Source organism: Prosopis cineraria, unplaced genomic scaffold (assembly GCF_029017545.1).
Source record: "Prosopis cineraria cultivar Desert tree isolate PC_DT_omini unplaced genomic scaffold, ASM2901754v1 PC15, whole genome shotgun sequence".
Classification (NCBI taxonomy): Eukaryota; Viridiplantae; Streptophyta; class Magnoliopsida; order Fabales; family Fabaceae; genus Prosopis; species Prosopis cineraria.
Window position 1 is genome coordinate 1262137 of NW_026555346.1, and position 141883 is coordinate 1404019.

The 141883-nt window shown below is 33.7% G+C and overlaps 17 protein-coding genes and 1 pseudogene across 32 annotated transcripts; 6 read left to right on the top strand and 12 right to left on the bottom strand.

The window, feature by feature from the left end:
- Positions 1-6072: 6072 nt before the first annotated feature.
- LOC129294795 (uncharacterized) lies at positions 6073-10328 on the bottom strand. Its single transcript, XM_054933287.1, is given in 8 exon segments — positions 6073-6308; positions 7368-7511; positions 8832-8928; positions 8930-9068; positions 9071-9087; positions 9208-9299; positions 9565-9673; positions 9774-10328. Coding segments are annotated over 8 exon segments (1035 nt in total). The 5' UTR covers positions 10118-10328; the 3' UTR covers positions 6073-6215.
- A 2076-nt stretch (positions 10329-12404) lies between these two features.
- Positions 12405-13734, bottom strand: LOC129294477 (uncharacterized). 2 transcript variants are annotated; one of them, XM_054932889.1, is made up of 2 exons: positions 13266-13734; positions 12405-12955 (listed from the first exon to the last, which is right to left on the bottom strand). In XM_054932889.1, the coding sequence occupies exons 1-2, from the start codon at positions 13729-13731 to the stop codon at positions 12534-12536; spliced, it is 888 nt and encodes a 295-aa protein (XP_054788864.1). In that variant the 5' UTR covers positions 13732-13734; the 3' UTR covers positions 12405-12533. The 2 variants fall into 2 exon arrangements, with proteins under 2 accessions (XP_054788864.1, XP_054788863.1); XM_054932888.1 differs by having other exon boundaries at positions 13251-13734.
- A 211-nt stretch (positions 13735-13945) lies between these two features.
- On the bottom strand, positions 13946-15852 carry LOC129294478 (uncharacterized). Of its 2 annotated transcripts, none has more exons than XM_054932891.1 (4): positions 15144-15852; positions 14955-15013; positions 14466-14522; positions 13946-14389 (listed from the first exon to the last, which is right to left on the bottom strand). In XM_054932891.1, the coding sequence occupies exons 1-4, from the start codon at positions 15693-15695 to the stop codon at positions 14245-14247; spliced, it is 813 nt and encodes a 270-aa protein (XP_054788866.1). In that variant the 5' UTR covers positions 15696-15852; the 3' UTR covers positions 13946-14244. The 2 variants fall into 2 exon arrangements, with proteins under 2 accessions (XP_054788866.1, XP_054788865.1); XM_054932890.1 differs by having other exon boundaries at positions 14955-15016.
- A 1003-nt stretch (positions 15853-16855) lies between these two features.
- LOC129294465 (cytochrome P450 714A1-like) lies at positions 16856-24087 on the bottom strand. The gene is made up of 7 exons (XM_054932861.1): positions 23390-24087; positions 21760-21986; positions 19907-20164; positions 19841-19851; positions 19432-19807; positions 18882-19325; positions 16856-17468 (listed from the first exon to the last, which is right to left on the bottom strand). Exons 1-6 carry the CDS (start codon positions 23688-23690, stop codon positions 18900-18902), a joined length of 1599 nt encoding a protein of 532 aa, XP_054788836.1. The 5' UTR covers positions 23691-24087; the 3' UTR covers positions 16856-17468; positions 18882-18899.
- An 8374-nt stretch (positions 24088-32461) lies between these two features.
- Positions 32462-36751, top strand: LOC129294740 (uncharacterized). The gene is made up of 8 exons (XM_054933211.1): positions 32462-33038; positions 34038-34185; positions 34292-34442; positions 34634-34759; positions 34873-34953; positions 35146-35338; positions 35415-35685; positions 36159-36751. Exons 1-8 carry the CDS (start codon positions 32832-32834, stop codon positions 36425-36427), a joined length of 1446 nt encoding a protein of 481 aa, XP_054789186.1. The 5' UTR covers positions 32462-32831; the 3' UTR covers positions 36428-36751.
- Positions 36752-39494: 2743 nt separating this feature from the next.
- Positions 39495-46757, bottom strand: LOC129294093 (uncharacterized). 6 transcript variants are annotated; one of them, XM_054932218.1, is made up of 16 exons: positions 46558-46757; positions 46315-46449; positions 45417-45503; positions 45249-45320; positions 44654-44852; positions 44210-44328; positions 43302-43691; positions 43043-43177; positions 42519-42653; positions 42181-42336; positions 41703-41915; positions 41370-41530; positions 41033-41147; positions 40782-40862; positions 39959-40221; positions 39495-39879 (listed from the first exon to the last, which is right to left on the bottom strand). In XM_054932218.1, exons 1-16 carry the CDS (start codon positions 46684-46686, stop codon positions 39837-39839), a joined length of 2433 nt encoding a protein of 810 aa, XP_054788193.1. In that variant the 5' UTR covers positions 46687-46757; the 3' UTR covers positions 39495-39836. The 6 variants fall into 6 exon arrangements, with proteins under 6 accessions (XP_054788193.1, XP_054788194.1, XP_054788197.1 ...); XM_054932219.1 differs by having other exon boundaries at positions 39495-39867; positions 46558-46752; XM_054932222.1 differs by having other exon boundaries at positions 46315-46430; positions 46558-46679.
- Positions 46758-50349: 3592 nt separating this feature from the next.
- LOC129294527 (membrane protein of ER body-like protein) lies at positions 50350-55830 on the bottom strand. The gene is made up of 9 exons (XM_054932952.1): positions 55271-55830; positions 54745-54894; positions 53569-54207; positions 53211-53420; positions 52846-53021; positions 51998-52445; positions 51626-51880; positions 51015-51080; positions 50350-50848 (listed from the first exon to the last, which is right to left on the bottom strand). The coding sequence occupies exons 1-9, from the start codon at positions 55710-55712 to the stop codon at positions 50412-50414; spliced, it is 2823 nt and encodes a 940-aa protein (XP_054788927.1). The 5' UTR covers positions 55713-55830; the 3' UTR covers positions 50350-50411.
- A 6908-nt stretch (positions 55831-62738) lies between these two features.
- LOC129294755 (uncharacterized) lies at positions 62739-67924 on the bottom strand. The gene is given in 8 exon segments (XM_054933230.1): positions 62739-62954; positions 63034-63129; positions 63646-63757; positions 63851-64229; positions 64232-64315; positions 64318-64732; positions 67408-67528; positions 67615-67924. Coding segments are annotated over 8 exon segments (1374 nt in total). The 5' UTR covers positions 67698-67924; the 3' UTR covers positions 62739-62870.
- A 1619-nt stretch (positions 67925-69543) lies between these two features.
- Positions 69544-74636, bottom strand: LOC129294452 (autophagy-related protein 13a-like). The gene is given in 5 exon segments (XM_054932841.1): positions 69544-70315; positions 72174-72355; positions 72460-72549; positions 72552-73987; positions 74282-74636. Coding segments are annotated over 4 exon segments (1788 nt in total). The 5' UTR covers positions 73758-73987; positions 74282-74636; the 3' UTR covers positions 69544-70005.
- A 13244-nt stretch (positions 74637-87880) lies between these two features.
- LOC129294350 (protein RESPONSE TO LOW SULFUR 3-like) lies at positions 87881-88626 on the top strand. The gene has a single exon (XM_054932646.1). The coding sequence runs from the start codon at positions 88000-88002 to the stop codon at positions 88339-88341; it is 342 nt and encodes a 113-aa protein (XP_054788621.1). The 5' UTR covers positions 87881-87999; the 3' UTR covers positions 88342-88626.
- A 3779-nt stretch (positions 88627-92405) lies between these two features.
- Positions 92406-99331, bottom strand: LOC129294349 (chloroplastic import inner membrane translocase subunit HP30-2). Of its 2 annotated transcripts, none has more exons than XM_054932644.1 (6): positions 98941-99331; positions 98299-98414; positions 93893-94019; positions 93105-93253; positions 92915-92977; positions 92406-92830 (listed from the first exon to the last, which is right to left on the bottom strand). In XM_054932644.1, exons 1-6 carry the CDS (start codon positions 99235-99237, stop codon positions 92752-92754), a joined length of 831 nt encoding a protein of 276 aa, XP_054788619.1. In that variant the 5' UTR covers positions 99238-99331; the 3' UTR covers positions 92406-92751. The 2 variants fall into 2 exon arrangements, with proteins under 2 accessions (XP_054788619.1, XP_054788620.1); XM_054932645.1 differs by having other exon boundaries at positions 92406-92838.
- Positions 99332-100572: 1241 nt separating this feature from the next.
- Positions 100573-105091, top strand: LOC129294581 (DNA-binding protein BIN4). Its single transcript, XM_054933001.1, has 13 exons — positions 100573-100990; positions 101105-101200; positions 101490-101736; positions 101940-102001; positions 102226-102502; positions 102632-102693; positions 102836-102886; positions 103299-103416; positions 103841-103887; positions 104058-104084; positions 104285-104360; positions 104477-104610; positions 104725-105091. Exons 2-13 carry the CDS (start codon positions 101153-101155, stop codon positions 104827-104829), a joined length of 1254 nt encoding a protein of 417 aa, XP_054788976.1. The 5' UTR covers positions 100573-100990; positions 101105-101152; the 3' UTR covers positions 104830-105091.
- A 33-nt stretch (positions 105092-105124) lies between these two features.
- On the bottom strand, positions 105125-106460 carry LOC129294582 (pathogenesis-related thaumatin-like protein 3.5). 2 transcript variants are annotated; one of them, XM_054933003.1, is made up of 3 exons: positions 105927-106460; positions 105570-105843; positions 105131-105489 (listed from the first exon to the last, which is right to left on the bottom strand). In XM_054933003.1, exons 1-3 carry the CDS (start codon positions 106411-106413, stop codon positions 105345-105347), a joined length of 906 nt encoding a protein of 301 aa, XP_054788978.1. In that variant the 5' UTR covers positions 106414-106460; the 3' UTR covers positions 105131-105344. The 2 variants fall into 2 exon arrangements, with proteins under 2 accessions (XP_054788977.1, XP_054788978.1); XM_054933002.1 differs by having other exon boundaries at positions 105125-105843.
- Positions 106461-110918: 4458 nt separating this feature from the next.
- Positions 110919-114046, bottom strand: LOC129294177 (uncharacterized). Its single transcript, XM_054932365.1, has 2 exons — positions 113683-114046; positions 110919-112960 (listed from the first exon to the last, which is right to left on the bottom strand). The coding sequence occupies exon 2, from the start codon at positions 112890-112892 to the stop codon at positions 112452-112454; it is 441 nt and encodes a 146-aa protein (XP_054788340.1). The 5' UTR covers positions 112893-112960; positions 113683-114046; the 3' UTR covers positions 110919-112451.
- Positions 114047-114500: 454 nt separating this feature from the next.
- Positions 114501-117970, top strand: LOC129294176 (probable ribonuclease P/MRP protein subunit POP5). 7 transcript variants are annotated; one of them, XM_054932363.1, is made up of 6 exons: positions 114501-114775; positions 115393-115768; positions 115934-116375; positions 116779-117011; positions 117120-117257; positions 117430-117970. In XM_054932363.1, the coding sequence occupies exons 4-6, from the start codon at positions 116834-116836 to the stop codon at positions 117576-117578; spliced, it is 465 nt and encodes a 154-aa protein (XP_054788338.1). In that variant the 5' UTR covers positions 114501-114775; positions 115393-115768; positions 115934-116375; positions 116779-116833; the 3' UTR covers positions 117579-117970. The 7 variants fall into 7 exon arrangements, with proteins under 7 accessions (XP_054788338.1, XP_054788339.1, XP_054788337.1 ...); XM_054932362.1 differs by having other exon boundaries at positions 114502-114775; positions 115934-116281; positions 116787-117011; XM_054932358.1 differs by having other exon boundaries at positions 114503-114775; positions 115934-116281.
- Positions 117971-118790: 820 nt separating this feature from the next.
- Positions 118791-120310, top strand: LOC129294762 (uncharacterized). The gene is made up of 2 exons (XM_054933245.1): positions 118791-119080; positions 119244-120310. The coding sequence occupies exons 1-2, from the start codon at positions 118919-118921 to the stop codon at positions 119820-119822; spliced, it is 741 nt and encodes a 246-aa protein (XP_054789220.1). The 5' UTR covers positions 118791-118918; the 3' UTR covers positions 119823-120310.
- A 1320-nt stretch (positions 120311-121630) lies between these two features.
- On the bottom strand, positions 121631-131222 carry LOC129294528 (uncharacterized). The gene is given in 21 exon segments (XM_054932953.1): positions 121631-122187; positions 122477-122733; positions 122924-123234; positions 123826-123896; positions 124269-124372; positions 124880-124962; positions 125240-125370; positions 125458-125505; positions 126283-126410; positions 127945-128098; positions 128140-128172; positions 128425-128457; positions 128459-128485; positions 128557-128680; positions 128814-128896; positions 128973-129029; positions 129523-129573; positions 129810-129893; positions 129988-130155; positions 130633-130761; positions 130847-131222. Coding segments are annotated over 20 exon segments (2187 nt in total). The 5' UTR covers positions 131060-131222; the 3' UTR covers positions 121631-122187; positions 122477-122578.
- A 4090-nt stretch (positions 131223-135312) lies between these two features.
- LOC129294529 (UNC93-like protein 1) lies at positions 135313-136815 on the top strand (annotated as a pseudogene).
- Positions 136816-141883: the final 5068 nt, after the last annotated feature.

Genomic DNA, 141883 nt, shown 5'->3' on the forward strand with positions numbered 1-141883 from the left:
TCTTCAAGTGTTCTTTTATAGTATTTTCATGCTTCTATGCGGCAATTCTTGCAAATCTTACTTTGACAAGCTAATTCTTTCTTCTGCGGAGGAATTCCTTCATCAGGGCCAGCTAACTAGCTAGTAATTTAGAATAATTCATGTTCATACCATGCACTGGAGATCATAATTAAAATCTTAGCTTGCTGTGACAAAAGAGTTCTCTATGGCCTGCTGCTGTTTCTTGTAATTAACCTTTCATCTTATTTCCCTATATAAAATCCTTCTCAAACGTTCCTACTTTTCTCTTTTGAAGTTAATTAATACTCAGCTAATAATTCCTTCATACATATAAGAGAGCAAATGGCCTTTGTTTGAGCCTTTTCATCAATTGATTTAGCTAGTTTGTTTTATCATCTTTTAGATCATGCAGCTGAGGTCATGACATAATACTAAGTTCTTATGCTAAACAGGTTAAGGATATAAAAGCATGTCTGTGAGAGGAGACATAAGAGGCGAAAAGTAGGAGCTTCCTTCAGCCCACTCATGGATGAAGAATGAAGGGTTGCTGAAGTAACTGCTGAGTCATTCATACACATACTCAGTAGGATTAAGCTAGATCGTTTTGCTACTGTGATTGTGTGAATGAAGCAGCAGATATTTTGCTTCCCTCTTTCTCTGTGCTTGGACTGAAGGGAGCTCCTTGATTTCTCTTTCTCTTCTCATCACCCTCCTTCTTCACTAAAACTTCTCAAGGCACGCACTCTAGTGTCGATGTTTCATAATCTTCATCTACTTCTTCGACCTTGTAAGTACGTTAACCACCGTGCCCAAGATTTAGCAATTTATGTTGGCTTATTAATATTTCTAATAATTTTAATTTTCTTATTATAATTCAATAGATTTTATTTTAGTTCTTATTGTTAAACTTTTCTCGTTGTACTGTTAGATGGATGGTCCCCGTATTTTTATTGCACAGAATATAAAAATGAATTATGCTGTTCGCGGCTTATATATGAAAATTGTAACCTTTTTTTATATAAATTTTACACTTGCATACTGACATTTTTTTAAATATTACGTGAACTAAATTAGAAGTTAATTGAAATTATGAATAACAATAAAAATGAAATTGTCATTTATATTGGAATTTAGAATACTCTTTGCAAGAGAGTTATAGCATGAGGCAATGGAGATCCATTGACATGTATGAACAGTTCAAAAGTCGAAGATGAAGATGATTATAATTTTGCTTTGTAAATTGCAACTCAGGAAGCTGGAGACGTACCTAGGTAGGTAGCCATACTTGGCGCTTTCACCTTTTCTGCTGATTGATTGATCCGCTTTTTCTGGAGCACATGCATGTTTAATTTTGTCCGTGTAAATGTATAATAGACTACTTGTATCAATTCACTTCGCCTTATCTGCTTTTGGTCCTGCTAAAGCAGTGTTTTAATTAAGAAATATCTATCTTGCCGATCACCAACGTACGGTATCATATATATATATATATATATGATCAGGAGTTTTGGACTTTATTTTCTACTGAATATATTTTGTATTTCATTCGTTGCAAATTCAATATATATGTATATAGTTACTGTGGAGTGCGGGGAGATTTCAGAAGATATATGCACAGCTATATTATATATATTTAAACCCTGATCAGCAGACAGAAGTTGAAGCTGGTCCTTGTGGAATCAGATCGCAGATCATATATATATATATATATATATATGCTCAGACACACACACACACACACACAAGAGGGGAGCGCACTGAGAACAACTGATCTTATTTTCTTTCATTTTCCAAGGCATGTTTGTTTTACTTGTGGAAATATCCACATGCACTCTCCTGAGTTCCACATTCTGAGTTACAGGTTAATCAGTTAATATAGTATAATTTTCTAAAATTTATTCAAGACTTCCAACAGACACCTCCTCGAGAAGTTGCGCCTGCACAATTTTCACAGACGTTGATAATGGGTTCTTACCCAACAATGCATGATTCTGTCTTCTTTTTCGTGCCACTACCCGCCACAAAAAATATATATGAATTCGTGCAAAATGTGACCTGGAAATAGGTGGTGCATATTGGTACTGACAAATGAAATCCGGATATGCTCTGGATAAAGCTCAAGTTCCTATCTTCTTCAAGTGGATTCTGAATTTTGTCCCCGCGCGTAACTGTGTATAACATAGAAAGTCCTCTCAAAAGAAGGGAAAATTTTAAAATGGACTCGGATTTCCAGATCAGATTATGGATATGATAATTGTTCACTGTTCATGTATAGCAAATAGAGAATCAAGTTGCAATTAAACAATTGGCATGTCCATCAGAAGTTAGCAACTATATATATATAGAGAGAGAGAGAGTATAAATAGCTAGGTTGAAAATGGAGAGGTGCAGATCAGACTAATTTGAGTCATGTACGTTCCCGGCCGCGCGCGCGCGCACATCATCCATGAAAAATAGGACAAGCAATTCTCCATTTGGTCTCTCGCTCGACATGTATTCCATATTTTTTATTGGTTGTAGGAGTTAACACGTTTATGTTAGTTTAACAAAATCAGTGTTGTCAATTTTACCATCACACGATGACTCGTGTGCATATATCTAGCAGTTTTTGAAGAAGGAATTGCCTAGAACTGAAGCTCATCAGAGAATAATAAATAATACGTATATTAATGGATTTGTACTGTTATGAATTTATACTTTATTTAAGATTAATAAATAAGTGAATTTATCTTAATCGTTAATCTGAACTTTAATGATTCAATAGTACAAATATATTTGTACCTGTATTAAGTACAGTCATCGAATCCAAATCCTACTTGACTTTCATTATAAATGTCCTTTTATCACCTGCATCCATATTTTGAATTTCTAAATCAGCATCGCTATGAGTAATTGCTTGGCATTTGGTAGTTGAAATCAAGCTTAGCAGTGCCCAGTTAAGAAACTGCTGAATAAGAAGTTGAAACATGTCGATATACTCAAATTGTTGGCGTTGAGTACAGTTGATAATCACTAACTGGTAGAATTTCCTTGCCCTTGCTAGTCCCTACGTTTTCTTTCATATCTTCCTTCCCTCATTGTTCCACGTAAGTAATATGGGTAATATTTTCTTTTCTGTTTTGACAGAAATTACATAGTATCGCCTCATCACTTCAATTTCCAGCATGTACTGACAGCTTCTCCGCAATTCAGACCAGATGCATTGCTGAAGTTATTTTTGGGTCTGAGGTTTGTGCAACCACCGTCGTTGTTCACAAGCGCACGACTACTTATGTTGGTGACTCTCTGCTCTGCCACTCTGGATCTGAAGTTGCTTCATCATACGAAACTCCGGCAAATCCTTGGGGATTATGCTGTCTGTTTTCCACAGCATTCGAATGGTGTGGTTCATGATGTGTTTGTCTCATTCACATGCTGTCAGCTGGAGCTTTCTTAAGTTGTTCTCATCCATATTCGTCCGATCCCCTGCACAATCATATGACAGGCTCCTGTTCTTTCCGCTTGCCATAACGCGTCTCTTGCGCCGCAAGGTTATTGAAGCATGCATCGGTGAAATACAGCTATATTACTATATGCAGTTCAGTCATCAGTGAATGACTCCCATCAATCACGTCACGTAAAATATTCATGATTTCTACTAAAAGGAGGAACCCAAATTTATTGTACAAAATGACCAAATGATTTTAGCTAGGATCGAAAAATAGAGAAAATAATAATAAATCTCTCTAAATTATATAAATAACAATCTGATCTCTTAAAATGTTATAATTTTTGAATTTTTTTAAAAAAATTATTATTAATGAATTTATGTAAATGATTAAATTGCTCATATAATAATATTAAAAATTTGACATGCGAAACTGTTTTTATTATTATATTGTTGCGAATACAAGAAAAAAATTATAATTATTTAAATAAAACTTACAATTATTTTATTTTTAATAAGGATAATTTAATCATTTATATAAATTTATTTTATTTTTAATAAATTATGATATTTTAAAGGATTAAATTATCATTTATATAATTTAAAGAGATTTTACTGTTATTTTTTTAGAAAATATATATGAGAAAAAAATGATGAAATTGCCCTAAATGAAAACATGGATAATTTTTTAGAATATGATTACAATTTTCTTGAAACATAAAATTAAACTTTTCGATAAAAAGAAACAAATTTTCTTGAAAGAAGACAATTCTTCCTGAAGACATGTAACTTTGCGGAGAAAGAAACAATTTTTGTAAAAGACGTTAATGGGTGAGAATTTTTAGAACATGGAAAAAAGCATTCCATGATGTTAAAGAAGGCTTACATATATAGAAGACAACTTGAAGATGATTTATTTAATGGTCATGGAAGAAAAATGCATGCCGTTGAAAAACATGCATGCGATGGAAGAAAGATTACGTATCATACACACAAAAGAAACATGCGTGTTTCTTCCATCAAAGACTGTCCGCATGCTAAAAAATAGTGAAATGAATATGTACAACTAGATGTTATGGATAAATTTTTAACTTAAATAGAAGAAAGTGGATATTATGAAATTTAAAAGTTCACGTTGGTAATCATTTTATGGAATTTGTTTCTTGGAACGTTCTTTTTACTTGTATTGTTTAAATATTTAAAAGTTAATGCAAGACTACCTTTCAAGCGAAGAAAGAAGACATTATGAAAGACTCCTTTTCTTTTCTCTTCAAAGTGGTTGCTAATACGGAGATTCTTACTCAAGTTAGAAATCATAAAGGTCTTTATTTTGCTAATCATCCTCATCAATTGGGAATGGATGCAATTAGATTAGAGATGGACGGGTTTGTTCTTAATGATGAGCGTGTGGTAGTAGTATTTTGAGAGACAATACTGAGAATTGGATTTTTGGTTTTAATCAAAAGCTGGACCATGTTTCTACTGGCATTATGAAAATTTATGAGAGTTTTTATGGGTTAAATTTATGCTGGAAGAAAGGATATAGAGTTGTGAAGGTATTTTGTGATAAGGTGTACCCTATTTTCACTATCACAGGAACAATCACAGTTACCATCCCTTCTACGATATAATACAGGTTACTAGAAGGCTTTTAATTAGAAATTGAAATGTTAATATTCATTTTTTGTACAAAGAAAACAACAAGGGTGCTAACTATTTTACTAAGTTGGCACATAGTGTCTCTTGTGATTTTAACTTGTATCACTTGCCCCCTCATTAGGCTTCTTTTTGGTTCCTTAGAGGGTCCTTTGTCTTTTTTTTCTTATTTTTTCCTTTAGTTTATAATTGTTTACTTTTTTATGAATGAAGTTTTTTTTTACTCAAAAAAAAAAAATTCAACACACACTGGAAAAATAGTATGTGCAAGTTATCCTTCACACGTACAATCTTCTTCGCCGTATGCAAATTTTTTAATCTTATGCATTTTTCATTTATGAACACTGAAGAAATCATGTTTGCAAGTTGTCTCCCATGCACCCTCCATGTTTTCAAAAATTTCTTCTATTAATATATTTTCAGGCACATATTCTTGTGATACTCAGAAATTTACTGCATGTCTTCATTTAAGAGCAATTTATTCATTTCCTCTGCATATCTATTTGCCCTAAAGGACGTTAGTCCTTTAAATGATCTCAGATCTTTTTGCACAATAAATTTGCTGAACAGAAACTTTTCAGCAATTATCTCTTTTTATTATAGACATACATTTACCCATTTATAGGCTAATCCTCGCCTGAAAAAAACAAAAAAATAATAATATTATAATTAAAAATAGAAAAACTAGAAATGGGTCACTTTACAATTTTAAGAGTTGTAATTCCACTTCGCCCGACTAACAGGCCGAATTAAAAACCAGGTCGAAGCCGGGTATAGACCAGGGGTCGATCAAGCCACAGCCTAAAATTCCCGTGCAGAGTTAATTTCAGAAGAGACTGGATTTTGGCCCTCTTTGCCTAAAAAAAAAAAAAAAGGCCCTCTGCATTTTAAAATAAATTTGCATATTTTACGAGGCAAACATGGATTATACAGTAATTTTGATTCTATATATATATATATATATATGATTATTAGACTTCATCAGACAATGACTAAAAATGAGGTATGAGCATCTTTAACAGGCAGCATATCACCAGTGGAGCAAAGTGCTGCCCCACACATTTATTGGAAAATGTTATCCAGGCATCAAAGGGCACCACAAATTAGGCAAAGTCCTTCAATGTTAGCGGAGTCACAGCTTTGATATGGGACGTTTCTCATCAAAAACAATCATCACCTTCCCAATAGCTTTTCTATCTCTGATAGCAGCAAAAGCCAGGTTGGCCTGCAAGGACAGATCATTTCAAAATCGTTAATTCCTAAGAACATAGATATTCCTTGTATGTTATATCTTAACTGATAATATTAGAGAGAGATTAATGTTAAAAACATTCAAAGGGATGGCAGAAATCAACTAGCCATTACAAACATCCAGCATAGATTTACATGCAACTATCATATTTCGTTGAGGTTACAAGATATCTATCCCACAGATCCATAACCACTTTGTCTTCTTCAACTTCATCTCCATTGCAAGATATGATTACCATGACTCAGTCCAAATGTCCTAAATATTAGCTACTCACTGATTTAGCTTAATGAAACAATAAATCTCAAGAATCTATTCAGCTACGGGATTGGGATCATAATTTATATAATATACCTTCCGATGCTTTTCACGCTTTTCCAGATTTAATGTCAAAAAGTACTGCCTAGACTGCAAAAATACTCCAGTGCTATTCATAGTTTTATCTTAATATGTTTGCACTGTATAAATGTGCAGCGTAGTTTGATGGACCTCAATTTGACACCAGGTGTCATGTCCATACTATTACTATATGGCATGCTGCTACGAAGGACAAGAGTACTAGTTTCCTACATCACGGAGTCCACATCAGATGGAGAAAAGTGGGGAAATGGAACAGTGAGTGCAAAGAAATGCTGACATCTTTGGCCTTCAAAACGTTTTCCCTGAAACACCCACCCTTTGATAGACAAGTGGGTACTAAAGCAAACAAGTATAGTTAAAAACTTGCAATTTTCTCATAATCTTCTGCTACCGTGATGATAGAATAAAGTCAAATTATTCCTCTGTTTGACCTCCTCTCTCAATTCACTTCATGTTTATTCATTAGGGATTTCAGGAGCAATTCACTAAATTAAGAAATCAGGCAATAAAGTTTCTTCTAGAGAATTGCTATCCAACCTGTAATAGTATGTTTCTTAACAGAACCTAGGAAGATCTAATGACGCGACTGGCAACATTTAGGGGGATCGACTCCATTTAGCCAAGGTTAGACCTCAAATTAAAAGAACAAATGCGCACAATGGAAAAAATCCTGACCTCTTCAAGCCGGTAGGAATGAGAAATGTGGATAGAAATCAAGCCTCTTGCCAGCCAGCAAAGTAGCTCCCTGACAGAATCTTCAAGAACACTTGGCCGATGTATCTTATAGCTACCCCAGTAAAGACCATGCACTGTCCAGTTCTGTCACAACAACATTAAATATAGGGAAAATAAAATTTTGGGCCTCTATATTTTGCTCAAATTTTGCTATAAGTTTCTTCATTTTTTTTATGTTTTAGGTCACTACAATTTTATTTTTCCGTGTTCTACATTCCTATAACACTGCTCATGGAAGGACCTAAAACATCAAAAAACAAAATGTAAGGATTTAGAATATTGAAAAAAAGTGCAAGGACCTATAACAAAATTCGACCAAAGTACTGGGACCCAAAGTTATATTTTCCCTTAAATATAAATAAATATAAGACATCATAGCCACTAAAAATGAAGGATACAAATAATAAGCGTTTCACAGTAGCCAGACAGGAACTAGTGCTGTGGCAGAGCATAGACTTTTCATTTGGAAAGTCTGACAGCTGGTTTTGTGCCGCATTGGCTCCGTAAAATAATGTAACCCCTGTACTCCACAATGCTTTTTCATCATCCTTGTTTAGAAGGAGAAGATAGAAAAACCAAATACAATGATATTGATATATATAATTTTTAAGTTTTCTGGATACGACAAGGAGAATGTAACTCAAGCAAACAAATTAAATTACATGGTAAATGTGAGACAGCAAGAGAGCATTGCTTCACAAATTGTAATTTTCCCTCAAGATTAGTAGATATAAGATATAACCACACCCAGCAAGGAGTACCACAACAATGATGACAAGCTTACCCTACCAGGTGGGTCGGCTACATGGATTGTATGATGTTTTTGTGCTTTATTATTTACCAAGTTTTTATAAATGTTATTAACTAAGAAGTCCCGGTTAACAACTTTTATAACCACACCCAGCAAGGAGTATCTTCTGCAAAATTATTTCATTATAAGAAAACAAGAGATTTACTATATATCCTATACTCTTCATAATACCAAGCCATCCCATGTTTCTTCTAAACACGCGCAATTAAATGGCAGATACAATCACACAAGGTCACATAAGATAGAAAATGCACCAGACGGGACACAGGTCACATAAAGCCCTTTCTTGTACCAACTAATTTAAAGCCTCAGACAGCAACTTAACAACAGGAGTTAGAATAACATCGAGACTCAAGTGACCATATTGGAAGAAAACAAGGGAAGAAATGAACAAAAGAAGGTTAAATCAGTTTTGATTGCAATTTGTGAGGCATCAGGCTTGCTCCCCTTTAATTTCTAGGCTGATTTCAAATCCTTCCTTCCACAACTTGATTTTAGAATTCAAACTATTTGCGTTTGATAAAGCAAGATCATAAGTGACAAGCAAAAAGTCATCCAGTGAACAATGAGTCTAAAATTTCTTCTTGACGTACCTTGACAAGAGCTATATTAGCAGGGATGACAGGAATTTCTCCACTTGCAAACCCAATGATCAGAATTTTAGCTCCCCAGTTTAAAGCTTCATAGTTTCTTAGTAAGCTTGCCTCCAACTGGGTCATAGAGGACATCAACCCCTTTGAGCTTTTGAGCATGGAGAAACTCTTTGACACTCTGAGTGACATTTTGACCAGCCAAGTCCACCACATGATCAGCACCAAGTGATTTTAAAGCTTCACCTTTTCACTTCCCCTGCAATCATATTGTGTTAGAAGTACTAAACTCCTAGAGATACTAAGTAAATGTGCCATTACTAGATGGAGAAATGCTTGTCAACTGTTACATTTATCATCAACTAAAACAATTCACTACCTAGCGACAGCTATGACAATGGCACCACAAGCTTTTCCAATTTGTACGGCTGCAAGGCCTACACCTCCTGCTGCACCCAAAACCAGCAATACCTATAGTTCCATAATCTATTTTACTATACCATCGGACACATATACAACAATCAAAGATGTAAAGAGGAATAGGCAATAGCATTAAACTGGCAGAAGCAAACCATAGGAAGAACTGAATTGAGGGTACTTTTAAAACTCATGGGTATACATGCTGGATCAAAACGTACATACAAAGTCGTATTGACATATCATGATTAGTCAGGTCAACTAGTCTCCAATAAATGGTTCAACCTGTGAATTTTCAAACTTGAAGATAGCCAGATACCTGACGAGAGGTCAATCCAGCTCTATGGACGAGTGCAACGTGTGAAGTACCGAAAGCCACTGGAAGAGCCCCGGCAGCAACCAGATCACAACCTTTGGGAACGCGAAACCTTGACAGTTAACGAACATTAAGCACATGACTTAGAAGAGTTCTAAAATTAACAATAAAATGCAATGAAGAGCAAAAGGGAAAATTGAGCAGAATCTTACAGTTGGCTCTGGTCTACAACGATCAATTCAGCAAAAGACCCAAGGGGAACGAAGGAACAAACAGGGTCTCCGACTCTGAGATTGGAAACTTTGGGGCCAACGGCATCAACGAAGCCAGAAAAATCGGAACCTGGGATAAATGGCAAAGTAGCCTTCTCTTGATACTTACCCAGAATCTGCAAATAATTTGCAAAATTCAAGCTGGTGGCTTTGATTCTAACTCTTACAGAAGTGGGAGAATCCAACTCAGGAATAGGGTGATTTTTCGAGACATATATTGGGCTAGAATTATCTTGTGCAGACACAGTCGGATCACCCAATTTTCTGCACAAAAGAGCTTCCATTTCTATTGGGTTCGGAGTTTTGCTCTTCGAAACCACGGATGTTTAACGCACGCACGCACGCTCGCATATATATTATGCAGTCTAATGTCTAAGCCGATATTGTGTCTAGGTGGTCTAAATCTTAATTCAAGGTGTGATGCTGTATGATCCAATCGCTTTTTCCCCCTTCTTTCAACGGCCTGAGGTCCAATCGCACAGGAATTGTGACATACTCCGAGTACAAGTTTAAAGAGAGAGTCATTTTAAAAGATTAGTTTGTTGGGTAGGAGAGCCCTCACACTTATAATCTCACAAGGCTCTCCGATGTGGGACTTGTGACAATGTCATCCCGTCAAGAGCCGACGTCCTCGGCGGCTTCACTCCACAGCACTTCACTCGGCCTTCTATCAGTCAGAATCCTCTGTGGATAATCCTTTCCGTGACACCGAACTCTCAACGAAAGCACCAATGTGACGAGCACAAATCCAAAGGGAGAACCCATCTTAAAAGACTAGCCTATTGGGTGAGAAAGTCCCTCACACTTATAAACCTCACAATACTTGTGAAGTTCCCCGATGTGGAACTCGTGACATACTTCCCACAATCCTAAACAATTTGAAACTAAAGGATTTCATGTATCGCTAATCATTTTTATATTTTATACAGATAGACATTGATGATTATCAACCGTTTATTAGTGACTCTAGTTTGTCGTTATGGCAAATTTATCTGTAAGTTTTCCCCAAAAAAAAAAACCATTAACTTGTGATCCTAATAAAAATCAATATACATAAACACTGGTTACTGTTTGTAGAGATTTGCATGCAATTCTTTGAGATTCAAGATCTAAAGTCAGTAATTTAAGTTAAGTCCGACGGAATAACTCAAACCTGTTGAAAAAAAATTAAGATTGAGTTTGAAAAATAATAATTTTTAATGTTTAAGCTTACTAGCCCAAATCACTAAATAGAAAAATAGTTTAAAAAATATATACAAAATATAATAAATATTAATTAATTCTTTAAATTTTATGTCATTTTATATTAAAATATCATATATTTGAGTACATTACTATAGCTATTTTTAAAAAAATTAAAAATATTTATAATTTTCTATTTTCATTATTTTAATCAATAAGATATCTCAAAATAATATTTAAAATATATTTTAATATTTATTTTTATATTTAAAGACTCATTTTTTTTAAATTTTTTTTTAGTTCTATACATCATTTACATATCCAAAAAATATATTTTATATTTTAATAGAATAAAATAATTTAAAATTAAAAATAATTTTAAAAATAAAATTTAGATATATACAAATTCTCAATTTTACTACTAGATAAACATAATAGATAAAATAATATTTTTGAATGATTATTTAGTTATCATTTATGTCAAACCTGATTAAAAATTAATCATAAACTAGAATAAAAGTATGTAGGTATTAAGCAATATAAAAAGTTAAAAAATCAATTATAAAGTAGTATTTTACTCATAATTAAATAATTTTATTTTATACAATATAATTATGGCTAATTTTTTCATATTCTTAAAAATAAAAATACAGTTTATCCAAAATTTATGAAAAACTTTGAATTAATTGGTGCAATAATTTTAAATTAATGGTCTAACCGTAATTGAATTAAGATTGACTTAATCATAATTAAAATAATATAATTTAATTAAAATATATAAAATATTTATATATGACCATGATAAGAACAATATTTAAAAAATTAAGACATTAATTTACAAGTAAATAAAATATTCATGAATAAATTACACATAACATAACAAAACAATAATTGAGCTATTTAAGTACAAAATTAATAAGTTATTATTTTTTATTTTATTCTTTTAAAATTAAAATAATATTTTATACTTAATAAAATTATCTAAAATTTAAAATTGGTTCACAAAATAGAGAAAAAAATTTTAAAAAAGTTTCAGATATTCAGGCCGGTCTAAATAAGCCCGAAACCCAAAGGTATTAGAGTCAAGTTTAATTATATAAGCTTTTTATAAAAAATAATATTTTAAATTCAATTTAAATAAGCTCAACTTAAATTGAATCTTATATAAATAAACTCAATTCGTCCAAATTATTGGCTATAATGTGAAGTGCTGTACAGGGATTTAATTAAGCCTAGTTGTAGTAAATTAGGAAAAGACAGAAGGCGGCCCACATCCTTGGGTGGCTTCAGGTTAATTGATTCGTTTGCACTCTCACTGAAGACTAGATATTACTATCCATCCATCAACATTCTTGCATTAGACTTGAACTTCGGAACACCAGATTGAGGTGATTGAACGTAGCTACTGATCATTCATAGCATAGGAGAATTTTTCTATAAGCTCGGTTAGTAAACTGGCATTAATTAATTCTAGGAAAGAACAAGTAATATTTATGACAGAAGCAGTTTGATGTTTGTTCAGGAAGGAGGAACAGTGGGTATGGTAAGTCTACCGGAGGCAAGGCCCGGAGGAACGTCAAATCCAGACATGAAGTCATCCCCAAATAACAGAGCTCCCATTGCCAACCCTGGAGGTACATTCTCAGGAGGTTTTGCCCTAGGCGATGATGATGGCAAAGAATCATTTCTGGGGAGAAAAGTGGGTATATAACCAACATTTGAAGGTGGGGGTGGTGGAGAAGGAGTTTTACGTCGTTCGTAACTGGGTCCCTCCCCATATAGGTCAGTGTCAGAATCGTTTGCAGGGAACTGCCTTGGATACGAGCAGGGAACGTTGCTCTGTGTTTCATTCTTCTGGCGTTGGAGTGAAGCCAGAGGCGAATGCCGCCAATACACGTCCCCTGATCCATTTTCTGCAGTCAAGTTGCCTCTCTCCTTTCCTACACGACAAACTCCAAATGCTTCAGATTGGGATAGGTGAGAACAAGAGAAGGATTAAGATTCAAACATAAAAGGCAGTACTTTTGCTAGCCAAAAATACATGCCTCCACCTCAATCTTGATTCATCTTAGTTTTATGGTTTTAAAAAAATTTAACTTTGATTAGAAGGGCGGGGGGGGGGGGGAATCAAAGATCACGTGGTTGAAGCATGCATCTTTACAAACACCAGAAGGTAAATTTTCTGTATCAAAAGGTATGGCCAGAAATTAGCTGCAGCGTGGATGACGGGAAAACCTCTCCATTTTACACCTGGATTCGAATTTTGATATTCCTTTTCCTCGAATACACGAATTGAAATATCAATGAAGCCTCGTGGTTTGTCGGAATCCTTCTTTCGCAGTTGGTAGCTCCAAACTTCCTCATTCCCTGGCCTTACAGAAGCCCCAGAATTTGGAACCTCCTTCGCTAGAAACTCTTTGATGATAACAGATGCAGATCCATAAATATTTTCCGAGAGGAATATGGGATCTATACTGTGAACTTCCACGTTCAACACTAGATCTTGGATGTTGATCTCGGACTCAGAGTCATCAACCAGAACGGCAAACTTGGTTTTCCAAACAGGATTTTCACTCCCAGAATCATCAACCTTAGTGCAGTATTTGCAGTTAGGATGGATCCATCCAACGGCAAACCATTGACGCTTCCAAAACGAGGGTGAACGCCCGAGCCCATGAGCAGATACGAGGCTTACCTCAACCCAGATTTTCCCCATAGAAGGCTCAAAGAAGGAAAACAAGATAATAAAGAGATCCTTGCTCCAAAAATTCCTCCTTCAATAAGGTTTGAACAGGAAAAGAGAAAAAGAATATGCTTTGCATTGTTCCAAAGCCTACTTTCCTTTGCTGCTGGGAAAATTAAAATCCTTATTAACATTAGCGTTACATCCCGCCTACTAAATGCATCACAAACAAGCAGGAATCTGTTACTACGGTGAATGGGAAATATTAAATTGGTCACATGCAAAAGAATTGGCAAGAATCTGTACAAAGAAATTTCCCCAGGAACCTTCAATTTCTAGCACATTTACATTGAACCATAGGGCTCCCTCTTCCTGCAGTTGCTCAATGACTCACTCCCTCTTCCCATGTCAAATGAGACTATTTTTTACACCTGTCAAGAAGAATGAATAAAAATAGAGATGCCAATTATTGAAAATTTCTCGTTGAGCTGTGCTGATCTTGTTTTTGCTTTCTGCAGTTTTATTTCTGTTTTCTGTAGTGAGACTTCACTCATTACATGATTTCTGCTTTCGGCCTATGCGTCTAACGTCGTATTCACCTAGCTGGGTCGTTGGTAATGTAGCCCTCGTGTACATCATGGTAGTAGAGCCCAAAATGTCACCTCCAAATCCACATGCCCTAAAGAATAACCTGACAAAAGTTTTGCTTATGAATTGCAGTCCATAAAAGGATAGGACTAAGCGCTCCAGAAGGATCAATTAAATACCTCTCATTCTCTGTACAAATAGCTGCTATGTCATAAATGTCTCTATTTGTGAGCATCCTACAAAGAGGAAGTGGTGATATTAAGATTCCGGGAGATTTAAGAGTTTCATCGCCAGATTAGAGAAAGAGTAAAGAGCCAAGAGACAGCCAAAACTTGCTCGGTTAAGTCAAAACATCATCCTGCTTGCATTTTTCGCAGAACCTAATACATAGTGAAATCAAATAACTAAAAATACGTTAACTTGATGATCGATGAAATCAAGATAAGGAGCTACCATTTTGTGATCCCAATAATAATTGAAAACCAACAATCACTACCCCGCAACAAGCTCAAGGTACTATGGTTGAAGTATGTTCAGAAAACAGTCAAATATGCAGTGATGATTGAAAGTGCCTAATTTGTGAAGCAACTCAATCTCGATTCTCGAAAAGTATTCAGATTAACATTAAACAGTTAAACAATTGCAGAAAAGAGAGCAAAAATATATACCTCACAATTTTTTTAACTATCATTCGGCCAATTCCCAATCTCCGCAGGGAAGGAATTACCTGCTGTGCTGAAGCACGTTTAGCATCGCGCAGGATCAAACCACTTCTCAAAATCAAATGTTCACGATAATTTTGTTCTTTTAGACACGCGTGTTTAAACTTTCAGTAATGGAAAGTCAGTAATTGTTACCATCACATCGTAGATAGAAGCGGTAAGGCCACAATCAGAAATGGCACGGCCAAAGCCCACCAGCTGACCGTCGAAGGTTGAAACCGGCGTCATGCTTTGCAAGAAATCCGCCACACCCATAATCATCTTCGACGAATCCGCAGAGGAAGTGGAATCGCCACCCCTATCTTCATCAACAATATGGTGAGGTTTGCAGAAGACGGAGACAAGCACGGCGCTGTGAGACAGAGCAACGTGGAGCTTATGGATATCGACGGGTTCGACGCAGCCATGGGCGTCCACATAATTGGGGAACCTGTAGCACGAGTGGTTGCAATTGGCATAGAGTTGTTGAAGCTGGTGAAGATCGATATGTTTTGGGTCCGTAGAAATGTAAATCGGAAAAGGCGACCTAATTGTTGGGCTTCGCAGCTTTCTATTAATTTGTGAGGTTTGGGTGCTTCTTCTTCTGATCCATCTTAATTCCATGCAGGCGGACTGAAAACCCTTCATTTGTTGTTTCTCTGACTGCATCTGAATCTTCATACGAACTGTAACTCCCGTTACTGCCATGTCTCTCTGAATATTGATGATGGGGACGGGGAGGTTTTCGCCAAGCTGGAGAAAGAGAGAGTTCGTCGTACTGATTGTGTGGCAAAGCTCTCTCGTGACTCGTGAGGATAGGCAAGCAGTGGCATGCTTGGGTGTTGAGTCCGAGTAGGATGGACTTGCGCCCGCAAGCCTTTACTCTTCAAGGAGACCGGTTTCGGTGGTGCTCATAACTGTGGTGAAGTTTGAATCGATTTAAAAAATTATTATATATTTTTATTTTTATTTTTATTAAAATAAAAATTATAAAAATTATAAAATAATTTTAATAAATTTTTTATTTTAATATGGCCTAGATTTAATTTAAAGAGTCTAATTTAATATTAAAATTTTTATAATTAATATATATTGACTATTCACATGTATTCTGCACAGGCTAGATTAACTGTAATATGGCCTGTGCAGAGTACATCTAGATAATCAATATATATCAATTATAAAAATTTTAATATTAAATTAGACCCTCTAAATTAAATCTAAGCCATATTAAAAATAAAAAATTTATTAAAATTATTTTATAATTTTTATATATTTTTATTTTAATAAATATAATATATAATAATATTTAAAATCTGAACCATCCAGATCAAAATCTGAATGATTCAGATCTCACTATAGTAATGAGCACCATGTGCTGAGCACTGAAACCGGTCTCCTCTTCAAGCTAAATCCATTGTCGACGGCGTTTTTCAAAGAATTAAATAAGTAAACTAAATGCTAGTCATGGACTCCTGCATTTTATTGCATTTTTTATTTACAGTTTGTAAATTGTCAAAATAAACTTTTTATTTGCACTAAAAGATACTCTGATTTTATGCCTATGAAACTAATTTTTCACTTGTAAATTTTGATTTGCAAATTAAGTCTAAAAAGTTGCCAAACATTACTTAACATAAAATTTGTCTCACCAACCGTGTTTTGAATAAAATTATTTCTAATAAAAAAATTATAAGTAAAAAAATTGTTTTTAGGAATCTTTCAACTAGTAAAAACGAAATTCAAACATGTGCTAAATGTTGGCCCTGGTTTGTTTTGCTCGTTGAGAGTCCGCGACTCATGGATTTGTATTAAGCCACGCCACAGATAAACAAAAAGCCTATAGATATTTATATTATGGATACCGATTATTATTATTATTATTATTATTATTATTATTATTATAAAGGCAAGCGAGAGCCCTTGAAAGATAAAAACTAAAACAGTACCAAACAAAGTACAAGTGATCTAGACAATAATTGCCTATTCATCCAATAAATACTGGAACGACCTGAAGGTAAATGGGGAATCCATTCTATGGCAAAGGATGATCCACGTTCATGCTTAGCTAAGTAGCTTACAACCTATAGCCTCTCTTGCAAACAATATTCACCTGTCATTGGGATTCCCATGGCTCAAGACGGAGCATTCAATCGAACCTTCATCCACTGTCAAATCGAACCTTCGTCTTTTACTCTGTGCCGGCGAGTCTGGGGAAGAGATCAGTGCAGGGGAGGGATGATTTGGGCTGACATTATCCTTAACAATCTTCTTGCAACCCAATTAGTTGACGGTGACGCTAACCACAATATGGTTTCTTACAATGTCACGTTTTGGAATCCCTTTGTTCTTCTGGCCCAACTCCATCGATAGATTTCTTTCCGTTATCAAGTTGGGTTTTTCCTTAATCAACTTTGGTAGTGGCTTGCACGCGTTCATCCCCTTTCGCAACGCAAGGAGTGTTTGCTTCTGACTTCTTCTCTGCACGCAAAAATTTTCATAAGAATCTTGCCTTGATTTAATCTGTGAAAGATCTCATGGATTTTTTTTGGTATTTCAAGTAACCTCTTATGAGTAACGACATTAATGAAGAGCTAAATAATACTTACGAATGGAATTGGAAACGAAAAGGCAATAAATATTAGACCACAAGTGTAGATTGAATTCTTTATACTATGTGCCATAATACATGCATAATATGCCGTAGTATGTGGCACAAAGAAGTAAATTCCATGAATTATAAGTGTGCCATGACATGCACGTCACAAAATTTACACACATGCTACAATAGAATGACAACATGCTACAGTACATGAGTTAAATGAGGCTGTGTGTTTTAAGCTGCAAAAAGAAAATTAAAGTTTCATAAGCCCATTATTTCCACACCTGTAGCAAGATGACACAACTTCAAGAGGTCTTGGAGCTTGAGTTTACTATGGTTTGGGGTCATTGAAAGAGATTTAGCTAATGATTAAAGATTTAAAAAGATTCAAGTGGATATTTTTTAATTTTTTGGTTTATCTTCCCCTTTCTCTCTTCTTTCTATTATGGGCTTCAAATATTATGATGTTTTTAAGCTTGTTTCTATACATGAGCAGCTAGTAATCTTGTTCTAGAATTATTTTAAACTTTTACATGATTAATACTTGATCATTCCTCTTTTTTGATAACTAATGATATCTATATATTTATTTTATCTCTTACTTAATGCTTCTAAATATTTAGCCATCATTTAAACTGTTTTATTTACTTGGTTGTGCTTAAGAAAGCCAATTTAAATGTAAAATTTGGATAAAATAATGTTGGACTTAAAATTTATGAAGATAAAATATATAGTTTTGTAAGTAAAATAGAGATATTTTGCTATTCCTTCACTATCAATTTAAGATTGATGCTTAAAACTTGTTTTCGCTAATTATTTTTAAGAGATTAAGAAATTTTAGTATTTATAAAAATACTTGATTTTGACTTGAGAAATCTCATTCAAGTAAATTAAAATCTTAAACTAACATTTATTTTTATTAAAAATTATTTTGAGATGACTTAATTTAAGTCTTATGAAATACAAAAGGGAGAGATAATCTTAGATTTCTCCTCTCTTGAAGTCAAAGTTTTAAAATTTTTAATTGCTTTCCAACACTTTTTAATTTAATTTTCATTATTTTTAAACAAATCTTACATTTGATTTTATTCAACCCAACACAAAATTAAATAGTGAAATTTCAATTCTCTTTTACTTAAATGCTCGTGGAAATAATATCTTTGAAAAACTTCATGCTTGTGACAATCCGTATACTTGTGATAATACTTGATGGAGAACACAAGCCCTGGGATAATTTTGAGAGCAAAGAAAACGTGCGGTAATTAACACAAAGCTAATCCATCTAGAGTTACCGTATCAGCACTGGGAGGTTAGATCCTGTGAAGGAGGATATGCACACCATATCCTGGCTCTATAATCATTCTGTAAGCTGGACAGTGCTTGTAGGAAGTTGAAAGAGAGAAGCTGAAACGGGAGACGATGAGGGCGAGCACAACCTTCAACTCGACCAGAGCAAAGTTCTTGCCCAAGCACAACCGATTACCCACTCCGAAGGGCACGTATGCTTGTGGGAACTTGCAAGCGTTGGAGACACCATCGCTGAACCTTTCTGGCTTGAACTCATTAGCATCCGGTCCCCATATATCAGGGTCTCTGTGCAACCTTGGGATCAGAGTCCACACACAAACCCCTTTCGGAACCAACAGGTTTCCTATTTGAATGTCTTCATATGCCTCCCTTGACACAAAAGCTGCCGGTGGATACAATCGCAGAGCTTCTTGAATCACCATTGTCATCTGATGATTAAAAACAAAAAACAAAAAAGAAAAACTTAAACGTATATATAATATGTAGGAGATTAAAGATTGCGTATCTAGTGTAGGGAACATCGTGGGTATATACCTTCTTGAGGTTGGGGAGAGAATCTGCGGTTGGGATACCATTAGGGCAAAAGTGAGCAACCTCATGTCTGATGGCAGATTGCCATTGAGGGTGTAAAGCAAGAAGCATCAAGCTCCAAGAGGCGGCAACGGCAGTGGTTTCATGGCCAGCGAAGTAGATGTTCTTGCAGTTATCCACTATGAATTTCTTGGACAAGTCCTCACCTACACTCTCATCACTCTTGGCTTCTTCCAGAAGCAACTGCATCAGATCCTTCCCATTACGTGAGCTTGTCTCTGATCGCCCTTCTCGCTTGCGTTTCTCCACTAACTCCCATATCAGCGACTCTACCTCTCTCTCTAATTTGCTCATCTCGCTCTCCTTCCTTCTCCACAAACTAAGCACGCCCCTGCTATCACCAATCACACACTTGACCTTAGACTACATTCATTGATTAACGATACAGATAAGTGGAGGAGAATATGTATGGGCTCACGGGAAGCCCAGAGAGGCCAAAAAGGAAGCCGCCTTGCTTGGACATTGCCTTTTGCATGGTTCTAAGCTTGGAGAAAACTTCTTTTCCCTTGGAATAGGAATGGCCAAAACAGACCCTTGAAATGACGTCAGCAGAGAAGCCCCTCAAATCTGCTTGAACTTCAACCTCAACTTCTCCTGATGATCCAACCTCGTTAATTGACTGCTCCCATTGTGACAACATAGGCCGCGCTGATTCTATCATGAGCCCCACCATACCCTGCCCCATAATGTCATTTCACTACATCACCAAAATGGTATGCATACATAATATTATGGGTCTCTTTCCACATCTCTAAATTTTCAAAGTGGAATGTCCCTTGCAAACTAAATGCAAATGCAGACGCAAGTAAACACATGACACATTTTTTATTATATATGAATGCGGGGGGAGGGGGTAGTCTGGGACTTTCCTCCTCTCATCATTAGTTTAAACATGGGGGGTTTGCGCCTCTTTCCATCGATGAATTGAATTCCTTCGTCTCATTAAATCATGAAATACCTTAATTACCACAATAACATTATTTACACGTCACTCGCACAAGACCCATGGCCTCACAGAATCGGCCAGTGGATTTTTATTGAAATGCCTTCGATTGAGCTTTGTCAGATCAGATCAGATGTAGAAGCATATAAAATTGTCATCCCCCGTATCATATAACACGCTTATTTGTCATTTACTATCCATTTATATTTGATTAATATATGTAAATCAAACACAACTCAACATTATATAATAGAGGAACTGGGATATCTCTGGTCCAGGAGAAGGCCTTATGCAAGAGAACGAGATAATATAAAATGTGAGGCGTCCACAAACAAATCTCGTGCAGACCCATGTTAGCCTGTACAAGGGGGAACCAATAGTGTTATGGCTCATTATATAAATGAGCAAAGAGCTCATCGCTTTTAGATTGTTTAAATTTAATTTGAATAGTCTAGATTTATAAATTTTTTTATTTTTTTTAAAAAATTATTATAATGAATACAAAATTAAAAAAAAAAGACAATTTTTAACTGTCATTTTTTAAAAAATAAATGTTTATTTTAAAATATCAGTTGAAAAATTATAAATGTGAAACAAGAAAATTAAATTAAATAGTTCAGAGACGATGAACTCAATGCTCATTTATATGATGAGTTGATCCAAATTCTGTACAGGGCACAAACTTTAGTCCGCAATTGAAAAGTATGAAAAAAAAAATTCTTTTTATTTTTTTACAATTCACGCTTGATAAAGAATTCTTTTTGTTCGGATTTGATTTAATTTGCTGAGATAAAGTCTGTAGAGTGTGGATCCAAAATAGGATAAGGGTTTTAAAAATTTTTTTAATGAAAAGGTTATTGGTTAAATACATTAAAAAGATCGATATATCATTAACATCTATGTACAATATAATAATATTATAATGAGTGGTGCTATTCACAAATTAAATTAGAATTGATGTATGATAAAATGGAAAGCGACACCAGTCATATGCGCGCGTATGTGAATAAGAAAATAAAACGAAATCAGCGGAACAGGAGAATTTGAATGTGTCGCGTCAGAATTATTTTTTTTATCGATGAATATAACATATCAGACACACCTGTCATGTGCATACAGATTTAAAAAAACTAACATTATTAACAGAGGCAAGTGTCCCTGGAGAAAAAGATGGATCATTATTAATTTCGTGTCAATTCCTCTCTTAGGATATATTATATAAAGTTTAATCTAATCAAGGAACACGACGGAAGTGAAGACAAATTCAGGGGCACGGCGTGGGATATTGTATAATATATGAAGATGATTAAGGATAATCAATCACGCACCTTAACTTTGCTCATGAAGAACTCAGCTGAAACAAGCTTCCTCTGGTGGGCCCAACTAAGACCATTGGCTCTTAAAATGCCGTTTCCGAGCAAGGGAGCGAGCCTGTTGGTGACGTCAGAGGGCTTTCCAAAATCCAAAGTGAGACACCGGTTCATCTCTCTCACTAGCTCCGGGTCGTTCACAACAAGATGCTGCTTCGTCCCTGTGGAATACGTGTACAGTAGACCTGCAAGTCATGTTGCAGGTGCTGCAGGTTACCTCATCCTCCTTTTGTAGATATACTTTGTAATAATTAATTAATCGGATATAAAATTTCATATCGAGAATCCGATAATAAGGACAGGGACTTGACGTTGATCCATTTATTTGATGGGGCCCCACTGAAATGATCCGCAATGCTGTATACACTGGCTCGCTCCATTAACCTATGGAAGCTGTTTCAAAGATGATGCCGCCTAGGAGGCTATGTAACTATCCAAGATTATATTGCAACAACAGCTGTAAAGGTGATTATTCTTATACATGTGTATGTCACGGTGCTACTGCTACCTCACCAATAAAATATATGCAATGTGCTGTCCTCTCTGACCTCACCAGTTCAGATTTTTTTTTTCTTCTCCTTTTGGGGTTAAGGAATAGTAAAACATACAGCAACTACACTATCTTTATATTTTATATTAACAACAAATCTGTATCCAACACCCATGTTTCAACTCGTAAGTTAAAAAAGGTTTATATATCATTTTTATCTGTAGCAATGCCTGTTTCTTGCCTTTAAAATTAAAATGTTGAAAGCAGAGACAATTCCGTGCGTAATAATTAATGTAAGGTAATCCTTAATAAAAAATAAACAAATAATTTAGTCCCTATAAACTCAAAATATTCCTTTTTAACAAAATACATAATTTAAACTCATTCTTTTTTTTTTTACGAAACAATAAGTTTTATAAGCAAATTTTTCTTAAACAATGTAATTTTTATTATAAATTAACTTCATAAAAATGCAATTTAAACTCATTCTTACTGAATTTAAACATGACATTAAGTTATTGAATTAATTAATTTTTTGAAAAAGATATAAATAATTGACTCGTGGCTCCTTAAATATGTGCCGGCATGTGACTATGGAGTCAGAGAGGGATAGACCGCAGAACACTGAGCTCTCTCTCCCAGTACCAGCAAGCTGGCAAGTGGTGGCAAGAGTTTCTTTGATCCGAAAAATCAATCATCCATTCATAATTCATTTATCCATAGAAGCGAAGCCAGGAAGAACTAACATATTCAGGAGCTCATAAAATAACATGACTTCTAAGTTATAAACTATTAGAGAGGATGAAGACATTTCAATAGCGTTTGAAAAATAAATAGGGGGAGATGTGTGTGCATGATTGCCAGCAGCAGTCCCCCGTCCCAAAGTCCCACCGATATATCTTTTAGTTATGGTCAACATCCCAGGCATGCTTGTCCTCTTTCGCCTTCCAATTTTCACTTTCACACACTATCAAATTAAACAGAGAACTAAACGTAGAGAAAGGCTGCTGTGATCTGTGAATTGTGATGCCAAAAAAGTCGACCCATACAGAATGGAAAGCGGGAGAAGCGAACGAAAGAGAAGAAGAGTAGTATTACCGTACTGTTTCCGCCAGTGCTCGAAGTAAGGGAAGAGGTTGGAGGTGTAGTCGTGGGCGACGAAGAGATGGGAATGGTGGGGGCCGGGGAGAGAGGCGGGTTTGGCCTGAGACTGAAGTTTCTGCATCAGAGGCAGATTCCCGTAGAGGAAGGAAGGAGGAGGGCCTCTGATCCCCTGCATTCGCAGCTTCCTCCTCACCCTCTCCGATTTCCCCCACCCGCTGCCGCTGCACACCATGTACGCCATCCAGCTCAGCATCATCCCCACCACACCGACCCACCAACACCAGCCTACCTCCATCCACTCCGATCTTCTTCTTCCCCCACAGATTTATGCACAAGATTCTTCAATATAATGCCCCCCGCCCCAACCCCCAACTCTGACTCTCACACTCTCTGTTTGCTCTTTGATTAGAAAATTAAAGGCCTCTCTTCCAATACGCCCAATTCCTGGTCGTCCCCTCTGTCCTTCTCCCCGCCAGGGCTTTAATTTCTTCCAAATATATAATTCCTTCCCGTGGACTGACTCCTCCGCTTTCACATCACTACATACAATGAAGACCGCTTTTTGTTGTCAGTAGCTCAACAAAGTTTCGTGTATTTCTGAAAAATTAATTTATCCACTACTTGTTTCAACTCTCCTTGCCTAATGATATATATGCTCCCTTTTAGAAAGAGCGTAAGGATTTAATTTTATTCATATCCTCTGCTAATTAGTGCCCGCTCCTCCAATTTTTTTTTTTTTAAAACCATGTTTAAACCTTTTTTATAGTTTTTAACTGATTTTTTTTTATTTCCTGTCAAAATCAACATAGTTCTAAAAGATATATCAAAAATAAATAATTTAATTAATCATGCACAGCGTATGTAGGACCTCTTGTATCCCCTACAGTGACTAGAGGATGCCATTAAAAAAAGGGAAAGAAAAGAAGTGTGAGAACTGAGGGCGGCGTGCTAAAGCTCACCGCCTATTTTGACAAGGGAGAACATATAAGAGATCCACATGCATGTACGCCTTCGTTTCATCATTCATGTTTAGGGTGCATGTAGACACAGGGGACTTGTCTACCACAAGCTGCCTTCTCCCTTCTCCACTGTTTTCTTTTTATCATGTATTTGGACGGAAAGAAAAATATGAAGAAAAGAAAAATTACGAGAGAACGCTTTTAAAAACAATAAAAAATTTTACTTCTTTTGAAAATTTATCCCCTCTATTTTTTTCACTTTTCCCTCCAAGCATAAGACTTTTTTCTTTTTTCCTTCCACCGGCTCTCCTTTTCTTGTCCGGGCTAATATTAATATTTATATATCTGTTTACATATATTCAAAAAAAAATACTTACCTGTTTACATCCCATCACCTTATTTTTGACGGTCATTAATATTTGTATATATATTTATTTGTGATATAATAACATTGTTACGTGTCACGCACGCAGACACAAACACAACCATACAAGAGAATCATAAAATCATCGATTTTGTTTTCTTGGTCAGTTGGAATTTTATGGACGTGTTAGGAGAATGGGATAGGAACGTAATTAATGAATTTCAAGGGTGCAGGATATAGTACTTTAGGTGGCATATTCCTATCAACTTTATAGGTGTTTGAACATCACAGCGACATGCATGCATATGTTCGATCAATTATTCGCAAGATGGTACACTCATCTGCTCCCGATGGTTTTCCTTGGTCCTAGGTTTTGACTGCTTTAAAGACAACTGATCCTCTCAATGTGACTCGTTCATGCATCTCTACTCAGCCTTTTTCTCTTTTGCGCTGAAAATTGCCGCTGCAATATATTTCCACATTGCCGTGAGCCGTCCGAACTATAAAATCAGGCAGTAATTTCATTATAAATACCTGGCTAGCTATGTGGAGAAAGCGGAGGTTGCTATCGAAATTAATCGGACGACCTACATCGGTCTAGAAAATGACGGGACGGGATAGTATATCACGGTTCAAAATATCGTAATATAATACCCCGCCTAAAAAAGAGAACAATCTCATGTTTCTTACTCGCTCTTAATTAATTGGATTAATTTAGGCCTGTTTATTTTTCTATTTTTAAAAACTGTTTTTTTAAAATATTTTTTTGGATAAGTGTTTTTTATTTAATTATTTTTAAAATTATTTTTTTTGTTTTTAAAAACAAAAAAATAGCAACAACTTCAAGTTGTTTTCCTTTTATTTTTCTTATCTTTAAAATACACTACATTTAATTATTAAAAATTATAGGTATCTTCACAAATTTTTTTTATTAATTAATTATTATTATTAACTGCTTATAATCATAACAATCAGTCTCTTGTTTAATTTTAAAGCTGTTTTTTAATTAACATAATCAAATAGATTTTATTTTATTTTATTTTCAAAAAAATTTAAAAATTATATTGCAAAATAATTTTTAAAAATAAAAAATGAGAATAGAAAACAAATAGTCCTAAACTTGTGCTTTTATTCATCCAAGCTTAGATATCCGCAGAGACAATTTTTCCTAAGAGTAGGAGGCTGTTCGCTTGAACCCCGCTACTATGTATACAGCAGTTATGGGGCTACTCGCTTCCGTCTTAATATACAAGAAATCTTTAACTAATTTATTAAAATCAAGGTAAGCTTTTTAAAAATAAATTTGTCTTGAAATTGAACCACTTTTCATTTTTACTCATAAATTTAAATAAAGTGATTTGATGTGAGGGAGTTTTCTAAAAATAATCTAAATATTGCAACTCTTTTTTATTTAGGAGAATGATGAATAAATTCTTTCAAAATAAAATAATAATAATTTAGTCCTATGAAATGTGATAATGTCTTCTAAAATTTCAAGGGACCTAATTGCCATTAAAATTTTTGATAAAATGAAAAAATATCCCTTAATTTAGAAAAGTTTAAAAAGGCTTTTTTCATTCATAATTTTAGTTCTAAAATTTACAATTCTAATTCAACAAATGATTAAAATAGTTTGAAAATTTACAACTATCTTTCACCTTTTTCCTTCAATAACTAAAGTGCAACAAAGTTTATTTCACTCACAATTTTAGTTCTAAAATTCATAATTCTTATTTAGTAAATAACTATACTGGTTTAAGCATTCACAACTTTTTTTTTTACCATTTTTCTTCAATTAGCAAAGTGCAACAAATTTTTTTCATTCATAACTTTAATGTTGAAATTCACTAGTCTAATTCAGTGAATAACTAAAGCATTTTAAGTATTTATAACTTTTGTCTCACCATTTTCCATACTTTTTTTAATTAAGAGGTATTTTTATCATTTCATCAAAAACCTTAATGACAATTAAATTCTTTGAGACTTAGAAAGTATCATAACATCTCGCGAAATCAAATTGTCATTTCCTACCTTTTGATAAAAATGTTTTTTTTTTCCAAAATTGCATAAAACAATAAAGAATATATTGACTTACATTAAATATCATGTTAATCTTCTAAAACGTGACAAGCAAACGAGCCCGGCCAATATATATGCAGCCAAAAAATATAAAATAGTACAAAAATATATTTCTTTTTCTACCTTTCTTCTAGATCCTGGTCCTTTTCTGATATTTTTATTCTGAAGCAGAAATTGAAATTGTACAAACCATGACGGTACACGTTCACATGTGAGAAAGGTGACTCACAAGTTGTTTAAAATCATGAGTTAAATAGCAATTTAAACTCTAAACTGTACTACCGTTCAAAAAAAAAACCATAAACTGTGATTTGAATTTTAAACCTATATTTTAAACTTTTTAACAATTAAATATGCGGCAATCTTGCCACTATTAATTTGTAAATAACGATGGTTACCTTAAGCATCGTAGGGCCTACATTCTCAGTCTCTCTCCTCCCCCTTCTCTTGCCACTATCTATAGCTCACTAGCTTTCAAAATCATCACTGTTCTATTTCTTCATCCGCAGCGCTATCCCGAGCAATAAACCTCGCGAACTCGCCTGACCCTAGGTGATGGACAACCTGGGAGACCTTAGAACCAGAGGCAGAGCTCAAAAAGAGCTTGAAGGAGGAGGAGGAAGAGGAGGGGAGGTGGACAGAGGAGAACTGAGGCGGAGGTCGGCGCAAAGCCGGCATCACATTGGATCTATTTGGGCCAAAACCATCGCCTTCATATCTCCTTCCTAGCCACTGCTATATACCTAGCAAACACACCCTCCTCCTCCTCTCCTCGCTCTCCATCGCCGCCACCATAGCTTGGCTCAATGCTTCTTCTTTATTGGCGGCGCTATCAAGGGCCATGAACCTCGTGAACTCCCTCAACCCTCGTTGGAGCGCCACTGTTAGCAAGCACATGTACATGAATTATCCTTCTTCCTTGCTCTTATCAGAGGGACCATCACGTAAGCCTAGTTCTTCCTCGACCGCGTGAATTCATCCCATCGTGCAGCACTATCTTTGACATTCTCAACATTAGCGTTGTCAGTGTGGGAGGTGTGGATCGTTGATTGAATCACTGTACTGCTTGAACTCAACAACACTAGTGATGGCTTCACTTTTGTAGGTGTGGAAGTCCTGCTCTACTCGATTGCTGTTTGAGAGACATAGCTACGGAAAGTTGTCCTTGCGTCTAGTTCTCCTACATCTCAAACATCAGCTCCATATCGTCGCCTTATCTCAAAAGCATAGCACGCTGAACACATTTGATTTGGTTGATCTACTTGTCGGATAGCTTCTCGCTAAAGCATGTGAAGATCGCAGAAAGAGAAGAGAGAGAAGCCGTGGGGGAAGGAGAGAGACAAGAATGTGGGCCCATCATGCTTAGAGAAACAACAATTGGTTGCTATTTAATGGTAGGGTTGAGATTTCATGTTCATTTTAAGACAATAATTTTAAAATTCTATCTAAATAATTAATTTATTAAAAAAATTAAAAAAAATTAATACTAAATTGGACCATTCAAATTAAATTTACATTGATCAAATTAATAATAAAGTATATTTATTAAAATTTTATATTTTTTAAATATAAAAATATAAAATATAATGATAAATATGAACCGTCTAAATTAAAAATATAAACAATTTAAATTTCTCATAAAAATATAAAATATAACTGATAAATATGAACTGTCTAAATTAAAAATATAAACAATTTAAATTTCTCATCAGAGTTGCTCATCACTTGATAAGCATTAAACTCAATGCAAGGTGGGGGGGGTAAGAGGAAGAAGGGAAAAGACAATGGAAAATGACGTCGATGACTCATTGGCAAGGGGAGACGATGGAGTAGGCAAGTGCTTGTCATGTAAACAAGTCATCTAAATTAGCATCGAGAGCTCATTGCTTGAAGTTCATCTAGAATTAATTTGGATAATTCAGATTTATAATTCTTTACTTTTATTTTTTTAAAAAAATATTTTAATATATACAAAATATAAAATAAAGACGTCAATTTTTCAAAAAAAATAATTTTTTATTTAAAAATACTTGTTGAAAAATGGACCATAAAAATTAAATTTGAATGGTTTAAAGACAATGAGCTCTTAGTGTTCATTTATGTGATTATTACTGAATTTGGTTTCAGAGTAGGCAAGTTCTTGATATAACATGAGTTGAAATTTACGCAGGATTTTATGCTATTAGCATTTTTTTTAATTTGAAAAGAGGGGGGGGAGTTTTGAAATTCAAGGCCCTACTTGGCATATAAGAATTCTCAGCATGAAAACGAAATTGAAAATGGATTCTAAGCTAGAGCATATTTAGTATACTATAATTATGATTCCCAAGAATTCTAATTCTGCCTAAGAAGCTTGAATTGGATTCCATTCTTAAGCCACGGAATTGGTGAGATTTCATGGAATTTGCCTCTTTACCCCACGCCTCTTACTCGCCTCTTATCTCCATTTTATTCATTCCTCCTTCTAACTCTTGTCGTTTTGGTGACGACCAACAGACCAAGTGATGACAGGAAAAGATTGGTGATAACGAGTTTGCAAATTCTGGCAAGGAGGACAATGAGTGTGTCCGTGCTGTGAAAGTGAAGTGGAAGAAGATCCGTGACTAGTCACATGACGTGCGGCAATGGCAGCCAAAATCGAATTGTGGGAGAGAACTCACTGGAACAGGAAAATGAGGAGAGGCTACCAAATTGATGAACTTGTCGGAGGGGAGGCCAGATGAACTCATTGGTGCTGGGGGCAAGCTCATAGCAAGTGCTTTTGCTCTTTATGCATTGTCTTTTTTTTTTTTTGCGTGGATGTGCTTATATAGGTGACGCTTTGTATCCTCTCCGGTTAAATATTCAATTTTTAAGTTTAATTCGTTGACAAGATTATGTCTTCAATTGCATTGGGCATGGCGATTCAAGATGCAGCAAGAGGTGGTCGACTAGTCGTTGATGGGTTATTGGCTTAATAGATGGGAATGCGTTTTGCTCTGATTTTGAAACGGTCACTTTGGTCTTCTCATATTTTAAGTAAATATACTTATATAGTTAATTATTAAAATTATATTGGCATTATATTTTATACCAAAAATACTTTTAAAATTCAATTTTATTTCAGTTTCAATTTTAATTTTATTAAAAACTCTTCCATCATGCTAAATACCTAAAAAAAGCTGAGATTTTTTCTTGAGATGGAACAGCGAGCACAAGTCTTATATAAAATATACTGATATGTAATTGAATCGATTGGCTATATTTCTCATATGTTGTGCGAATGAGAAATAAATTACTCCTTTTAGACTATAATATGAGTCATAATTAATCAATTCATGGTTTATAATAATGTTAGTTGAAACTTTAAATTATTAAAAATATTCATATCTTTTCATTTATATTCTCATTAAATAACTTGTATAAGAACCTCGATAATAATAATTAAAATTTAAATACATGTTTTTTTAAAAAAGAGCAATAAATGAAATAGGGGTATAATTGTAAAAATAAATATAAAAATCATTTTATGCACTATATTTTGAATTAGGTAAGGTTTTTAGAAGATGTCTTATATTATGATTAATAAGGAGTAAATTGGTTATAATTCATAAGTGGTTTGATATGCTGCACATCAATATAAAATATAAAATTTACAATAATCTTGCTACTTATTATTTATAGCGACATCTCAAATTTATAGGAGTGCATGGAGTTTTTCAGGGCCATAAAATATTATAATATTAATAAAATAATATGAATGATGGAGATGGAGGGAGTGAAGGAAAATGGGGAGATCCTCGGTCCAAAAAATAGGGTCTGATTAGTGTGAATGAAGTCGAGGACTGAATGGGCTTTCATGTTAAAGAAAATGCTTGATAGAGATAATTGGGCTACTGCAATCTGGAGTAGCCCACATGTTCTTTTAGGGGAATCAATACCATCCTGGTTGTATGTAATGGGCTGTGCCCACTGTCTTAAAACATGGTGTTCTCTACCATAAAACATAACATCCATGTTGTTGAGGCCCATAACCCCCCGTTAGTAAAATGTCAGGAACTTGAGAACAAAAATATTCTTTAAAAAAAAAGGGAATAAAATATTATCTTCTTTTTAATTTTTTGTTCCAATCATATCTATTTTAAAAAATTAAATTTAATATGGTATCATTTGAAAATATTTTATCAATATTTAAAAACTTAATATATAATTTTTTTCGTTAATGAAACTGATATTGTTAGGGTTAAAATACTAAAGAAATATTTTACAAAATTAAAAGATTAAAATAAAATTTTATATAAATTTAAAAGACTAAAAATATACCGTAGTCAAATATATTTTAAAATTTATGATTGTCTTAATTATTTTTAATCATTATAATTATTTTTTCATGTTAAATTTAATTTTGAATTAGTCAATTGCAAATTTTATGTATTTTGAAAGGAAAATGAATTTATAATGAAGTAACAAATCTTTACTTGACAAATAAAATATTTTAAAACAACAAATTAAGATAAATTTAACAAAAGCATCTTCTATCAAATCAAATTATTGAAATGTATATATTTTCTTAGAAAAAATATATAATCATATATAACGTGTCTTATAAAAAAATTTGCGCCGTTGACTCAAGGTTATGCGTTCGTCATTGGGCACAGCTAATAGTTTAATAAGATTATACACACACACACATTTCCTTTATTTAAAAATATAAGATATTTTTAATTTTTAGAGATGTAATTACTATTTTTTTAAGTGTTTCTATTGATAATTACTTTATATTTATTACAGGATATTTAATAGGGATGAATATAAAAAAATAGGATTAATTTAAAAGTAGGTAACTACTTCACTAAGAATAAATTTTAATTAAAAATACTTTATATTTTTGAACGGAAAAAAGGTATATATTGTTTATACACTCTTATTTAGTTTAAAATATAAATATTTTTTAAATTAATTTTAATTTTAAATATAAATCATGTAGAGAAAATTTTAGGTAGGGACCTTGATCTAACATAATAAAAAAGAGGACCCCCAATATTTCTGAAATTTTATTACAAGACCCTATGCGATTTTTTTTAAATTTATAATAAAAATAATAAAATTATCTTTATTTAAATGAACAACATAAATGACGACATGTTATTCGTTTTACTTATAAAATGTTATTCGTTTTTCTACTTCACTTGTTATTCGCTTTTGAGTGAAGTAGGAAAACGAACAATATTCTGTAAGTAAATAAACAACATACGATATAAGAATGAATAAGTTGTCTTATCATGAAATTAACATTTAAAATAAAATCAAGTGAAATTAAGGCTATAAGCAAGTAATGTTAGGCAAGTGATAACATACGATAAGTAAATAAATAATATAAGATATGAAAATAAATAAATTGTTTAAATTGTTTATTTAAATGAAAATAATTTAATTATTTCTATTATAAATTTAATTTCAATCAGTAAAGATTTTTTGGTGAAATCTTAAAAATTTTGAGGTTTTTTTTTTTTAAATATGTCAGGTCAAGGTTCCCACATAAAATTTTTCCAATAAACTATTACATGTACATTTTTTTTCATTTTATTAACTTAGAACTAAAAGAAAAATTATATAAATTCATATATATCGGATTTTTGCTAAAAATTGTTTATATTTTGCCGGAGTATGGTATTGGCTGGTGACCTGTTTTAACTTTTAAAGTCTTGCAATTTACGAACCTACCGTTTCCGAAACAGATTTTGAAGCGGGATCCAGCTCGAAGACGCCCCCATTGAATCCTTCTCCACTGGGACATCATTTCACTCTCGGAGAAAAAGAGTGGAATAGAGTTACAGATGGCTATGCTTTCTCTTGCTTATTAGTGGGAGTCTGATACTTTGAATTTCGGCTTTCGGGAACGAAGGAATTAGGGTTTTGAGCAATCGAGTACTCATCGCGTAGCAGATTCAGCTTCCGAAGTTCCAGTTCCCGCAATCACAGTATCAGTCGAATTCCCGGTAATGCGTGAATTTGGGATTCAAGTTCGCGGCCCGTTGTTTTGAGAGAGGCTGACATGGAAGGTGGAAGGAGGATTACGGCGAGTCCGCGACCTTGCTGTGGTCGGAGGATAGTCGCGAAGAAGAGGCCACATCGAGGTGGGGGCGTTGACGGGTTTGTTAACAGCGTCAAGAAGCTTCAAAGGCGTGAAATCAGTTCAAAGCGCGATCGCGCTTTCAGTATGAGCGATGCTCAGGAAAGATTTCGCAATATTCGCTTGCAGGTTCCGTTCTTAACTTTCTTCGTTGCTATTAAGTATCTTGCTTTTAGCTCACTGGTTTTCCTTCCCCATTCTCGATCTTGATTCATTTCTTTTCCCCGTTAATTTTTAGTCACGTATTATTGCAGCCCACTTTATTGAGGGCTTTTGATTGGTTTGTTACCTTTTATGCTTCACCGCTAGGAATTCCCTCATGCTCAAGTTTTTGAGTTCCTTTCTTTTTCACTATTTACTGGTTCTGCGCGAATCTCTTGCAGCTGCTATAATCTAGAAAATTGGTGGTCGAGTAGGACTTAAAATTTAGGAAGCATGTCAAACTGACGTTATAGCATTAGGTTCAATCAAAATTCCTAGGCTTTATAGCCTCATTCTCGTTAATTACTTATTTATAACGCTGGCAAAAGTCATCCAAGTTATTCAAGAGCATAGTGTCATTTTTTCCCCCCGGATAGGGTGCCTCACTACTGCATCTTTTCATACTAAACGTGTACCACGTTCCCGTTGCAGAAACTTCGATATTGGCCTGAGGTTGCTTCCTCGAATTAATAATTCCTTTGGTGTATACCCTGATCATATTAGCATTTGTGGATTTTAAGGATTACGTACTGCCACCCTCATGCGTATGCTTGATAACTTCAGCATAAAGAAGAGGCATGTTACGAATGGGACTCCGGAACCAGACAAGCAGTAAATGTGATTTCTTAGATGTGATTTTTTTTTTTTTTGAAGTTCTGATGACGTGCATATTTTGAGGAAACAAGGCAAGATGGGTTGTGAAAATTTGATTTACTTTATTATTGCATGTTAAGAGTTGAGCGTGATCTTGTTTATAGGAATACTCTTCTGCACCTTTGTGCAGTGTAACATTTGAAGCTCACTTTTTTATTCGCTGGATGCTGAATAGCAGTACCGTAGTTTCACCAGTGAGACGTCAGATGTGTACTTAGTATACGTATATATCTTTTTTTACCAATTAGTGATAGATTGATGGATCCTCTATAGGAAGAATATGACACACACGATCCAAAAGGTCCTTCTTCATTGGCTCTTCCTTTTTTGAGAAAAAGGTCAAAAATCATTGAGATTGTAGCAGCACGAGACATTGTTTTTGCTCTTGCACAATCTGGTGTTTGTGCAGCATTTAGTCGAGGTAATAACTGGTATTTATGTGTCTTATAATATCTGAATATGCTGTTCTGTTCTATAGATGTCTAAAAGTAGAAATAGATATTCAATACATTATTTGTTGGATGCAGAGACCAATCAAAGGATATGCTTCTTGAATGTGAGTCCCGATGAAGTTATCCGAAGTCTGTTTTATAATAAAAACAATGACTCGCTTATCACAGTTTCTGTGTATGCTTCAGACAGTTACAGTTCTTTGAAATGTAGAAGCACCAGAATTGAGTACGTATAAAGCTCTTGTCTTTTTCACTTTCTGCGCCCCCCCCCCCAAAAAAAAAGACAAAGAAAAACTATAATGCAAAATAACTCAAGATGGACATCCATGCACTTGGAAACTCAATTAAAAGAAGTAGAAATTAACAATTTCTTCTTTGTTTGCTTGTGAATTGTGTTGATATTTCTATGCTGTCCAGATACATTAGGAGGGGCAAACCAGATGCTGGCTTTGCTCTTTTTGAATCCGAGTCTTTGAAGTGGCCAGGTTTTGTTGAGTTTGACGATGTAAATGGGAAAGTACTCACTCATTCTGCTCAGGATAGGTAAAACTATATTTATATAGCATTGATTTTTCGGTTCAATGATATGATTTTCTTTTATAACTAGGCTTATTGATTGTGATACTTGTATCTGTCTTTGTGTTTTCCCTCTACAGCATATACAAGGTGTTTGACCTCAAAAACTATACAATGTTGTATTCCATTTCTGATAAAAATGTCCAAGAGATTAAGATAAGGTAATTCTCTTTACATGCTTGTGAATTTACATTATACACCACATTATCATAGAGCTGGTCCATGGCCATGCTCAAATTTCTGAAAAATTTATCACATCCTCTTAGTTCTGGATATCATTGATACCTGATTCCTACCCCCTAGGTCTTACTTTATTTTCACTTTGTTCTTGTTTGGTTATTTTTCTTGATCAGTCCAGGGATCATGTTACTGATTTTTGGGAAAGCAAGTAGCCATGTCCCGCTTAAAATCCTTTCAATTGAAGATGGTTCTGTCTTGAAATCGTTCAACCATCTCCTTCATCGGAATAAGAAAGTGGATTTCATTGAACAGTTTAATGAAAAGCTTCTTGTCAAGCAAGAAAATGAGAACCTCCAAATTCTGGATGTAAGTATCTTCCAACTACTAAATGATTTGTATTTATTAGTTCTCATCTGGATATCTGAATTTCAATTCTCTCTAGGTGCGGACTTTTGAGCTAAAAGAAGTTAGCAGAAATGAATTTATGACACCATCTGCGTTCATATTTCTATACGAGAACCAATTGTTCTTGACCTTTCGAAATCGTACTGTGGCTGTGTGGAATTTCCGTGGACAACTCGTTACTTCTTTTGAGGACCATTTACTGTGGCATCCTGACTGCAATACAAATAATATATATATTACCAGTGACCAGGATCTCATTATATCATACTGCAAGGCTGATTCTGACGATCCACTGTCTGAAGGAACTGGTACGTCTTTGTTTTCTTATATAGATATTTTTTCAGATCCTGTTCATTTGCTTTTATTTCCTTTCCGATTTGAGACGACTAAAAAATATTCCTGTGCATCATGCATGGACTATTTGAGTAGGAATACGTTAGGAGTAAAAAAGTCACTGTAGATCATTTTAAAAAAAAATAAAGCCGCTGTTGATAAGGAGTTACTGAACAGGAAAGAGTTACTGTAGATGAGGGAGTATGCTTATATATATTGATGACGGTTTATATGGTCTGACTTGTGAGGTACGGTGGGTGAGACAGTGTTATCTTAATGTTTTACATTTTTACTTCATAGTGTTATTTTGAAACAGGATAGTGAACAATAATAATGAAACAACGTTTCGGTGTAATAGTAGAGATCCATGACTTTTTTCTCTGTGTTTTTTGGGAGAGAAATTATCTTCGAAGTTGTATTGTTAAAATGTTTTGCTTCTTGGATGCAGCGGGATCCATCAATGTTAGCAACATTTTGACTGGAAAGTGTCTGGCTAAAATCAGAGCTAGCAATAGCTTGCCCATGCAAAATGAATGTGGTTATGGCGACAGTTGTGGAGGTGGTGGTTGCAGTTCAAAGAAGCAAAAGCATGTCTCCAGAATGAGGAGCACAGTTGCTGAAGCCTTGGAAGATATTACCGCACTCTTCTATGACGAAGAGCGCAGTGAGATCTACACTGGCAATAGACACGGGCTGGTTCATGTTTGGTCTAACTGATTTGTTATTGACTTTATCATTGCTTTGTTTTTTGTTTTTTTTTTTCCCTCGGCTGATTTGATTGTCCTTCCTGCTATAAGAACTTTCAGGAGCTGTAACCAAATTGGGCTTCTTGTATTATTCTTTTTCATTTTGCAGTTGCTCGTTGCCTCCGTATTCGACTATTGGGCAAGTTTGTTATGTAGTTGACTATAGGTCTGTGTCAAGTGCTGTGGGATGCTGGGAACTCAACGGATGTTACTTCTGCTGTAATCTATTGTACATTTTAATGAACCATCTTCAATGGATTAAAGTAAAACATGAGAGTAGCGTCAATTTCATCCAGTTTTTAGTTGCATCCTGCTTTTCTTATCCTCCTATCATTGTTTACTAAGAGTGTGTTTGGATTACCTCTCCAACTAAGGATAAGGTCGTTCAAACCTTAGTTAAAAGATTTTACTTAGATTAAAATCTTGTTTGGATTAAAAAAACCTTAAACGTGTGTTAATTGTTGAATGGGTGTTTTTATGAAAGGTGGGAGGAGTAGCTTTTTGATGCAATGTTGGGTGGAGTGTTGGAATATTGCACATTCTTTTCTCTCCTCGTATCTTCAATTCCAAATCGCTACTTCTCTCTTTGCTCAGCCTATCATCTTCATGAGCTTTGTTTCACCTCCTTCTTGTCGTCATCGTCGCTGACTGCCTATTATGCTCGAGCTGTCGCCGCCGTTCGAGGAAGTTGAGGGTGTCATAACTACTTGTGTAGGTTTTGTCAAGATTGTTTCCCTTTTTTTCTCTGACTATTTTGCTCGCTGTTAGTCATTGTGTATGCTCTGTTTTTGTTGCTTTCCTTCATTTGTTGAGGTAGAGAGGGAGACTACAGATGTGCTGGTCATGGGAAAGGGAGATGATGCTGGTGGTGGGGAGAGGGAGACAAAAGATGGAGGAAAAGAGTGTATAAGAGAGATGACGCTGGTTTGTGGAGAAGAGGAGGAAGAGGAAATGCTCCCTTTGCATGTTTTTGAGTGTGTATGTGTGGCACACGCATCTGAGGAAGAACAAGATGATCGTGTGTGTTTTTATTTATGTTATATTTGATTAATTATTTATGAATTAATATAAAGTAAAGGAAGAAAAAAGTTAAAATCTTGTTTCATTGTTTAATTAAAATACACTCCATTTAATATAATCTTATCTGTAAAAATTAAATAGAGGGAGAAAATATAACAAGGTTAAATTGTAGGTTTGTATATTGAGACCAAACTGCAGATAATATGAATTGAATATTTTGTAATTTATAAATTTATTTTAATATTTTGAATTTTATTATTTAATTCTACCTTTTTAAAAATTAAGATTTTTAACTCATTAATGTATTTTATATTTGTAATTTACTTTTTTAAAAATTGTAATTTTAAGCTTAATATTTTTTTCTAAAAATATCAAATTAGTCATAAAAATATATATAACAAAACTCATGTCTATTTTTGTCATTATATATTTCAATTGACTTTTGAATATAATCATCTAAATAAATTTTAATTTATCCAATTGACTTTTTTAAAAAAATCTAAACATAAATCATATTATAGTTACACACTTTTTTTCTAACTTCAATTTGTTAATCTCAATTGATTTCTAACATCAATTGTAAATTTTTTAATCCAAACACATACTAGGTATGCAGGAGGTGAAATATGTGCCTCCCACTTTCACTAAGCAGCTACGCAAGAGTGTGTAATGAAATCTTTTATTGTTCATTTCATTCTAATTTTGTACATGAGGATGAAGAATTGGAATTATTATTATTTTTTTTCTAACCAGAAGATTTTGCTACCTTTCAAGGGCTACAACTAGGCTTTTTAAAATAATTTTTTAGAAATCATTTGATTTTTTTTTTGAATAAACTGGAGATCTTCATTCAAGAGAATATAAACAGTACAAGAAACAACAATCTAGCAAAAACAAAGAAAATGAAACAAAGATGCAAAACCCACCAGGAAGCCACGCAGAAAAAACAATTACCTATGTGGTGGCACGTCAAATAGCAAAAATCCAGAATTTAAACTATGAGCTATCATGGCAAGATAATCAACCATACTATTATCTTCCCTATAAACAAAATTAAAATTAACAACCCATTGTCTGTCTAGAATATATCTTGTAGCATTTATAATATAACTAAAAAAAGATGATAACCATAGTTGTTTCTTATGATTGTAGAGATACCATACACAATCATAAAAAGACATCCATAATCCTAAAGCCTTTTCTCCAACAAAGTTTTTAGCCTTTGAAAATCCCGTCAATCTCTGCAATGGCAGCTGGAACAATAATTCTTTATTTTTCTCATCAGGTAGGCTAGCCAAAGCTAAGGGATCAATGGGAAAAACCCCTACTAGTCAAGCATTAGCAAATGTTCACATTTTTAGGAGGGTCAGGAAATAACATCAGCTCATTTGAAGAATTGTGAGCCATGTGAGCCAAAAAATTAGCACAGGCCATCACCTCACGTGGGGCATAAAGAAGCTTAAGATTACTATGGTTAGCAATCACTTCTCGTACTTCAAAAGCATCCTCATAGTAAAGATGGACAGCATGAACTCCTCAATAGACATAGAGACGATAAGATTCAACATCTTACAATATAAAAAACTTTAGCAAAAATAAAATTTTATTAATGATATTTGTTTAAGGTGACCCTTTTTGTTATATCTTTACTCTTTAATATTCTTCTATAAATGAAGTATGACATGAAAGATATTTTTAAAAATTTATATTTTTATTTTTTAAAAATAAAATTATAAAATATATTTAATGACCTTAATTAATACATATAAATGTATCAAAAGTATCTTATAATTTAAAATAAAGGAAGTATGACTTTTTAAAAGTTTTAACTCTCCTGTTTCATGAATCTTACATATCTTAAATAATTATTTAAAATAACTTTTTCAAGTGTAACATCTTTATGTAATTTTTTTTTTTAAAAAAAACTGACCTTTTTTAACCAAGTGGTGGTTATCACAGCTTTTAGTTTTAATACGTTTCAAAGGTGCATTTAAGAATTATAGAGTCATTGACCTTGGTGATTTTGAACATTATAATTCTTACATAACCTTTTATAAACAATCCTGAATTTGCAACATCTCCAGTCTAAAAATATTCAAAACAAATAATAAAGGGTGAAACCATCATATGGTTGCATGCATGCAACATCAAAGTTGCATCGTAAACTCTCCCCTCGCTAAATCTCAAGCTGAAGACAAGTGGCAACCAGATGAAAAAAGGTGATCTAAAATCTGAAGATAACGTCTCCTCTTTTCACTTCACAGACGGAATCTCCATATCTTTGAGGAGTGTGTTTGGTTAATGTTTCCAATAAGAATCCAAGCATAGCAAGACTACACACCAAAAGGTTAGTGAAGATTTCACTGTTGAATTCCTTCGCCGACAAGATCACTGCATACAAATCTGAATTGAGATGTTCACAATAACGATAATGCAATATCAATAGAAACAAAGAGGCAGCACTGGTTTAAGATCGGAGTACCTCCAATCTAAGTTCTTATTTTGCCGGAAAAGCTTTCCTTGAGTCCCTTTAGGCCTCACTAATAAAGTCTTCGCTTCTGTAAGGCATTTAAGATATGGGAATACCGAGCGGGCATGAAGTCCATAATAACGTGAGAAGACATCACATATTCGACTTATGCTTTCCAGTGCAGTTTTATCACCCATGCAAATTTGAATGGAACAAAGCTTCACAAGCTCAAAGGCAATGACAATATCATCCGGATCATATAGCTTTTCCAGAATCTGCCACACGTAAAATGAATCACATTAGGTTCAGTAACGGAAAGATTGTTTTATTCGTCACATAGATCAAAATTTAATTCAGAAACATCTTAACATGGTTTAACATGACGTTGGACTGAAGCATGAATATGATCAAATTCCTCAAAAAGTGACCCATAAAAAATTTACACACACAAACATCACAAAAACAACAGCCAAAAGTATCCATCCTGCAGGTCCAGTTGAGTTCACCGCTCAGCCAGACTGATTGAATAGCATATAAAATATGTATCCTTTGATTAAAAGGAGTCAAAAGATGAGATTCAAGGTCATGTACCAGAACCGTATTCACAGCATAAGCGGACAGATATCAAGAAATCATTCACTGAAAACAAATTAAGCTCAAAAAATGCTTCCATACGAGAACTGAATTCCAAATTTCATTATTGATTATTTGAGCTTCAATCATTGGCAACGGGTACTGGATGCCCAAGTAACACTACGTCGCCACCCAACACCAGATATTGACAAATGACAAAAACAAGTCAACCTGCAAGATAGTAGACATTAATAAATTTTACCAGCAAAGATGCTTTACAATGGTCCATTGCTAATTGTAATTCTCCAACCGTACAAAAGGCCAGAGCAAGGCTGTCCTCTGCCTGCATGCATTATGTCACATAGAATAAAATGAATTTTAAAATACCAATTGACAAACAATACGACCTTGTTCATCTACCTCAGTTTACAACCTTCATTAGAGGAACTTTATCAGTTTATCAAAATTTTGATCACTCAAAATGGAGGTTAAATGCATGAAGTTGAGATGCACCTCTGCAATACGCTTGTTGTAGGAATGCAAATATGACCTCAGCAGATGAAGAGATTTTAATGCATCTGAAATAGTAGTATTCGAGATTTCTTTTGATATTACCGCATCCTGCAATCTGTCAAATCCAGTATAAGATGGGGAAAAAATGCACATATATTTGGCAAGTCTGTGGACAGCAAACAGGCTTCTCGCTTATGGCTTTACTTTGAAATGAGCACGTGTAAAATTAACAGCAGAGAATCAAGCTAAGCTTGAACTCGGGTTCTATTTTTATATTTCAGGTGAACAAGGAAAGATGTACATCAGGGACTAGGAAGCCAAAGTGAACAATGCATACCTTTTGATGCATATCCAAGCTTTATCAACTGTAGCGCATAAAGACTCTAAATTTCGGTAAGAACCACATCTCAAACAGTAACCAGGCTGAATATGAGCGTAGCCATCATTTAGGTTGAATAAACGTAGACAGGTTTCATAAATGTCATCATTTCTGTTAACCTGAAAGGATGGCCAGAGCTAGGACATCAATGTCTCCCAGGTCCAACCCTCCCCCAAAACCGGGGGGAAAAAATAATTGTATATAGACCCAACATTGTAGAGAAACAGGAGAGTAATTGCTCCTTATTATTCATACTACATTAGCATTTACAAGTGCAACAAAATGGCTTACTTTGTCAGCACCAGGGAAGTGCTTAATTTTCTGCCTTTCCCAGTTGACTACTCTGCTGTCCAAGACTGCACCAGAACAATTTCGGCTGACACAGTGAAAAGCACTAAGGACAATGTCAGAGAGATTGAATTCCGAACAAGCACTGCAATGGCATTGAAATGAGTACTCGTCTTTCAGAAAGGCTTGGCGATCTTTATTATCCCAGAACCCAACCTACAAAAAAGAACTGTAAACGAACTGCATAAAGTACTTGTATAGCAGGCCAAACACGTTAAATTGACAATAGTCACAATACCATTTTTTGGTATCCTTTTAAAAAAAAAAAAAACTTTCTTATGCCTAACTAATTTTGCTAGGTAGGTATGGTTCAATCCACCAAAGTTATTACAAATTCAATAAGTATAGACAAGATCCAAAGGAATTTAAGCCAAAAAGCAGATCAAATGAAAGACTGGCTTTTAGTTACCGGAATTAGTACCTGTGGACCATAGGATAATTCCAGCTGACACCCAGCTGCTACAACTTCTGTCGTTCGTATACACAGAGTACGTGAAAGGAAATAAGCATGAACATTTGGTTGACAAGAATGGTTGAACAAGCTGCCATATTTGTAAATAGCCTTACCCACTCTGACCTGAGATACAACAGGCAATGACTAAGAATCACCATGTTCTAAGTGTCTCAAAACAAAGTTGACAAGCAATTCCACTATCATCAACATTAAAATGAGTCAGACGAGTAAATTGCAAGCCAAAATGAATGAAAGCAGACAAAAGAAGGGGAAAATAACATTGAAGTTCAACGTAGTTTATATACCTGTTCCACATTACTGGTTAAACATCCACTAGCTAGAGATTCTCCAAACTGAACTTGTAGTCCATGAGCATCTATAGATCTTATACGAACAATAGTCATGCAGTTCACTTTGATTTGAGAAAAAATTATGACAACCTGCATTGACCAAAAAAAAAAAAAGACGAGGTTTAAATACACCAACTTTGTTTATTCTTTTAATATATTTAACTTATCTGTTAATTAAATAGAAAAAATAAGTGTTCCAAATTTGAAAAAAATACCAAACAGAATATATTGTAAAACTAACTTCACTAGACTTATCCAGAATTTAGAGTTTGGCAAACAGCCATTAAACTTCCTTTGAGACTCCATAAATTCAAAAATTGTAGTGAATTAGACAGTAGGCTATGGGTGATTACAAAAATACAATCATGTATAATAAACATTAACCTGCACAAATGATCAAAACATTGAACATAAAGCATGATAGTGCCTGTGAAAATTTATGTGAGAAAATAGAGGAAACAAGACAGGATCAAGGCAACCTGTGACATAGTGACCCCATCCATGGAAAACCTAGCACCACAAGAGTGCAGCAGACAGTATAGCAATATAATAGCATATATATGCAAATCCAATTTGCTATCAGATGGTAGTCGTGCATAACAATGAAAAAGCTCCTGCGCAAGAAAGAAAGGGGCCATAAGCATCCAGTTAGTCACTCATATTCAAATACCATTAACACTATCTATCAGCAATATTGCAAAAGCAGTATGCATACTATAATGTATTTATAATTTATACCAGGCTTTTCACAAAGTATGTAATATCTTCGTATGCACTTCTCTGGAAAAACTTTGCTAGTACTCGGCCTGCTAAAACAATCTCAGATGGTAATACTGTAGACCAATGTACACCTTGGCATTCATGTTTATGTTCAGGAATATCCTCAATATCATGTTTAGAATCATTGCCTAATATAATTCCTGTAGCATACGTCCCAAGATCACTGGGTAGACTTTTAAGAATGCCATGGTCTTCAGGATTAATCTTAAACATCTGTCCACCAGCCTGTATCTGGCATTGCTGAGAGCAATATAGCGGTATTGAACAAGATCTACAAGGAACTGCATCAGAAGGTAGGTCATTCAAGCAGTAATGGCAATGTGTTTCTCGGCATTGCTTTAATACTATCTGAAAATATTGACAAATAAGAATTAATTAAAGATAACTCTCCAAGATAACTACATTTGTAGTCCTCAAAGAATACAAATACAATTGGAAAAAAAAATAAAATCATGCATTGATCCAAACATTATTGCAGGCTTTCTATTTAAAAATGAGTGACAACAAAAATATGCAATTACTTGACCCAGTATCAACTTATTATAAAATAGATGTCTAGGATCGACTCGCCTTTAGTACAAAGATGAAGAATTTGGGTCATCCATTTATTGAAATCTGCATTGGGAGTGCAAAAGAACAAAGTGCGTATCATAGTCTTGTCTTTAAGTAAAGTTCAAATGAGACGTGGAGCATCCAATACCATCAAATGCAGCTTTAGTGTGTGTGAGTGCATGTGGTAGTCTTGATTTCTTCAACATTTAATAATCCACCACTAAGCAGAATGGAACCAACGAGATTGCTAAGAGTTTTAAAAAATGCTAAAAATAATTGAGAGTTTGTGATACAACAAAGTCCCCCCCCCTTACCATGGCATAAGGTTCTTCACGATGAACTAAAGAAGCTGGAGGTATGTCACACGATGATATCATACCCCGTCCTTTATCAAGTGTGGTGACCAGCTGTAGCTTTATTTGGGGCATCTCATCTACCAAGAAGGATCTACATCAGTTTCAGTTATTCAAAAATAGAAAATGATCCGATGGGTAAGTTCAGTATTATATTCAAGGATTGCCTATAGTCCATAAATACATTTGAGTAGAGAGCACCTGATGTAAAACAACAGCAGGAACAAATAAAAGTGCAAGGCCTGAACATAATAATGAGACCTCAGGGTAATGTAGAAACTGAAACAGGTACGATGATAAATTAACAATGAACTCAGTCAAAAGCATGAAAGAACCCAACTCAGAAAAATTCCAACTAACTAGATGATTACTAGAGCCTGCTACTTAACAAGAAAAACTTCTCACCTGCTGTATCCAAGCTATTCTTCTCATTCTGAACCACTGAACTTGTCCCCTCGCATTGGTGTAATATATTTTTAAGCTCACCTTTTATTTGTTTCTTCCCGCTCAATGATGATTCCATGCTCTTAGCCACATTTAGATCACAGATTGCATCTTTATAATTTCCCAATGAAACATTCGCCTTACCTCTCCTGTACCATGCCTGAGGCAGGGTTAAGAAATCATTAAAAATGAGCAGAACCTAGGCTAGCATTCAGGTTTGCAGCCATACACTACAATCCCTTGCAGCAAAAATTAGAGCACAGAGTCCCAATAATTTGCTGGCAATAGAGACTCTTCAGGATAGGGAACAAAAAGGCGTCAGCATATTGCTAACTTCAGGGCCTCAAACTCACTGTGTCTATACTCCCATCAGAAAACACTGAGGAAAAGAACTTTGGAATATTTTTTAACTAATCCTATAAATAAAAAACTCCAAAACAGATATTGCCTGCGCAGTTTAGAATATATGCAAGAGTTCCAACACCTTCCTTAACAGTATATATCTAAATTAAGTAGTAGGAGAATAGTTTTAGGTCCACATAATAGTGATATCCACCTTTGCATAGCTTGGACATATCTGAAGAGCTCGAGTGCAGTCCCGCAAACACTCAGTTAAAAGATTCATTTTCTGCAAGAAACATGCTCAGCAGCAATATCAAGGCCAATATTTTAAATCAATTCTGTGGGCATGGGTTTATATGATTGACAGCAAAATCAACCTTACATGCAATACAGTAGCTCGATTAATATATAATATTGCAACCAGATTCTTCTCCAGGTCAATAGCCTCCAAAGGAGCCATACGCAATGCCTGTACCTCATTTACAAAGAGTACGAGAGTAAGTTGATATATATATTTACATACATATATATATATATATTGTGATCACACACACACATATTGTGATCACATATTCAAAGTCCAAACCTACTTACCAAGTAAAGGTGAGTTTTATTATCATCTATTCTTTATATCAATCAATATAAAAATATAAAAGCTATTAATTAAGAGTTGCCCTATTCACAAGTTATGAATGATATAACTCATCTTAAGCCCTATGCATTAGTTTTCTTGATTCAGAGAACGAAATTGGTAAATGAAACCTAAAATGCAAAATTTTAATTGAATGGATAATTTGCTTTATATTTATGGTTTGCATAAAACAATGCCTCAATTTGGAGAAAAAAGTTTACAGGAGTAAAGTATATTTTCCTTTAGCTTTGTAATCTCTTCATGAGCAAGGAATGTGAAAACCTTGCCAACCTTTCCTCCTTTAATCAGAACTGACAAGAGTAGATAGATGAACGCCAGAAGCCTCCACTCCATGGCCTTTCAATTCCAGCTGCAAATGCCACTCGTCCAAGTCCAGCCCTACTACTTTATGCTACCAAGCATCGGATGTAAAAGATAATAACTAAAGTCACGAACTGTTAGGTCTACTTCCGTTTTCATGATTTAGAATAAAATAAATTTTTCTCAGCTCGCTTTCAGCGCAGCTATTGCAGTTCCTTCTTTCCTAAGAGGTGTGACGTGCAGAGTAATTGATATTCTACTACTACCAGCATTTGAATCCATATCTATCAAAAGACAGCACATTTGAGAGAGAAGTTGAGGAAAGAACCTTCGTATAGCAATTCAAAGCCTTCATATAATCTCCTTTCAAGAAGTAATGGTTGCCAAGCTGCTTGGACTCCAAAGCAGCGGTCTCACTCTTACCACATAAAGCATCTTTGGGGTCTGCTAAGTCACTCACCATCTAACAAAATTTTAAAATTGATTCGGCCAATTACTTGACTGAAAAATCAATATCCATCAACTGAAGGAAAAAATTGCATAGCTGAGAGAGGTTTAGCGCGTAGCTTACTTGGTGAAAGGGCTCAAAATGAAGAAAGAAATGGTGAAGAGAAGCACATGTGGTGGGAAGATCATCTGTAGTGCTCTCTCCAATCATTCGCCTCAGGCTCTCCGGGATTGCAGCTTTCAGAGTCTCCATCTCCTACAAGGCTACAACTCGCCTGACGGTGGACTTAGCTCAACGAAGAAGAACGGCGCTTGCAGCTTGATATTTCGCTGCCTTGGCACATTAAACGTCATGTCGTTTTTCATCGGCTTAAGATTACTCTTATTTCCCAATCATTTCTAATATATTTTATTAAAATAAAAAAATTATTATAAAAATTTAATGAAATAATTTATAAATAAAATAAAATAATATATATATATATATATATATATTAATGGATGAGAAAGTATATTGTCATGTCTGACTTGCGCGGGCACAAAGACATGAGTCCTGTTTGAAAACCTGTTTTGAAAATAGTTTTCTATTCTCTAGAATAAAAGAACAAAAAAATTTGTTTGGTAATGTGCTTTTAAAAAGTATTTTAAAAATAAAAAAATAAAATATTGTTCTGGAGAATAGAAAAATAAAAACAACTTTTAAGTATCTTGTAGTTATTATTCTGAAGAACAAGAGAGAATGAAAAAAAAACATATTTTCATTATTTTTTTGTTTTTAGAACATATTCTACAGAACACCAATTATCAGGACAATAAAATAAAAACAGTTTCAAACAGCCCCATGTTTTCTCGTCTCGATTTCTCCGGTTTAATCGTCAAGTGAATTTAGTCAACCGATAAACTTCATTTCAATTGTAAGATGAAGTTTTCGCATCTAAGGAAGAGTCCATGTAAAATTAAAAAACTAACACGTTAAATCTATGAGAGTTGTTTGAAATTATTTTTATTTTATTATTTTAAAAATTAATATTTTGTAGAACATATTTTGAGAAAAAAATAATAAAAATAGGTATTTTTTTATTCTCCTTTGTTCTCTAGAATAATAATCACAGAATACCTAAAAATTGTTTTCATTTTTATGTTCTTCAAAATAATATTTTATTTTTTATTCTTTAAAATACTTTTTAAAAATACATTATTATTGTTGAAAATACATGTTTGAAAATATGTATATATAACAGAGATAGATTTGTTAATAGAGATTAAATAAAGTACATTATTTAATAGACATTGTTTAATTTTTAAACATAATTAATGTGTTTTATTTTTTTAATTTTAGTGAAACATATTAGGAGTAACTTTTAAATAATACAAGAATATATATATATATATATATATATATCGTTTAACAAAAAATCTAGAATAACAGCCCTCACTGAGTGCCAATATTATATATATATATATATATATATATATAAACTCTTGAATTAACCATGTTTTGCTAAATGAAATTTAAATTCTTGTATTCTATTATATGAGAAAATAAATGATTGCCCAGGACAAAAATGAAAGATATAACAGGTCATAAAACATCGTATCAGTAATTGACCACCGAATTTTATATGAACCTCTTCAAACTCTATTTTTCCAAAATAACGCCATTTTGTTGATTTTCAAGGCTTACAATAATTATAATAATAATAAGAGTTAAACAGGATTAATATATAATTTAAATCCTAAATTATAGGTAACGATTTAAATCTTAAACTAAAAATCTGAACAATTTAATCTAAAGCAACCTAAAAAAAAATTGACCGGATGTTGACTGTTAGATGTTGGGGGGCATGGGGGGAGAACTTTTTTTCACCAGATTTTGCCTTCAGTAGCATGCCATGTGCGCGGGTCGATATTTTCATATGGTGAATTGGTATTACAAATGTACCTGGTAATCTCCATCTCAAGATGGCCGAACAAGACGGTGACATAGCCCACGAGTTTTAGCCTAGGTTGCATAAATATGGGTATGAGTATTCGATACGATATAGCATGATATGGGAATACGGTAAATTTTTAAAATTTTAAGATATGGATACGAAAATATTTATAATGTATATTTCAACATTTTATGATATAAGTATAGGTATTTTTAAACAAGAATTTCTAAAGTCATATAAAAATATTTATATTAATTAACTAAAATATTAAATGTTTTTCAAGTTTTTTAGGAATATAGTAAGAAATTATTGAAAAAAAATCATATCATAAATGTTAAAATTTAAAATACATATGTAAAAATATTTTATAAGTATCGTATCGAATATGAATATGTTTACTTTTTTGAAGCATCCATGCTACATAGGCTTCAGCTTCTTCAGTCGTTGTCTTCCGACCCCCCACCGAAAAAGTCCCACCTTGCGATGACCTCATTAACGGCTTCCGTTCCAAAGATGCCATCATCTCCACCGAACCTCCCGTCTCCATTCGGATCTTCCTCCCCAGGATAGCCGACCCGAGTTGAAAACTCCCCCTCCTCCTCCTCTACATCCACGACGACGGATTCTGCATGCAGTCCGCCTTCTCGCTCCAGTACCACAGCTACGTCACCAACGTTGTCGCCGTCTCCGTTGAGTACGATTTATTCCCGTACTGACCCTTCGCGGCCTGTTACGAGGACTCAGGGGCTGCTTTCCAGTGGATCGAGTCACGCGCAGGGAGATCTGGGTTATTCAAGTAGCTCTGCTCATGATACTTTCTGAACAACTTTTCGAAACTTACCCGGTTCATCTTTAACAAGTTTCATTCTTGTTACTATTTATTTAATATGAGTGTGCGCATCAGCAGAAGCAAGGAGTCCGGAGTTTATTGTGACGGGATCATTACTCAAGCTAACCTATTAAGATGCACAGCGTATCCGCTTATATAGTCAAAATCTTTTTTGAGTCCTCCAATGTGAGACCAGACATTATGGTCTGAGTGTTACTTAATGCGGCTCAGTAATTGCCGATCATTTGGCTGAATATTTTTTCGAGCACGTGTGGTGTGAGTTAATATATTACTAAGTGATATTAACCTCCGATAATAAAAATCAATTAAAATCATAAATTATCATATGTTTAAAGAGATAATTGCACTAATTATTATTTTATATTATTATAAATTATTTCAAAATTTATATACATAGTACACATGACAATATAGATGGGAACAGTTTCCCCAGAGATGAGCACATGCAAAGATGAGATCTGAACTGTTTAAATTTTTAATCTAAATGATCCAAATTTAAAATGTTTTATATTACTTTATTAAATAAAAATTTATAAAAATTATAAAATAATTTTAATAATTTTTAATCTTATCTAGATTTAATTTAGAGGATCTAATTTAATATTAAAATTTTTATAATTAAATCTCTCAAGTTTTTCAAATGTACTCTGTACAGTTCAAATATTATATTTGAACTGAGTAGAATACATATAAATAATTAATATATATTAATTATAAAAATTTTAATATAAAACTAAACCTTTAAATTAAATTTAGATTAAATTAAAAATAAAAAAATTATTAAAATTATTTTATAAATTTTTATTTTAATAAATTAATATAAAAAATACTTTAAATTTGAACCGTTCACCAGACCTGCTCATGGTGCTCATCCTAGCGATGATTAGGAAGCCGTTACGGGAAAATACAGCAAAAGACATTCTGGGACTTCTAATTAAAATAAAAACAGGTAAGAAATTTTATTGGTTTTTCTTCTCGAGGATTTCGGGGCGACATGGAAGAATCCAGTAAGACGACATGCGTGAAAACTGAGAACGTTGAATTGAACTTTCACAGGTTACCCCAAGTCCCTCTAAAGTCTCCTTCTGAACGTCCCCGTGTAGCTCCGCCCCACCCGCCCCCCCCCCCCCAAAAAAAAAAAAACAAAAGAAAAAAAAAAGGCTCCTTTAATAGCTTCTCTCTTCTCTTGCATCATTAGTAAGATCTCCACGCTGCATCCATTGTCCCTTTGCCTGAAAGGGACATAGCAATGACAAAACCTGACTCTGAGTTGCTCAACTTCTCTAGGAGGTCCTTGATCAGGCCACCAGCTATATAAGACACCCCTGAGGCAGCAAGTGACATAGCAACGTAGTAGAAGACAGTCTTGGAATAGGATATGGGCGGTCTTTTGGTGTAAACCTTTCCGATAGCAAGGAGAATGATGCATGCAAGAGAAGTTGCTGCTACTGCTGCAAGCTTAAATTCAATTTGAAAATTGTTACGGATCAAGATGCCGTAAATCAAAATAGGAACAGACCCAAATATCAGGAATGATAAAATAGCCACAACTGCATGAAGTATAAAGTTTTCCCGTCGTCCTAGTAGTTCTTGATACCGATCTTCTTGCGTGCTCGTTTGCTGTAGATCCTCTCCAGATTTATCATTTTTTAATTCAAGAAGCTGAAAAGAACCCGGGGGGGGGGCTTGAATGAATTTTATATGGAAAGAAACAGAGTCGGTCAAAACTCAAGGGAAAGTGGCAAGAACTTGAAAGTATGAGAATGAGATTGAGGGGAATGAATAAATGAAGCTCGCTCACATTATGGCTAATGACAAATAGTCCACCGATCAGATTTGCCAATCCCAACGCTATGATATTTACTGCAACGCAAGGCCACAGAACAAACTCATATTATCAACTTAAGTATCAACTTTTGAACATTTATCGTAGCGAACATGAAATTTAAGATTGTAATTCAAGAACTTGAGCCTATGGTCTCTTAAAACTAGAAACATCTAATTCTACCTCGAAAACCAAGTAAGCTTAAATCTGCTTTACACATGGTAACATTAAGTTTTACCATATAGTTCCAAATATAATCTTATCATTAATGCCTGATTAGACTCACAGCTAACCAAGTAGCATAATATACCAACTAGCCATATGGAATAAAAGAAAAAAAAAATATCATCATTGATGTGGTGACTTGTGTATGTAGTACTAATGGATGTGCTATAACAACTATTTGTTTAACTTCAAACATATCACATGAATCTTTATTCATCCATCATTAGATACTTGATTGCATCAAATTATATCGCTCAAACTTATAAAGTACCTTTTACCCTGAGAGAAAATTAAATCCATGTCTAATTATCTTGAGAGCCCAGTCCAAAGAAAAGTGAAAAAAAAAAAAAAAACTTACATGGGGCAGCACCAGAGCCAACTGCAGATGACACAATTCCCAGACTTGTGATTAATTCGATTAAACCTCCATAGACAATACTTTTAAGTATTTCCCATCCACGAGCTTCACCAATTTCAGCTCTTGGTTGTTCGCCAACATAAACTGGAGTAGTTGTGTCTCTCAGAATAGCACCATTAATTGGGAAAGTATCTGCCATCTGAGAGGCACCCGCTTTGATTTTGTCCTCCTTAACATCAACTATCACATCACCCCCTGCGTATTGATTATATTTGATGTTATTGCACAATAAAAAAATCTGCAAAATTCTTGGAAGAACATTTACTGAAAAAGATAAGAGGTAAAAGAAGGTAACCTGTGTCTTCCACATACCTGTCATACCACTGACTGCAGGTTTTGTTTCGCCCTCAGTATTCTCTTCCACTTTCTTTTTCAGCCTAAAGTCTTCTCCGGATGAAATTTTTGTATTTACTCCAGAACTTTGCATGCCGGTAGCTGCATCATTTGCAACCTGTGCTTGAATTATCAATGAGGAATAGCCATTCTGAAAAATTTCAGCCGTCTTGTTTATGTCCGTCAATGACTTCTCAGGCATTCTAGAACCTACATTTGACAGAACCAGAAAATCAGGTTCCCCTTCACCAGGTTTCAGAGTGGCATCTTTTGCAGGTTCTGCAGGATTTAGAAGTGCTTCGCTAGTAATTGCAGTTGCTAAAAGATCCCTCTCTTGGTTGGGTACTAGATTGCTGGAATAATTCTTTGAGGGCAAATTTATAACAGTATTTACTTCTGAGCGATCTGCTGAAGTAAGCAGTAACGTCTAATCATGAAATGCAGCTATAAGATAATGCATATAAAAACTTTGCATTATGTACAATTAACAAGTGCGTGCAGGTTTCATATATAATTCTGTAGTTTAAACGTATACCAAAACAAAATATATATTTACAATCAAGAGAAAATGACCAATATCTTGCAATTGTGACATATCACCAACATACAACCATAATGCTTTATTTAATTTATTTTGCTGGACATGAGTCATTATATGATTTTGCCCCCCGTTTTTCACCCAGAAGAATGATTTTGTCAATTCTGTGCTCAAAGAATAAAATCAAACACAAACAGCAAAATATCGTTGATCCAAAGTAGACCTGTCTTCTTTATATCTGCTGAACCATTCCTTTCCTCTCCCACATTGGTCACCAGATTTCCATTTAGTCCTCCATGCCCAGGCTTAACATCAGGCCAGCTTTTCCATTATCAATACTGCTTGTACCACTAACAGGGCTGTCTGGATGACCATTTTCAGGGGAGTTTATAACATTGGAAGCAAGTGATGATGAATGCTTTTGTCCAGCAGGACCATTTTTAGAATTTTTAGAGGAAGCTTTACCTACAATATTACGTCGAGAAAACAAAAAACAATCATTAGGAGTGGAAAGCTGTATTGCTCAGTTCACCTACGTAGGGCTCAATCTCTCAGAAAAGCTGAGGAAAGAAAACTAAAGAAATTTTAATCAAAGGCGATGCAACGGGGAAGAAAACCATAAAGAGTACAAGATGACCGAGAACATTATCATACCTTGCTCATTACATGTCTTCCCTTTATATGGGGTAAATAGAGATAAGAACCAGCTATCATTCGAACTTGCAACACTTGAAGAGTTTTGCACATGTGATATGGTTATATTTGAAGAACTCGTCATGTCAGATGCAGGAATAGTTGAAGTTATTTGTGAAGTTTCATGCTCACGAGCATGCCTGGAATTCCAGGACAGATTGAAACAATTTCCTGCCAAAATAAAGGGATTTAAGAGCATAAGCAATAAACATCAATCAAGATATGTTGTGAGAAAAACCTCCAGATTGAGGGGGTGCGGGGAGGGAAAAAGTTAAGTCATGCACAAATGTTAGGAGGATAGCCTTTAATTTCCACAAACCTCTGGGAATAAAAATGCTGAAGCATTCTAAACATCTAAATACTTCTTGTTCTTGCACAAGATCGTTATCAACAGGTGGCTGCTGCTCTAAATGACCAGGATCAGAAGTTGAATTTGCATGATCACCTTGGTTGGTTTCATATGCTAGCTTACCCACCCTCTCGGAGATAAAGATAGGGTCCAACTTATCACGCTTTGATTTGTTGTCCAAATTACAAATGGTCCTTTTCCTTTTTCTGAGAATAATCCTCTTGGTGATGCAAGAATTGCAATTAGGACAGAACAAATCATGTGTCTCTTGTTTCGCCAATACAGCCTCAACATTAAGTTCCTTTAGTTGTTGGTCAATTTCCTCTATCAATTCAGGGTCTGCTTTTGTACTAGTTTCACCATCAAAATCCTTAGCATCAGCATTTGTTATTTCAGACGAATCATGCAACAGCAACAATTTTGAATTAGAAGGGCCATTGCCCTTCACAGTTTTCATATCCTGATTGTTGACTCCATTGCATGCGCTTTCTTGAATGTTCGGATTTTCCACTTGTACATTGAATTCTCCTACTCCATTATATGTGGGAAGAACAGACCTTGCACCATCTCCATTTTGAACTTCATTAGATACATTATTGGCTTCATTGTCTGCGAGAATGGCGTAGGTTTCCATCACAACATTAAATTCATGAGACAGTTTATGTGGGGAAAAAAAACAAGAAGAAGAATCGTGCAAGACGTCTGAAAGGAGATACAATGTTTGTTACAATTTTACACCTTCCTACAAGACTCTTGTACTGAAATAGTTAAAGATTATCAAAGTGACCAAAATATATGATAGAAGTATCGTGATATTGGTGATGCCGACTGGGAGAATGCTTCCAAAAATTCAAAATTACAAGTCGCATTTAAAAGAATATTTGAAGAAGGGAAGCGGCATCTTTTTTCTCTAGATATCCTAAAAGCAAGCCACATTTAACTGTTATGATTAATTCAGCAGGTTTCATGATAAAACTAACTCCAAGATATGGCATAATTGATACGGAGAATTTATTTTAAGATGTGGTGACTTCATCAAAACTCCTGCATGGTATCATTTATTCAGCAGGGTGTTATAGAGAGGCTAAGCAGCATGGGGGATCAAAACTGCTTGGTGTGTTCCGGAGATCTTGACATCTTACTGACCTTTAGCTTCACAAACAAAACATGGTCCTTGTTGGATCATGGCTTTGATATTCATCGGCAAGTCAGAGTTTTGCTTAAGATCCGAAATGGGCATAGTCCATAGACTGTCAAATAGCTTGGTCCAGGTGCAGTGGTGACATTTCCATTTTCCTTCATAAATAAGCAAGTAATGTCCACATGTCTACTGATTAGACATCAACAAATCAAGACAATCTGAGGGATGTCTTAGCAACGTGAATTGAATTACTCGAATAACACCCAAATAAATAGACTAATTTCAACAGGAAGACTAAATCCATTGCTTGACAGAAATTGAAAATGACCAGTGCCGTTCACAATCGACACATAGAAGTTGATTTGAAGATACCAAAAAAGACGACCATGGAACTGGTGATTATCAGATATAAATGAAATGAACTGATTAAGAAGACCCAAGATTACTGTATATTCTATAATCTTCAAGAAACCGATTAATTAAGATGCCATAGAATGAAAAGAAACACGAGGGATATTTAGTGTGACATACCTTCTAGCTTGTCAAAGTAGACGCTATTCTTATTCTGAGATACAGCAGAGTTTTTACTAGTTACAGCCTCTCCATTAGATGGTGCTCCTGCAAATTCTGCTACAAGTCCAGGTGCAACTGCGGCGTTATCAGCTCTTGCATCTTGACAATGATTGTCATCATCTCCCCTAAACTCGCCCATCCCTGCAACCTTTTCGCCTTTCCGAATAAGAAGTTTCTCCGGATCAGAATCGAGTGAGGGAACATAATCATTAGCATGCCCAATACCTCCATTGGCAGTAGGAGGAGAAGATGATGATGATAGGTTCACATTGGAAACAATGTTGTCCTGAAGTTGCTTCCGGGCCTGCCTTCCTTCCCAGGCGACCTCCTCCTGAACTTGTTCTTCATCTTGCTCAATAGCAGCCCATTGAAGGTGCTCGTTTGCATGCTTCTGCTCCATTGGGTTGATGTTTGGCGGGTGACAGAGGAGGATTTATCATAAAAGGAACGAATTTGAAGCCTTGTAATTGTCTGTGACGCTGAAAGGGTAAGAATAGAGCCAGAGCCCACCTCCAATGAGGAACCTGTGGACCAATGACATCTTTGTGTACACAGAAATCTACAGTGCAACACATGCCCCACTTGTGAGTGTGGGACCTGAGCAGTTTGTTGGCAATCATTTGTTGTGGCCCTGACAAAGCATTTATAACAGCATTTTTTTTATTTTTTTAAATCCAAATAAAAAGGCTTGAAAATTAATTAATTAGTAATTTATAATAAATGAATGAGAAAATGATAAGAAAATTATTTTGAATCATATAAAGAAAAATAAATAATAAAATCCTTTTAAAATATGTAAATGATAATTTAATCTCTTAAAATTTTATAATTTTTTAAAAATTTTTAGGAACTTTTTTAAAAACTTTTTTATCGTTACTGAATTTATATAAATTATTAAATTATTTTTATTAAAAATAAATAATTAAAATTTTTATTTAAATATTTATAATTTTTTTATTATATTCACAACAATACAGCACTAAATAAAAAATTTAACATACAAAATTGTGATTTATTATTACATTGTTAAGAATATAAAAAAAAAGTTGTGAATATTTAAATAAACCTTGTAAATTATTTATTCTCAATAAGGATAATTTTATAATTTATATAAAATTATTAATGATGAAAAAGTCTCTAAGTACTTACGAAAAATTATAATATTTTGAAGGATCAAATTATTGTTTATATATTTTAAAAATTTTATTATCATTTTTTCTTATATAAATGGTATCATGATCCCTCAAAATGTTATAATTTTCTTCAAATCTCTTAAAGACTTTTCTATTATTAAAAAATTAACATAAATAATTTAATTGTCCTTAATTCAAACTTATAAATTATCGTTGAATTCTTGTAATTTTAAAAATAAAGTTGTAAATTTTAAAACAAGATTTGTAAATGATAATTGATGTTTGTAACACTTAACGAATATCATAATTTTAAATACGAGCTTATAAATTTAAATTTTTATAATTTTAAGAAGAAAAACTGTGAATCTTATAATAAAACTGATAAATGATAATTAATATTTGTAACATTTGAGGAATATATAACGAATTGCTATTAAATTTTTACTATTTTAAAAAGAAAAGTTATTAATCTTAAAATAAAATTTGCGAATGATAATCAATATTTAAATTGATAATAATTTAATTATTTATATTAATTTTTTAATAATAAAATTTTTTTTACAAAGTTCATCGTAACATTTTGAAAGAATAAAATATTATTTATATGATTTAGTAAAATTTTATTTATTTTTGTAAAATGAATTGTGGTTGGGCCTGCGGGGAGGGGAAGTTGAGTTGAAGTGAGTGCAAGAGGGACCATGCGGCCATGCCGATTCCCGACTAGCCGTGCGGTGCTCATTTTCCGTGCTTTAATTGCTCATTAGTTAAAGAGAGGGGGGAAAAAAGGAAATTAAAAAAATAAAAAAATAAAAATAAAATAATCAAAATATAAAGAGAGATATGTGAACTATATTCATAAAAAAATAATAATTTAGTTTATAAAATTAAGAGTCATAATTTTAAGTTTTTTAAGAATGTGATGATTATCATATTTGTAAAGTTTTATCATGTTTATCATAAAAAAAATAATGATTTAATTTATTTTTATTTTAATTTTTTAATTTATTTAATTCTTATCAATTCTAGCAACCAAATTCGGTATAAGAAATTAGCACGATCTAGATCCTTACTCCTTGATGTACATTTATAAGTTATTCTCAACTTTCTTTTTTTTTTTGAATCAAGAAATTTTAAAAGATATTAATTAAATATAATTAATTAATATCAACGCTGAAAAAGAGATTAAAAAAATTACCCCATCCTCTTTTTATTATATGATATTTTTCGGAAGAATATTTTTGTTTTTAATATAAAGCACTTATGATCGTTAGTTATATTTTTTTATTATTATTCCTATTAAAATTTATTAATTATAAAAGATAATGTAATATAAATTTAAATTTTTCAACTAAATAGGGGTATGATAGAAATTTTATTTTATTTTTAGATAAAGTTAACTTAATTATTTTTTAAATTTCGATGAGGTGGCCATAAATGTCTTATAACAGTGATCAGACGGACCATCATAAATGATCAATGTAATGTACTCCCTTTAACTAAATTTATAAAATATTTTTTAGGAGTATTAGTATCTTAGAATATAAAACATTTTGATAAATATAATATTTTATTTATAATTTTTGTTAATATTATCAACCTTATTGTATTTTTTTCATCAATATCCTCCCATAAATAAAATATTAAATAAATTTTTTTTAATTTTTTAATTTTATTTTTAAAAGTAATATTATAAAATATATTTAAAGAGTTTTTTTAATATATATAATTTTATTTTAAAATATTTACATCCCTCCTTTGAGCCACGCTGTCTCTTTGACTTTGTTCCTTCGGACATTTTCTTAAAACTATTTTTTTAATATATAGTCAGGATCTTCTCATAGGACAATCCGATATTTATCGAATCAAATCTGAAATTCATATATAACTTAAAAAACGGAGCAATACAGGGGGACAATCCGATCTTCATAGTTGTCTTTCCCCCCACTTGAAAAACAAGTCTCTTCAGTCATAGAGTGCTTGCATCAATTGACAACAATTATTTCAATTTAATCAGAAATTTTGAGTTCAAGTTTCAAAAATGTAAGTAGCTTAAGCAACCAAAGGTGTTTTAGAATTAAGAATATCAGTTGAGTTATGTGTGTTGGCTTGAATAACTGATCATGATGGTCGGGTCAAGTCAAATTGAAAAAAAAAATAACTCAAATAAAAAAGAGTTTTTCTCCTAGACCATAAAACTTGCAAGTCTTACATATCAACCTTGATGGATTAGAATTGACTTATTTAACTTATATTATTTTTTAAAAAAACTAAAAGGGGCAAAATTTTGTTGGCATAAATTATATTAGGTATGATTTATTTAATTGAATCAATTTATATATTTTATACGAACAGCATAAATTAATATTTTTGTATGTTTAGAATGAATAACAAAAAAAATATCAAATTAAAACTTATTATTCAGATGTATTTTTTAAATTCATGACAAAATAAATGGGCTAACAAGTTAGCCCATTTAACCCGTCAGTTTTTAAAGGTTAGATTGAAATTTTTTTAACTCATATAAAAATAGATTGAATCTAATATAACCTATACTTTTTCTAACCTATGTGATCTGAGTTGGCTCAAATTTTTAGCTCTAAATGCTCACCCTTTTGGTACTTATCATGCTTTAATTTGGATTAATTTAAATTTCATTAAATCCCCACAACTCAAGTGAGATGGGACTGGGATAGCCGGTGTTTGCATTAAAAAAAAAAAAAAAAAAAAACGTGTCCCCTGGTTTGGTTTGCTCAAGCCTTTTAATTTGAAGGCAAGCCAATGATGAATCTAGCTTTTAAGGCTTTCAGTCTATATTTTCTCTATTTTATTTATATGATAAGGAGAAAATTTTTTATTTTATTTATTAATCACCTTATTAAATTTTTATTATAAATTTTTTATTAAATATTAAAGAGAGAAAATATATTATTAAAATATGTATATTTAATAGAAGTAAAGTTAAAAAATTATTAAATTTTTAGATAAAGTTAATAAGTTTTATTTTTTTTAATTTCAGTAAAACATGTTATAAATACTTTATAAAAAAGTATCTATTATCAAATTTGAACTAAAGCTTACTCTTCATTTATGCGTAACATCAATACATCAATGAATTGATCTTTAAATTTTGTAATAAACTGGATATATATATATATATATGCGCTAATTAGTTAGCCGTTGCAGGTATATTTAGGATTTAAAAAAAAGCCTAAAGTACTAGGGAGTTATTTATCTTTTACTCGCATTTCCATACATAATTACATTAATGAAAAAGAGGCAACAGAAGTTAGTTTTTTTTTTTTTTAAGATGTGATATGAAATGCACAAATTTTGTTTATATCACTGAAAGACGAATTAATATTTCCCACTAGCTTTGAACATTTTTTTTTTTTAAACAAGGTTGAAACTTGACTCGAGTATTTTTTTTTTTTTTGCCGACAAACTTGACTATAGAAATAATTCATCGTTAAAAGATTTTAAAATGTGATATGTTATGCACCTAAAAATAAGCTCACCTGCGCCTATACCCTTCTGCCTCTCACTCTATCTCCACTAAACTGGTCATTTCATAAATTAAGCGATCTTGATATACTTTTATTTCCTTGCACGACAATAAAAGCTGGAACGTTTCACACGATACGCCAGTAGTTAATTAAAATTTCGTTTGCATCATATCTACACCTAATCTCATGACAGCCTGTCATGATTCATGAGCAGCTGACGAAATATATTAAAAAATAAATATTCCTATATTCAACTAGTTTCACATATTTAAAAAAAATAATTTTTTTTCTTGACATTATTAAAAAAATGGTATGTATTTTTATTTTTATCTTCTTTAAATAAGAATATAAATATATTAAATATCTTTACATTAATAAAAAATAAAATTAAAAAAAGTGATTTATAAAATATTTTATATTTTAAATTAAAAATTATTTTTAAAAAATATTCAAAAATAAAACTGGAAGAGTATACAGATCACAGAAAGTTAGGGAGTAGCACACCCGAAGAACGAAAAAGAACTTCACTTCCGTAATGTTTACTTGGATGGCCAGTTGCATTATGATTTCACATTACAGCAGGAAATGTTTAATACTTTTTTCATTAAAAAATATAAAATATTTTTAATAAAATCTCACAATTTAATAAATTAATTAATTATCTCTCAACTAACATTATCTTTCTATACTTATTAATATCACTTTTGAAAAAAAATGTATTAATTACACTTTGAAACAGTAAAAATATTTTACATTTTTTGACATCTAACACTTTAAAAAATGACTTATATTTTTTCAATGAAGAGAATAGATACTTAGTTATGATAATGCTCCCTATCATTTTATTTATAAAAGAGAGAGAATGATTTTTTTAATTTTATTAGTAAAACATATGATTGATTTCTAGTCACAAATTTTTTTTTTACCCTTCATTAAATGTTGATGAAGAAAAAAAATTATTAAAGTAGAATATATATATATATTTAATAAGAGAAAAATTAAAAAAATAAATTTTTAAAGAGAATTAATGAATTTAAAATTTTCTTTGATTCTAATAAAACATATTAAAAATAACTTATAAATAAGACTCTATGGAATATAAATTAAGTGATTTTATACATTCTGTTAAACAAAAGTTGTTACTATAGAAATGTGAAAAAAAAAAAAAGAATGAGCTTAAGAACCATATTATTTAAAACCTTATCTAGTATGTTTAAATAATAATATTTTTATTACTATATCTGGTAAGATAAAAATAGAAAAGATTCAATAACAATTTACCAAATTATCTTTAATGTTTGATATGATGTAGTGACATGTAAAAAATATAGGCACATATGTAATTTTTCTTAGTTCTCCCACATTGCACAGCACCAGATTCCCATTAATTTGATTGGATGATCTGAGCCTATTTGAAAGATAAGGAATGAGAGAAGGATTCCAATTCCCTTATGCCAAACTTGGCCTTGCACTATTTAATCACCTCCCTTTTCCATAGTGTTGAATTCACTCAAACCAGAAATACCAAGAAACTAAGAAAGAGATGAGGCCTGATCATACACAACGGAAAACAAGGAAAAGATGTTGATCCAAGGTTTAGTATCCAGAAAAATACTTTTTTTTTTGAAAGAAAATGAAGGATGTATCCTGAAAATAAAAAAAAAGGATAAGAGCATTTATCATTTCATTTTTAAAAAACATTTTTGTATCTACCAAACATTACATGAATTCATTAACCTTTCCCACCTCATATAATACCTCTTTGTTCTTTTGCTTTTTGGGCCCCCCATTTAATACCATTAACTTGCCAATACAACACTCTTCCATCACTGTTAGCAACAAATCTATTAACTAGAGTAATATAAAAACCACTTCCTCAGTCGTTGTCGAGAATTTAATTTTGAATCTCATTTTTATGCAAACATTTTTACTAAATTTGAAAATCATGTCCTCTCAAACTAACTGATAGAAGTCTGGCTCGGAAAGCTTGCATAATGAATTCTTTCAAGGCTAAATTCACATAGAAAGCGCAGGAAAGAGAGTAGCACGTATGAGACCAGGCAAGGCTTCTCTCCCTTTGCTGCGGAACAGTGAGCAGGTCATTTGCAGCTCTCGCCCTGTTACTAAGATTATATGATCCACGTAAGGGTTTTCTTTCCTGCGAAAGAGAAGAGAATATAAGATGGTTAAGAACGCAAATAAGATTGCAAGAACATAACATGATTCAGTTCTTTTAAACAGCTCGATAAGAGATAATATTGCTGCAGCAGCAATGGATTGTCTGGAAGTGCATCCACAGAGTTATTGAGATAAGCATATTTTCATGGACTTGTAAATAACATATCAAATGGATACATAGCTGTGATTGGGGAGAAAAGCTGCCACCTTTCAGGAGGACAAAATCAAAGAATAGCTATAGCCAGAACCCTGACAGAGAAGCTTGCAGTCTTAAGGCACGAAGAAGCACAAAAACAAAAAACAAAAACAAAAACAAAAAAGATTCTTGAAAGAACTACAACTTAGGCTTTAAAAAGCAATATATGCAAGGATAGTAGCTTGTGTTCAAGAAGCACCCACCCATATCACGACAGTTCACAAGCTTTCCACCATAATAAACTCAATTGCTATAATTGTCATGGATAAAGGCAATCTAACGGAAATAGGATCCCATTCAATCCAAACGACAGTAGGCAGAGTTCATTATTCAGACTATCTAGCTTTATAGAAAATTGATTCAGTTTACGATTTTTTTTTTAAGCCACAGTATCTATGCATCTAAGAAAATACATACCAAGTATACAGCTAAATTGTCATCCGTCGCCTTCCCTTGTAAACAAAAAGGCCAATGGAAATAACTCGGTGGCTCAAGATAGAATACACCAACATAGTAACTTGATGTTGCATGGAGCTTTAAATGGCCATCTAAAATTCAAGAAATATGCTATCGACAATCTTGAGATTCTGCATCTCCTCTTCACTGGCAATTCCAGGATCAACATAACACAACTGAAATAATACAGATCATCAAACCTAATAACTTGATGCTGTAAGAAGAAAAGATATAATTTTGCAAGAGAAGACAAACCTGATATTGTGGCTTCTTCAGCGTGTGAATCCCTCTTTTAATGTATCTCTGCCATCCGAATTTTTCTCTGAGCGATCTTTCCAGAGCAGCAGTTTTCTGTGATGATAAGTCACAACATTGGAAATGATACACCACCATGTGCAACATGCTTTTGCCAGAATATTTTTCTGTGCGTACAGAGAGGGAAAAAAAAAAAACACAGAGAGTATCTAAATGACTAAACCTACTTCCATTCCATCTATTTAAAAAAAAAACAAGAAGAAAGAAAATGACTAACAACAACAACAACAAAAGTATACTACTCATATAGCATGCACTCTAAACCAACATTCTTCTCAGAACCCAGAAAGACTGCCATCTTTTAGAGTTTCAAGTATTTGCAAAATTCAAGTTTATTCATTCTCAAAGTTGTCTCAAATATAGGGTGACCTTTACTTGCTGGCCAATATCAAATCAGCCCCCATGCTCTTAACTGAACAAAGTTATACATAAAGATACTTCATATTTGAATGAATCATGATGTGCAAACACACAAAGACGTATAAAAAAAATCCAATTGAACAATAAATATTAAGAAGTAACGACCAAAGACCTAAAGAAGAAAAAACTTACATGAGACGGATCAAAAATGAGGAGACTATATTGCAGAATTCCAGTCCGCTCAAGTTTAACTTGAATCCCAACTATAGTTCTTGAATGTCCATCATGCTGAAAGTACAAAGGCCTGTCCAAGAAAACTTCTCAAAAATTTAAAAAATGATAAGAGATACAATCTTTTCTGTGGTCAGAATTTTTGTCAATTTGCACCCAAACTTACGATTTCTCACTGATAATAACACGTTGGTGGCCAAATTGGATTGAACAATTATTAGAAAAGTAATTCCACACAAAGTCCATGAGAACTTGATGACCTTTACATTTGTTTGCATTATCATCACATGATTTGTCCATAGTGCCATCGAGCTGGATGATAGAAGAATTTGCCTTTTCATTCTCAGTAGACTTTGCTTGGGAAACATCACGAGACATATATCTATCCATTGGTCCATAAGCATGAAATGCTTTCCTTTTACTTCCATTACAAGTTTTCATTTGCATTGTCCCCAGACTTGAACCTGGGACTGATAGATAAAGTGATTCAGATTCCTTTGGACCAAAATCTACTATTCTCGCCCGAAGCCCGAAAGAACGCAAAGGGAAGCACATTCAGTGGTCCCAATCCATTTTTTTGAACCATAAATAACATGATTGAATTGATCAGAACCAGCTGCATCAAAACCACTTTCCAGGCAATCTCAAGCCATCTCTGGAGTGATGAGATATCAGGAACAAATACAGAACCACCAAACAAAACTTCTCTAGCTTCTGGCCTTTGTGCCATCAAGTGAGAGCTAAGCATTTGAATATTTCGCCAACCACAGCCCCATCCAACATCCTCTGACTCCACGCTTTGGAAATGATCAACATATCCTGCCAGAATGGCTTTTGAGTCTCCCGGTTCAGACTCTAAACAATTTCTTAATAAGGCCATCAAACCCCCTTCAACTTTGTGAAATGTACTCCTTGTCTGTAAATCAATCAAGCAAGATTTCTTTTCCTCCATTTTACACATTCCAATATCTCTAGTCCTGCCACCACACATAGAATTTTTATCTCCAGGAATTGTTTCAAACTGCAGGCCACTGGCTGCGTGTTCACCCTGAAGAGTATTATTGTAATTTTAATTATAAAATTATAATTATCATCATACATGACAATAAACAGATCTTGTAGCTCTTTTTTTCGCCCCTTCATACACAGGCAAAATGCAATGCATACAGAAAACGAAATTAACAGAAAGGAAATCATTGGAGTTGGAGTCCAATTCACAAGTCCGAATATAGCATAAACTGCACATGTCGTTCAGCAGACATATTGACAAATGTCAAAGGGGTCAGCTAACTAACTCACTCCCAATAGTTAGTTAGATGACCCCTCTGGCACATCAGTAGATGGACCATTTACCTTTGAAGCATCTTCTGGAACAAAATGGCATTAATCCATATCAGCAGAATTGTCTTCTAAGTTTTTCTGTTTGTTCACATCCATATCAGCATCTTCTAGAACAAAATGAGATTAATCCATGTAAATTTTGGGGTTTGAACAAACCCCTCCCCTCACCTCCCCTTCATTAACCTTCTCTCCCTTGAACCAAAAACTATGTTAAGTTGTCTAGGGAGAGTGATGAGCAATAGCAGGCTTTAATCCATGAATTGGAACGTAATCCTACTGCCAAGCCTAAATTTTCTTAACATCATCACTGCTTAAGCCCAATGGCAGACTTGGTGGGGCTGATAGGGGATAAAGAGAAGACTTAGCTTCTTTATCCTAATGGGAATGGAGGACATTCAGGAATGACTCCAACATACAGACAGATTTCTTATCTCTTCTACTGGAAAGGACTGAAACGTGATGTTCACAATATTGTCCAAACTTCCTTAGCCTGTCACTGTCAGCATCTTAAACCAGAGAACGTAGCTTCTCCAGGTCTTTAATAACTATTTCCAATCCCCAAGATATATGCCTATGGTCTAAACTCTCAATGGACTGTATAGGTGGGTTACCCAAGTCTTGCTCTAAGACCACTATCCTGGTTGGGGTCAATTGCTTAGGCAAGGCAGCACATTTCCTTGCTTTGGAATACCCATATACTGCTACTACAGATGTAACTCAGGATGACAAAGCAGTCAAGCTTCAGAGATTTCCCAAGTTTATTGTTACTGATAGGGACAAAATTTTTCAGAGATTTTGGAAGGAGTTGTTTCACCCATAGAGTTAAGCTACAATACTCTTCTATTTGCCATTCACAGCCGGATGGCCAAATAGAGGGAATCATTGTCTAGAGTGTCACTTTCTACATACGACGAGGGACTTCCCAAATCAATGGGCTAAATGTTTGCCATTACCTGTGCTTTGGACATTTGGTATAAGCCTACTTATCACTCTGCTATGGAATGACACCATTTGAAACTGTTTATGGCATTCCCCCACATACTCTTGGTTGGCGATTCTCCTACTGAGCTGGTGAATAAAACTTGCTTGACTAGGAAGCTTACAATTCAGCTTCTCAAATGACATCTGTTGAAAGCCCAGTTCTGGATGATCCAGCAAGCAAGCAAACACAGGAATAGGCATTGGTTTGCTATAGGAGATACGATTTACTTGAAACTTCATCCTTCAGGAAGAATCTCATGTAATTCTTCCCTCCATAAGCTGGCTGAAAAGTATCTTGGTCCACTTAAGGTGATTAAGAAAGCAGGAGCTGTGGCATATGAGCTTAAGTTGCCTACCAATTAACATGTACATCCTGTTTTTCACATTTCTTTTCACAAGAAGTTGTCATGATAGAAGGCTTAAGTGGGACGGGCCAGGAGGTTGTATGGGTTGGGAATGAAATGAGTGGGCCCAAAGTCTTTTGGAGGTGAGAGAAGGAAAGACAATATGAGAAGGATGAGTTTTACGGTAAAGGATGTGGATGAATTTTTGTGAAGTCTTTCTCTGACGTTTCTTCTTCTCTCTGGCCATTATCATTGTGACTCTGGAGTTTCTCCTCCTCCTTCTTTCTGCAACTCTGTCACTTCCCCGTTCTCTTATATTTCTAGTTTCTATTACTTATGGTCATGTAATTTTCCCTTCATCATATTGAAACGGTGTGTTTAGGCTTCAAATTTTCATTAAACAGAGGCTAGTTGTGTTTTATCATCTGAGTAAATTTTGAGTTCATTACAGAAGTCTGTAGGTCCTGCTGCAGTGGTCACTCCCCCACTGCCTTTGATAGATAACCAAACCCAGTTTATGTTGAAAGCCGAAGAGGTTTTGGGAAGGAAAATAGTAAGCGTGGACATCTACCTGCTTACCCAAGACCCAAGTGCTGGTCAGGTGGAAGTACCCCAGTATTGAAGACAACATGCGAAGAATTGGCTGTTATTCGACAGCAATTTCCCGTTTTTCCTACTACCGTACCACTCACCAACACCGCAAGGATGTTTGTTAGGGGGGAGTATTCATACGTGTCAAAGGGAACTATTGGGAGTGAGTGAATTAGCGTTCGTTACTTGGCTGTATAGGAGAGGGGTCCTAAGTACACTTACGCCCTATGTACATTGCATTCTGATGAAATCAGATTTTCCTAGTTTTTTTCCGCTCTTCCATTACATATTTCATTTCCATGTGGATAAACGATAAAGATGAACGAGACCCCGACAAGGCGAACATCCTAGAAGGCTAGAAATAAACGTTTCAATTGTTTTCTCCCCTTCCATCGATAAATGAGATAAAAGCCCGAGTTTGTGCATTGTGAAAACCAGAAAAAGGCTCTTGTGGTGGTGGAAGTACCGGAACAGATCGAGGTGGTGAGTTGGGAGAGAGCGCAAATTGCTGGGCCAACTCAAAATCCATAGCGAGTTGCTGCTGCTGGCGGCGACCATCGTCATCCTGGAAGTGGCTGTCCGCGTGCCTGCATTTTCATCAAGGTTCGATCGTTTATGACATAAATTACACGCGAAAGAAGAATGATAAAGATTGAAAAAGAAGAAAGGATACCGTTCGAGTTCGGACAACGGAACTGATAAATCACAGAATGGGCAAGTCGAAGAATTCATTTTGCCGATGATTTTATCAGCCATCAGAACCAGAAAGGAGTGGGACGACAAAGCGACGAAACCTTTCCCTTTCCTCTTCCCCTTCCCCCCTCAGAAGTTTGAACGGAACGTGGTGATTTTTTTTTTCCCCAACTTTTTTAGTGAAGGGGGAACTGTATCAATCACCAAAACATCAACAGTACAACGACCAGATACCAGCTCCAAGAGAATCAACATCACAGTTCCTCACGTTCCTTCCTCCTCCTCGTGAAATCGCCCTTCATTTGAAATTTGCTCTTAACTTTAAATACTCCCTCCGATCTCACGAAGGCACTTTTAAAAATAATTTTTAATTTAAAATACAGAATATTTTATAATAATTAAATTATTTTAATTTTATTTTTTATTAGTATAAAAATATTTAATATAATTATATTATTATTTAAAAGTAAAATAAAAATAAAAGAACATCTCACTTTTTTATAATAAAAAGTTAAAAATATTTTATAATAAGAATTGAAGGGAGGAAGTCACAATCTTCATATTCTATCAATGATATATTAATTCTATCATTTTTTGTTGATGTGGCATATCCTTTAAGATTAATTTATCTTTAAACTTTTTTTTAAAAATACTAAATGCTCTAAAATTTTGTTAAAATAAAATTTAATAAATATTATTAAAAATTTAATATTTTATTTTTTAAGAAAAATAATGTTAATTAAGTCTCTTAAATTTTTTAGGTAATTCTATGTATTTTTTTAGTCAATTAATGATTAAATTAATGAATATTTAAGACTAAAGTATTACTCCCTCCATTCAAAAATGTAAGGTATTTTTTAAAGAGTTTGATGTTTAAAAATGTAAGACATTTTTAGTTTTTTTAGGTGTAATCATTATCTTTTTTAAAAGAGTCCCTATTAATAATGACTTTATATTTATTATAGGGTATTTAATAGGGATAAATATAAAAAGTCAGAATTAATTAAAAAGTAGGTAATTACTTTATTTGGGGGTGAAATTCATTAAAAATATCCTACGTTTTTTAATGGAAGGATTACTTGTTCTTAATTTGTATTTTCATATAATATAATATATCTTCAATTTTAAATTGAAAAAATGAGCTACAAATTTAATAAGATAATATTAATTTTATCTATTTATTTGGAGATCATTATCTTCTTTTTAATATAAAATTGTAAAATATCAAAATATTAAATTTGAGTGTTTCAATATTTTGAAAGAAAAATATTAGTTGATCAAAAATTATAGAGAATATTCTAAAAAAATTTAAAAGACTTAATCATTATTAATTTTTTTATAAAATCATTTTTTATAATTCATTTGAAATTATTATTGTTGTTATTATTAAGTTAAAGTATATATATCTCCCAATACTTTTTATAAAAAACATTGGACATCCTGTATTAAAAAATTAAGAATTTTTTCTTCTAACCATTTTTCAGAAAAATACAAATCTCCCTCCATTAACACATCACTAATGGAGAGAGACTTTTGCTTATCTAAAAAATAATTTTTAAAAAAATATTTCATTTAATAATATAGAATACCCAATGCTTTTTAAAGAAAATACAGAAAAAATAAATACACTTTAACCCTATCACTTATTTGTTGCATTATTTATTGCCAATTTACATATTGACACTGAAATTTTTGGTAAAGTTCTTCTCTTTTTTTTTTTGGAGAAATTTTTTTGGTAAAGTCCTATAACTGTAGACGGCATATTTCATTAGAACTTATACTGGAATGGATCGCTAAATTCAATTATTCATGGAAAATTGAATGATCTAACGCCCCCCCCCCCCCAAAAAAAGGAAAAAGAAAAAGAAAAAGAAAAAGAAAAAATTGATCGGGGTGGGGATGAAGAGCATGACTGAATTTCAGTGTATTGATTCCTCTGCATAATCTGCATGGCCGATTTGGTTCTGGTGTCCTGTTCCAAGTGAATGCATCTTCTCAATGAAAAATCACCAACTGTTCTTCAAAATACCAATGCCATTTTCTACATCCACCTTGGCATTGGCATTTATAGAAGGGAAGCAAGTTCCTCATTTCAGCAATACAATACTTAAAGTGTGAATGCGTAACAGAAGCTTACCAGTTCATGATCAGGAAAAAAACTTTTGGTGTCTGTAACCACATTCAGTGAGGATATGTACACAATTCTATTGGATCCCCCCCTCCCCCAAGCTCGCTCTCTCTGTTATTGAAAAGGTGCTTGTTCTGTATATGTCATAAGCACCATTTCGTAAAGCCACTGTAATTCTTTAGTCAGCATCAACTCCCTCAACTATTGCATGAACCTAAGAAAAAGGTCATCGTTTCAGCAGGCTTAAGATTCATCTTTGTTCATGACTCGATTCCCGCTCCTAGAAAGAAGATCTCTCATTTCTCGGTAACTCTTTAGCTCTTCAAGTGCATCTGCTGTCTTTCGAGGCATGAAGAATCCAGAAGCAGTAGAAACTCCTTCCTCAAATTCAGTTTTCAAGGAAACGGATGAGTAACAACTTGGATCTTGGCGCAAAGGAGGTGCATTCCTAAGGATGCGTACAAGATCACCGACTAAAGCATCCTGTGACTTTCTCCCAATTGGCAGTGATGTCGAAGTGATTTCTGAAGCATTCATACCAGCCACATTTTGACTGTTCACCCGAGAAGAAAATCAAGAAAAGCAAAACGCAGTCAATAAGACACTAAATCACAAATAATGCAAAGGCAAATGTACATTTAGCATTCAATCCTTTAATTTTATAAAATATTTTTTCCAGTCATCTAAACCCAATATTGTTAGTTTCAAACGATTATTTTTTGTACCAATCTTTCTTGTTTTAAAAAAATTAAATTTAATATATCAATATTTGAAAATGTTTTATCAATATTTAAAAGATCAATATATAAATTTTTTGCAATAAAATTAATGGTACTCAGGTTAGAGGACTAAAAAAAACACTTTATAAAATTTTTTGCATAAAATTAAAATACTAAATGTATGCTTTAGCCTAATGCAAATTAGAGATCTGCATGGCAGATATAAATAACGATGCACTAAGTTTTCAATGACGTTTAAGGTGAATGACAAGGAAAATAACAAATCTAATATCTACTAGACATAAGTAGCAACCTGAACCTAAAAAGGTTCATAGAACATCAAACAATAAGAAACAACTTATCATTAGTGAACAAAGGATCAATGGATAGTGGCAGCCTTTCAAAAAAAAAAAAAACAAACAAACAAACAAGCAAACTCTAGGAGAAGAGTAGCCAGCAGATGCGTGACAATGACATGCCTCTCTACAAGTTGCGGCAAGTCTAAGGATAATGTGTTCGACTTCAGGAGTGGTGGTCCCAAAAGCACTGGCACACACACACCCATATATAGCCAGGCAGATCGTCATTGTATATACAAGATGTTAACAATGAGATACAATAGGTATTTGGATCTCCTTCTGCACTTTTCTCTAATTCTCATATTCTGCACTCACAAGAAAGCTAAACAAAACCTTTTAAAAAAATAAACAAAAAGACAAAGGAAGGGGTCTCCTGTTTCAAGCTCTAACACGAGGAGCAGCAGAGCAGAGGGGCATTAAAAAATAAAAAAGTGCAATAATTAAGTCAGAAACCGCCCGTTTAAAAAATTATTTTGCTTGTTATTTGAAAAAAGAATCACAGCAACACTCTGGAAGTCACACAGGAAATAAGAAACCGGGGCAGAAAAAGGGCATTGGAATATTGACTGACATATCAAATGTGGTTAGGCAAAAAATTACGTCTTCATCCATAAAAAAGTGCTAAAATTGATACTGAAAGGTTATACGATGCTGAAATTATCAAATCAATGTTTCTATTATTGCTTTCCATTTCATTCAAGTTTCTCTACCTAGAAGAATACAGAAGATGTCTATTCCATTTAGATGAAATAAAAATGTATAATAATATCAGAACAAAACAAGCTGTAATTGTGCCATCCACATGCAAGAGGTGCGGTTTATTTCAAGCACAGCTCGCACCTTGGTTGTTAAGAATGTTCAACAACACTGGGTATGGGCATGCAGTTGTAGACCAACCAAGGTGCAAAAGCGTTTTAAGCAAAATAAGAAACGATGCTAAAGTGTGCCAGATTTCATTGTTCAAACCAAGTTTAACAACCTAAATTATTCACAGAAGGACAAACAGAGATTTGGACGAGAGAATGCATGCATTCTCCTTAATGTATGCATGCATCTACAATATTGTCAGCATCAAAAATTGTCTTCTTTTATTATTCAGAACGTATAAGCAGGTTAAACTAACAATGATTTGGCACATCTCATGCAACAAATGGTGATTATTATCAATCAATTGTTCCAAAACTAAAAACTCAAACAAAGGAGAAGGTTCTGGAACTATCATAGAGAAAGAAACTTCAATAAAAGTAAAACATATTCTCATCAAGGTAGTTTAACCGTCAGCTTGAAGATGCTTCATGACTTTATTTGTCAATGATGAGGTCAATCAAAGTACCTTGAGTTAACATCTGGTGTATCGACATCATCAACAAGAAAAGGACATGAGAAGTCACCATCATCCAAGTCATCCTGTAAAGATAATCTGCTGGAACTTCTAGAAAATCCAATCCGCGGTGAGCCACTTGAAGATAACAATCCTGAGAATCTCCCAGAATCATCCTTGTTATCCTTGACAAACTATAAAACAAATGTTAAGCTTATTAAAACAGAATAGGAACATTTGAACTTCAGGAGTAATAATGCAAGATCAAGATTACCTTTGGACTAGAATAATTTGTTACCCCAGATTGCATCTCTCCAATCCTTGAAGCCTCTATTTTCCTGAATGACCTCATTCCGGATGGAGACTCCTGAGACGAAGTGTCATTTTTAATGCTTCTGGGGACAAAGGAGGTAGAGAATTTCTACTGTGATCTGAAAGATTAGGAGAGAGATTTCTAGAGCTTTTGCCCATCACTGGAAGAGGTATAGTTACAGGGGCAGTTTCTGATCGCATACGAGTACGCATTGGGTTAGGTGGAGATGGAGAGAGTGAATGTGAAAATGGAGGAGAAAGCTGACACTCATCATGACTAGTAGATCTTTGTCGGGCCAGCATTTGATGGTTATGAACTTTGATACCATAATTATCAAGAGGTGGAGATGGATAATCATTAGGCAAGGAAGGAAGACGATAAACTGGTGGGGATCCAACAAAGGGTTGGTTTGGTGCAAAAGGTGCTCCCTTATGAAAACCACTGGTCCAGCTATGAGGACGTTCAAGTGGTACTGGAGATGGGGGTGGTAACCCTCTCAGTGGAAAGGACGTGGACCTAACACCCTTCTCTGAGGCAGGGAAATATCTCAAAGGGTCGGTGTTGGGGCTTCCAACATAATCAGTGATTATTTTGGGTGGCAATGGTGTTGAAAACTCAAGCTTGAAATCAGATAGTGTAGTACGGTAGTTGACAGATATACAAAGGCAGCCCGGAGGGGCCTCAACAGAAGTGAATTTGTATTCTTCCATCATTTTCTCCTCTGCCCGAGAGAAAGGATCACTAAATGAAGAAACTTTATAAATAATATCAAAGTTATAATTATGACTTGATGTACTTAGCTGCCTGAATATACGATAAGCTGGAAGAAGCCTCATCTGAGAACACAGAGCACGGAACAGTATGATTGACTTCTTGTATGTCTTCTTGTAAGTGCCCGAAATGTCACCAGTTTGAGCCATTACTCGTGGGCACTCGTACTGAACAACCCACCTCTCTATAACCGTCTCAACAGGTGAACCCGCTGCCAGAGATGGACCGGCCCTTTCTTGAACTAGTATAATGTCTATTACCATTGGATCCATCAAACTCCTGTGCCAGAAGTTCAAATTATTTAGAGCAGCAGGTCGATCACCTAATGCCAAATTAAACCATCTATCACTCTTCTTCACCCGAGATCCAAGTGATAACTCACCACTTCTATCGTGTGGGTGAAGAGAAGGGACCCTTGAGTCTAAAATGACATGCAAGCTCTTCAAAAGAAACTGAGAAACAATCTGTTCCAATTTCCCCGATTCAGGTTGCAAGTTATTCTGCAAATCCATCCTTTCCCAAGTAAAACGAATTCCTAATTAGGCTCCCCCTTCTCCAAAAAAATCTATTCTTGGTCTACCAGAAAAATTCAGTCCAACACCAATGAAACTCCGAGTATTTTTATCGAACTGAAAATCCTAAAAATGCAGGACGAAGAGAATAGATTATCCCGTTTACGCGAACCTCCTCTGTGACTGGTCAATATGTACCTCGACGAAGTGCACTAATCTCAAGGATTATCCTGAAGATGCAAAGGTAACCCGTAATTAACACCTTCGACTCAACCATACCGATTCCTAATGCAATGAACGAAAAATAAACTGGGAACCCAGATCATGGTGAGAAACTATCCGGAAGACTTAAATTACACCAATTCGCCGTACGTGATTGTGAAGTGATTAGTAACTAACTAATTGAAAATAAAACAATAAAAAAAATAACCATCGTCTTCATGATGATCTAAAAATAGAGAACAAAATTCTTCACACAACTAATACAAGTGAATCCGTGGAAAGGAAAACAAAAGGTAAAGTACCTGCAGGTAGGGTACGATGAGTTTGGTAGCATTCCACCGTAAGCGTAAACGGACACAGCCATGTATACATCTAACCTAAGAAGAAGGCAAATTGCGTAGAGCATCTGGTGCCGTAGCGTTCTATCTATTTTCGCTTAAGTTTGTGCATTTAAGTAATGCAGAGGAGTGTCAAGGCGCATATAATAATGAATTATCTATCCGCTAATAGGATTCCATTTTTTTGACATTTTAGCTTCGGTGCTGTTTTCTCGCCACTTGATCGATTTGACGTAAAGCCACAAGCCCTCTGATTGGTGTTCTTTCTCTTTCTTTTCTTGTGTGGTTTTCTTTCTTTCTTTCTTTCTATTTTTCTTTTTTCTTTTTTTTCCGAGCAGCGAACCTGGCTATGAGATTATAAACCGCGGCGGAAGACAAGAAAGATGACTCTGCATAATTTTTTTTTTTTAATTGAATTGATTGATGACGCTAACTAGAGTTAGCTTTTTTGGTCTGGACAAACTAGAGTTACATTAAAACTGACATTTTTGACAAAAAAAAAAAACTCATGCATTAATAATTAAGAAAACTAAGTATTTCCTCCTATTTCATTTATAATGTACAACTTATAAATTTATTTAATTAGAGTATAAATTACAATATAACTTTTTAAATAATATTTAAAAAATATTTTTAAAAGTATCCGTTGAGAGAAAATAACATGACATTACTTTTTAAATTTATTATATAAGAGTATATTTAAATTTTACCCACTTTTAACATTGATGATATTGATAGAAATAGCTTGCAAAGAAAACCAAATGAGTATTTGATTTCTCTAGTTCTTTACTCCTTCTATTTCCAGACACACACAATAGGAGAATGTGATATCGCATAATTTAAAAAAATTGGTTGATTATAGTATTTATGTTTGCAAATAAAGAAATCAAAGTAAATTATTCCTCAATTATGAGAGGTTGTTTAAAAATAATAATAAATACTTATTAAGATATATGATCTTGCTTGTAAAAAACCAAATCAAGAATAATAATTTGTCTAATAAATAAAAACAAATGGAGCATTGATTATAATCGTGTCTACTATTTAATTCAAATACATTTCTCAAATTTTAATGATTTTATAACTTATTTGGTTGGATAAAACTGGAGTTAGGAAAGTCGGAGTCAAATCAAAATATATGGGCTTGGTACAATTGTACAGTTAGCCTTGGATGTAACTGAAAGCATTTCAAAAAGTATAAGAACGGTGTATGATAATCATGCATGGTTAAATTGTTATTTGAGTATACTTATATGGATTATGATCAATTGCTTGTTTTCTATTTCATTTTGCATGCTCATTAACTATTTGGTTCACTTGTGAATGGATTAGGTTATTTGGTTATTAAAACATTATTCTCACTCCATAATTATAATTTTATAGATGCAAGATCCTCTTAAAACAAAAGGGAAGGCAAACTGACCAAGAAGTAGAGCACTACTACCTTGGTAATATCCTCTTTAAATTATCATGATGGGTTTATTTATTATGATTGATCATTTTTTACCATGGTAATCAAATTTAAGAAATGTCTTAATGTAAGAAAAACTCTTTCTACCATGATAAATTTCTATAAAATATTGTTGACTTTTTATTATCATAATAGTCTCTTTTTACCATGGTAGAAATTTTAAAATAATAACTAAATTTCTTTCTATCATGCTAAACATTTATATCTCATGATAGTGTTTGGAAAGTACAGTTATACTATTTATTATTATGGTAAACACTTTCATGTATTTAATAGATAAAATTTGTTTGTAAAATTATATTTTTGCAAAAAATCCATGTAAATTTTAAAGTATTACAAGAGCCACCATATTACACTAAAAAATTCTAGTTATTTGTTTTCAACGCTTCTCTGTTATTATTTTCAAAACTCATCTTTAATATTTGTAAAGCTAAGGCATGAAAAATGAGCATCAAACAACTTTAAGATAACTATTGAATTTTTGTCAAAAAAAACTAATTATTGAAAATACGAAAGTTAAGCATTAAAAAATGTAAACCAGGGAAATTTTAATTTCGATAAAGGAGAGTCTTGAATATCATATTCTCTTCTAAAATCATCTAAAAATGTATATTAAAAAGACCAACTAAAACTCAAGCTAAAATGCATACAACTTTTTTAAATTATGAGACAGTTGTATTTGACTTTCCTTACATTCAAACTTTTAAAATTAACTTCTCTAATCTTTAATTTTATTTTTCAAATCCCCTTACAATTAATTAACTATTTTTTTATTAATATACTTGTTACCATGTCAGGTTGATGCAATACAAATGGCCCCGACATTAAAAAAAATTTTTTGTTATTTTTATCATAATTTAAGGAAGGACAAAATAATAATATTTATTTTTAATGTACGTGAAGATGCTTATATTTTTTTAATTGAGTGATACTATTCTCATTATTCACACTTAATAGGTAACACAATTTAAGAAAAAATTATAATTTTATTATTCTTTATTAATTAGAACAGTCTTTTACATTAAACAGATGAAAAGAAAAATTTCTAAAAGCTATCGTTGATAAGAACATATAAACAAAAATATATCCTTTGATGCAAGAAAACTATGATGTTTTACAAGTTGTTTTTAACAAAATTGATACAACACACCAGTAGAAAAAAAAAAAATCTTGCTCTAAAGCTGTTTACATTCTATCTGTAACATACCAATGGCATATTTGTTTTGTTTGAATAAGTCAAGAGAGAAAATAACAAAGCAGGTAACATGGTTTATTTGACTCCTATCAACAGCAGCTTTTAGATATTTTTATTTTTATTTGCATGGCTTTAATAATAAAAAACAATAAATTATATTTTTTATCTTAAATTATATTACCTACGAGCAATGAAAATAGTGTTGCTCAACTCACAAAAATAAGAGCATTGTTATGCATGTTAAAAGAAAAAATTATAATTTTATCCTTTTTAAATTGCATTAAAAAATATTTGTTCATACCATGTGTCATGTGTATTGTGTTAATATAATGTGATAATAATTATATTAATAAAATAATAATTAATTAATGGCAAGGGATTTTGAAAAATAAAATTAAGGACTAGAGAAATTAATTTTAAACATTGAAAAGTAAGTAGGATCATACGTAACCGTGTCAAAGTTTAAAAGAATTTTATATATTTTAAACTAAAAAACTAATAGGTAAATAATTAAGGATATGTTTAGTTTGAGTTTAAAAAAAAATAAAAATTTATTCAAATAAGTGTTTTGAAATTAATTTTTTCCAAAACTACTCTCTTTTTTGTTTTTGAAAAAAAAAGAATAAAGTATCTTAAAACTATTTTTTTATTTTTTATTTTCAAAATATATTATATTTGATTATTTAAAAATATAGTTACATCACAATTTGTTTAAGTTTAAAACTATTTTTAAATTAACCAATCAAACAAATTCATTTGTTTTTTTTAGAAAAAAATTAATTTTAGAATTAAAAATGAGAATAAAAACCCCACTAGTCCTAAAATGCCCTCAGTTGCAAAAGCATAAATTCCCAATGATGCGTTTTTAACTAGCGCATCGCTGCACTTGCCACAGATAATTTCTTCGAAGCAAGCTCGAGTTTGATGGGATACCGCGTTTCCTTTTCTATTGTTCACGGGGTTCCATTAAAGTTCTGAAAATCAGTGAGGGAAGATAGGAGAAGCATGAGAAGATAATTGACCCCTTGCTTGTAGCCGGTGAGGTAAATGGCATGAGACAAATCGGCGTTCAATGTCTTGTGCAAAGGCATTCTCGTCTCTATTTTCCACCCAACGAAGTTTTCTCCTCTTTCTCCCATCATCTGCATCCAGCGTCTTATGCAGAGGCATTCTCGTCTTGTCTTCTCTGTTTTGTTAGTTTTTCCCCCATGGCTGAGGACATCTAAGTGATTGCATCTCTGTTTCATCATGACCCAGTGACTTGTGGGACTTCAGTAAACAATTTAGAATTTGTTGCCTCCTTTAACAGTAATCTCTTTGTGAGTACAATTTTCATTCTCATATATTGTTTTTTCATTTCATCCTTGATTTAAATTTATAATAAATAAGAAGAAGGTCATAAACTTACAAATACAAAAATATATGATAATAAATATAAGAGGTAAAATGATTTGTTTTTACAAATATTGAAATACTTATGTTTTGGAACAAGATTAATTAGGAGAAGATGCCTATAATTTAGACCAAAAGGAGTATATAGTATAATGCAAGTTTTTTTTTCTTTTTTATAAGTGAGAGGTTATACTATCCAGTTGTTAGTATCTGTCTCATTCATTTAAAAAAAAAAAGGTTTTTTTTTTGTCATCATTCATCAACGTACTTTGAACGTTAAATAAATACGCACTTGTAAGTCAGTGGACTGAGAAAAATAGAGATAGTAATTATTTGAATCGATAATTACAACTTATTTAAAAAAAAAAAAAGAAAAAACAAAGACAGTCCTATTTCTCTTTCTTCCTCTGCCTGCCTGACCAGGGCTGTGGATTTTTTGTCGATACCACCTCACCTCCGAAAATAGTCCAGTAAGTTGGACCCAACCCCAATCTCCGATTTATTGGTTCGGGCCCCTTAATGTAAACACGTGTGCCTGAAATATTTATGGGCTCAACACAGAGCCCGTAAGTTTATTGAAATCATAATTCTTTTTGGCCAACCTACCATATTATTATTACGTGAACTTAACTCAATTATTTTTTTTTAATGCAAGAAGTAACTCTGCGGACGGCAGATATTATTTATCCCGAAATATTGAAAGCAAATAGTATAATGTTTTCAACTAGATTGCTATAAACAAGAGCTGTGACATTAACCACCTAGTGATGATAATTCTTATCGCTCACGTTAGTTGATTAATTTAATTATAATTTTCAAACTATGGTCTGGCAGTGTGGTGGTTTACATTTAAGTCATAGTGTAAACCACACGTTTTACTTTCATTTGCTTAATAACTTAATAATTTTAAAGATTGTGTGGTTAGGGAAGAGGTTTTAATGAAGAAAAGATAAGGGGTTTGATGTTATCTTATTTAATTCAGAAGGTAAGGAGGAAAGAAAAAATAATTATATATAAATAATTTATTTTATTTTATTAGTATAAAGATATTAAAAAAGTGTATCTACATATTTAAGGCATTTTAGTCAAAATATGACAAATTTTGTGAAGGTGTGTTTACTCTTATCTTTCTTTGTTGACCGCACATTTTACTTTTCATCAATTTATACTTTATTTACAGAGATGAGTGGGCCATCACGCTATTTGTTTTGACCTTTTGAGTTGAAGTGCCGAATGAAATATCTCATTCTGACAGCTTGCCATGTGCGTTGTGAAAACAATATTACGATTAGGAGAACGAAATTTATTCAATAAATCATATCCCCTTCATACTAAATTAGAAAATATTTTTAAAAAATTTATCATCTTAAAATAAAAAAATAATTTAAAAAATTCATATTTTTATAATTAAATTTATTTTAATATTATACTTTTTCTTTCTCTATTTAATACTAATTAGGTATAAATTTAAAGTTATTAAATAAAAATATTTTTAAAAGTTTACATTTTGTTTTGAAAAATAAAGTTGTTATGTAACATCTTAATTTTACTTGTAAAATTTAAATAATTTAGAATATAATTTATTAAATAAATTACCATTTAGGGTAACCTAATTTATGTTTAGGGTACTAGGTATATCAGATTTGAATTCAGTGAAATAAAAAATAGAATTGAAAAAAATATTGATTAAGATAAATTCATCTTAAGTATATTATTAAAGTATTATCAAAATTATTTTATGAAGAAGTACCATATTAATTGTAAAAAAATATTACTAGCACTGATTTGAATTTAATGAATTTATTCCATGGGTATTAAAATTTATCATATAATTATTTGGGAAAAAAAGAACTTTACTAGAGATAGGTTATATATTAAGTGAAATTCAATACCAGTACGTAAATTGTTTCCATTTAAGAAATTATAATTATATGAATATTAAAGAAATTGTGTTTGAATAAAATCCTTAAGCTCAATCTAGTCCTTTAGATCTTTGAGTAAAAAAAAAAAAAAAACTATATTTACACACACACACACTAATTTTTAAGGATTGTTGCTAATGAGAAGAAGAAGAAGGGGCGGAAAATAAAACAGAGAGGCATGGTGATGCTAACACGTGGGTCTCGGCCCACTTTACTCTTCTTTCAAATATATTATATATGTTGTATGTGCACACCCGGCCATTTGCTCTTAACATTTCCCATTCCCTTTCGTCCTCCCCCCTCCTGAGCGTTACCGCAAGTGCAGTGCGACAGCGGGAGAAGACTGAGTGTGAGAGGAAGGGATTATCGTTCGAGGAATAGGATGTTTCGAGAGTGATTTTAAGCATTCTAAATCATGTAAGTTTTCTATTTATTTTTCTAGTTATTTTCTTCTTCTAGATTCTGACTTCTTAAAGGGAAAATGTTAGGGTTTGATAGATTTTAAATGTTTGGATGTTCTTACTCACTATTTAGATTTTAATGGAGTTAATGCAAAGGAATGAGAGTTTATCTGATTAAGAGTTTGCTCAATTTGTTAATTGAGGAATTAAAATGAGGATCTAGTTGTAATTTTGTGATTTGTGATTTTGGTAATAATATATTTCAAAATTTAATGGTTTATTTGGATTAATGAAGGTTTTACTAATTATTCAATGGATTGGTTGTGAGAGATTGATGATGGAATGTGAATATTAGTGATTTGGTGTAATTTTTTTTAAATGTTGAAATTTAAATTTAGGATGACTTGAATAAATTATGATAGATTTTAAATGTTTGGATGTTCTTACTCACTATTTAGATTTTAATGGAGTTAATGCAAAGGAATGAGAGTTTATCTGATTAAGAGTTTGCTCAATTTGTTAATTTGAGGAATTAAAATGAGGATCTAGTTGTAATTTTTGTGATTTGTGATTTTGGTAATAAATATTTCAAATTTAATGGTTTATTTTGGATTAATGAAGGTTTTACTAATTATTAAATGGATTGGTTGTGAGATTGATGATGGAATGTGAATATTAGTGATTTTGGTGTAATTTTTTTTAAATGTTGAAATTTTGAAATTTAGGATGACTTGAATAAATTATTATTGATTAATGATGCTAACGAGTGAAACGATATTATTGAATTATAAGAATATATTTGGGTTGAAAAATTTATTTGTGGTAGTGAATTAAAAATTTTTAAGAAAAATAAGTTTAGATAAAATTGAGATTTCTTTGTAGTGATTAGAAATTTATTTGGGCTTAAAAAAATATTTGTAAGATTTATATGTATTTTCAAGATGAATTTTATTATATTCAATTTTATATAGATTGTGTTTAGTGGCTGTAACCTAACTATAAATATTATCTATGTTTAGTTGATGATAGAAATTGTATATGATAAAGTGGATAATCATGTTGCAATCAGTTATTCATACTAAATGTTGACTTTAATTTGTATAGTGAAGTTTATTATTTAGGAACCATCGTTTGGGCCCTAAATGGTTTTATATATACAATTTTTTATATGAGATGATTGGGTATCGAGCCAAAGCCAATGAATAAATTTTGTTATATATTTTAGAGTAAGCACTTGAATCATTTGTTTGGGTATTTTAAAAATAATCATGCGATCTTTTAGTTTAAAATCCCTTGGAAACTCCAATTTCATGCATATATAAATTTTACATAACATAGTTTTTCAAATCTTGTTTTGAGAATGGTATCTCATTAGGTAGATTTTTTTTAATGTCTTAGTAAACTTTTAAATTATTATGATAGGATTTATTCATTATGGTCAAATGTTTTCTATCATGGTAGGATCTTTTCTACCATAGTAGTCTTTTTATAAAATATTTTATTAAATTATGAAAAATCATTTCTCTACTTTGGTAAATTTTTATAAAGTTTTACCAAATAAGCATTCACTAAAAATAGAGCATTACATGTTAAGTGTACTTAATGAGAGTTATTGATATGTAAAATTTATCTAAAAATGTCTTATAAATTAGGATAGAAAAAATACATTTCCAATTTAAAACTAATTTTTTTAAAAAATTTGCTGAGCACCCTATAATAGAGAGCAAAACATATCTCATAAGCAATTTTTTAAGATCATTATTATCCTTTTGTTAATATTCATTGACTTGATCGTTAGTTGACTCAAAGAATTACAAAGAATGATCTAAAAATTATAAAAATAATTTAAAAATTACAGGAAATGGCCTAAAAAATCACACAAAAATATTTTTTAAAAAATTAATAATGATTGAATCTCTAAGTTATAGATAAATTTCAGTAGAATAATATTATTTTTTACCCATATAAAATATGAAAACATAATTTTAACCAACTACTTTGACTAACTATCAAGTGATTACTGAATCACTAATATTAGAAACATCTATAAGTAATAAAAAAATTATATTTTTAATAAAATCTTGTTAAAATATTTAAATTTTTTATTATTTGCCCATGTTGTTATTGGCAATGATGATTTGATACTCACGAGTAGCTGGTTAAAATGATTGTTTGAAATGATATTTTAACCTTTTATATGGATAATAACTAACATTTGTCTATGATAATTTAAAAAATATCCTTTATGATAATTTCTACAACTAGAATTGATTCTGATTAAATTATCTAAATCTCTTAATTTTTTAAAATTAATTTGAAAAAACTGTATGCAAACAGATTATGTTATAATATAATCAATTATGATTAAATTCTAACATTTAATTAATTATTTTTATAATTTATTATATCCAACTAAAATCCAACGAGTACTTTAACTTTCAGTTAGGATCTTTAAAAGAACTTTTAAAATAAATTTTGAATCTAACTATTATTTGGTTTTTAATCTTTTTCAAGAAATCTTATTAAAAAGTCCTTTTCAAATACGGTTTAATGTGCTTTTGGCTAATTTATTTTTTTTTCACCTTTGAAACTTACATTCCAAAAGCAACGCTTAGTTATTTAATTAAATTTTAAAAAATATATTTAAAATATAATTTTATTATAATAATTAATTTTTATTAAATTAATTTTTATCAAATTAACTTTTAATTAATTAATTTTTACCCTAACAAAAAACCAAACACACACTTCGTCGCTCGTTGTTGCTCATCCTTTGAGGGGTAATTGGATTTGAATTGTAACTTAATTTGGACCGTTTACATGTAAAGATTTTTTTTTATGTTCAATAAATAAAAATTTATAAAAGTTATAAATAAAAATATTATTTTAATTTTTTTTTTTTATTTAATGATTAAATTTAATGTTAAAATTTTTTAAATTGATTATCTAGATTTATTTTGAACGATATAGATTTAAAATTTTTAATTTATAATAAAAAATATTTCTTGAAACTATTTTTAATATTATTTATCAAAATAAAATTATAAAAATTTAATATTAAATTTGTATTAACTGGAATACACTTTGGATTTTTAATTTATAAAATTATATAAATTTTTAATAGTAGATTAGATCATTGAAATTAAATTTATATTCTTTACATTCATAACTAATAAATTTAAATGGTTTAGATCTCATCACTCACATTATAAAGCTCACCATCCATGGTTAGCATAGAGGTTGGATGCATCATGGGGGTCAAGACATATGTTATTTTTTTTTGCCACACAAAAAAATGAAAAAGAAAAAAGAAAAATTAAAGTAGAGTATAATATTCTAAAGGGGAAATGACAATTGCATACCACATAAGAATATTATTGACAATTTCAAACCTCACAAATAATTTCTATTAAAAGATAGTGATCCTCCTTGCAATTTAAATATAAATCAGTTTACAAAGTTGCCCTTATGAGCAAACGAAGAAGATAGCTTATCAGAGCCTTAGTTTTTTTGCATAAAATTCTTCTCCCCACTTCAACGCTCCTCTATTCGCCTTCTATCTTGATCTTCAGCAAAGTGGGTCGTCTTGTAATCTGTAAATACATGCATTACTATGTTTTTCCTAACTTTTACCCATCTCCTTTTCTATTTACTTGTCAAAGTGTTGTGGTTTTTTGTATCATGTGGAAAATAAATGTTTCATTCTGTATGACTAGTAAAAAGAGTTAATCTTGTTAGGGGGATGTGTGTATAAGAAAACATAAAATGATGTGATTTCTCATTAAGATGGTGTTGAAAAAGTATTAAGGGGGGATAACTACTATTTTTTTCTAGTCCTCATGATTACAACTTGATGTTTGAAAAACTTTGCTTTTTTACTTGCATTGTGATGAAAACTAAAAAGCATATCAATGCTAAAAATGTAAAATGGGTGCTAAATTTTTGAAGTCCTAGTTAAGACCACTGAAATGATAGTTATGAAATAATGAAATTATATGTTGTTTCTTGTTCTTTCAAGATTAATCTGGCAAGTACTTTAACAAAAAAAAAGTATTTTATTATTTTTACTTTAAAGAATACTTTGTTATAGGTACACAAGGGAAGATGACTTGTGAGGAGAGATTAATTTTTAGATTGATTAGAGAAGGCCTGGATCATCAAGAGATGTTGAAGATAGTATCATCACTAACAAAAGGTGAAGAGGGTAAAAACCATACATAACATCATAGATTTTTAATAATAACTTAATTATAGAAATTGAAATGCCACTGAGGAATTTATCTTAGGATTGATGATATCTTAAGGTTTTTTTAGATGGTCAATGTGTAATCGAGGTTCATCTTGTTTTTAGATGTGGAAATGTGAGTTAAATTGGGCCAAGGATGACATATAAAGGTTAAATAAGACTTGAAATATGTATTGGGTCAAACTGAGCTTAAACTGTAGTGGTACTTTATGTGCAGTGCATGGTCATAAATTTAAATCCCTCATTTTATCATATGATAAAATAGATGAGGGTATTTAGTAAGGGTTAAGGTACAAAAAATTAAGAGGTTTACTAAGGCATTCAATTTTTAGTAGTTGAGAGCTAACTTTAGTGCATTAAATGCTTGAGGTAAGCTTTCTACCTTCTTCTCTACCCTTTACTCTTCATCTTAAGCAAGGTTTCACTATAGGCATAGCTAGGGTTTCAAATTTTTAATGACCCAACCCTTGGATTTGAATTATATGGGTGTTTTGAGGTTAAATAAGCAAGATTCAAGTAATTTTGAGGTTGTTTGTGATCTTGAATAGGTAGAATCCAAAACCTTAAGCCTTACTAGGTGAATTTAATGATGATTTAAGTTATGTAAAGGTGAAATAAGTGTTAGAGAGTATAATAATGATGATTTCAAGTGAGTTTGAGGGCGTGGACTACTATGATAGATTTGGATCAAGGAGATTAATTAACTTGACTGTAGGATTGGGGTGTGGTTAGTATACTAACATTTTGATTGGTGTTAATTAGTACCTTATTAACTATAGCATTTTAATACATGTAGATTGCTGTAGAAACACCATAAAAGGTGATGTTGCCCTTGTACAGGAAGCTTTATTAGCAAGGAAATAAGGTAACTATCATTAATATGTGATTAAGTGTGCTTTGTTACTTGTTATGTGTATGTTTGTTGTTTGGAAATCAATGTATGAGAAAGTATTATTTATTGTTCAAAAAATGATTGCTAAGTGGGATGATTTTATGTGCATATGTAATGATATGTAAATACTTGAAAATGATTAATGTTTGAATTTATATATGATAAATTATTCAGTTGTTTTTATCTAGTTGATTATAATCATTATTTCGTCAGGATTTGTTTGAAAATAAATGTGTTTTAGATTTTTTTTTAAGATATTATTTTACCATGTGGTAAGTCCTTGTTGGACTTATAAACTTTGACAAACCTACCTCTAGTAAAGTGATTTGGCTCTAAGCATGAAGTTATGAGGGATATTGTAAAGACTTACACCATTAACTCCAGTTAATAACAATTCATCCAAATATACTCACTTAATAATGATCCACCATGGCCAACCAATATTTTTTAAAAAAGAAGACATGGAAGTTAGCATCCTAAAGTCATTTAACATAAAAGAGAATATTTTTCAAAGTTGGAGTAATTGAAGTCACGTGGAAGCATGGAAAACCAACCTTACATTGAATAGAGAACAAAATAGTAATTTGACAAATTGCACAAGTTCATTAGAGTACCTTCATTGCAACTAATTGCATATTGACTCACTCACCATGGTTGTAAAATTTTGGTTGGATAAGTAAGGTTACCCACACAACACACACACAAATTTAGGATGTAACAAAGTAGTTAATTATGCACAATCTTTTTGTACAAAAAAAAAAGTCTATTTCTATTTCCTACCATCTGTCTAAATGATAGTTGTGCATTTTGCTTCTTTTAAAAAAGAAAATACAAACTACAAACCTATATTTGCATGACTCGTGCCTACCAAAAGTACAAAAATTGAAATTGAGCAATAGTTCACCGTTGTCTTGAAATTGTAACTCTCTTTACTTGTATGAATATACATGTGGTTTTCACCCCTTTCACAAATTGTTAATGATGATACTATCCTCAACAACTCTTGATGATTCATGCCCTCTACTAGTATAAAAATTGATCTTCGCTCGCAGGTCAACTTTCTTTGTAAATCTATAACAGAATGCCCTTCAATATAAAATAATAAAATACTTTTTTTTTGTTAAAGTGCTTATTGTGTGTGTGTGTGTATGTAAATTAACCTTCGAAGAACAAAAAAAAAACTTTATAATTTTATTATTTCACAACTAACCTTTTAATATTTTCAACTAAAATTTCAACAATTTAACACCTAATTTCGTTTTTTTAACATTGTATACTTTTCATCATAGTACAAGTAAAATACACCGTTTTTCAAACATTAAGTTGCAATCACGGTAACAAGAAAGAAATAATAGTTATTATTCCCTTAATTTTTTTCCAACACTATCTTAGTAAAAAACCCCAACATTCTTGTATTTTCTTACATATACATCAACAAAATTACTTTTTCCTCTAGCTATACAAGAGAAAGAACAAGGATTGCAGTATAGAACTCAGCATTTATTTTTCACATAGTACAGAGAAGACCACAACACTGACAAAAAAGATAGAAAAAAAAAAGGAGACATGTAAAACTAAGAAAAAACATAGTGATACATATACCTATATATTGCAAGAGGATCCACTTCGTTGAATATTAGGATATTTTGTTAATGAAGGAGATTTGAAGTGAGAAGAATTTTACGCACAAAAATTGAGGCTCTGATAAGCTATATTTTTCATTTGCTCATATGGGTAATTTTGTAAACTCATTTATATTTTAATTGCAATTGCAAACGAGGACCATTAAGGATTTCAAATTTTTGGGGTCTAAAATTGTTATTATTGTTCTTTTGTGGTCTCCAATTGTCATTGTTCCTATTCTAAATCATTTTCAATGCGAAGCGAATGCGTCAGCAGCAGAAATTAATTGATCAGAAATTGAAATAGAGTGTTTGCCCGAAAAAGAAACTGAAAATTGAAATAGAGTGAAAAGCCACAGAGCAAAGGTTCATTGAACCTGGACAACCTGATTTCGGCCTATTTATAGTTGCCTCCAAGCCAATCGTTACCCGCAGCAAATCCACCGGCGTCCTCATATTTGACTCTGCCTTTCATCCTGCTTTGTGTGTTTCTGCTCATCTACTTATTCTTCTAGTCTTTACTTTCATTTTTTACGCACCGATGATGGCGGTCATTGGCATCCGGAGCCAGGAGAAGAAATCAGAGTCTCATGATACGACAGCGCTGCAGCTGAAGAAGAGGAACGAGGAGTTGGAGAAGGAGCTGAGGCAGAGCAAGGAGAGGGAGGAGCTCATGAGGCGTGAGCTGCAGAGCACCTGGGAGAGGCTCCACGTGGCCGAAGACGCCGAGGAGAGACTCTGCTCTCAGCTCGGCGAATTGGAGGCCGAGGCTCTTCACCAGGCGCGTGATTATCACGCTCGCATCGTAACTCTCATGGACCAACTCTCCCAGGCACAGAATCTCCTCAAGACTCGATCCATTTCCATTCCTTCTTCTTCCTGATCAGTTATCACTCGTGCCTTTTATCCTCGATTGCCCTCCTTTTTGTTTAATAAAATATAAATTGTAGCATGTTGTAGTAGAAAATTGTAGATAGACGTTTTGTAATCCATATGTGAAGTCTCTTTGGCGTGGATCAGTTCTCTCTCGTCCTTTCTCTGTTGTGAAAGAATTTAGAGGAAAGAAGTCGAATGGTTCTCTGCGAAAGTTTCTGTTGTAGATAAACCATGGTGCCTCTGGTATGCTTAACGGAGGGATTATGTTATGATGATGGCAATTTTCTTTTAAGCACATATCACACACGGCATGCATTATCTCCTCTTTTTCTCCATCCTCTTCCGTTCTTCTTCTTTTCTAGCAATTAGATTAAAAATTTATATGATTCAGATTTGATCTCCTCTAAAATTATTATTAAAATATTAAATTATAAAAAAGATAAATAATAAATTTAAACTACTGAAAATTAATAAGAACAATATGAAAATACAGTAAAAGTAAAACAAAATAAAATGTTTTGAAGGAGATCAAAACAGAATTATTCAAAATCTGATTTAATGACAAGAAATTAAGAAGAGGAGGAAAAGAGGATGGGAAAAAAGAGGAGAATCCTATTCCATACGACGGAAGATTGATTCTTGACGTTGAAGGTATTGCGTAGATCTCACTTCATCTTTTAATTTAAATTTTTAATGCAAAAATCAGCTCGTTTCAAGATTCGAAGTCAAGATAGAACTGATAAAAACTCTGTTCATCCATGGAGAGCGGCTGATGATCCGTTGGAGATGGAAATTTCTTATTTTTTCGAAGGCTGGAAGACTAAGATCCAAGTTTGAAGTTAACGTTGGCCAAAAAGGCAAAAAAAAAAAAAAAAGTTTGAAGTTAACGGGGATTCGACTTCTTCAGAGCTGGTTGTTTTCGATGTCAAGGCCCATATAGATTAACCAACGCGAGATCCTGCTTCTTTTGCCCCAACCAAGGAAAGTCCCAGGAGAGAGGGATTATTAACACATTAATGCATGTGCAAAGTATGTTAAGTTTTGCTGCCAATAATACTGCTATCGACAAATCAAATTCTGAGTGTTATAACAAGTGCAGAGTTAACAACTGGCTGAGTGATTAGTAAATGCAACTATGCAGGGGATGGCTATTGTAACTATAGTAAAAAGTGATGAAAGCAAAAGTTGAAGTGATTGAACTGGTTTAAAGATTAATGGTAAAAAATACATTCATTTTGTTAAACTGGTTATTTAATGATTTTACTGTATAACTGAATGGGTTAACCCGTATTTCCATATCAATACAATCCAATATTCTCCAAGTAGAGAGAAAGACGGAGGACGTGGACCCGATGTGAATTATTGATCGATTGCGAGGCCACTAGGAGCATTGATTGGTTACCGCAATTGATTGATAGTGGGAAACTAGCCCCACAAGAACAGTGTTATGAGGCAAACCCATGAAAAATAGGAATCACGTTCTGGACCCACCAATTGTAACAAGGGAGAATATAAATAAAATATTTTTGAAAGAATGGAAGTTCTTTAGAAAATATTAATTGATACAGTATTTGTTAAAATAATAATTTCACTTTTTAATTTATTAACTCTTACTTGTCGGCAATTCTTTTAAGAAATTAAATTTTTTCTGAGATTTTTATTGATATTCTCCCTTGTAACGCAGGAGAATGAAATCTAAGAAAGAGAAAAATGAATCAAAGATAATTAGGTTATGAGGAAATTTTATAAAAAATAAGTTTTAAATATTAATATAGAAAATTACAAACAGGGATATTAATTATAATTTAGACTTCTAAATTCACAATTATCTAAATTGATATATTCAACTCATTTTTTTAGAAAATTTTATTAAATTTTAACAGTTATTAATTCAGGATTTAATTGTTATTGTAGCTTCTAATAATCCAGCAAATTAAAATCTGTTTCATAATTTTTTATTGCGGTGAGATTTGTTAAAATAATTTATAAACAGGGCACGCAATGTATAAAAACCAAGAGCACAATTAGAGACAGAGCAAGTAATGGCCATGGGTGAAGTGGATTGGCTCTAGATGGAGTGAAACGGTCGCTCTAGGCAAGAGGGGCCCACAAAACATCAATGGCAAGTGGTTTGGCAGCGACCACTCGACAACGAAAACCCACGTCATGGAATTCCATGCCAATCACATCTAACCTTCTCCTGGAAAATTGGGATCTCCTTTACGGCACAGATATCAAGAATGACAATATCTGTGGGTTGAAAATTGGAATTAAAAAATTCACTGAAGTTGGTATTTAATTAAGGTTAGTAAATTGAGATTAAAAAAACCTGTGATTTTAATATGATCTATATTTAAATATTTTTTATAATTTAATTAAATAAATTAAAAATTATTTATATAATTTAATTTAAAAATCAATTAAGATATATAATAATAAAAATGGATATAAATTTTGTTGTCTATCTTTTTGTGACTAATTTGATATTTTTAAAAAAATCATAAACTTTAGATTACATTTAAAAAGGTAGACTTAAATTATCTAAAATAAATTCATTATTTAAAATTCAACTTTTTAAAAAGAGCATGAATGAAATGATAAATTATAGCCTATATATAATTAAAATTTAATAAATAGTCTAATTTGATCTTCTTTTAAAAAAATAAACTTTAAATTTAGAAAAACAATATCCATAAAATGAGATGTTAAGTATTAACTATTACTTATAATATTGGATTACTTTGCGAAAGCACCCAGTAGTTCGATCTCAACCTCGCCAAATGCTATATTTCACCGACACCACCTTCTTCAACCTCATCTGCAACATTTTAATAGACACCACCTTTGTTGTTGACAACACGTTCCTTCTCTTCTCTACTGGCCTTGTCTTCTCCATGTAGGCCTGTTTTGCCATGCTTTATGCCATCTCCGTTAATGCTAAAAACACCATGAGCATTGGTTCAATCGATGGAAGTTTGGACAGCAATAACAATGACGAGCACAATCTTTGATCAAATTTAGGGCAAGGGATCAGACGACAACGAGCACACTCATGAAAGTAGAGACTTGTGAAGGCAGAGGAGGAGAAATCGTGCCACTCATGAATGAAGAGAGAGAAGACAACATTGTGAATTAGTGTGAGCAACACACTACATGCACGGTGGAGATCAGGTCTCGACGACAGCGGTGGTTGTGATCTCTCGTCAGATCCAACAAGCTTGGAATAATGAAGGGCAAGCTAGAGCAACCATGGGAACAACAATGACAATGGTTTGGGTAGAGAGCAAGTAACTGAAGAGAGAGAATAAAAAATTTAAGAAGCATTTAATGCTCCAAATTCGAACACTCAATGCTAATGAAAAAGCTGAGTGGATGAGCTTTGACATAAACGTTGGTTTAGACCCTAATTAAGATTGATTTTTTTTTTTACTGTCCAAACATGATAAATGAGACTTTTAAAATCCCAACATAGGTTTGGTCTCTCTTAACCCAAATTAAGATTCAATCCAAACATGCTTTAAAAAAAGTTTTAAAAACAAAAATCAATAATAGTTAAATTTTTAATAAAATTTTTTATAAACAAAATTATAAATATCAATTCATCCAATTATAAATAACAAATTAATTATTATATTTAAAATTTAAATATTATATTCATAATTAAAACTTTTAAATTTACAACTATTTAAATCAATAATTACAATTAAATCTTTAAAAAAATTTATTAAAAATTTAGTTGTCATTATTTTTTTTTTAAACTTAACTATCATTTTTTCTAAACTTTACAAATTTTTGATGTCATCCAACTTTAAATTTACTCCATTCAATCCAAGCTCGAGCAACATTCTCTCATTGTATGCAATGACCAAACTTTGTCATTTAGTCAACTTTCCATTTAAATTTTAAAGCCAAACTCAATGGTGAATGATCTAATGACTAGAATGTCAAAATGAGTCATGAGTGTGAATATATTGTGTCATAACATATAGTCAGTAGTCACCATACTGTTAATGTTGACATTAAAATGTTAGACGGATCATGCGACAAAGGGGTAAAATTGGACAGTGAAAAACGACCGAAAGCGTAACATTGTTTTCTTACGGGCAACAAAAACACCACACACAAAACCAGAATGATAAGTTCTACTAAAAAACTAAATGATAAGATACGATGGACCGGAAATAGTGTCTAAGAGTTCAAATCTTCCTAATGTGAAAAATATATATATATATATATATATATGATTCAGAAAAAAATTGCCAGTTTTTTTTTTTTTTGGCCGTAGCTATGCTCAAGAGTTTGCCAAATTATCTTAAAATTGCTTCAGCAACAGCAACCTTGGAATATAGAGCATGATAAACAAAAATGATAAAACTTATTTAAGACAAAATCTTGCTAACATCCTTTCCGACGGATTTTAAGCAGTACTATAAGGTCGGTGGCAACAAACTCTCTTCATCCAATTTAATTCCGGCTTACTCGCTTCCCTCTCAGATCTGGGTCCCTATCGCCAAACATCGCCATGTAAGAGAAATGCAAAAGCAGGGCGCAGCATAACTAGAGACAGTAATTATTCAAACCTCTGGATGTGATCAAGAATCAAAAGCCTAGGTCCAGGAGGGATTTTCACATCTCTGAGAGCACTGCCCCACAGACAAGGCAAAAACAAATTCAGATTTCGGACCATGGTAAAAGAAAAACACAGAACAAAAGATGTAACACAAAATAAAAACTCTAAAAAAATGAAAAAGATAAATGCCAACGGCCAACCTGTCCGTGAGTAAAGGCAAAGTGTTGTCTGTCAATAAGCCTCTCTTGAAATTCTTCTCGTAGCTCTGAAGGCCAAGGTTGTGCAACATGTGTCTCGTTTTGGCATAGCGAATATCTTCAGATGGTGGTTGAGAGAACTTTTGTCCTAACTGCATGATTTAGGAATACATAATCTTAGCAAAGAGAGAGTTTAAGAGACGCCAAACCATGAACCTGCATTACCCACATAACACCCAGGGGTCTAGGTCTAGGCCTAGGCAAACACATCTCACTTGGACAAAGGTGAACTGATCATGCCAGGGTTTTCACTTTTCAACCATGGATAGTACGATAAACCCAAACAGAAACCCCCTAGAAATTCATTTCTAGAATTTTCACTCAATCCATATTCTCTGTTGTTATGTTGCCAACACAGGAAGCTCAATGTTATGGTCCCCCTTATGAAACAGAGGTAGCATGTACTTCCTCTACTAAAAAATATAAGGCAATTTTTGAGAGGTTTGATGTTCAAAATATAAGATATTTTTACTCTTTCAAAGTATAATCATTGCCTTTTTTTTCCTTCAAAAATGTCCTTATTGAATAAATCACTTTATATTTATTTTATAGTTAAACACTCTATTAAATAGAGGTAAATATGAAAAGATAAAGTTACTTTAAAGAAAAGTAACTACTTTGGTGAGGGGTGAGCTTCGATTAAAAATGCCTTACATTTTTTAATAGAGGGAATAATAATTAAAGCCTTGTAAAAACTGCATAAAGATAATTTGGCGTTCCTTCATACCAACCTGGAAGAGTCCACCTTGAACAAGAGCAAAGAAAAGTCCAGAAGTGACTGCATTTGCTGCTTGATTTGGTCCACCCATTCCACTTACCAATGAAAACATGGCCCCAGACCCAAAAGCCGCTGCCATGCTGTAATAGACAAGTCAATAGATCCTCAACAATTCATCATTTTAACTACAAGGAAGCACAGTGGCTGAAATAAGGATACAAAAACCAACAAATTAAACAGAAAATGATGCGAGAAATGAGTGAGGTTTTTGTTGGGGAAGAAAAATAGTTTGGTTTGTACTAGAGAACCCATTTCATCTAGTTTAATACTCAGGTCCAGTTGGAAAGATTCTTATAACAAAATAATAATAATAACCAAAAAAAAAAAAAGGCTTTGACATCATAAAAAGTTCACCCTTTTGATCATTTTGATTTTTGAGTACGAAATCTAGAGTTTCATGTAGCGGTCAGGGCCATCACAATGTATACATAATCACAGACCACTGCTGGACGCAACTTCACCATTTAACTTCGGAACAATTCCAGCGTGCACCAGGTGCACATACATCATCAGTTATGATTTAATCAATACCTTTGGGACACATCATACAGAATAAATTTAACTGTCAGCAGCACATATGGCTGATGCATATGAGAGGATCCAAGATAGGAAGAGAAAAATAAGGAAGACAAATCTCTATTAACATATGAAATCAGAATCTAATTTCATAACATGAATAAGAGAACATGAAACTAACAGAAGAAGATAGAAGGAATAAATTTATCAAGACGATATAGAACAAGAGTCTCGTTCTATATTTCTGTCAATAGCCATGTTTAGGAAAATCTTCAAAAAGCCAAGTCTCAAAAGTCTATTTTATTCAGGATATGCTTGCTTTTGATTGCTAAGCATATTTATAATGCTAAATACAATCTAAAATAATGAATAAAAACTAAATAACTAGATAATTAAATAAAACTGAATAAAATCTCCTAGAATCTATATCTGGACAAAATACTAGAAAAAATCTAAATATCTAAATAACTAGATATCTAGATAAATATCTAGATATCTAAATATCTAAATAAAATCTAGATGACTAAACACCTAAATAAAATGTAAATAATATCATTAAACAGAAAATATCTGAAATAAATTAAAAATAATATTTATTCCCAATATATCTCTAACTTCTCAAATTATCGATTATCTCACTGTAATCGATACTCTATCAATACTCTTCCCTTGAAAATTCGCCTTGTCCTCAAGGCGAGACACAGGCAATAACTTTGTTGTGTATCTGGAGGTTGAGATGGGAGTAATAGATAAATAGCACCACCTCTAATGTGGATTCCAAAAGGTCAAACAAGAGGCTGCATGGGAACTTCAAGGATAAAGTTGTAGGTAGACCCACTATCCACCAAGTTCAGGACCTGGCATTCAAAGAAGCTCCTTTGAAGCTTCATTGCAGATATGTTATTGCTATCCAGAATAGCATTGAGGGAAATTTCAACCCCACCAGGTTCCATCTCCATGGTTTTGTCCTCTTCAAGGGAAGGAACAATTTCTTCACCCTCCTCTGTAATTTCTAGCAGCAAAAAAGATCCATTACAGCAATGCCCAAGTTTGATAGTCTCACAACAGCTGAAACACAGTCCCATCTCTTGTTGTCACCACTGTTTGGCATCCATGGAAGCCATTCTAGATGCTGGCTTGTGAGGAAAAGAGGTTGAAGTTTCTAGCAAAGGGAGTTTCAAGTCAATGCTAATGTCTCTTTGAAATCACGTGCTGTTTGATAAGGGGCAGAAGGAAACAAAGGCTTAGTTTGGTTCTGCTAGGCAGTTTTGAGCCCGCAAGAGTTTTGGGCTTTTAACTCATATTCAAGAACCAAACTAACAGCCGGGTAAAGTGTCTTAAGTCCAGACATAAGATTTGAGCTTCTCCTTGAGGCTTTTGATGAAGACTCCCAAGAGGCAATGTTCCGGCCAATTCTTCACACGAGCAAGGCGCCTAACAAATTCCAAACAATGCTCCTGCACGGAACCAATTTGCTTGATGCTACATAAGAATTCATCTGGGTTCTGATATTCCAGAGGCCCATAATTTTCTAGTAACACCTCCACTAATTATTCCTAATAGAAGATTGTACGTTCCATGTTAATGGAAGTGAAGAAATCATAAACATCTCCCTTTAAATGCCTCAATGCAATATCAACTTTGAAGTCTTTAGAAGTGTGATAATATCAAAAACAATTTTTGGCTTCTAAAATCCATGGTTGTGGATCTCCACCATCATACTTGGGAAAATGTGTTCTAGAAGATGGATGACAATAGGATGGTGGTGAAAATGTGGGTTTGTGAAAAAGGCATGCAGAATAGGTAGGTACCATCTTTGGATCAAACGGCTATGACACCAAATGATAGTATCCAAGATAGGAAGAGATAAATCTCTATTAACATATAAAATCAGAATCTAACTTCATAACATTAATAAGACATAGAACTGATAAAAGAAAATAGAAGGAATAAATCTATCAAGATAATATAGAACAAGGATCTTGTTTTATATTTGTCTTAATAGCCACACTTAGGAAAATCTCCAAAAGGTCAAGTCTCAAAAGTCTATTTTATTCAGGATATGCCTACTTTTGAGTTGCTAAGCATATTTATAATGCTAAATACAATCTAAAATAATGAATAAAATCTAAATAACTAGATAATTAAATAATACTGAATAAAATCTCCCAGAATCTATATCTGGATAAAATACTAGATAAAATCTAAATATCTAAATAACTAGATATCTAGATAAATATTGAGATATCTAAATAAAATCTAGATGACTAAAAACCTAAATAAAATGTAAATAATATCATTAAATAGAAAATATCTAAAATAAATTAAAAATAATATTTATTCCTAATATATCTCTTACTTCTCAAATGATCCATTACCCCACGGTAATCGGTACTCTATCAGCATACAACATGTTTCTCTTAGCAAAGTCTTTTGATGGCACAGTGTACTTGCATCTGATGTAACAATTATGGCCAACCATGATTAAAGGCTAAAATTTTCATTCACATTATGCCTCTTTAGCATCACATGGTATTGCTGTTGTTTTATTGCAAAAAAAGTACAGCCCTGCGAATTGTTTTACCCTGTATCTAATCATTTGATAGACCTATAACTCAGTTACCTCCATTATTTTGATCATACCTTGAAAATTCAGGGGGGAAAACAGACATTTTGTTTTTACAATGTTGAAGAATAATTAATCTTCTACCCTGCCTGTATACATTCACTCTTCCAGCCTTATCAGTTATCATCATCAGGCAACTTCAAATCTCAGCAGACTAAGTTTCAAGCATGAACGCCAGGAAAAACCAACCCAACTAAAAAAAAAAAAATGTTTTAACAGTTCAGTATGCATCTGATTTGAAAGTTAAAATACCAAGGGTACCAAACCCAGGACTTCCTTTGGCGACAAAAGGATGCACTGTAATAAGAATACTAAACATAGTTGGAGATATATAGAAGATGCCATTTCTAATTCACACACAAAAAAAAAAAAAAAACTACCTTTGCGTTCAATTGAAAATACTAAAAATATGGAAATTGTACTCTCCCTTTCTGGTTATGCAATGATATTAAATTCTGAATCATTCCCCCTATCTACAATATCATCCTAACTGTACGGGGAAGTACAAAATGATATCATAAACACTACTTTATCTTTATTAAAAATGAAACCAAACAAGAATTAGCTCCAAATAAATTCGTATTTTCCAGGTGAGCAGCAAAGTAGCCACCAATAGCCAAAAATTTCAAATAGCGTCTGAGTTTCAAATTTCCATGCCTAACAACAACAAAAATTTTATGGTAACGTAACTACAAATGATAATCCAATATGATCTCTTCGCAGTAAGACTGTTATTTCCATGTCTTAACAGCCCATAAATTATGCACATTCCTTTCATCTTTGATATTTGGGCAAGGGATACCTTAAAGGAAAAGACTTAAGTACTTAACCTTATATACTTAATCTAATTTTGTCCAATCAAATCAAAACAAGTAGATCTTAAAGTGTTAATAACATTAATAACAAGAGTTTATTATGGAATAAATAATATATAAAATATTTAAATGTCTTGATTTTATTGAAAACAAACACTTTAACTATATAAGGTTGAGTACATAAGTTTTCTTCTAACTTAAATATAGCAAGGACACAATAATAACATGTATCATTTTGAAGAAAATAAATCTTGGGAAGCTCAACCGGGGGGATATGTCCTATAATAGGATAAATCATATCAATTTAAGTATTTAACTCACCAAAAAAGTCCAGGTAGAGTAAGGGAGGGTAAATTATATAAAAAACAAAAACAACGAGAGAAAATTCCTATTAAATCTCACCTGGACTGGACATCTTCCTTCCCCCTCACTCTTTTCAAGACGCAGGATATACCAGCATTCACTCCTGTCATGACAGCAAAGTTTCGAGCTTGTACCAAAGGACCCCCAGAAAGGGCCTATAATTGAAAAAATTCGTACGTCACATACAGACGGATATAACTTCTCTATCAATCGATTAGCCACGTAACTATCATGAAGAATTTGTTGTCCTATAAAAACCCACGAAAGGCATGGACTCTAGCCGTTATGATTGTACGTTATATATTGAAGCAGGGTACGAGCTATGAAACTAATACTATGCCGCTAAATAACAAAATCAGTTCTCAAAGCTAATTATTGTATTCTGTTCGACATGGAAAAGAGAAATCATTTCTACGTTTAAATCGAAGCAGCAAATTATGTCCATAAATAAACACGTCCCAAGATACGAGTGAGAATTTTTTTTTTTAATTAAAAGAAAAAGTCATATTGAAGACTTAATCGGTAGTCTAGTATTGCCACTAAAAGGTTTCATCCACGGAATCAGGCAACTTCTCGGTTCAACCAAACCCTTACCTGTGAACAAGAATTAGTGTAAAGAGGTTCCAAGTTGAAACTATCAGGGCCATGGGAGACTAAATAGGGAAAATTGGGTATCCTCACCTGAGCTTGCTTAAGAGAGGCCATGGCTTGAGGGTTGAGAGAAGCCTCAGGCGGCGTGGGGAAAGGGGAAGAAGCATCGTTAGTCAGAGTGCCCATAAAAGCACCAATAGCAGCACCTTGGGCAGCGCTGGTAACAGTGACCACAGCAGCCTCGACTGGTAGAGACTGCTTGGAGAGCCACAGCTTGAAGCCATTTTCCACCTCTTTGAAGCGCGTTTGGAGGAGCTCTATGGGATTCTGAAGCTGGTGAGGCGATACCTTCGCCAGCACCGCTCCTCCCTGCTTCCCTCGCTCCATTTTGATAGTTCTGAATCAACGAACCTCAGCCCAGCCGGGGGTGCGTTCTCCTCGTCGGTGCTTAAAATGCGAGACGGATAACGAAGATCTTCGATGTTTTCCTCGCATACAATCCCTTTTCATGTCTGTGCCTTTTTTTTTTTAATCAAACGATAGTAACATGGGCCGGGTCAACTTGATCCAGCTCATAAAAGCACCAATAGGAATTTTAGAATTTCTCATACAAAATTTTAAAATAATTTCTGAAAGGGATGCTCCCTAGACCAGTTGTTTTTTTATTTGATTGATTGAGTGCAAGAATTCTCTTACTGGAACCAATTATCTTCGAGTTAAGGTTATAAACTAAATGTAATTTTTTTAATAAGAATTTAAATATTAATTCATCACATTGCAAGAAATTAGCTTTTTTTACTACATTAAATCTTATTAGTTTCAAAACTTATTCTATCTTTTTTCCCTTAATACCAAAGCTTAGAGTTGGGAATAAAGGTCGGGTCTGTAAATCCTATTTAAATAAAATTTTGAGTTTGAAAAATAGAAACTTTTTTAAGATAATCAAGCTTTTGAGCCCAAATCTTAACAAACCTCTTGAGCAACTCTCTTATCTTTTTTTCGTTTGATCGACACTCTTACTCTCTCACTTGAAGATTAAAAATTTTTTATTCACTCATCCACTCTCCCATCGGTTGTCACTTATCTCTACCTCATTCAGCATCTCTGCTCTCTCTTTAGCCATCAATCATCCCTAACTCGTCTTTGATCTCTGCCTTATTCAGAGTCACTTGGCTCTCCTCACATCTATTTGCCCTATCGCCCCTCACACCTCTCATGATCTACTTTTTACTAGCAGCTGTTGTCTTGTTATGGATGTTAAGTGGCTGATATTGTGACCTTTGATTGTTTTATATGGGTGCTTTGATTCTCACCAAGTTTGACAAAGGTAATTTTTTTTTTGCCAACTAAAATAATTACTTTGATTTATTTTTATGTTTAATTTTAAAATATTCTAATTACATTATAATATTTATTTTTATTTTTTTTTGTAATTGGGTTTAGGAGTTCAGCTTTAAGCCTTTTATATAAGGGCTGGAGCCTCCCTTTAATTTTACCATAGGAAATTTCTACCTTTTCCTCGCTTTCCAAATGAAGCCCATAATTGAAGTCCCAAAAAATCAAGCCCATCAAAGTAAAAAGAGTCAAGCCCATCGAAGTCCAGTCCATCAAATAAGTTTAATTTCCGTTCCAAGACGACCTAGGCGCGAGGCCGCAATCCCGGCAATATCGATGAAAATAGCTTTTTCATTAATTGACTTCCTTATCGCCCCTCTTTCTCTCATTTCCTTCTTCTTCTGCTTTCTTGGGAATGGCGATGGTGTTGGATATGATCACATGATTAAACAAGCATGTAATAAAAATGTTTCTAGATTTTAGCGTAGTAGTATTTCACAATTAAACTATCAAACTAATTAATAGAAATATGGAGAATAATTACGTGCATGCAGTGTATAACTATATATTAACATCAAAATATCAATTTCATCATTAGTACCAAAAAAAAAAAAAAATCAATTTCATCAACTCCGGATTTCGCCTCCAGCGGCTCGGAAGTCAGAACCCGAGACAAAAAAGTTCCCGCTCTCAGTCCGTCCCCCTTCTAGTAGCAAGGCGTGAGGTAGGCAGGTAGCTAGCAACGGTTTCGATAATTTTCCGAAATGTCAGTTATACTGAAATCCGGCTAATTCGTCTCGACAAGGTTGGTTCACTTTCTTTCCTCTTCTGTCCGCTTTTGCCTTTTACGTGTTCGATGATTTGCTTCATGTGACTAACGGTGGCTTCAATATTCCATAATCGCCTCATTGCTTTACAGGCCTTTCATTTCATAACTAGGATTTTTATTCCGCAAACAAATCTACAAATGACCGATTCGAGGGAGAGCTCTCCGGATTGGCTGCGTTCATTTAAGGTGTTCTGAACAATATTTTTCTTTCTGCTTGGTTGCTTCAGAAGATTCTGTTGGATTATTTCATTTATTGTTTTATAATTACTTTCTAATTCGCCTACACGAGCTTGATGACTGGAGTACGATGCCTGCAATAAACATCAATTTCTGAATCAGTTTTAATTTCGACTTTAAATCGTTTCCTTCGCATCTTGGTACCTTAACATTCACAAGCAATGATGATGCTGCCACGAAACATACTTGCATCATTTTTATGTGCTTTCTAATTAGAACAATTGATGATGTTGACAAGGTGCCAACTGATTCACCGTTGACGATATCCTCGAATTCTGGGTCTCTTCAAGATGATAGCCCTTCAGTTGAGGATAAAGCTGTCCGTGGAGAGTCATTTTTAAAGTCGTCTACATTTTCTGAGATCGCCAAGAAGGAGACAACTGGCCCAGGCAAAAGTTGTGCCGAGTCTTTGCCCAGGCGGACAGTAGAAGCAGTCTCTCGGACACCATCAAGAAGAAAAAAAGGGGACAACGAAAAGATAGAAGGTATATTTGAGATTTGAGTGCTGTGTTTGTCAAGATGAATATGTAAAATAGGCCTAGAATTTGTTCTGAGTCATTAAAAGCTCAATAAAAAATACTAAGCTTAAAACACAAGCATATCCATAATACCAATGGCAATAGGATGTGAAAAATCTTCGTTTGATTTTTCAGTAAACTTTCATTGACGTCTTTCTATTATGATCCAGGAGATGGGAAGAAAAGGAAGGCTATGAATGAACCAAACAATGGCAAGTATATAAAGCATAATGTAAGAACCTCGTTCATTGATATTATTAAAAGTATCTACGTGCAGGCTTTTGCTCCTAAAAATGATTTTTATTGTGATTTCACTGCCTATGCATAAGATAGAAAAGTTATATATCCTAATAGTAGTTAGCCTGCTGCCTTCTACAAGGAAACACGGAAAAAGATATTTTCCAAACAAACTATTCTGTGATTGCTATTTGCTTATGGCATTTTTTTTATTTTAAGGAATCTATTCATTCAGTCTGGACACTATCATCTGATTCCGAGTCATGTGATCATAGTCAAAAATGGGAAGATCGCATCAATGAGCAGGAAACTTATGCATGCCAAAAATTGGAATTCCTAGGTGAAGAGAAATGTGGGGATGAAGTTCTCATTGGCAAAGATGGAAAGTCTCCATCAAAGAAGGAATCAGAAGAAAAGCTTCCACAGAAGCAAATACACCAAGATGACCATACACCACATAATACGAGGAGCACAAAAGGCGGAGCAAAAGGGAAAGGTATGAACTATGAAGTGAGTTGCTTCAGAATAGTTATTGAACATCCAAGAGATGTCTCCATTTTCAAGCATGTGTATTTGAGTTAAAATTTTCTCATTATCTTTTGCCTGTCATCTGAAATTGGAACAGGGAGTGGTGAAGATGCGGAAGTTAAAGAGGAAAGAACTTCTGAAAAGCATGTTGAACCACATGTAAGAACAGTTAAGATTATAGTAAATACTAGAAATTGGTTCATGATGTGCCCTTGGCTTCAATGCATGAATAATTTGAAGGCATATGAATTATCTATCTAGTCTGGCATCCTGAGTTTTGCTTGCGATATGTGATTCGCAGGTCTATTCAGGGTTGCCTTTGATTCTTTCTGAGAAAGTTCATCGTACAAAGGTTTGACAGCCCCATTATATTATGGCTTACCCTCTTCTCCGTGTTCAATTCTATAAGGACCATATTCTAGTATGCTTTTAAAAATAACTAAGTAGGTTTTTCTATGCGTTGCATGGAGTTTGAAAAATGAATTATGCTATTCATGACACACGAATAATTTCTGTGAATTTTATATTTTATATTGAGTTTTATATTTCTTGATTCATATTATTAGGTTAATGAAATTACCAATAGAGATTGCACTGCTTATTGACGATAAAAGAGTGTTTTGGGAATTAGTGGGTAAAACTGGTTATAATCAGGGATCGTAGTATTTTCTTTCATTGATCCATTATGCGATGTATTACACTTCTCTTTCTCACTCACAAGAAGGAAAACAGGTTCTTTACAAAGAGCTCCTCTGTCTTGGCAGGCACTTATTGAATGTGAAGGTGACTCTATAGATCTAAGTGGTGATATAGGCGCTGTGGGCAGAATAATGATTTCAGATTCTCCTTCTGGGGATCAGGAAATGTACTTTGATTTGAAAGGTATTTTTAATGCGTCTGTTTTCTGAGTCACGATTTAGTATTATGCTGTAGAAAGACGCGTGGATTCCTTTCTCATTGTAGCTAGTTTTTTTATAAGTGTGATAGCTACATACTGAGTTTTCTAGAAATGAATGAAGATGAACCCGTAAATATTATTAATTTCTCAGAATATCTGAAACTTACTGATGATATCTTGGTTTTTATTATTCATATGTATGTGTGTACTTTCTTTTCAAACCCATCTAGTGGGATAAGGTTTGTTGTTGTTGTTGCATACTTTCTTTTCTGAGATATGTGCCTCTGTAATCTCCTGTTCTGCCACTAAAATTCTATGTCTGACCTTCTGAGTTAGTTAGTTATATAGTCCTTTTGTTTTCTAAAGGATAACTGTATCTGATCGCACAACTTTTACATACTGTTGCAGGAACAATATACAAAACAGCAATAATTCCTTCCAGGACGTTTTGTGTTGTATGTAATTAATCTTGTATGGGATTTTCTGCATTTGAAATCATGTCCTTATTGCGCCCCCCCCCCCCAAAAAAAAGGCCTTCTGAGTTTTTTATTACAATAAATGCCTTGTGGCATCTAACTTTAACAAATTGCTTTTGCCTTTTGATATGAATTTGTTCTTTCTTCAGGTTAGCTTCGGGCAGTCAGAGGCAAAGGTCCGTTTATTATCAAATAACAATTCACACACATTCGTATCGAGGGTTTATGTTTTGACTTTTTAGCTTTATTATCTTACCTTACTAAGGATTTCATTGTTCCTTTCCCACATTGTTACCCTTGTGTAGTAAGTCTAGTGACATTACGGGGAATATTCCTTTACTAATTTGTCAATGCTATTCATGTATTTCTTCATCAGATAGAGGCGATCATGAATGACTTCATACAGCTGAAACCACAATCTAATGTGTATGAAGCAGAAACTATGGTTGAAGGTTGGCTGCGTCTTTCAACAATTAATTAGGGCTTTTATTTGTATTTGGGTTCCTTTTTGTAGCATATGCATTTCATGTCCTCCAACGCCCTGACTGAATTACTGTGTATGGTGAAGGGACGCTGGATGGTTTCTCCTTTGATTCGGATGAGGAAACTGACAAGTTGCCGAAAGGAAGCCAAACTGATCAAAATGAGCATGATGAGGAGCAAACCAACAAAAAAGCAAACGGGAAGACTGACAAAACAACAGTAAGTTGCTGCAGTACTTTGTGTTTTAAATTTGTCCTTCATGAACGCAGGGCTTCTTCATGTTGTATGACATAGTGCATGCATCCGTAATTGTTTCAAAAATATTGGATGCAGGGTGCTGCAAAGAAAAGAGGTAGGGGTGCAGGTGGAAAACCACCAGCACCAAAGAAAACGAGAAAAAAAGCTCAAGGTTCCAAGAAACCAAAGGCCAAAAAATGAGTTTTTCATAATTTCTTGTATACGCCAGGAATGGTTATTCTCAGCCTTAGAGTTGGGTTGACGACGCTGGACTCAAGTGTTGACGACTGGTGGAGGTGAAAATATAGATGTGCCATTGGATTTCTAAAGAGGCCGTTCTTAATATATTTGTGTTTGAGTCTGTATTCCAGAATTCGATTTTTGTTTTGGTTTTCATTTTTCAATGAATATTGTTATCTTTGATTCAAATTATTCGGCTATTATTCATTAAATTTATCCAGAACTGGTTGTGGAAGATAGAATGTGGGAGAATAATCCTCACATTCCAGGTCACGTTAGAAATGACGACTTTAAAAGAATTTCTTCCTGCATTACAACTACACTTGAGAGTGCTTAGGATAGGGTTGCGGCTATGTGCTTTTATACAGTTGGCAGTCTACTGAAGAAATGGAAGAGTAATTTATAACTCGGAATGCTCGTGCAATTCTCTCAGGATGATACTCAGCTGGGAGGAATCCGCGAGGACATTGTTTCATTCATATTAAAGACCATGTTGCTCCAGAAGCCCAGAAGGTAAGAGCAGCAACAGAGAGGGAGATTGGCCTTGAATAGGGGAAGAGAGCATTTGAGGAACCGACTTGCTGAGCCTTCCCGTTGCGTTTATTAGTTGATTTTCTAATCCTGAATCGTGATGCCACATGTCAGCATGGGGGCTTAAAAGGTATTGCATGTTCATGGGAAAGTATAGAGGGAGAAAGTACCTGGCGGCGGAGGGGCAGAAAAAGATGTGATATCCGTTGGCTTTGCAAGTGAAAGTGCTGGTGGTATCATCGTAAGCATAGCTGTAAGCCCTGGGACACGCCTTCTTGAAAATGGTGGAGTAATAGGAGGGATGGCACGTGGTTGGGTTGGCATATTGTCCGCTGCAGCAGTACTGGTCCGATCCAAATGCCTCGCAAGCGCTCCTGCAGCCAACCACGCCCCCACTTCCTTGGTTCCCATTCCCACTGGTCACTTGAAGTTCCCCGGGGCAACCTGCATGTTTTCATTAATAATTAACAATTGAGCTTGAAGGGTTCCATGCACAATATGACACAACCTGCCGTGCTATTAATTACCTCTGTTGAGATTAGAAATACAACCGGTGGAATTACACGCAGAGGCACCATACACCCCTGCTGGGACGGCCAGCATTGGGAGATTGTAGCCATCGACGAGGCTGACATCGTAGAAGTCTTGGTCGGAGCCACCGCCGAGTGTGATCTCGAACAACGACACAGGAGGAGCTGCTCCATTCCCTTCACATTCCAGCTTCCCCCCGCAATCACCCGTTTGACACTTTCCGTTTCCATTCCCATCAAACTTACAACCAGTCCTTCCCCATATCCTCCCCGACCATTTTGGCCCGCTCGTCAGCTGCACACTTCGCCCCGCCTCCAGCCGGAACCCTGTCGGCGAAAGTTCCGCCGACCCCGACCCGGACAGCGTGGCGGGCCATATGGTGGTGGTGCAGTTGTTGGTGATGGTGAATGTGATGCAGTATGAACAGGTTGAGAATGAGAAGAGGAGGAGGAGGAGGAAAGTGGGGAGCTTCCAGAATGGCATTTTGATTGAATGGGAATGGCAAATAGGAGGGATCTGCTTGTGGTGCGAGCTTGGTATATGTGTCTCTGTGCGTAATGCATCATTTGCATTAACAAAGCATGAAGTCGCTTTCCCGAAAATCCCAGGCGCAAGCAAAACTACTTTTATGGTTTTAGCATTTCTTTTACCGTCAATTTTCTCTTCAAAAAGCAATTCTTTGCTTTTGCTGTTGCATGGGATATTGTACAAATTGGGAAATCCGTAACTTTGAGTCGTGACTTCTGTTGGCCGAGAGAGAGAGAGAGAGAGAGAGAGAGAGAGAGAGTCGTGACTTCGCTCCAAAGGAGCGTGTCGGGCATCTCGGATATTTTCATGCAACCATTTTAAACGTGATTTTAATTTTTTTAAGACTTTATTTTAATAAATTTATTTTAAGTTGATAATTATAGTGGCTTATTTTAAATTTAAAATATGCTTTTTATATTTTAAAATGAAAATTTAATATTTATTATATCTTACAAACAACAATTATAAAAATATATCGCTTAGAATATACATAGTGAAACTCATTTTCTTACATACGAGAATAGTGGACATATTTTTAATTTTGAAGAGAAGAGTGTAGATTTTAAGCCAACAAGAGATTGCGTGATGTGAATTTATTTTAGAAAAAGACTATAGTACTGTACATTACAAAGATTGCTTTAAGAGTGTAAAGATCTAACGCTAAGAGATGAGACTCGTGTATCCAATAGTAAAAGAAAAATATTTCTAAAAGCTCAAAAAAAAAAAAAAGGATGCTTCATCATGATGATATCTCTGCATAAGATTGTTTTAAAATAATTGCCTAGACTATCTCAAAGTCAGAAGAGGGTTAGGGTATTTCCTCATCTGATTCATTAGGGACTAATCAATTACTAACGGAATCAATCATAATTAATTATTTTATTGATTAAATACTGTCGTACACTAATAAAAAAAAAAGGGAGAATTATTCCAGAGCACCAGGCAAGGATTGTAAATACTCTCAAGTTCATTGTCAAAATACTCTGGAGTCCCAAGACATGTCAATGTAAACAATTTTTAATGCTCAATCCCTGCAGTGCCCATCACTCCCAAGGTCTATCGCTGTCCTCTTCTCCTTCACCGCCTCTGCTTCACTCTTTCCTTCTTCTCAGAGTCATGACATTGTCCCCTTTTTTTAATTTAATTAGCAACCAACCCACACCCCCACCCTTCCAACAAACAAAGACATATAACATAAAAAAAAAAAAGACTGTCACAATCACCAAACCTGTTAAGCAATTAAAGGAACACAAAAATATTCTGGACCAAGGTACTCACGTAGTATTGCCTTAAATTTTCAAGAACCAGTACATATAGATAGCCAACTCAATCATTGACATAAGAATATCAAGGAAAGTGAAAGAAATTATTAGTAAGAAGGGAAGTAGAGTACAGCAGAAGGAAGAAACATAGAAAGAAGAAGAACGAACAGAGTGGAAATCAGCTGCAAATTTCTAGTAATGCTTGTCATAGTTGCCTAGCCACTTCTTATACGCTAAACTTCCTTCCACTAAACCCGTACTACTTGACTCCAACATCTGGCCCACCAGTTGGTAATCCAAAACCCAATCCATATTCTTGTTAAGCCCATGCATGACAGACCACAGCGCGGGGTCTCGTATTGGGAATTCTGAATGTTTTAATTTAGGGAAGCGAGGGATGATGAGTGAGAAGAAAGAAAGAGGCGATTGTGAAGCCTGGTTGCGCGGTGGGGTGTGAAGGAAGGAGAGAGGAAACACGTTCACCGCCTTAGCCGGTGGCAAGGACATCGGCATCAGTCAGTGTCATAGAGCTTCACATGAGTGAGATCTTGAGACTTGAGAAGCTCCACCACCTTGAACGGTAGATCTGTCGAGAGAGGAGAAAGATTCAGAGTTCAGATCGATCGAGAAGACGAGAGGCTTTTGTCTGGGGAGTCGTGGGTAATTTAGTAATTAAAAAAATTATTTACTTTGACAAACCTTGAGACTCGTAATATTTTAACAATTTCACGGCACTTGATAATATTTACAATTGCAATCCTTGCTTTTTGGATAAAGAGATCAAATATATTCAAAAGATAAAAAAAAAAAATTACAATGGTATAGGTCTCTAAACTAAACTTAGACGAGAGAGCTTAAATGTATTAATAACAAAGGAAATGAAAGAAAAGCAAGAAATTAAGGAATCTATATCATAAATAAGGATACATGAGATAAAAAATCTTTGCTAAAAAGCCGACAGAGGCCTCTGATTATGACACATTATATAAAAAGCACAAGGTTTGGAGGAGATTGAGAGATTGTTGTTGATAATCCATGAAAGTATTAAACGAATATAAGACATGCTAAAAGTCTTGAATCTGTTGAAGTTAATTGTTGACAGAAAATAGATTACAAATCCGGTAAATTTTGCCACATTGAAACTTGGCAAAACCATAGTCTTTCTTTTGTACTTATAAATTCAAATCTTTCATCCCTCACAATTAACATGAGAGTGGGCCGGAAGGAGGTCATCAATTGTCAATGGTCTTATTTACAATCCTTGCTTGGGATCCTAGAATTATTCTCCCAATAAAATATCTATCCCTATTTCTGCTTCCCACTTAGAATTATTCTCCCAATAAAATATCTATCCCTATTTCTGGGGGAAACATCACTTGTGGGAGGCCATCTTTCCCATTAAACATAAGATATGATGAGTAAAGTAGAGCCAAAGTTGCATCAAAATGCATCGTTTTGCGAAGGAGGAAGAACGATGAATTTCTTCTTTTTGGCAAAAGGGGAAAATTCATTCAGCCAAATAAAAATGTATTTAGAAGGCAAGGCCTTGGGCCGGAGCACAATGAATTTTGATGATACTTGCAATCCCCAAACAAAGTAGTAAAAATAAGGATAAATAATAGATATCATAATTTAATATAAAGTTGAGGGTACAAAATATTCTTAAAATGTATATACAAAATTACAAATGACCATAAAATTAACCGTAAATCATTTATTTCTCTCAACATATCAAATTTGTTATCTCTTCACCCTGACGTTAAAATTACTAAACGATCATTTACGGGTCCTACATTTGTTTAATTTTTTTAAATAAAAAACATTCTCTCTCCTCCACTTTATCTCTCTTCCTCACTCCTCTCTCTCCCCCTCGTCCTCTTCTGATTGCCTTGCCGTTGACGAAGAAGGCCAAGTCATAGGTGATCCTTTCACCCATGTCCGTATTCATCAGCGTCAAAAGCTCTCAAAGCACATGGTATTTATCTGTACCAGAGAATGCCATTTGTATCCCAAGATTGCAATCAACGGATCCTCACGATCATAAAACAGTGGACCATGCTCTGTTTCATGATCACAATCAACGAATGCCATTTGTTTCATGCTCGGTTTGGCTAATCTTAGGGTGGCTCGTCTATATGTGATGCAAGCCTGCATGAAGAAAAGTTAGGCTGATCTTAGGGTGGCATGTTCTAAGTGGAGGGCAGAGAGGCGATCAAAGTCGAAATCAAAGTTGAGTTGGAGCTCGGAGAGGTGGAAGAAAGGAAGGAGGTAGTGGAGGAGGGCTCATTCTGGTTTTGAATGAAGGTGCGATGGTGAAAGAAAAGGAGGAGGTGGCAGTGGGGTTGAAGGAGTACGAGGAAGGGGAAGGGAGGCACCAATGAGGCTGAGGATACTCTAAACACAACGGCTGTGTGAGATCCTTGTTGGTCAATTAAGGGGGGAGAGAGGAGGTGGAGAAGAGAGAGATTTTTTAAAATATTAAAAATATAAAAATATATTGATGGGACTCATAATGCAATATTTAATATTAAAAAATATTTAAAAATTTAAAAATGGATCCAAGTAATGGAAAAAATTCATAATACAAATGATAAGATGATAAATTTAAAAATTTACAAACGACACATAATTAAATTTAAAAATATTTGCAACCTCTTCGTGACAAATTTGGAGATATAATTTACCTTTAACTCTTTAATATATAATCATTAATGTATACTCAATGCTAAAAGCTGACAGACTATGCATGTTTAAAAATCTTGAGAATCGAGAACGAGGCATACAAACCCACATTTGTCTAGTACTAAACAAGAATCGACTTCTTTCAGAGAAAACCTCTTCAATCTCTCTTTTTAAGGTAAAAGAAAAAAATTTAAATTGTTTTAAAATAAAAAATGTATAAAAATTATAATTTTTTTAATAAATATACATTATCAATTCAACAATCCAGACTTAATATAAATAATTTAAATTTAATATAAAAAATTTAAATTAACTTTTCAAGTATATTCTGAATAGTATAAATATATTTTAAATAAAACAGTAAATTTATTAAAAATTTTAATATTAAATTTAAACCATTTATGTTAAATCTGAACTGCCAAATTGATAAATATATCTATTAAATTTTTGTTGCAATTTTTATACATATTTTATTTTAAAAATAAAAATAAAAATATTAAATTAAAACTGTACAAATTAAATCTAAACTATTCAAATTAAGCCTGTCTCAAAAGATGATTCTCTGAGAGTCCCAATAAATGAACAGAGCGACCGGAGGGTAGTCATTAATCTCTCCTCCAAAAGCCGAATGTTGTTTGTCAGGTAAATTGAGCAGGTAGGAAAAAATGACATGCGAGGAGAAAATCAATTTCAATCCAAAAAAACAAGGAGATAACATGCAGGTTTGACAGACCCATGGTAATTCTAAGAATTGATCCGGCCCAGTCCTCGTTAGCTCAAAGCCACCGTCTGAAGGGGCGTGTAATGGAATATATCAATGAGGTCCTCTGTTTCGAAGTTGGATTCAGTATCCTGCCTTTTCAGCTTTCAGAATCCTGTTTGAATCATCGTCTTGATCTTATAAACATCATGTCAGATCACCTTCACACTTGAGATTGTTTCCAGATGCAGCTAACCGTGATCTCAGAATTGTCAATTCCAACTCTTTTGACATCATGTCAGATCACCTTCGCTCTTGACATTGTTTCCGGATGAGATAACCATGATCTTATAAACACCTTTGGAATTGTCAATTCCAACTCTTTTAACATCATGTCAGATCACCTTCACTCTAGACAATGTTTCCAGATCTGAAAACGTCGTCTCCACTCTTCAGCAGAGGCATCCTGCATCGAGAAAACAAGAAACGCATATCACTTCTTCATCATCTAGAACAGCATATCGATTTCACAATAATTTATTCAATATTGCAAACAAGTGTTTTCAAGGGCCCTTGGTAGCTTTCACTTCAAAACCTGCACAAGTTACATTAACCTCAGACAGCTAGTTATCAATCAAATCATCGAAAGAATGAGCTAGAGCGATAATCAATACAGATGCAAATCTGAACTACTAAACCTTTCACCAGATAACATGGCAAAGATCTTGTTCATATGAAGAACCAGAGAGAACCCTGAGCTTACAGAAGTAGAAGGTTAACAACAAACCCTGAATAAAGAGATCAGACTGGAAGTGACAAGATTGACAACAGTCACCTGTTAGTTTAGATTAACTCGGGGAAACAGAAGCGGTGAAAGAATACAAGTCCTAACAGGAAGGTGCAAATTACCATCACACAAATACTACAATAGGGCTTTCCTGCTATCACAGATTAACTATCGTATAAACTTCAGAGTACGCTAGAAAAGGGTTACAGATTGCTCATATATACTACAATAGTGTGGGTCATAATCATAATCAAGCATCATAAAGGACAGAATGCATCATGTAGCTGTAGCTAGCTATAGCAGTCTGCCTCTCAATAAGGTTAACAAGAGACTGATGTCAATTCAAGTCCCATAAACTTGCCATCCAACAGTCAAGCTACTTCAAGCACTACATTACATAAATACTAGAAATATAGGAGTTCCTACAAGAGACGGACATGTAAGGTCCAGCAATAAGTAGTCCACAATAGATCAAGTTCTGTAACTTGTCCAATAGAAAAAGGAAAAATGTCCAAAAGGACAAGAAATTATTAAGAGTCTTTTTGAGTTGTATAATAAAAATCTAGCTCATATCCATGCCATCTCCAACTTGGCTACAGATAGGACTGACAGCAGAGAAAGATCTCTCAAAAGGAGAAGGATGAATTTGTGCATCCCGTCTACGCTTAAAACCACCACAGCTGTCTGAGGGTGAATTCTCCATGTCAAGCTTTCTTCTGACACCTCTCACTGCTTGTTCCTCTGCTGTTGTAAGAGGGAAAATTTTACCACTTGCTCGGCAAAGAGAGCTATGGTTATCATATAAAATTCTCTGATTGCAGTTCTTATCACATATGTGAGTCAGCCCTGTTAGCTTGCAGCGATACATGTTTCCACAAACATGTTCATTTTCACATTTCCAGTCGCATTTGTGACCAGGAATGGGCCCATCTCGGCCCAAAATACTCGACAGATAAACAACATTTGCAGGACCTGCAACCATAGATTTGCCATATACCTCCATTCCCTCTGTTGAAACAGAAACTTCTAAGATTCTAACACTCTTCGACTTCAAGGCCTTGCCTGAATTTTCTGCACGTCCCATCACAACAGAGAATTCAGTCAGACTCAACAGAAATTGACTTTCTTGCCTCTAAAGAGAGAAAGGGGGTCTGAATTAATATATATTGTCATTCAGAAAATGTTCGGCACTCTACTTTTAAATACGCTAAGAAAAAAAACTGTCAACTATCTGCTACATGAGAGACCCTGTCGTAAAATAGATTTTAATCCTTGAATGTATCATCCGTAGATAACGAGAAACAAAGCCAACAATAGTGCCCTCCCTTACATAATATCTTCACTAGACAACTCGCACTGAGTTTAGACAGTCTCCAGGATCATAAAACAATTAACGCTTGTTCCGCGAGAAAACAAACGACCACATGTGGCAGATATAAATCTCATCCATCCAAGAGTTCCAAGAGACGACACAATAAACACGAGCTCCGTGAACAATTACCTATTCATAACCACCTTGAAGGTTTATCACATACAAAACCTACAGGAAATCAGTGCTCCCGGCCCCTCTCAAGGGGCTAAAGAAACCCCAAACCTCTTTTAAAAGACAAATTTGGATCGATAATCTCCATAAAAGAACCGAAGAAACACAAACATAAAAAATTATGATCGCTCACGGGCGTAACTAGAAATTACACCACCACATACACACGCACGGGAACAGCAGGTGAATCTAGGAATGGCAACAAAGAACCAACCAACGCCAGAAGATAAAATGAAGGAAGATTACTCACAAGCTCTTCAACAAAGTCAAGCTGCCGAGTCCGCCTCCGCACCTCCGCACCCCTAAAACACCTACAAAATGAGAAAGAAACACCAAATATATACAAAAACTAATATTTCTCTCCCTATCTCACACCCACTCTCCACGCAGCACCTCGCCTTACACAAAATGAAAATAAACAAGCAAACCAGTGCAATGGCTTTGGTATTTATAGAAAAAAGGCGCTACAGTAGCGGATGGCTACAATGGGGTTGACGCCCCCGGAGACACAGCGAAATGCAAATGAAATTCATGTGAAATTTGAGTCAAATGGTGGGCGAATCGTAATTTTCCTCGAAATCGTGTATTTGAATCAGGTGGCCACTTCACCTACAATTTTGGATAAACTAGCGGATCCAACGATCGTAACGGAGTCTCTGAACCTGTCCATCCCTTGTTTTTGTACCTTGTTTGTCACGTGTCCCCAACGGTCCTTGGGTAAACGGTCCTTCTGCTCTCTGTCTCCACTAGCTTTCCCACTTGTTTAACGATTCAGTGACGCTAGAGATAAACAGGGCAAGCCGCTTAGATTTTTATCACCCCATTATCACTTGACACGTGTAATAACAAGCGGCATTATCGGTCCCAATGACTATCGCCTTTGACTCAAAGTCAATAGACCTTATCTTCGTTGGTTTTTCGTTTCTTTGTCCTGGTTGAATCTTCATTGGGTCTCTGTGCCTTACTTCTTATTCTGTCCTTTGAATTACTGGACCAAGCCCATAACCAGTAAACGGCCCATCCATTCTAAAGGGGATCTCATTTCCTAGGGCTGTGTTTGCCACACTAGCATTTGCCCCAGAGAAACGAAACGGAATCGGAATCAAGACAGATTCTCAAGAAATCCAATTTTGCTAAATTACCCAGTAATTGTCACTGCAGCTCTCCCCTCACCAATCACCACCACGTACACAACGCCGACCACCACGGCTCTTCTTCGTACTGCTCCGCCCTTACTCCATATTTGCGTTGTCCGTCCAACCGCTCTCGGAGCTACCGCCAAGTATAACGTCTCCCTTCGCATCGCACCAAAAGGCAATTTCCGGAGACCTTCGAAAGCTACAGTAAAAACCCTAGCCTCGAGCTTTTTTAGTTTAAATAGATAGATGGGCTAGGCCTGTTTTTTGAAGGTTGGCCTGGAGGCCAGTTTATTTTCTTAAAACTACTTCCTCCATCTCGAAGAAACAATTTACAATTCACACATACACATATTGATATCTTTTAAATTTATTTTTAAAAAATAAAATTATAAATTTTCTTTTAAAAAATATAATTTTATATTTTTATATTTTACTCATATTTTATTATAAATTTTTATATTTTTTTAATATAATAAATTTTTATATTTTTATTTTTTAATGTTTTTAATTTTTAATTAAATAAAATGTAGGAATTTTAAAGAATTTAAAATATTAAAAAATTAAAATATAAAAAAATATATATAGAAATCAAAACTGATAGGATTACAGTAATGTTTTTTTAAATTATTTCTACACACTTAATTATGATATTATAATATTATTTTAATTTTATGATTGGAGGATAATATTATAAAATTTTATTAATAAAATTTTATTTTTATCTACTTACTGATCAATTTAATTTATTATAATTATAATATCGTATTATACAATGATTTAATTTGGTTTTATATTTAACTTGTATATATTTACTTTCATAGCCCTGGACCTTTTCGGCTTCACTCGACTCAACCCTACGACACTCACGGCGCCGCCGCTCCACTCCAGTCGACCTCACACTCAACGCTCAACCTCACACTCAAGAGTCGCAATCGCATACGCCGTTGCTCCAACTTTCCCTCACGCTCGTTGCTCACTGCCGATTGTCTCTCACAGCGGCACTCGCGCTCGGCTGTTCGCATTCTCGCCTTCTCGCATCGCTTAGTGCCTTAGTCAAGCTTATTGCCCCTCGAGTGTCGACTCTCGTTGCCGTATCTTAGCCTCCGATGTTCAGATCTCCCGTTCGTATCTCGCCTTCCTGCGTTCTCCATTCGTGGCTTAGGCAGCTAGGTGCTTAGATCTCCCGTTCCTCCGTTTGTAAGTGGCATTTTTTCAATTACTCTTTAGGGAAATAGAAAACTTTTGCTTAGCTTGGTTGGAAGCCTCACCATTCTAAAAACTTTTCTTAGCTTAACGGAGTACGTTTTATGACTTTGCTGTCCGTTTTTGTATTGCTTTCGATTTTTCCTTTTGTTCATGTAGATCTCACGATTTACGCTAATCTCGTTGCTGCCGGTGTTTTCGACGATGAATGTGAAACTGAGGGGATTTTTTTTAATGAAGGGTATCTGTGTCATTTGATATTAATAATACATATATTAAATAAAAATTATGCAAGATTCTGTGAGAGTCCTCTCCAGTACCAAACTGGCTACGGGTGCGGTCGAATTGTGAACCCAAAACGGAGGATCTGCCGCGCTCTTGCCGTTGCTCGTGGAAAACTCCAACATCGCAGGATTGGCGTGAGGACTGCGATTCTCTCAAGACGTCTTCCCTCGCTTGGGTTCTTCTGGTGGAAGTCGCAAATATCTGTAGAGTTGGCGATATGGGGTATGAAAAGTATTCACCCTTAAATCCTATGGATATACTATAGGATGGACAGTTACTCATGTGGTGTTCGTAAAATCCTAATCTCTTATTCTAGGTACATAAATATAAAGATTTTAGGAGAGTCTGTTCTGAATTCTGTGAATTGGTTCCTGCTATCCTTGTCGTGTTGTAAATTATCTTAATTTTTGGTATTTTTATTGGTAAGGTTCCCTCTAAATGTTTGATTATTATCTTACTAAGATAGAAACGTTCTCAATTGCCCCTCCCAATGTCAAGCTATGAATTCCTCACATTTGTTGAAGAGTAATTAAGCTGTAAATGTGTCTTTGATAATTTGGCAATCAAGTTTCAATTAGCGATGAAAAATGATTGTGTGAATTCACAATTCCGTTTGATTTTAACTATGACTTTTTGGTTCATAAGATCTAGAGTAACTTTTTTCGATGTGCATTCATGTAATATTCAAGCGGCTTGATCCTCGTGATTGATGCTTACAGCCTTACAGGGAGCGGATCTGCCTGGTGAGTGTTCTACACTAGGTAAAGGAGGATCATGGTGGGATTTAAAAATAGGTACATGGTAATGGAGGTCTTTTTGGATCCTAACAGAGACCATGCGGGTAATGATTCTATTATAATTACCCAATTTAATGTGTCGAAAGCAATAAAAGAAAGCATCCTGCTAAACTTTGGGGAGTGTGGTTTGGCTTCGTCAGTGGGATCATTCCTTGGTTAGTTACAAATCACTGATTGTTTGTAGTTCTTATAAGATTTGCCTTTAGTCTGTAAGTTTAGCTAGTTGTTTTTCCAAATAATAATTGTACTTTTTGTGTTTGTAGTCAAGCATGTCAATCCAATCACCAATACAGTCATCATTAGAGTCTCAAGAGAAGAATATCAAAAAGTTTGGTCTGCTATTACAATGATCAGAAGCATTGGGAACTACCCAGTGACTTTCAACATGTTGGACCTGTCTGGTAAGTTTGCTGTATGCTGTATGCATTCCGGTATTGCAGCGTATCCGTTCCTATTAATACTTGTTGATTAGTTATTAGTTAAGTTTGACAAAATAACATGTGATGACTGCAGTTTCACCTACCATTATAACCACTCCAATTGCTGATGACATGAAGTTGACTTTTGTCCCAGGTAGTATAAAAGCTTGTAGAACTGCTGCCTTAAAGTGTGAGGAATTGAAGTTTGAGCAGTACAAATTTAAGGTGGGAGATCGTCTCTCAACTGATGATACCCAGCGCATGCATAACTATCTTGAAAAAATCAAACTTTTGGAGCATTAAATGCTTGGCTGCCTATCTCCTTCCTAATGGAGTTTCCATAAGAAAGTTGATGTTGATCTCAAATTGCCTATTCATTCAGAATTGAGGATTTTGGTGTAGATGTTCCAGTGGTATAGGATAGGATTACGACGCTAGTTTTTAGATGCCTACAGTTCCCTCCATTCACATGTAATTCAGCTTCCCTGAACTATGTGGGAATTTGACATGCATGAGTAGAAAAAAGAATCACGGAGAAAAATGCACAAATCTCCTTTGAAGTCAGTCACTTGCAAACGGTCTTAAATTCTCAAAGCTGGAAATTAAGTTTATTTATTTATTTTCCTTTTAATGATATCAACTCATTTGTAATCTTGAACATTTTTTAATTAAGCTTGGTATGCTTTTTCTTTGAATCTAATGCTGCTATGCATAGGTGTCGGGGTAATGGCAGAGTTCTATAGGTGCTTTTGAGGCGCTGTCCGGTGGAGGAAAATAAAAAGAAAGATTTATTATAGGAAAAGTTTAAAGACTTGGATATCTCCATTAATCTAAAATGCCAAAAGATGAAAGACGTGATGAATGCTTGTATATCTTTTAAACGTTAAATGAAGTTCAGCTAAATAAGCAGTTTATACCCATACAATGATTTTCTAATACAATAGACTGCGTATGATCTGTCTTCTGTTTGAATCCTTTTAACTTGATAAGATTAACCTTAGTAATGCAATTGAAGAGATGTCAAGGAAAAAAAAGTAAAATTATAAACCTAGCTCATATAGTCGTATTTCTTGCATCCCTCTCTTCGTGACTGGATGGTGTTTGAGGATTTGTTTTACAATTTAAAAGAAACTCACCTAAAATTTCTCAAAATTAATGAAATTTTGGGGGATTAATTATGGCGATTCTGCAAACAACAGCATCATCTAACCCAGAACGGAGGAGCTATTCCTCTGTTCCATCCACCAGAGGAAGTGACCAGGTCACTCACATGAAAGTGGGACAACGGTGATCAAGGCTTCAAATTTTGCATGAAAAGGTAGCAGACTTTGGATCCAAGTAAAAGCCATTAGTGCAGTCAGACTTTGGATCCATGAATACACTTGGATCCCATTTAAATAAATGACCAAACCTTTCCTCCATTTCTTGCGGGGACTTCTAATTTAAAAAATTACATAGTCAGATGCGGGGGTTTGGTGGGATCGGCGCTGCCATAAATAAATGCTTTCACATTCTCCTCACTGCATTGTCACACGCGGCAACACTCGGCCGACTCTCCTTCACTCTCCCATTAGTTTCGCTCGCCTTCCTCCTTCACGGTATAGCCTAAAGGCTATAATCAATAAACACATACCAACAGAGAGATGGAGAAGAAAATACTCGATGTCATTCTCGTCCCTTCCGGTTTACTGGTCCTGCTGTCCTACCACCTCTGGCTCCTCCTTCGAATCATCAACAATCCCACTAAGACCGTTGTCGGCGTCAATGCCATCAATCGCCGTTTCTGGGTTCAAGCAATGATGGAGGTATCGTGTCATATATTAGAGCGTTCTTTGCTATATATGTAGCGTCCGGTGTTCGTGTCAATATCGATTACCAGTATTTCTTAATTAGTTTCTGATTCATTTTAGATTTCATATTTTTCTCCCCCCATTTCTGGTTCTGAATCTTGGATTTCGCGATACGCAGGACGTGTCGAGGAATGGAGTTCTAGCTGTTCAATCTCTGAGGAACAACATAATGGCGTCGACTCTTGTAGCATCGATGGCGATAATGCTGAGTTCGCTCATCGCCGTCTTGATGAGCCATAGTGGGGAAGAGGAGAGGAAAGTGATGGTGGTGTACGGGGACAGAAGCGACCTGTGTCTGACGATAAAGTTCTTCGCGATATTGGTATGCTTCATGGTGGCCTTTCTGATGAATGTTCAGTCCATAAGGTACTACAGCCACGCGAGCATCCTCATCAACGTTCCATTCAAGAAGGTGTGCCCGAATATTCGGCACCAGATCCTCACGTCAGACTACGTCGCCACCACCGTTAACAGAGGAAGCTATTTTTGGTCTCTGGGTTTGCGTGCCTTTTACTTCTCTTTTCCGATGTTTCTGTGGCTTTTTGGACCCATTCCCATGTTCATCTCTTGCTTCGTCCTCGTTTTCATGCTCTATTTCTTGGATCTCACGTTTGAGCATGGCTGGGCTGCCGTGTCTGCCATTGAACCTGATCAAAATCGTAGGGATGAGGAAGCTGCCGCGGGAATCTCAAATTAGAACTAGAGTCTCTCAAAAGCACGTAGTATATGTAGCAGTGATATTAATAAAATAGGGAAGCATATATAATAGGAGATGGGTATGTGTAAGGCTTCAACATAACAGACGGTGATTCGAATTCAATCCATGTTGAATTGAATCACATATCAGCTAGCTAGACGTAATCCACTGAATGGTATAATATTTTAGTGCTTGATTGTGTTCTTAGATAATTGGAGTGATTTAGGTTTTGCACCCACATGGGCCTTGTCGCCAACAAGATAGGGGTGAAAGAGAATGAGACAGAAGAAATGACGCGGAGAGTAGCGCCCTCGCCATTCTCCCTTAATGTTGCAGCTGATGGTGCTGAGGTCAGGCTTGTTCACCTTGCATGTTTCTTTTCTTTTTTCCTTCTTTTTTCCTGTTTCGAAACCCATGAATGTCGCTGCCACTGGTTTTTCTCTCGAAGATAACCAATATGTCGTTTTTTAAATATATATATATATATAGTATGCGCTTGCTTTATTTCATGTTAACTCCGTTCCGTAGTTTATAAGACAATTTTTAACAAAATTATGTATATGAATAAAATTTATTAAATATATTATACAATTTTTTTAAAAAAACACAAATACAAATTGCTAAAAATATACTTTACTTAATAAAATTTTACTTATGAAACCGTAAATAATGAAAAAAGTACAACAAAAAGATAACGATGATATTAAAACAAGTATATTTAATAAAATTTTATTTTTTTTTAAATATTTTATATTTTAAAATATTAAATTATTTCTGAAAATATCTTATAAAATGGGCAAAGTGGATGGAGTAGCATGCAAATCTACAAGCTGAGAGAGCCGAGTTTTTACTTTTAGAAATGCTATCGTCAGACGTTGTCTTCCAATGAATGCCACAATACACGTCGGTACTTTTTTTCGGTACTTCAGTTGACTTTGTGTTGTTCGCTGCAATTATAATAAAAAATTGATTGAAATGTTGTTAGGTGTTAACCATTGAACACTTCATCAAAACCGATTCGGTCCGTGACATTTTTTAAAAATTCAGTTAAAAAGTGTAGCCCTTAACTAGTACCATTTTTAAAATTTAAGGTGATTCTCTATTCTCTCCGAAATCGTGTAGATTTCTTTCGTAGAAAGCGAAGTTTAAGTACCGTCTGAAACCGATGGCTAAAAAACAAAAGGAAACGTCTAAGTAAAAACAAATATTAAATGCCATCCTGAAACATTATCCTTAATGCCATGAATGCTACATGTGCGTACTTCAATTTACTTTGTATTGTTAATTGGAAGCTGTTTGTTAATTTCAATGCCTAACAAATAGTATAGAATTCCATCATGAAACGTAATAAATTGTTAAATACAATGCCATATTTCTTTTTTATTATATTTTTTTAGTAAAGACGGTAGGATATAAATATAAAGCAAAATTACAAACGCAGTTCAAAAGATAATTTAAGAAACTTGCGAAGAATCAAAATAATATCCCAATCAAAATTCTACTTACCAATCTACTTACGAAACGCCTGGCCAGGAAAAAGGACTACTAATGAAAAAGAACGAGGGCAAGGGAAACCGATTTCCACAAAAGAAGAAGAAGAAGATGAAGTTTACTTTTTAAAAAATTCAACTTTTTCCTATACCAAACGCACATTAAGTGATTAAGATGTTGATTTCATGAATTAATAAATCAAAGTATATATCAATCTCAAAATACATATGAAAGGTGAAAAAAATGTTCAAACCACTTTGTCACGAAAGATCTAACAAATGAAGGCACGCAAATAGAAAAGAGAAGAAAAGTCAAGAAAAAAGCAGAACAGCAAGAAAAATAGAATACATCTTCTGAAACATAAATCAGCCCAGAAAAAAATAAAATATTAGCTCAGTTACAAATCAAACCCCTGTAAAGCGATGTTCCACATGAAAAGCTCCTCCGTTTATTGACTTGGCGAATAGCGGGGGATTATACCACCAGTTCCACTAATAAAACAGGGAAGACAAATAAAGTGCTCATGCCCATAACATTCTGGATTAATTTTCACTTCTCTTTTTGGGCCAACACAACAAAGCACTTCTATCTTCTAAGTGACCCCAATTGCAGATTCTTGTCAAGTGCGCTTCGGCAAGCAACGATAGCAGCCGGAAAAAAGTTAAAGATTCAACGGCTCCAATCCATTCTGACAGGAAGATTTCCCAAGGCCAATTGGAAGATTTCTTTTGAGTTGTTGGCATTGATCCAGCGCACATAATATATATACCGCACAAAAAGCATGCCTCGCACCATCTTAGCAAACTGATTAATATTGGTGATGGCATGGAAACACTACCCCTTAATTCATCTTGCCAAACTTTCTGAAGATTACCTGTCATCATTTTTATCTCGTTAAAAATCAGAAGGTGGCAGTTTTCAGATGAGCTTTGACTTCTGATGGAGTAAAAAAAGTCAGAAAGATCCCGCAAAAGTTTCATAAAGAAAGGAGAGGACGAAGGACTGTATAAAATTAGGGAAAACACAAATATACCGACGTAGGTAGAATAAGTAAACAACTGAACATACTTTCCTTTTTATTATTACTATTATTTTTTGGGTCGGAACAACTGACATACTTTAGATTCCTATCTAGAAAACTAGCTCCCATGGTGCATGCTTACCTCCGGGATTGGTAACAAGGAGATCACATTATATGATCCCGTGCACGCATAATCAAAACCTTTAACCAAGATAATACTTGCACTCTCTCAAATGATTGGCAATCATCTTTGAATGTCTTTTAACTTCAGCTTCAACTTCATTTTTCCAGCTTGAACAACAATTTCTTCTGTTGATGAATCTACTTTTAAAACTGTTACTTTCTTTCCAATAGAAGATACATGCACTGCATCACCAACCTTGGGAAGCCTAGACTCCTCTGCATCATTAAGAGGTGGATGGCAATAGAGTAACTAGTCACAGGAAATATTTGTTTCTAAGGCAAACATGTGCTATCGCTAAGACAGCATAAACGAGAATTTCCCAACTGCAAGGAATTAAATTTGACCAAATGATACACTACCAGAGTTCCAATTCCTCTTATCTATGTCTTATTTCTTACCGCATACCTGACAATGTTTGGTTAACTTTTTTCACAACAGCCGCACTTCCATCTGCAACCGCAGTAGCAGATTCTTTGTTAGCTGTTGATGTATGTTGGTAATTGGTAACTGAAGATTGAGGGACCTTATCATCTTTACTGGGCTTTGAAACTTGTCTTGGAGACGCACGTAGCTGCCGCACTCTCTTGTGAAGGATAGACCGTGCCACTGCCGCAGCCTCAGATACATTTTGCATCTTTCTAGCTCGTAGATTAGTACTGTACTCTGTGATCTTCATTTTGGAGTCCAACAAACTATCATAGAGGTCCCTAGATTGCCTATAATTACAATCATAAAGAGATTATATAAGCTAAGATCTAACAGTTTCTTGCCAGATGCTCCAAAAATATGGTGATTTTTGGTAATTGTTGTCTGCATGCATTAGCTATTGGTTCATGTGGGTAATTATGCCAGTGTAGAACATCACACTACAAATAATGAACAGGTAACATGACAAAATTCTCCCTCTCCCCTTTCCCCCCTTCTTCATACTCATTCTTTCATTTTGGGGGAGTCACATGATACTGCCCAGGGAGGTAGTTAGAGTTGAATTATTGGACATGTAAAAATAGAAATGAAAAATATCCTAGAGTGGTTTACCTAATGAGAAGGCGGGTATTTCGGGCACCCGAGTTGATGCTTTGAGTATTTTTAACAAGAATTATATAAAAGCTTGTCCACAATTCATTGTTTTATCTTTGGATGCACTATTAACTATTGCATAATCTTTCTAAACTATTTGGAAGGTTTTAATCATTTGCCCACGTGAGTTCTCGGGGAATAACCCCTCTTTGAATTGCACCAGAAATGAACGTGTCAGGCTAAAGCATGCAATTTGATGAACATTTTAAGAGCAAATAGAGTCCTACCTCAGATAGTTATGTGCTTCGTCTACTAGCTCTTGATATTCTTGTTTAAACTTCTCCATATCAGTTATTACCTGCATAGGAAAAAAATTGATTAAATAGGTGCCGAAGCCTTGCAAATCCATTGAATTGAATAAGTTGTAATTATTGATAGCAGATAACTGAAGCCACTGACAATGTTATGTAATTACTAACAGCATCACCATAATCAAGCGTTATTGAATATATATATATATATATATATATTTTCTAAGTCTTTTCTACTTAAGCATAATTTTTGACATAGTCCCATTATTAAAACAAGAGTACATAGTTAGACTGAAAGCATACAAGTTAACAAGTTCAAAATAAAACACACGGGACTGGACATAGAAAATCGTATTCCTTTCATTAAACTACAACATACGTACAATAAAAGAACTTGTTATACAACATTAAGCATGTACCTCATCTATCTCTGCACTAGCAGCACCGTACAGATTACGTGCAGCATCTACAACAACAGACGGAAGTCCCAACCTCTCAGCTATGTTAATTGCATTTGAGCGCCCTGCAAAGAAAATCTCTTTTTAATTAGTTGAATGCCAGCACATATCATGAGAGCAATCATTTTAAATAAATCCATAAACTTTTGCGTAGTAAGAAACAAGGACAATTTTATTCAGTATTTAGAGATTACATTAAGCAATCTCACCCCGCTCAATCATCGGAAAGAAAATAATATCTTTTTCCTTGTGTAAGAACTAGAGGGAACCTCATCTGTCCCCTTTTTACCTCCAGGTCAGAAGCTTTATTTGTTTTCTTTATGTTACTACACCTACAGAAATCTTCAATAACGCCCAGATACTACATTACCAAAGTCCTTTCTTGGCCAAGGCCCTTTTTACTCCGCCCTTTTTGGGGATCAAAACCACACCCACAAACAATGAAAGGAAGGTGAATAAAGCAAAATAGAAAAATGACAAAGGAAGAACATAGACAATCCAGAAAAAATGCATGCATCCATCAATAGACTTGTAATTTTCATGACATCATTCATGTATAAGAAGGTGCTGACCAGGTACGCCCCAGAGAATCTTGTAAGTTGGCTTCAGGTTCACTCCATCAAATTCCATACACGCATTCTCAAAGACCTCATTGCTGCTCATGAAATCATGATTTGAGACAAGATGTACTCAAGTATCGGAAAGTAAAAATGAAGCTATAATTTTATAATACTGCAAGATCCTCACCCAAAAAACAAAAACTGTAAGTGCAAATATAAATTTTATTACAATTAAATTTGGTTTGCTCACAAGTAATCTTAAAAATGTAGCTAATAGAAACTTTATAATTGACAATATCTTCACCAACCCTTCCATTGTCTACATAGAGCATGTCAGTTTGAAGTTTTGTCTTCATCCTCTCTATGGAATACCTGTATTTCAGGGTTTTCAGTTCCCCATGATGAGTTGTAGCCATTGTCAACGAAGAACCATCCATGGCAAAAGATTCCAATAATGCCATGCCCAGTGCAGCTCCCTCAAGGGGGTTTGTTCCAGCACCAACCTAAAAGAAATGTGATAAAAGGACCATCCATCATGCACATATATGACAAATTTATTGAACTGTTTTTCAAGAACATTTAGCACATGCCTCGTCTAGTAGCACCAGCGACTGCTGTGTTGAATATGATTTAATATTCTGCAAAATATAATGAAGATCATCCTTACGGTTTTCCATGAAGTTTAGATTTAAGAAAATAAAATTGCATTTTAAACTTCAATACACGCAACTGACAGCTTGGAAACAGTCAGAAAGTCCCTGGTATAGATTTAGAAGTCTGGCAAAAAACTGAACTATCCGTACAGAGCGCGCATGCACACAAATATATAACGACTTCTCTTTAAACTTCTAAAGTTGCAATTTTATCGGAGTGGACAAGAAGACCACGTAAAGTACAAGTTAGACATTGGTAGATGGTAGCATAAGCATACAAGGTAAAGTGATGGGAGAGGAACCATTGACCACACAGGCTTGTACTGTAACAAACCAAAACAATATCAGGAAAGCAAGTATGCAATAACTCTTTATAGAACTTCAGAATTAATAGGTTCTAATATGTCAAAACTTGATAAATCCATAATAATATGAATCTGTACAACCCAATCTCCATAGTAGTCTTCAGTTGGTAGGTGACTCTATTCAGCACAAGAATATTACCATCAAGAACAAAAGGCAATCAGATTCAGCATTCAAATAATTGTGATTGATAAAATAAACTCAAGACAAGGAATTGTAAAGTCTCAATCATTTGTACTATAATCTCTTCTTGGAAGCAGTTTAATAGCTTCAGGAATGTGTAAGCAGGTTATAGCTCTGACTATCAATTGTTGACAGTGATTAACAAAAAATGTCAGGCAAGATATTTTAAAATGGAGCAGGGGGGAAATATTTTGTAGGAAAACATATTTTACATACGCTTATCTGTTTCAAATGTCCGGAGAAGGTAGACAAGGACTGGGATAAGGACTGCTCATCACCAATGTCAGCAAAAACAGAATCAAACCAAGGGATTTGCGCAGACTCAGAAGCAAGAATATAAAGGCCTGCGATATGATGTTTACAGAGAATAAGAGCCTATAACGAACATAATAAAAATTTATTCAGTAAAAACTTGTGCTGCAAACCTCTGGCTTCTCACAGTCAATAGTGCATTTTATTTGTCAAAGATGCCAGTAGACAGAATCAATTGAAGATTCTACCATCATTAGTAGATTATTGTATAAATAGAAATGGCTCAAGCAACTTGTTAAGAAAGCAGCTAAGAAAATCTCAACAACTTTGAAAGTTCTACAAAACTACAATTATGCATAATAAAATCTTTGTGGAAGTACCTACTCAAACCCATAATGAGTATTAAAAAACAGCTATTAGCTGATCCGATAAGATAACAACATTCAATTGACTAACCTTCTCACTTTCCTCATTTGAGATGGACTTGTTTAATGTTACAATTTTAGCACACAGTCTGTCATCTAGATCACATTTCTGTTTCATCTCACATCACAGAATTCGGTTAATCTAACACATACAATGCTCTCTTAACCACTCCCCCCTGAAATCAATACTGCCTCCTCTCTTTCATGGTTTATCAATCTCATTTTGATTCTTTGTGCTAAAAGAACCCAATCATTCTGAGATTTTGTCATCAGTGTAGTCAAATTTTGTCGGCAAATTTCTTACAAGACAAGCACTGATGTGCTCTTCATTTAGGGGGGCAAAAGTTTCCAAACAAAACAAAGTCAAATTGGGCAAAGGTATTTGTTATTCTTTAATCTCAATCGAACATTGCACCACCTGTTCGGAGAGGAAAGGCAAGGAAGCAAGCAAATGAAAAAATTTGATGTAGAAATTAGACTAATGTAACACTTTGCCCATAATCCTCACAAAAATGTATATACTAGAAAGTAGCTATCCTTTAAGCACCCCAAGGCAAGTGGAGTGGATTTCTGTGAACTGAAATGAACACCAAGTCTCTGCCAACTACAGATAGAGCAAGATTATTTGTAACAATTAAATTTTCATATGTAGAAGAAACATATAGATTTTGGTGGAAACAAGTAAACCCAGAGTTATAAAGTTCTGGTAGAGTATACTTGTATGACGTCAAGGCCATGTGAAGGCTGTCAAAAGTAGAGTAGCAAATACAACGCCACCATGATGTCAACTGATAACATTAATAAGCCTTGCCATTGTAAGACTAAAATAAACAAGTTCAACAATTTTATAGAATAGGAGGGTTATAATTCATTCACATATAAAATATATATATATATATATATATAAAACACGAGTTTTCTGTGAGATAGCACTGAAGTTGAGCACCTGAAGTTTTGCCAAACATAGAGCCAATTACAGTCTTCATAGCATATGGTTTTACAAGCCAGTGTTATGGGCCAGTTACAATTAAAACCAGTGTTAGGGCTGGGGTACAAAAAAACGAGTTGGAACTCTGGGGTACAAAAAAATCAACAATTTTTATAGAATAGGAGGGTTATAATTCATTCACATATAATATATATATATATATATATATATAAACACGAGTTTTCTGTGAGATAGCACTGAAGTTGAGCAAACCTGATTTTGCCATCATAGCAGCCAATCCTACAGTCTTCAAGCATATGGTTTTACCACCAGTGTTAGGGCCAGTTACAATTAAAACACGAGTTTTCTGGGGTACAAAAAAATCAACTGGAACTGGGGACTGGGGGTCTTGTTCTAGCATGGCAACCTGACAATCAAAGTGTATGTTTATGAAGCAGTGCATCCTCCAAAAGAAAGACCATAAGTAGCTCTAGCATTGATCTGCACAATAGAACCCAAATGATCAAACAAGCAGATGTGGGAATGAGCTGACAATGTCCTCACCACACAAGGATATGCAGAATAATCAAACAAGCATTGTATTGAAAAAAATCAATCTATCATCTCTGACTTCGTATGTTTGGACCATGAAAGTTTCAAACAATAAAATAAGAAAGAGAGCATAGAAGGTGAAGGAGATGAAGAAACCAGAAAATGGAGATCCAATTCTTTTAAAAGGTTATATATATTTACCACATCAAGTTGAACCATGCTGTTCAACATCTTTTTCAAGATCATCAAGGTCCAGCTGAATCTGCACGAGCCATATAATATAAGAAAAGATATTAAACTATAAACGAATTTCTTTCATATCACATAAGCAACCTTTTCTGTTAATCTGAAAAGCACATCTGCCTCTGCTTTAGCCATTGAAGCTCTAGCTTCTTGTAACTCATCATTTAATGGAATAGCAGAAAGAGGCTCTACAATACTTCCTCCCCCTGAGCCACTATCAAAATATGCTATGATTCAGAAGTAGAATTTTATGACGACCAACTAGCTTTATTAAACAAGTGACAAAGAGATTATCATGTGACCAACCAAACCAATAGTCTCGAAATAATCTGACAAATTTTATGCACCTGGACAATAAGAGACCCTTAAAGCTTGTCCTCTGACCAGAATCCACTCGAAGACACCACCTGCCATCAATATTATTCACTTCCTGGTCCATCATTACAAGATTATCAGGGAAAGCATCATAAAGATGAAAAGCACATATGCAGTATATTGCATCTTACAAGAATTGAAGCTTCACTCCTTTCATTTCTGATCAATCTCTCCATCAACCGATGTATCTGATATAAAAGGATAATTCCAATTCAAACATCAACTGGGATAGCATGTTTGACCAACACAATTCAAGATCACCATAAGATCAGTAAGACAAAGCAAAGAGAGGGAGATACCAAAGTTGTAGTAGCCAGGGCTTAGAAACTAGCTATTTATGACAGCAATGAACAAAGGCATTAATCTGAAGGAAAGAAATTGGAATCTATATATATATATATATATTTTTTTTTTTACTAAGTCTTAACTTTTAGATTCTTGTTAGCTCATACAAGTTCTAACAAACTAAATCCATTTTTCCCAAAACGAAGATCATAGAACTCATATTCACATAAGATGAGCATAATAATTTTAGAAACTAGAAGAATCATTTGAATCAAGATAAACATTCAAACATTTTCATAAAATACACATTCTAAACAAAGCCATGAAAAACTCTAAATATCTAAGCAGTGAACATTTCATAAAATAACTATACAAACGGGGGGGAAGAAGTGGTACCTTTTTCTCAAGTGACAACACTTGTTCTCGTGACTGTTTAAGGGTAGGACTCTAGAGGTAGAAAATAAGTTTCAAGTTACATGATAATTTGAAAACAAGGAACAATTGCTAGTATAGCAGCAGCAAAAGAGAGATCTACCTCTTAAAACATAAAATATGCTATGAAGCAAGTAGAGGAAACTAAGCATACAATAACAAGCCTTATTGTGCAAACTAAGTTCAGGTCACCGTGATCATTATATGCATGGAGTCAGAAAAAGGAAAACTGTATGAGATCTAGAACAAACCGCAGAGTCCTTGACAGAACCATTTTCATCAATAACTTGCTCTATCAATCTAACCAATGATCGATTAATGACAAATTCCATTATCTGAAAGATAATAACAAAGAATGGTCATGCAACATGAAAATGCACTCGAAGGCAACCCAATGTTTACTACACTAAATCTTACTGAACTATTTACCACTTTTGTAAGAGGCATGAAACGACTATACCAATCTATATCTTCCTTGATTGCAGCTCTCAGATTAGCCTGCAAGGTTTCAGCATGCTGAATAAGCGTAGCAGTGGCCAATGCCTCAAAGCCATTTACTGGTCTATTTATCCGGGCATGCTGAATTGCAGACTCCACCTACAAGAATCTCAATTAAATAACATCAAGTTGGAAGGAAAGGCAAAAATAAAGACCACTGCAAACTATCTTTTGTATATCCGGCAGAGTAAAATAATAAGAGAGACCATTCAGTCTTTTTTTAAAAGGAAGAAATCAGAGTTACAACTTGGAGAAAAGGTAAATTCAATTTGGAATCAACGTGAAATGCCAAATTCAAATTAATTTACCTGGATGAGTAAAACTAAAAACCGTGAATGAAACCTCATAAGTCATCATAACAGTAAAATCCTTGGAAAATTATGTAATACAGCTGACTACACCATGACGTGTATGAGCAGCTAAGACAAACAGTGGAAACAGAAGTACGATTTTAACTCCACAGTTTTGTTAAACATGGTAATTGAAGTTCGACAAGTGTTCAGACAGACACTGAAGCCTGCGATTCTTCCCGATAATAGTAGTGCAAGTACATGAGAATCAAATTTCCGCACTGACCAGGGCAGCATCAATGTGGCCGAAGTCCAGTCGGCAACCTCCATGCTTGTGCATTTCGACGGCCGCATTTGTTTCGTTCAGAAGTCTCAGGCTCTCGTCGTAAGTCTGATTCAGAGACCATAGCTGGGCCTGCCCCATTAATAAGCATAACATTAAGCAAGGAAGATGAGCAAGAAACAAAGAAAAACAACCACGGAAGGAGGCTGAGACGAACTTTGACGGCTTTGCAGCCCAGAGAGGTGGTAGCGAAGGAAGCGACCAAATCGCACAGCTTATCCCATTCCAGCACTCGGAGACTGTCGTAGTGAATAGAAGAAGAGGAAGCAGCCAGCGATTGCCTGAGTCTATGGTGGAATTTATTAATTTTAATGGTAATCGGGAAAGTGTATGAGGTGGTGGAGATGGAGATGGCTGTACATGAAAACATGTTCCGGGTCTGTTAAGTGCGTTGAAGCTGGAGAACAATTGCTAGTGACACTGGTGCTCAATGGTATACATGCTCCAATACAATACACAGAAAAACAGGATAGAGATAGACAAAACCACCATAGATGACGCTTGCATTGGCTCCGCGCTTGTGGATTATGGAATACCGAATGCCAGCGATCGGCTCGTTACCCGAAAATAGTTTTAATTTGTATGATTTTATTTAGATATAATTATTATTTTTAAATTTTAAATTTGAAGCCTGTCTGTAATTATATCGAGAGTTAAATGATAAATTTATTTTTAAAAGTTTTTTTAAAGGCGTCTAACATTTTAAATTTTTTTTTGAAACATTTTTGCTCTAAACTTTTTTAAAAGAGAGTATTTTTATGCCATCGCTAAATATAAAAAATATTGACCATTAAATTAAAATTTTGATCAAGAGTTAAAGGGCATATTTGTCTTAAATCTTTTTTTCAAAGAGTGTTGTGTATCCTGAATTTTGTTTGGAGCCTTTTTATCCTAAAAGTTTTAAAAATGGAGCAATTTTACTCTCTATTCTTCTACATTGTCGTCTTCTTTTTCTTTCTCTTTCTCTTCTATCAGCAAATTCCCAAGCTACCATGGATTAAAATCCAAATGTAAAGTCAGAAAAAATAGGTATTCAAGATTTGTGAGTATCGCAAAAAAGTCTCAAATCTAACTCAACACTTTCACCCCTCAAAAATGACTATTTAAGCCTACAACATTGCCGCTTTGTCCATCAAAGGCGAATCCGTCACTCTTAACTTCCCGTAGATTATCATCACCCTCCCCTAACTTGCAACATGCTCCTCGCATAACATCCAAGCCCCTACTTTCGCCGCCACCACCGTGATCAATTTTGTTATTGTGAGGCTCTCAAAAGAGTCTAAGTCAAGGTCAAAGTTGTCATAGTTAAGTGAGATAATGAAATTTTAAAATAGAAGAAGAGAACTTTCATGTGACCGAGTTCATATGAATTAACTCAATAAATAGTTGATTGTTTTTTAACATAGGTATGGATTCAGATGATTTGAAATTGCTTATTGTTCTTGTTTAATGTTTATAGAATTGTGCTTGCTATTGTTATTGATGTTAATGGAGGTATTCTTGCTATCTAGGTGAATTTTTCTTAAAAAAAAAAATTTAAAATGCTGCGTGGTTACAAGCCTACGAGTGACAATTAAAATTAAAGTAATGATCAATACTAATGGCAGGATAAAATTGTGTTCCTTTTGAAACCTTCAAGAAAAATAAGTTTTAAACAAAAGTTTAGGATACCTAGCACTCTTAGAATAAAAGTTTTAAGACAAGTATACCATTTAGCCCTTTGTCAAACTTCAGTTTAATTGTTAATATTTTTTATATTTAACAATGGGTTAAAAATGTTTCAAAAAAGTTTAGAATGCCCTGCACCTTTGGAGAAAAAATTTGAAGTAAAATTTACCATTTAATCCTTAAATCAAGCATGAATAGCACGAAAATACTGTGCATATAGAGCCAAATAGCTTCTTGCCATCTTATTGCATGGTTCGTGAAGGTGATTCGGTTCGAATTGTTGAATTGGATTGGGTGGAGGGTCAATTGTGGTTGTGGGCGTGGCGTAAGCTTTTCCGGAGTCGCATCGATTTCACTTTCGAATGAAAAAGAAAAAAATATGGTCTTGGAGGACTGGAAAATAACCATCTCTGTTTTCATATTTCATACAGTTAATCGTTCGAAACCCCTCACAAAATTATCATTGACACTAGTTATAATTACAATTATATTGTGATAAGAGATTACCTAACCTTTTATATATATATACCATTTGTTTTAAGGAATCTAGACGTAGACAGTGAAAGTTGAAACTTACCTTGCCAAGTTGATTCAATCAACAATACTCCATTCATTTTAAATTATAAATTAGTTCAAAAGAATTCTGTTGTCACAAAATATAAAATAATTTTAAAAAATATAAAATTTATTAATTCAAGTAGAGAAAGCATTAAAATAATATTATAAGCTAATGATTAAGTGTGTAGGGATATTTTTTTAAAGTTTATAATTTTGTTTTAAAAAATAAGTATATAAAGTGTCCTTATTGTGTTTATTGGTATGCATAGTCCTATCTCATATTATCTTATAATTTAAAACAAGAAAGTAAAATGAAAAGATTCAATCTTCCAATTTAGCACTTTTCAATTTATTAGTTTATTTTCTGCTTAAAATTATCCTAATAATGATTTTATATTAAGCTTAATTGAAATTATCTTTTTTTGAAGTCTTAAACAAACTAAGCCCTAAGACAAAACTCCAAAAAGGAAAAGTGTCACTATGTGAGACACTATTGTAGTGTTGTCAAATTTTTAAATTGACTTTTTAAAATAATTATTTTTACATTTCTAACTTATAAAATCATATTCTCATAAACTCGAATGGATGTAAACTCGATTGAACTTGTAAATTGACTCTTTAAGCTTATCATTTTTATTTCTAACTTATAAAATTATATCATTTTGTTCGTAAATTCGAACTAGATATAAATTTGATTACACTTGCTAAATTCATTAATTTTTATTGAGTTAAGTGAGTTAGGTATATATTGTGTAGAATTCAGTTTAAAGAAGCAACAAGATCCAATTGAAAGAAAAATGAAACTCAAAAAGGAAAAAATTAATATTAATAAAAAAAATAAGTTGTATAATTTTGAATTTCTACATTTAGTGCGATAATATATTATTGTGGATAGATTTAATTTCAATTATTTATATTTAAAATGTATATGAATTAAATTATGGTCATACTCACTCCTGTTCAAAATATAAACATTTCCTCTTCTTCTCAGATAATCTTGTTTCAAAATATAAACAATTTAGTAAATGCAAAAAAAAAAAATTATTTTACCTCTTGTATTTATTAACCTAATTTTTTATGCAAATATATCTCTTACTTATCATGAGATGCATCGGTAATTAAAACTAAGGGTAAAAGGAGAAATAATATATATTGTTACGAAAATAAGAACTTTATTTGTATACTTTTTTTTCTTAAAAATGACTTATATTTTAGACTGAAAAGATTTCTTTATATTTTAATTATTTAATTATATACTTTTAATAACAATTTATTAACAGATTTGAGTTTACATCGCATCACGAGTTTACTTGAATTTGACAACTTATATAATCAATTAAATGTATTTTATTTGTCTTTTATTAAATTTTTATTATAAGACACTTTTAATTATTTCATGTACTTTAAAAAATTATTTTTTATATTATAAAAAATAATATGTACTTTTCTTTTAATAATACAATTATATTAAATATTTTTACATTAATTAAGAAAAGATAAAATTGAATAAAATAGCTTAATTAATACAAATTATAAAGTATTATATATTTTAAATTAAAAATTACTTTTAAAAAATATCCCATAAAAGGAAGTATTATCCAACCGAATCAAAATGCAATAAAAAAAATCACTATTATGGGAAAGGAAAAAGAAAAGAAGGAAAAGCATAATGATTAAGTTTAGAAAGAATTTAAAAATTGATGGCGCTCTAATCGAAGAATCTACTGGAATTATGATCAAGAATGGACGAGCAAGGAAGTCACTAGTATTACAAACAATATTTGCCACTAGCAACACTAAGACTGCGTTTGGTTTAAATATTGGAAGGAAAGGAGATGAAGGGGAAGGCGAGCAAAAGGATGGATCCCTCAATTTGGGAGGCGGGGTTTTAGAGGGAAAGGGAGGAAAAATTTTTCCTCCCCTCTCCCAACCAGTCAGGGTCTAATAGAGAGATCAGACAAACTTTTCATCAAAAAAACAGAGAGAAAGAGGAATCAAACAAACTTTGAATTGTAAAATGTTATAATATAGATAGTAATAAATCCAACCTAACTCAAGCATGAATGAAATTTGAAATCTACCCTTTTAAGCGTCACTTCAAGAACTTATCATTTGACATCGCCCATTTCTTTCACCCACGCAGCTCAGCATTTAGGATTCTTGTTCCCATACTCACAGACACAACCTTTGTGCGTACTGGCGTGTGATTGTAACAAGACAGCACATGGCATTTTTCCTGCATTATTTTCCTCGGCTTCATCCCTTTCTCTGATCTGAATTTCCATAGCCCTACTCCCCCTGCAACTTGTTCTTTTACAAACACAGAGACAAGCTTAGATCTCAGCTAGCTAAATTTTTTTGGTAGGATTAGTCGGAGATAAAGAATCAAGTACCCAGATGCCCGAAAGCATAAAAAATCATTCCCTTCTAAGGTACAATTCTCCATTTGTTCAAATCATCCTCATTAGTCTAGTCTGCTTTTACTGTCCTAGCATGTTCAATGCTCTTTTGGAATGGAAGGTGGTGGTCAAGTTGATCCCACTGCATCCAATAACTCTCTCACTGCCCTTTACAACACCATCGCTATTTTTGGCATCATCGGCGGTGCAGTCTACAATATCCTCAGACCCCACATAACCATCTTCACAGGCTACTCCATCTATGTCCTTTACTCCAGTCCCTTCCTCTACTACAACTATTACGACCATCAAGCGTTCGCCATAGTCACAGGTGATCTTCTTGGTATAGGTGCCGGTCTTTGTGTAGGGTGCTAGCATAACATCATACCCTCTAGTAAATCAAAAAAGGACTTATGTTTCTATTTTCTACAGTATATTCAACATGGGCAACCTGATTGGTGGGTTAATTCCTTTTATTCTAAATTACCATCTTACTAAGGCTTCTTCTGCAAATGATGGAACCTACATAGGCTTTATGTGTTTCATGTCTCTTGGGGCCATTTTATCATTGGCTATCTTGCCACCTAGCAAGGAGGTTCGTGATGATGGGATAAAGTGTACAAATATCTTGTACTCCAATATGTCCGGCGAGGCTTTGGAGATTCTGAAGCTATTCTTTAATTGGAAAAACCTTATAATAGTTCCCACCGCCTGGTGCAACAACTTCTTTTATACTTACTAGTTCAATAATGTTAATAGGGTGCTGTTCAATTTGAGGACTAGAGGATTGAACAATGTGTTCTATTGGGAGCACAAATGGTAGGCTCAATAGGAATTGAATACATCATGGATTTTAGTTTTAAGAGCTGAAGGAAGAGAGGGTTTGTGGGAGGTTGTGTGGTTGCTGTTGTTGGGTCTTCTATATAGGGTTATGGACTTGCTAATCAGTTGAGATACTTCCAAGATGATTTGCCTCAGAAATTGGATTCTAAGGCCTTAGGCTCTGAATATGCTTGACTATTTGTGTTGTATTTTAGTTTGGGTTGCTGGATGCCATGTTCCAAAGGTTATTGGAGCCCTTGGCAGGTGATAATTCTCTTTTTTTCTGGTTCAGAGAAGTTCTTACTTCTTAGCCACGTACAGGTGTATGTCTTGGGTGCTAAGATTCATTTTCATGATGTAGCAACTTTTTACATGATTTATGCTTAGTTATGGAACAAGGAAACTTTTCATGGTAATATATTGATTTTATATGTGTTACACATGTAAGTATTGGGAAATCATCTATTAGGATTTGAATATATATAGGTACACTGGATTCTATAAAGGAATACAAAGTGTAAGAGTAGCAGTAGCTTGGCAAGTTGAAACCCATAAAGTTGCTCTCATGTCACAGTTGATTGTGAACTGGGTGCTCACCATAGTAAGCTACCCAATACTATTAATTTTAGTTATGTTGGCTGTGAAGGAGCACAGTAAGGCTAAAGCGAAACGTACATAAATGCTTGATTCTTCAGCTACTAACAATGACTTGGTCCAATAATAGTATGAGTATGATTGGTTGATAGCTATATAGATATTATTGTTTTGTTGCCTTTGTTACCATTATTCTTCCTACCTAATAGTTCCTTCCAATGAGAAAAAATAATTTCTTAAGTAAAACTTCTTGGGAATGTGTGTAAAGAACTCATTTTGAAGGGTGACAAACAAAAGTTTTAATTAATTTGCAAGTCTCTTTAGATAATACATTTCTTACTTAAAAATGTTTTCATTTTTTTAAGTTCAGCTAGGTGTGAAAAGAGAGGCTCAAAATCTCTATTTGTGCATATTATGCACACTAGGAAGCTGCCTTATGCATGTGGGATCTACTGATAGTATATGTAGGTTTTCAAAATACTAGAAGCCTAGATCAAGAAAGAATATTAATGTCTCTTAATCATTTTCCTAATCAAGCTATAATCAATTTTAAGCCTTTTTAATTTGTTGCTAACATGTATCCAATCAACAGAATACAATATGAAAAAAAGAAAAAGTTCAACAGAAATACTTAAAATAAAACATCAAAATTGGTTTACCATTTGGTAATGAATTATTGATTGCATAATGGAAAGGCTTTTGATCATGTATTAAGAGAAGTATTTTGGAAAGCATTAGAAAATAAGGGTGTTTGGGTTACCTGCATTTGAACTATCCAAGACACGTATGAAAAGGCAATAAGTAGTATAAGAACATTTGGCGGCAAAACAAAAGACTTCCTATAAAGATTGGATTGCATCAAAGATCATCTTTGAGTTATTATTTGTTTGACCTAGTTTTAAATATTTTGATTGAACGTATTCAAGAAAAAAAACCCCTAAATACATGCTTTTTGTGGATAGTATAGTTCTTATTGTGAAAGCCAAAGAAGAGATTAATTGTAAACTTGAGTTATGAAAAAGGATATTGGAGTTTAAAGGTTTTTGCCTGAGTAAGATTAAGACTGAATATCTATATTATAATTTTGATAAGAGGCTAGTGAGGAGTAATTATTTAATATAATAGAGATATTGATGGAGATATTGCACATATGATATGAGCTAGGTGATTTAATTAGAGAAAAGCTAAATGAGTTATTTGTGATCGTAAGATACCTAATAAACTTAAATAAAAGTTTTATCAAACTATTTTAAAATCAGCAATATTATATGGTAGTGAATATTAAGTTTTAACGGGACAACAAAAGCATAAAGTTAGAGTAACATACATGAGAATGTTAAGATAAATGTGTAGACATACACATAAAAACAAAATTCAAAACGAGCATACACAAAAAAAAGTGGACGTCACACCTATTAATTAAAGAAAAAATGGTAAAAAATTATTTAAAATAGTTTGAAGATGTACAAAGAAGACCACAGGAGATACTTATGAGAAAAGTTAAATAAATAACTTTAAGTCTTGTGAATAATGGTAGAGAAAGGTCAAAGAGAATATTTTTTGAAGTTGTTAATCGAGATCTCTTAATTAATAATATTTTTAAAAAATTAATTAATAATAAAATACAATGACATCATATAATTTATGTAGTCAACATTACTTAATAAAATAAGGTTTATTATTATTGTCATTGTTGTAATGGAACGGCTACTCACAACAAAGACTCCGCTCAATTTAAACGAGAAATCGTACTTGTAAAATATTATGTCATGTTCGGTTGTGAGATGTTATTACCTTTTATGAAAAAATAGGGGGAAAGTGGGACGGGAAAATGATTCCACGGAAAGGCTATTTTGAGTTGAAGATATGCTTGCTGGGCATAAAAAAACATTAAATGTTTTAAGAATGCGAATTATCTACCCTACCTGAATTTGTAGTTAAAGAAAAGAAATTTGTGTCATTTTTTTACATTATAAATTTGGTATAAACTATAAAACAACTGAGAAAATGAAAAAGGAAACGAGAGATTCTCCCTCTCCCCATTTTTGATCTCATTCCTTTTCTTCTTAATAATAATTTATTTGTTTTTTCTATCTATTCAATTATCATTTGAACACACGTTAAATTTTATGTTTTATAAAGTTAAGATTTAAATGTTAAATTAGATAATCAAATAATTTTGATTTGAATAGTTTTAAAAATATAGTAAAAATAAAAATATAGAGAGAATAATAGAAAAATATTTAAATAATAATTAAATGCTATTCCCTCCATTTAAAAATATAAAAAAAATTTTAAATAATTGTATGTTAAAAAATATAAGACATTTTTAGTCTTTCAAGATGTAATTATTGTCTTTTTTTCAAAAGTGTCCCTGTTAATAATAATTTTATATTTATTATAAGATGTTTAATAGAAATACATATAAAATATAGGATTAATTTAAAAGTAAATAACTACTTTATTGAAGTAAAATTTAATTAAAAATGTCTCATATTTTTTAATGAATAGAGTAAGAAATATGATAATTATTTTTTAATTTAGAGATTTGACTGTGAATTAATTTTAATATAAAAAGATTATTTTATTCTCATGCACTTCCACTCTCTCACTATCTTAAAATTTCCGCCACCATCTCATTCCTCAGTTGCTCCTGATAGCCAGGAATCAAAAACTCGAAAAAAAAAACAAAAATCATGGCACAATATATATATATATATATATATATATAATATATGAAACTTGGTGGAGACCATTCTTCAAGAGGTTAAAATTTAATTGTGAACCGGCAAACCTAAAGGCAAAGCACATAAAGTGCTCTTTATTTTTCAGCATTTCATTCTTCCACCGATCAAAAATACTAAAACAGCGTTAATTAAGGAAGAAAAACAAAACTCCATTAGATTTTTCCCAGCGTACTCCGTGGATGCGAAGTGACGGCGAAAAGTAAGAAAGTGTACGGAAGTGCTGCACTCTTTCCCAGAGACGGTATGAAGAAGGTCGAAATCAATGATGCGAAGTTCCTCTAATTTCTGAACCAATTCAACGTCATTTCACTTTGATAATTGAATATTTGACTTTGCCTGTTGTGTGAACTCGAATTGTCTTTGCAGCTCAAGCAATTCGCCATCCATGATCAAGCACGTGAATTTTGGTTAGGGATTTCACTTCCCACGGCTTCAATCCATGCTTCGATAATCGAATATTTGAATTTGCCTGCTGTGTGAATTTTAATTGTCTTCGCAGCTACAGCAATTCATCATCCATGATCAAGCGCATGAATTTTGGTTAGAGATTTCACTTTCCCGAGCCTTCAATCCAATACGGCATCTCGATCACAAGGAAAAAATTTGTTCAGTACAAACAGATTTTTCAGGACAAGAATCTGAGGATTCAGGGGCTCATGTGCACTGGTCCTCGAAAAGGCGTTCTTAACTGCATCGCCAACCAGAGGACCATGTTCCTGTCAACAACGACGGCGACATAGAAACCAAAGAGAGGCCCAGATGTGGCCTTAAATCTGGCTTTGGAAATATTCCACACGCGTTGTTTCTGTATTGGTGGCTGTTAATTTTTATCTCACCTGCAGAGAAGAACGCCCGGAGAGAAGAACAGGAAGGGCGCATTCATTGGGTTTTGCAAGGGTAAAATAGTACTTTCATATTAAAATTAATTACAAAACAATCTTAGAAATGAACTATCATTTCGTTAAAAATTTTAATCAATAGTCTTAAAAAATTAATTGCAAAAGTAGTCACTTGTATTCAAACTAATCATATTTTTTTATATTTTATTTTTATTTATTAAATTATTTTATCATATAATAAATATAAAGTGATTTATTCAATAGAGATATTTTAAAAAAACACAATGATTACATCATGAAAAATTTAAAATATTTTATATTTTTTAATGAATAAAGTAAAAAATAATTATTACATTTCCTACTTAATTATCATCTAGATATTTCAAAAATATTGTTTTGTCATTTTCTCATCAAGATATTATATAAAGTTAAATTTAAAATATTTAAATATTAATTTTATAGTTAGAAAATGAAAATAAGAGAAAAAGATAGGGCTTATTTCACAACCTATTTTGAGAATATTTTTTAATTCCTTGAAATAAAAAAATTTATTTAATAATGTATTTTTAAAAAAATATTTTGAAAAAAAAATTGTTTTAGAGAATAAAAAATAAAAATATTTTTTAAATATTTTGAGATTATTATTTTAAAGAAAAAGATAGAATACAAAAATACATGTTTTATTTTTTTAGTTTTAAAAAATGTTTTATAAAATATTTGTTTTCATAATAATAAAATAAAAACGGTTTTATATAAGCCCATGATCATTCAAATACTGATCTCAATTTTGAAGGTTAGAAAATGAAAAAAAAATGAAGGGAAAGAGATGAAAAAGGAGAATGGAAAGAAACCCCTAGCCTTCAGTTACTTGTTCCGACTGTTGCACCGTTGACCAGGCTTCGATTCTTGCATTTTTTGGCCTCTAATCCAACGCCTCGATGCTTTGAGGTTACGTGCTGGCGTCGCCTAATCGGGTGGCTTCACTTCTTTGCTTGGTTGTACTGTAGTTTACAAATGACAGCGCCGTTCATGACATTGACTTCTTTCCCCGTCATCGGTATCACCGGCAAAGTCCTCAGCCTATATGAATATTCTGATTCAATGTTACAATTATATGAGCACCATTTTGCCTTTTATTTAAAAAAAAATATAATCTTTAATCGCTATAATTTTATTAAATTTTATTTTAATTTTTATAATTTTTTTCAATTCTTATAGGAACTAAAATCAATGAAAAATGAAATCTATAAGGATATAGAAAATTAAGTTCACCTAATCTTTTTAAAACTATTAGGACTGAAAACACTAAAACAAATTATAAATATTAAAAACAAAATTTGATGAAACTATTTTGGACCAAAACTTGGGTTTTTCCTTTAAAAAAAGCTTTTATAAAATTGGTGTCTTGAAAGCAAGCTCGCCTCATCCAAAACCGGTCATGTCTGCCATCTCCCAAACCACAGGCATTCTTAGCTTCTCATCATCCTCATCATCAAGCGCTACTGCCCTTATAGTGGGTGTTGTCTTTGCCCTCAGCCTCTTTCCCTTGGTTTTGGCAAAACAAGAA

Excerpts from the sequence above, each read along its gene's own strand:
- LOC129294477 (XM_054932888.1), bottom strand. The coding sequence starts at position 13,731 with ATGGGGAAAATCTGGGTTGAGGTAAGCCTCGTATCTGCTCATGGGCTC. Across the intron at positions 12,956-13,250 it reads TCCAGGTGTAAAATGGAGAG|GAAAGGAGAGAGGCAACTTG; the intron begins GTTTTCCCGTCA and ends TTTGTCGTGTAG.
- LOC129294478 (XM_054932890.1), bottom strand. The coding sequence starts at position 15,695 with ATGGCAGTAACGGGAGTTACAGTTCGTATGAAGATTCAGATGCAGTCA. Across the intron at positions 15,017-15,143 it reads CTTCTATCTACGATGTGATG|CAGGTAATTCCTTCCCTGCG; the intron begins GTAACAATTACT and ends GCTTCAGCACAG. Across the intron at positions 14,390-14,465 it reads ATTTGTACAGAGAATGAGAG|GTTATTCTTTAGGGCATGTG; the intron begins GTATTTAATTGA and ends AACTTTTGTCAG.
- LOC129294465 (XM_054932861.1), bottom strand. The coding sequence starts at position 23,690 with ATGGAGGTAGGCTGGTGTTGGTGGGTCGGTGTGGTGGGGATGATGCTG. Across the intron at positions 21,987-23,389 it reads GCACTGGCGGAAACAGTACG|GTCTACTGTACACGTATTCC; the intron begins GTAATACTACTC and ends CATGACTTGCAG. Across the intron at positions 20,165-21,759 it reads TCTTCATGAGCAAAGTTAAG|GGTATGGTGGGGCTCATGAT; the intron begins GTGCGTGATTGA and ends ATTATGGGGCAG.
- LOC129294740 (XM_054933211.1), top strand. The coding sequence starts at position 32,832 with ATGGAAGGTGGAAGGAGGATTACGGCGAGTCCGCGACCTTGCTGTGGT. Across the intron at positions 34,443-34,633 it reads TGTAGAAGCACCAGAATTGA|ATACATTAGGAGGGGCAAAC; the intron begins GTACGTATAAAG and ends TATGCTGTCCAG. Across the intron at positions 34,954-35,145 it reads GTCCAAGAGATTAAGATAAG|TCCAGGGATCATGTTACTGA; the intron begins GTAATTCTCTTT and ends TTTCTTGATCAG.
- LOC129294093 (XM_054932218.1), bottom strand. The coding sequence starts at position 46,686 with ATGGAGACTCTGAAAGCTGCAATCCCGGAGAGCCTGAGGCGAATGATT. Across the intron at positions 45,321-45,416 it reads ATCGAGCTACTGTATTGCAT|AAAATGAATCTTTTAACTGA; the intron begins GTAAGGTTGATT and ends TGTTTCTTGCAG. Across the intron at positions 41,531-41,702 it reads ACTTCCCTGGTGCTGACAAA|GTTAACAGAAATGATGACAT; the intron begins GTAAGCCATTTT and ends CCATCCTTTCAG.
- LOC129294527 (XM_054932952.1), bottom strand. The coding sequence starts at position 55,712 with ATGGAGCAGAAGCATGCAAACGAGCACCTTCAATGGGCTGCTATTGAG. Across the intron at positions 54,208-54,744 it reads TTTTGTTTGTGAAGCTAAAG|ACAATGAAGCCAATAATGTA; the intron begins GTCAGTAAGATG and ends CCATTCTCGCAG. Across the intron at positions 53,421-53,568 it reads CAGCATTTTTATTCCCAGAG|GAAATTGTTTCAATCTGTCC; the intron begins GTTTGTGGAAAT and ends TTATTTTGGCAG.
- LOC129294350 (XM_054932646.1), top strand. The coding sequence starts at position 88,000 with ATGATGGCGGTCATTGGCATCCGGAGCCAGGAGAAGAAATCAGAGTCT.
- LOC129294349 (XM_054932644.1), bottom strand. The coding sequence starts at position 99,237 with ATGGAGCGAGGGAAGCAGGGAGGAGCGGTGCTGGCGAAGGTATCGCCT. Across the intron at positions 93,254-93,892 it reads TTCAAGGTGGACTCTTCCAG|TTAGGACAAAAGTTCTCTCA; the intron begins GTTGGTATGAAG and ends TAAATCATGCAG. Across the intron at positions 92,831-92,914 it reads ATTCTTGATCACATCCAGAG|ATCTGAGAGGGAAGCGAGTA; the intron begins GTTTGAATAATT and ends ATAGGGACCCAG.
- LOC129294581 (XM_054933001.1), top strand. The coding sequence starts at position 101,153 with ATGACCGATTCGAGGGAGAGCTCTCCGGATTGGCTGCGTTCATTTAAG. Across the intron at positions 104,361-104,476 it reads AGCAGAAACTATGGTTGAAG|GGACGCTGGATGGTTTCTCC; the intron begins GTTGGCTGCGTC and ends TGTATGGTGAAG. Across the intron at positions 104,611-104,724 it reads GGAAGACTGACAAAACAACA|GGTGCTGCAAAGAAAAGAGG; the intron begins GTAAGTTGCTGC and ends TATTGGATGCAG.
- LOC129294582 (XM_054933002.1), bottom strand. The coding sequence starts at position 106,413 with ATGCCATTCTGGAAGCTCCCCACTTTCCTCCTCCTCCTCCTCTTCTCA. Across the intron at positions 105,844-105,926 it reads TATTTCTAATCTCAACAGAG|GTTGCCCCGGGGAACTTCAA; the intron begins GTAATTAATAGC and ends GAAAACATGCAG.
- LOC129294177 (XM_054932365.1), bottom strand. The coding sequence starts at position 112,892 with ATGGAGGTATATGGCAAATCTATGGTTGCAGGTCCTGCAAATGTTGTT.
- LOC129294176 (XM_054932363.1), top strand. The coding sequence starts at position 116,834 with ATGGTGGGATTTAAAAATAGGTACATGGTAATGGAGGTCTTTTTGGAT. Across the intron at positions 117,012-117,119 it reads GTCAGTGGGATCATTCCTTG|TCAAGCATGTCAATCCAATC; the intron begins GTTAGTTACAAA and ends TTGTGTTTGTAG. Across the intron at positions 117,258-117,429 it reads CAACATGTTGGACCTGTCTG|GTAGTATAAAAGCTTGTAGA; the intron begins GTAAGTTTGCTG and ends CTTTTGTCCCAG.
- LOC129294762 (XM_054933245.1), top strand. The coding sequence starts at position 118,919 with ATGGAGAAGAAAATACTCGATGTCATTCTCGTCCCTTCCGGTTTACTG. Across the intron at positions 119,081-119,243 it reads GGGTTCAAGCAATGATGGAG|GACGTGTCGAGGAATGGAGT; the intron begins GTATCGTGTCAT and ends CGCGATACGCAG.